Source organism: Odocoileus virginianus, chromosome 12, assembly GCF_023699985.2.
Source record: "Odocoileus virginianus isolate 20LAN1187 ecotype Illinois chromosome 12, Ovbor_1.2, whole genome shotgun sequence".
In the NCBI taxonomy this organism is placed as follows: Eukaryota; Metazoa; Chordata; class Mammalia; order Artiodactyla; family Cervidae; genus Odocoileus; species Odocoileus virginianus.
In genome coordinates, this window is record NC_069685.1 from 43042287 (window position 1) to 43186465 (window position 144179).

A 144179-nucleotide genomic window follows, 5' to 3' on the forward strand; every position below is an offset into this window, starting at 1 on the left:
TGAGGGAGCCATCGGGGAGTGGATCTTTCAGCCCCAGTCAGGCCTGTGTCTTACCTGCAATTTCTTGAGCCCTAGATCAGCACCCCCCAGTGAAACCACTCCTGAATTCCTGGAAACTGTGTGAGATAGTACTGTGCATTCTTGCTTCAAGTTATTAACTTCTAGGGTAATTTGCTCTCCCGTGGTAGATAACTAATACAAAATGTGAGAACTGTTCACATATAAATCCAGATAGCTGGTTTCTTTTGAACATCAAGATAGGAAAGCACTGGGCCTGATTTCTTGTATGGCCACACCAATTGGAGGTAAATACCACTGCTCTCCATGGATGAAGCGGATGCTGACCTTTGTCTCGGATCCTGCCATTCCCCATCATGTCTCAGACTTGAGGCCTGGGGTCACTTGTCTTCTGACACCAAGCCTGCACTATTCACTGAATGATCTGCTTGTACCTTGACATGTTTGCGTTCACAACCTCTCATTTATCACTTTTTTTTTTTTTTGGGCCACACTGAGGCATGCAGAATCTTAGTTCCCTGACCAGGGATGGAACCTGGGACCCCTGCAGTGGAAGTCCAGAGTCTTAACCACTGAGTACCAGGGGAGTTCCCACAACCACTCATTCAGTGAGTCTAAGACAGTGATAAGCAAATACCCAGATTCATTCATTCATTCAGCTGATGTTTATTTAGCACCACGAGGGACCAGGCACTCCCTGAGAACTGAAGCAGTGAACAATACAGATCCAAAGGATCCGGGGTTCATGGAGTTTTCATCCTAGAAGGTAAAAACAGGACATGTAAGAAACTATATGTCAAGTAGTGAGACATGTGACATGTGATCATTGCTAGAGTGAGATATAATATCTATCCATTAATGTCTATCTCTCCATCCATCCATCCCTTCATCTATTTCTCTCTGTATTAGTATATTATATATATATATATATATATGTATTTTAAGGAAACAAAAAATTTTGCTTATTTATTTATCTTCGGCTGTGCTGAGTCTTTGTTGCTGTGCCGGTTTCTCTCTAGTTGTAGCGGCTGTGGCTACTCTTCGTTGCAGTGCACGGGCTTCTCCTTGCAGTGGCTTCTCTCCTTGCAGAGCATGGGCTCTATAGCATGAGGCCTTCGGCAGTTGTGGCGCACAGGCTCAGTTGCTCCTTGGCACATGGGATCTTCTTGGATCAGAGACAGAACCCGTGTTTCCTACATTGACAGGCAGATTCTTTACCACTGAGCCACCAGGATTGCCCAATAGATAGATAGACAGACAGAGAGATAGATACTTAGATCTCTCGGTATGTATATTTAGATCTCTAGGTATTTATATTTACCTCTAGATATAGGTAAGCAGGTAAAGAAGATACAGATGCCAGGGCAAGGGGGCAGCAGTGAGGCAGGGTGACTGACAGGCCTCCCCTAAGACGGTGACATTTGAGAGGAACCGGAAGAAGGTAAGGGAAGGAACCACAGAGATGTTTGTGGGGAGAGAATTCCTGGGGAGGGCGTTGAGGGCGGAGGCGCTGAGGTGGAGGCCCGCCTGGTGCTGTCAGGGCAGCTAGGACACAAAGGGCTGGAGGAGACCACCTCAGAGAGAACGGGAGGGGCTCACCCTTGACGGTATTTCTGTGTAAATTCAGGGTCTCCGCAGGAGCGCAAAGGGGCCGCTTGTGCTAGGAATAACGGTGGTTTCTTTCTAGCAAGGAGAATTTTAAAAGCTGCCTTTTGGTAGTCCACAGTAGGACGGAGCCCTGTCTGTGAAAGAAGCATTTATTTTGTGTCCCATGTCACTTTAGGAGGGTGTAGTCTTGAGGAAGGAGGGTAGAAAATGCTGTAAGAAAACAGAAGTACACAGAAGGACATAACAGAGCTTCTCAGAAGCTGAGACAGGCCTGGGACATTTTAGGCCTATCTATCTATGTATCCATTTTATCTATCTGATCTATCTGTCCATCTGTTTTATCTATCTATCCATCCATCCATATCCACCTATTTCTCTCTCTCTAGATCTCTAAGTATTTATATATAGCTCTAGATATAGGTAGATATCTAGTATCTATTATATACAGTTGGCCATTGAACAACACGGGTTTGAACTGCATGGATACGTTTATACACAATATTTTTTCAGTAGTAAAAGCTGCAACCATGTGTTATCACTTATATGTGGAATCTAAAATATGACCCACATGAATTTATCTATGAAACAGACTCACAGACATAGAGAACAGACTTGGGGTTGCCAAGGGGGAGAGGGTGGGGGGAATAGCTTGGGAGTTTGGGAATTAGCAGATGCAAACTATTACATATAAAATAGATAAACAACAAGGTCCTACTGTATAGCCCTGGGAACTATAGTCAATATCTTGTGATAAACCAGAATGGAAGAGAATATGAGAAGGTGTATGTGTATATCAGAGAAGGCAATGGCACTGCACTCCAGTACTCTTGCCTGGAAAATCCCATGGACGGAGGAGCCTGGTAGGCTGCAGTCCATGGGGTCGCGAAGAGTCAGACATGACTGAGCAACTTCACTTTCATTTTTCACTTTCATGCGTTGGAGAAGGAAATAGCAACCCACTCCAGCGTTCTTGCCAGGGATGGGGTCGCACAGAGTCGGACATGACTGAAGTGACTTAGCAGTAGCAGTATGTGTATATGTATAGCTGGATCACTTTGTTGTACAGTAGACATTAACATAACATTATAAATCAACTGTGCAGCAATAAAATTTAAAAAAACTTCAGTGCTACATGAATCCACAGATATGGAGGAACCATGGAAATGGAGGATTATGTAAGTTACACTTAGGATTTTCTACTTCGTAGAGGGTGGGTGACCCTAATCTCCACTTTGTTCAAGGATCAATTTTATACATACACACACACATATAGTATTGTATCTATACAGTATCTATATTTATGCATGCGGGCATGCTAAGCTGCTTTAGTTGTGTTGACTCTTTGTGATCCTACGGACCATAGCCTGCTAGGCTCCTGTGTCCATGGGATTCCCCAAGCAGGAATACTGGAGTGAGGTATCATGCCCTCCTGCAGGGTATCTTCCTGACCCAGGGATCAAACCTGCATTTCTTATATCTCCTGCATTGGCAGGCAGGTTCTTTACCACTAGTGCCACCTGGGAAGCCCCATCTATATCTATACATTTACACATGTGCTTATATATGTATATAATTTTTAAAATGCATATGAAAAATTCCAGCATATATGTTTTCCAGCATATATTTAATAGTGTATATATTCAAAATTTCAGTACTTTTTTTGGTGTTAAAAACTGTAGTCCTTTTAAAAAGCTGTATTTAGTTAGTCATTTTTGGCTGCTCTGAGTCTTGCTTGCTGCGTGCATGCTTTCTCTAGTTGCACAGAGCCGGGGCTGCTCTTCACTGAGGTCGGTTCTCACTGCGACGGCTCCTCTTGTTTGGAGCGTGGGCTCAGTAGTTGTTGCGCATGGGCTTCCTTGCCCCACAACATGTGGGATCTTCCTGGGTCAGCAATTGAACCTGTGTCCCCTGCACTTTGGCAAGTGGATTCTTAACCACTGGACCACCAGGGAAGCCTGTGGTACATTTTGAATACTTACTTTGAACAGACTAAGTCTTATAAGACAGAGTAATCACTAATGCAGCTTTCCTGTGCTATTTATAATTACAGAGTGTATTGATTTCTTAGGGCTGCTATAACAAAATATCAACTGGATGCCTTAAATGAACAGAAATGTAGTCTCTCACGGTTCTGGAAGCCTGAAGTCAAGGTGCTGACACGACTGTGCTCTCTGGAGCTTCCAGGGAGACTCCATTCCAGGCTCTTCTCTTGGCCACTGGTATTGCTGGCATCTTTGGGGTCCCTCCATTTGCAGATGCCACCCTGGCACCATATGGCATCATCCCTGGGTCCCTGCCTCCGTGTGTGTCTGTGTCCTCATCTCTTCCTCTGATAAGGACCCACCCTAGACCTCCTCTTGATACATCTCCGAAATGTCTTGAATACATCTGCAAAAACCCTGTTTCCAAATAAGGTCACATTCACAGGTACAGGGGTTAGACATATCCTTGGAGTGGGGCACAATTCAATCCTTAACATGGGGTTTATAAAACATTGTGAATGTGTAGTGTGCTTTGGGGAATGGATCAGCGCAGGGGTTAATAGTCAACCATCTGTAAGTTTAGATTTATTTTCTTTTTTAATAGACTGTAATTTTATTTCTCATATATTTTTTATTATTAAAAACATAAGCCATATTTTCCTTAAGCAAACATGAACTGTCTTATGTATTAGCATTTTAGAGATTGGTGAACATAAATATCAGTTTTAATTTTTTTTTAAACATCTTTTTTTATAGGGAACATCTCAGGATGGCACCAAACATCTTTATTAATAGTCCAAATCTCTTTAGTTTCTCTGTAAGAGGAAGTTAGTATTCAGTAATTAATGTTTCAAAATCTTATTTTATTTGGAAATGACCTAGCTATTTAATAAACTTTTTCATTATTTAGTTTAGTACAACCCTAGAAATTTAAGTTACCCCAATTCTCAGAGATTATTTTAGATAGACATTTCTAAAATATAACTATTTTTAATAGAGTTTATCTAAAACTTTTCATCTCATTTATATATATATAAAGAGTTGCTTTCTTTGTTGACAAGTTCAGTTTACCTTAAACTTAGGCACAATAAAAGTATTACACAATGTTGATGACTTAAGACATGTCTCAAGTAGATTAGCAAACAAACATTAATGTTAGATATTTAATATTGAATATTTTTCAGTTCACATGAACCTGAATTTAAATAGAGTTCATTGATAAATTAACCTCATATTATCCAAAAACAAAGACACACACTGAGACACAGATACATTTAGACAGAGAGAGATCTCATAGTTTTCCACTTGAAATTTAAAATGTCACTTTGCCCCTTCTTTTTTTTTTTCTTGGTTTGAATTCTACCAATTTGTTCATGGCTGGAGTCCCAGATAGAGTGGGCTGTGTGTCCCAAGGACATGATAAGAGTTAACTTCAGGTTTTTTCCCAGGCCTGTTTTTGTTTCTCAGGCAGAATTGGAGCTCCAAAGTATTTTTTTTTTAATTTTTATTTTTTATTAGTTGGAGGCTAATTACATTACAATATTGTAGTGGCTTCTGTCATACATTGACATGAATCAACCATGGATATACATGTATTCCCCATCCCGATCCCCCCTCCCACCTCCCTCTCCACCCGATCCCTCTGGGTCTTCCCAGTGCACCAGGTCCGAGCACTTGTCTCATGCATCCAACCTGGGCTATCCAACCTGGGTGATCTATTTCACTATAGATAATGTACATGTTTCGATGCTGTTCTCTTGAAACATCCCACCCTCGCCTTCTCCCACAGAGTCCAAAAGTCTGTTCTATACATCTGTGTCTCTTTTTCTGTTTTGCATATAGGGTTATCTAAAAAAGTATTTTAACAAGCCAATTTTTTCCTAATTGCACGTGCAAGAAGAACAGGTTTTGTAATTTCAAAAAATTTTATTTTAACCAGTTTTCTCCGGAGTCTAAAGAATATGGGCATTCAGTGTCAAAATGTCATCTCTCTTTTTTGTAGTCATAGTTTCATAGTTAAAAATTAAACTAGAGAATGTTCAAATTGGCTCTGATGACAAGGATAGCCTGGCTGATAAGCTGTTGTCCCAGCAGGGATTGTCTCTCTGGAGAGGTGAGGTCTTCTTTTAAAGTAAAGAAAGCCTGTCCTTTAACCTCTATTTTCTCCCAGGCTCTTGTGTAGCATCACCTCACCTGTTCTATAGCCTGATCTTCCATAAGTACTTGATCTTGAGTTCTCCCCCAATCTCCACTGCCTATCAGTTGATCTAAAGAAATGGAGCCACCATAATCAAATGGGAACCCTCAGCTAGTCCCTGCTCTATTCCCAAGGTAAAAGGAGAATTTACTCCACAATTCGAACAGCTTGCTTAAGTTCCTTTAGTATTTTTAAGGGGATTTGTTTGCGTATAGCCTCATGTACCCCATTAGGATTATTAGGATCTGTCCCAGGAGCTATCCATTCATGTATTGTCACTGGAAATGCCACAGTCATAGCCTCCAAGTCACCCTCCTGTCGAGTCTGACAAATACCTTTCTGGAGGGGTGACAGAACTGCTGTCTGTCTTAAGGAAGGAAAGGCCTGAGCTGCTCCAGCGGTTAGAACAGGAGGGGAAGGAAAAGGAGGCAGAGGAAGTCGTCTTCCCTAAACAAAGGAACAGAAGGAACTGCAGCTTTAAGAGCCTCCGGTGTTTTTTCTACCCCCTCCACCTCTGCATATTCAGGTCCTCCCTTTGATGAGGTTTCACGTTCATCCTCATTCCCTTTTGAGCTTTCTGGGGTCTGAAGAGGTTCTAAAATGGATTTTATCAGTGCCCAAGTTGACCAGATAGATACAGGCAAGGGAACTCCCTTGCAAAGAAGTTTCTCTAATTCACTATCTACCTTCTCCCATGTTCCTAAATCTAAAGTACCAAGAGAAGGGAACCGTGAGCAATGTTTCTCAATGGTTTGTAAAAGCTTCAATAGCTGGTCCTCATTTATTTTTGTTCCCCTCACCTTTAGAACCTGCCTTAAGAGGCTTATATATGGCCAATATTGTTCCGAGCTCTCTGAATTTCCCATGCTTAACCTCAGTTTCAGTGCCTGAGAGAGTATTACTTACCGCCAAGGGGGATTTTTAGAGGCCTTATCTCACTCTTCTTCAGGACTGTGCGCCGATATTTCAGCTTCAGTTTCTCTTGATATTTTAGCTTCAGTTTTGCTTAAGATTTCAACTTCAGTTTCGCTCTTGGCGATCCTTCACTTTCGAGCTCCACGTTGGGCGCCACTTGCTGTGACCAGCACAGCAGGTGGGGATCGAAAGTGGTCGATGCTCACAGTTTGGGGAAAAGAAACTTAGATACAGAGTTAAAGTTTTAAAGATGAGACCGGGGGACTCAACACTTCTTGGATCAAGAGCCCTGTTCCTCGGAGCCACATCACTTTTATTTAGTGTCTTGGCAAGCAGAAAGTATCTGTTGTGCTATGATGAAGTCAGCCTTCTGTGTCCCCAGTCACATCTCCCATTTTACTGATTACTTTAAACTATTTTTGTTATTTTCTTGTACAAGGGGTATCACCTAGCTGAAGGTCATAGACCTGCATATGCCTTGGAAAAGCATCCTGGTGTGTGCACAAGCAGCGTTCTGAACTTGAGCTGACCTGGCATTCCAAAGTCCACATTATGTTTTTCCTTAGTTTAGCAGGGCATGAAGACCCCGACTGATCAACCTGATATACTTTTATTTGGGTCATGCTGTATTGCTATATTTTGCTTTTATTCTTTTCCCATGGTGATTTTCTCGTGGCTTAGCCAGAGCACCAGGTGGTTATTAACCCCCACAGGCTCAGGGGTATGTGATGAGTGTTTTCTTCTACTGATGCTGACAGCATATGTCAAGACTGCCTGGATGTATCCTCCTCACCCGGTTGGAAGCTGGGGAAGGAGCAGGACTCTGTGTCTTCCTACATCACTCTCTGTCTTACACAATAGTCATGACACTGGTAAATCTCAGATTGTTCAAGTCTTCCACTCTTAATAGTCATTTGTTTTAAAGCTTTTTCCCCACTGAAACAATGCGGTGGTTAATATTCTTAAACATATCTCTTTACATCCTGGGGCTCTTGTTGTTATGGAACTTTTTATTTTATTAAAGATTGATTCTTTTTGGTTGTGCTGGGTCTTCATTTCTACATGGGCTTTTCTCTAGTTCCAGTGAGTAGGGGCACCTCTCTAGTTCTCATTGCAGTGGTTTCTTTGCTTGTGGAGTGCAGGCTCTAGGGGTGCAGTTCCAGTAGCTGTGGTCCCCAGGCTCTAGAGTGTGGGCTCAGTAATCCTGGCATGTGGGCTTAGCTGTCCCATGGCGTGTGGGATCTAGGGGTGGAACCCTCATCCCCTGCATTGACAGGCAGATCCTTTACCACTGAGCTACCAGGGAAGCCCTATTTTACTTTATGTATTTTGGTTGTGTTTGCAGCTTGCAGGATCTTAGTTCCCCAACCAGGAATTGAAATCAGGCACTTGGGAGTGAAAGTATGGAGTCCTAACCGTTGGACCACCTGTTATGGAACTTTAGATTCCTCAAGAGGAATTGCTAGGTCAAAGGAACGTGTATTTTCTATTTTCCCTAGAAGTTGGCAAAATAGTGTTGAACTGTAGTTTTCATTTGTTTTTTCTGATTATTAGTGATATGTGTTTCTTTTTCATCCTCATATGCCATTTTAGCCTCATAGTTCAAAATGTGTCTCCTCAGGAGTAATCTGATGATGGCGTTACAAGTATTTCTTTTTCCCTTGGATAATATCAATATGAAATGTCCTGAGTCATGATCTGTGATGTATTTCATCCTATTTCCTTTGCATTCACATAAGCGAATACATTAAATAATTCTTTGAAATATAAGCCAAGAGTATGTGTAGTAGGCAGAATAATGGCCCCAGAGATGTCCATGTGCTAGTCCCAGGAAACTACCATGATTATGTTATCTCCCACCACAGACGAAACTTTGCAGATATGATTGATGATAGGGACCTTGAGATGGAGAGACCATCCAGGTGAGCCTCCTCTGATCACAGGAGTCCAACAAAGTGAAGAACTGGCTGAGGTCAGAGTGAAATCTGGGATAGTAGAAGACAGGTCAGAGCGATGTGACATTGCTGGTTTTGAAGCTAGAGGAAGGGGCTGTAAACCAAGGAGTGTGGGCACCTCTAAGAACTGGAAAAAGGAGTCAAACAGGTTGTTTCCCAGAACCTCCAGAAAATGCTGATTTTAGCCCAGTGAGACATGTAGCCCCTGTGACCATAGCACATCTGTGTTATTTTAAGCCACTAACATTGTGGTAATTTGTTAGGGCAGCAGTAGGATTCTAAAACAACATGGGACATCATAAGCCTGTTTCCAGATAATGTATTCAGCTCCATTTTTAAATGGGCAGCCTGTTTCTAAACCTTACATAATGATAAATTAAACAAGGCTGTTGTATTTCCAAATACCTTAAAAGACTCATCCTCATTTAAATGTACATTCTAAGGACCTCCCTGCTGGTCCAGTGGCTAAGACTCCACCCTCCCAATGCAGGGGGCACGGGTTTGATCCCTGGTCAGGGAACTAGATCTGGCATGCTGCAACTAAGAATTGGTGCAACCAAATAAATAAAAAGACATATATAAAAACTATACATTCTACATCTGGGTTAGGAGAAGACTAAATGAATTCTAGCCCAGTCTTTAACTCATAAGCAGATGGTCAAGTGACAATCATTTTTGAGAGACCTGGATATAAATGGATTTTTTAAATGTCCCCTACTATTTCCTTGTTCTTGTTATTCAGTTGCTAAGTCATGTCTGACTCTTTGCAACCCCATGGATTTCAGCACACCAGGCTTCCCTGTCTCCCAGAGTTTGCTCAAACTCATGTCCATTGAGTCAGTGATGCCATCCAACCATCTCATCCTCTGTCGCTCCCTTCTCCTTCTGCCCTCAGTCTTTCCCAGCATCAGGATCTTTTCCAATTTCCTTAAGTCAAATAAAAATAAATTAACTTAGAATCACAGAATTTTTAAATAGGCAGGTGTCTCGCTAGGGTAAAATTCAAACTCCGTTGCTGACCAGAAATTCACTAACCCATAATTTGCCGTAAGTTGCCCACTGGAATAATAAAGTTGACTTTTGAATGAATACATGTATTAAGCCAATTTTGCAGTGTAAGTTTTTCGACCAATATTTATTATATACCGCCTATGTTCTGGGCCCCATTCCAGGTGCTGGAGAGAATTACTGAGCAAAGTAGGCAAAAATCCCTGCCCTCAGTGGAGCAGACATTTTGGAGGAGAAAGACAAAAATAGAACACAAAGTAAGTACATAGTTGGTCAGAGGGTTGCAGGTGTTAAGAAAGAAAAAAAACAAAGTAAGAAGGTTCATAGTGAGAGGAAGAGGGTGGTAGTTTTTAACAGGTTGTGTCAGGAGAGAAACCCCTGAAAAGTATCACTGGACCAAAGTCTTTTTTTTTATTATTATTATTTTATTTATTTTTGGTTGTGGTTGGTCTTTGTTGCTGTATAGGCTTTTCTCTAGTTGTAATGAGCTGCGGCTACTCTCTAGTTGCTGGGCATGGGCTTCTCATTGCGGTGGCTTCTTCTGTCACAGAGCACTGGCCATGGGGCCCCCGGGCCTCAGTATTTGAGGCGTGTGGGCTCAGCAGTTGCGGTTTCCAGGTTCTAGAGCGCAGCCTCAATAGTTGTGGAGCAGGAGCTTAGTTGTCCCGCAGCCCCTGGGCTCTTCCCAGATCAGGGATCGAGCCCATGCTTCCTGTACTGGCAGGTAGGTTCTTTACCACTAGGGAAGCCCCTGGACCAAAGTCTTAAAAGAAGTAAGGGACAAAGCTATACGATATCTGTGGGAAGAGCATTTGGACAAGAACAGTCAGTGCAAAGGCCCTGAGGTGGAACGTGCTGGCCCAGGATTCAGTGGAAGGAAGAGTGGACGGAAACAGGCTCTGGAGGTATTAGAGAATGATCAGTTGGGGCAGGCCCTTGCAGGCCATTCTTAAGAACTTTGGCTTATATTCCCAGTGAGTGAATAATTATATATATATATATATATGTTATAAATTATCCCACAAAACTGCACATCATGTTACCAATGTGTTATAACCTCTGGAGTGTGGGCTTAAACTTTAGTGTATTAAAAAATCAAGGCTACTGCAAGCAATCATTTCTTTTCTTCCTTTTTTAAAAAAAATTTATTTATATTTATTTATTTACTTTTGGCCGCACTGGGTCTTCACTGTGGCGCATGGGCTTAGTTACTCCATGGCGTATGGGATCTTACTTCCCCAGCCAGGAATCAAACCTATGTCTCCTGCATTGGAAGGTGGATTCTTAGCCACTGAACTGCCAGGGAAGTCTGAAGCAACCATTTCTGACTAATGTATCAGGTGTGAAAAATAAAACCAATGGTTTAGATGAAAATCTAGGTTGCATAGGCTTCTATTGTTGACATAACAGAAAAAGATTGGAGGCAGTGTGTTGGAGCCTTAACTGGGAGTCTCTGGCCTAAGAAATGTTACATGTTTCCTATGGTGACTTCAGGAGGCATTCAGTTCTGTATTAGCTCTGTATAGGCTCTTTTTAGACATTCTGGAGTGCGAAGTTAAGTGAGCCTTATAGGAAGCATTTCTACCAATATAGCCAGTGGAGGTGATGGAATTCAGCTGAGCTATTTAAAATCCTAAAAGATGACGCTGTTAATGTGCTGCACTTAGTATGTCAACAAATTTGGAAAACCCAGCAGTGGCCACAGGACTGGAAAAGTCAGTCTTCATCCCAGTTTCAAAGAAGGGCAGTGCTAAAGATGTTCAAACTACTGGACAATTGTGCTCATTTCCCATGCTAGTGCAGTTATATTCTAAATCCTTCAAGCTAGGCTTCAGCAGTATTGAATCGAGAACTTCCAGATGTACAAGCTGGATTTAGAAAAGGCAGAGGAACCAGAGGTCAAATCGACAACATTTGTTAGATCATAGAGAAAGCAAGGGAATTCTAGAAAACCATCTACTTCTGTTTCCTTGACTACACTAAAGCCTTTGATTGTGTGGATCACAACAAACTGTGGAAAATTCTTAAAGAGATAGGAATACCAGACCATCTTACCCATCTCTCAAGAAATCTGTATGTGGGTCAAGAAGCAACAGTTAGACCTTACATGGAACAACTGACTAGTTGAAAATTGGGAAAGGAGTATGACAAGGCTGTGTATTGTCACTCTGTTTATTTAACTTAAATGCAGAGTACACCTTGCAAAATGCCAGGCTGGATGAAGTATAAGCTGGGATCAAGATTGCCCAGAGAAACATTAATAACCTTAGATATTCAGATGATACCACTCTAATGGCAGAAAGTGAAGAGGGACTAAAGAACCTCCCGATGAAGGTTAAAGAGGAGAGTGAAAAAGCCAGCTTAAAAATCAGTATTCAAAAAAGTAAGATCATGGTATCTGGTCCCATCACTTCATGGCAAATAGAAGGGGAAAAAGTGGAAGCATGACAGCTTTTCTCTTCTTGCACTCTAAAACCACTGCAGATGGTGACTGCAGCCATGAAATTAGAAGATACTTGATTACTGGAAGGAAGGCTATGACAAATATAGACAGCATATTAAAAAGCAAAGACATCACCTTGCTGACAAAGGTCCATATAGTCAAGGCAATGGTCTTTCCAGTAGTCATGTATGGATGGAGAGTTGGACGATAAGGAAGGCAGAGCACCAAAGTATTGATGCCTATGGTGCTGGAGAAGACTCTTGAGAGTCCCCTGGACAACAAGGAAACCAAACCAGTCAGTCCTAAAGGAAATCAATCCTGTATACTCATTGGAAGGACTGATGCTGAAGCTAAAACTCCAATCATTTGGCCACTTGATGCAAAGAATCGACTTATTGGGAAAGACCCTGATACTGAGAAAGACTGAAGGCAAAAGGAGAAGAGGGTGACAGAGGATGAGATGATTGGATGGCATCACCGATTCAATGGACATGAACTTGGGCAAACTCTGGGAGATAATGAGGGACAGGGAAGCCTGGCATGCTACAGTCCATGAGGTTGCAAAAAGTCGGACAAGACTTAGTGACTGAACAACAACCACAACAGGCTCTTCTACTCTGTGGTGACTAAATGTATGATTTATTTGTTCAGTATACGTCAACCCAAAACATAGATATGTGAGTAGGGAGGACAAATACAAAGATCAATGTGTTATCATCCTTGCCTACTTATTCTTTCATTCATTTACTTGTAACAGTCCTTGAAAAGGGATATATGAGAAATATGCCCTGTCCTCCAGAAGCTAAATTTTTAATTTAATTTAATTTTAAATTAAAGAAAATTTTAAAAATATTTATTTATTTGTCTGTCCCAGTCCTAGTTCCTTCATCCATCCTGGGTGGTTAATACTAAGTAATTAGATTCTCTTTCCTGGGAATATAGGTCTCTTTCAATCTTGAGTAGTAGGTATTTTGAACCCACTACTGTGGCCTAACTGATATTTCAACTCCAGAAACATTCAACTGCATTTGTATGTACGTAATAGGGACAAAAGTGATGAATTATGTATTAGTAGTCACACTTTCATTCATTCCCTGGCAGGATAAGAAAGTTCTGGTTGACAATTCAACATCATCCAGCTACTCTCTCCATATTATATGCTTTGGAAAAATCTGTTGTGGGAGGGGGAGGAAACGGTAAGGTCAATACTTGTATGCATGCTAAGTTGCTTCAGTTGTGTTCGACTCTTTGCAGCCCTATGGACCGTAGCCCACCAGGCTCCCCTGTCCCTGGGATTCTCCAGTCAAGAATACTAAAGTGGGTTGCCAGGCCCTCCTCCGGTGAATCTTCCTGACCTAGGCCAATACTTATTGGAGAGAAATTAACAACGATGGTAGATGGAAAGAAAGTGCCCTGGTGGGGAAGTTTAGGGTGTGATGAGCAAGAAAGATGCTATTCTGGGAACTTTAAGGTATAAAGGGCTCCCCAAGTGGCTCAGTGGTAAAGAATACCCCTGCCAAAGCAGGAGACATCAGTTCAACCCCTGGGTTGGAAAGATCCACTGGAGAAGGAAATGGCAACCCTACTCCAGTATTCTTGCTTGGAAAATCTCGTGGACGGAGGAGCCTGGCAGGCTACAGTCCAGTGGGGCGCAGAGAGTTGGATGCAACTGAGCACACAAGCAGATGCAGGTAGAGTATAAAATACACAGAACACTAGGAAACTATAGAAAGGGTTTAAAGAGAGATCTTGGGAGTTACAAATGAGACCTCATCTAATATTCTTAGAAATAATAAAGACTGGAATGTGTTTTAATTGCTTTGACTGTGGGACTCCATTTTTCCAAGTGAAATGCCACAGAGACTGGATGTTTAGATGCCACATTCAGAATCCAGGGGACATTTATGGATAAACACGTTTAATCAAAGTTGTTCTGACATCAGTTAAGTATTCATTTTAACAAAGCGTTTTCCAGAGGGGACTGTGTTAGCGTGATTCAATGCCTTAATTAGTGTTCTACACAGTGCAATTGAACGATCCCAATGTCTTCCTTTTTCACTTCTTGCTAATGAGTTTGTCTTCACTGGAGTCGAGTGGAATGGAGTGGATTATTCAGCCACTCAGAAACCTTCGTCCTTCTATAGGCTTGTTCATCAGACCTCCCTCTGCCAATGATTTTGTGCCAGGTATTTCTGGTCTCGGGCAGGTCACATGACCAGGTTTGACCTATCACAGCCGCAAAGTCACCTGACTTGTGATGGGTTGGGAGGTAGGCAAATAAACCCAGCTGAGTGAGAGTTGGACTCTACTGAGCACCGAAGAATGGATGCTTTTGAACTGTGGTGTTGGAGAAAACTCTTGAGGGTCCCTTGGACTGCAAGGAGATCAAACCAGTCAATCCTAAAGGAAATCAGTCCTAAATATTCATTACAAGCACTGATGCTGAAGCTGAAACTCCAACACTGGCCACCTGGTTTGAAGAACTGACTCACTGGAAAAGACCCTGATGCTAGGGAAGATTGAAGGCAGGAGGAGAAGGGGACGACAGAGGATGAGATGGTTGGATGGCATCACTGACTGAATGGACATGAGTTTGTGTAGCATCCGGGAGTTGGTGATGGACAGGGAAACCTGGCGTGATGCAGTCCATGGGATCACAGAGTTGGACACGACTGAGCTACTGAATTGCACTGAACTGATCCAATCAGAGTAAAGTTCAGGAATGAAGCTGCAACCCAAAAAAGGGGCTATTTCTTTTCCAGGGACTGAGTCTGGCTCCTGGCCCAGTCAGACACCAATGCAGAGAAATCACCTGAGAGATGAAAAGTGAGCTCTGATGGCTGAGTACCTATGTCAGACCTGCCTGTCTGAGTCAATACTCCAACCTGACTGAGAAAGATCAGTTCTTTCCTTTGTACTTTCCACTGCCAAGATTTTATTCATTAATCAACTCTTTAGTGTAAAACATTTCTTTATTACAGCTTTTTGGAAAGTATGGGTGTGTGTGCAGATCAGTTCAGTCAGTTCAGTTGCTTGAGTCGTGCCTGACTCTTTACGACTCCATTGACTGCAGCACATCAGGCTTACCTGTCCATCACCAACTCCTAGAGCTTGCTCCAACTCATGCCCATTGAGTTGGTGATGTCATCCAACCAGCTCATCCTCTGTCGTCCCCTTCTCCTCCTGCCTTCAATCTTTCCCAGCATCAGGGCCTTTTCTAAGGACTCAGTTTTTCACATCAGGTGGTCAAGTACTGGAGCTTCAGCTTCAGCATCTGTCCTTCCAATGAATATTCAGGACTGATTTCCTTTAGGGTTGACTGGTTGGATCTCCTTGCAGTCCAAAAGACTCTCAAGAGTCTTCTCCAACACCACAGTGCAAAAGCATCAATTATTCAGTGCTCAGCCTTCTATATGGTCCAACTCTCACATCCATACATGACTACTGGAAAAACCATAGCTTTGACTATATGGACTTTTGTCAGCAAAGTAATGTCTCTGTTTTTAATACGCTATCTAGGTTTGCATAGCTTTTCTTCCAAGGAGCAAGAATGTTTTAATTTCATGGCTGCAGTCACCATCTGCAGTGATTTTGGAGGCCAAGAAAATAAAGTCTCTCACTGTTTTCATTGTTTCCCCATCTATTTGCCATGAAGTGATGGGACTGGATGCCAGTCTTAGGTTTTTGAATGTTGAGTTTTAAGCCAGCTTTTTCACTCTCCTCTTTTACTTTATTCAAGAGGTTTTTCAGTTCCTCTTTGCTTTCTGCCATAAGGGTGGTGTCGTCTGCATATCTTGGCTTCCCTGATAGCTCAGTTGGTAAAGAATCTGCCTGCAATGCAGGAGACCTGGGTTCTGTCCCAGGGTTGAGAAGATCCTCTGGAGAAGGGAAAGGCTACCCACTCCAGTATTCTGGCCTGGAGAATTTCATGGACTGTATAGTCCACGGGGTTGCAAAGAGTTGGACACGACTAAGTGAAAGGACACTTTCACTTTCATCTGTGTATCTGAGGTAACTGCTATTTCTCCTGGCAATCTTGATTCCAGCTTGTGCTTCATCTTGCCCAGCATTTTGCATGATGTACTCTGCATAGAAGTTAAATAAGCAGGGTGACAATATATAGCCTTATTGTACTCCTTTTCCAATTTGGAACCAATCCATTGTTCTGTGTCCAGTTCTAAGTGTTGCTTCTTGACCTGCATACATATTTCTCAGGAGGCAGGTAGGGTGGTCTGGTATGTCCATCTCTTTAAGAATTTTCCACAGTTTGTAGTGATCCACATAGTCAAAGGTTTTGGCTTAGTCAATAAAGCAGAGGTAGATGTTTTTCTGGAATTCTCTTGCTTTTTCTATGATCCAATGGATGTTGGCAATTTGATCTCTGGTTCCTCTGCCTTTTTGAAAGTATGTGTAAATAATTTTTACTCAATGCAGTTTCTCCAGGCTGATTTTGCACATCTAAAGTCTGTTAAGATTTGATGCTTTCATCAGTTTTTGAAATAAGAGCAAATTTTGTAGTATTCACTTTTTTTTTTGCTGTTACTAACCAGGTATAACTTTTCAGTTTTTAAATTTGTAACAAATCTTACCACGTGTAGTTTGGATTTTTTATTATATGTTATTAATTTCTAAGAGTAATAAGCCTAAGTTGATCAAACACACGTCATTCATACTTATTGTTTGCAATTAAGAGGGCCAATGAATAGCGCAAATCAGTTTCTCGAGGCATAGTGGGGTCAAGATGAGAAAGTCACACACAGCCTTTCAACTTGAAAGCAGCCTTATCACCACTTCAGAGGCAGGAAAACTGAGTCTTCGAGAGGTTAGTCTTTTTGTTTTCTAACCTAATACAATAAGACCATCAGTTATTTTACCAGCAAAATGGGTTTATTTCCAAGTAGCAAAGAATTTCTACTTGCAACATGCAAGTATGGCAAACTACAAACAAGTCTGGTAAAACAAAAGAAAGAAAACTCTTACAGAGGAAAAGAGGCACTTGGGAGCGGTTATTGTGATCAAAAAGTCCATGGGAAGAAACTAAATTTGAAATACAGTGGCTTTCACTGAACTGAATTGTGCTGGTCTGTCAACAGCTGACTGAGCTGTTGCCAGGCCAAGAGAAAAAACTTTCTCTTGCTGGCGGTAGTAATGTCACTTCCCATGGGAAATGCAAGGTACCATCTCTTCCTGCTGGGATCTGTATTGACATTGAGTGAGAGCTCACCCTCTGGCCTCTTGACTCCATTTTAGTGAGGTCTCCCTTTATATATCTTCACAGTCCAAAGTCACACATAGTAAATAGCAGAACTGGGATTCAAAGCCAGGTCTCAACATCTATTATTACTATTATTTTACTGAAGTATAGTTTATTTACAATGTTGTGTTAATTTCTAACACATAGAAAAGTGGTTCAGTTACATACACATGCACACACACATTCTTTTTCATATTCTTTTGCATTGTCATGGGATACTGAATATAGTTCCCTGTGCCATACAGTAGATCCCTGTTGTTTATCCATTCTATATAATGGTTTGCATCTGCTAATTCCAAATTCCCAAGCCATCCCTCCCTCAACCCCTCCCCCTTGGCAGCCACAAGTTGTGAGTCTATTTCTGATTGGTAGGTAAGTTCACTTGTGTCATTTTAGATTCTACATATAAGCTATGTCATTTGGCATTTGTCTTTCTTTTTCTGACTTACTTCACTTAGTATGATAGTCTCCAGGTCCATCCATGTTGCTGCAAATGGCATTATTTCATTCTTTTTTATGACTGAGTAGTATTCCATTGCATACATGTGTCACATCTTCTTTATCCATTCATCTGTTGTTGGACATTTAGGCTGTTTCCATGTCTTCACTATTGTAAATAGTGCTGCTATGAACATTGAGGTACATGTGTCTTTTTGAATTATATTTTTTGGACATCTATTATTTTATTTTACAAACGTTGGGCTGGAGGAAGCACAAGCTGGAAACAAGATTTCTGGGAGAAATATCAATAACCTCAGATATGCAGATGACACCACCCTTATGGCAGAAAGTGAGAAAGAACTAAATAGCCTCTTGATTAAAGTGAAAGAGGAGAGTGAAAAAGTTGGCTTAAAGCTCAACATTCAGAAAACTAAGATCATGGCATCCGGTCCCATCACTTCATGGCAGATAGATGGGGAAACAGTGGAAACAGTGGCAGACTTTATTTTTCTGGGCCTCAAAGTCACTGCAGATGGTGACTGCAGCAATGAAATTAAAAGACGCTTACTCCTTAGAAGGAAAGTTATGACCAACCTAGACAGCACATTAAAAAGCAGAGACATTACTTTGTCAACAAAGGTCCGTCTAGTCAAGGCTATGGTTTTTCCAGTGGTCATGTATGGATGTGAGAGTTGGACTATAAAGAAAGCTGAGTGCCGAAGAATTGATACTTTTGAACTGTGGTGTTGGAGAAGACTCTTTGAGAGTCCCTTGGACTGCAAGGAGATCCAACCAGTCCATCCTGAAGGAGATCAGTCCTGGATGTTCATTGGAAGGACTGATATTGAAGCTGAAACTCCAATACTTTGGCCACCTGATGCGAAGAGCTGACTCATTGGAAAAGACCCTGATGCTGGGAAAGATTGAGGGCAGGAGGAGAAGGGGACGACAGAAGATGAGATGGTTGGGTGGCATCATTGACTCGATGGACATGGGTTTGGGTGGACTCCAGCAGTTGGTGATGGACAGGGAGTTCTGGCGTGCTGCGGTTCATGGGGTCACAAAGAGTTGGACACAACTGAGCAACTGAACTGAACAAATTATCTATTGAGTGCCTCCAACTTGCCAGAAATTTTGTAGGGATTGGAGCCACAAGACAGTGGTGAACAAGACAGACTGAAGTCCCTATTCCCTAAGAATTTGTATTTTAAAAGTAACCTAAAAAAAAAAAAAAAAAAAAGTAACCTAGGTCCTAGCCTGTAATCTATTTTAATTCTCCTAGCAATATATTAGGGCTTTTTTATTCTAAGTGAAGAAACTGAAAAAGATTTCATTGACTCATGAAAGTCCCGGAGTGTGCTTGTTTCTGGTACTGCTTGACAGAGGAGCTCAAATGCTGTGTACAGGACCAAGTGGTTTTTGTCTAGCCTCTCTAAATTTTACTTTCTTTATATTAACCTTATTATTAGAAAATCTCTGCACAATTGCCCACTCTTCCCCTGCCAACACCTTGTTTTAATTGCTTAGTCAAAATGGAAAATTTTTGTTCAATCCATATCCATCAATTTACTGATTTTGATTTAAATTATGAAAAACATATCAAAGTCATAAATTAAGACAAGACAAGTTTGCTTCTAGTCCACCCAAGTTTGAAATGTGAAGTAGCTCAGTCATGTCCAACTCTGTGTGATCCCCTAGACTGTAGCCCTCCAGGTGCCTCTGTCCATGGAATTTTTCAGGCAAGACTACTGGAGTGAGTTGCCATTTTCTACTCCTGGGATCACCCCACTTCATAGGTACCAGCTAATCTGGAGTCTTAGATTAACCAGGAGGGCAATTAATCAATCAAGCTTGTGCAATGGAGCCCCAATAAAAACTCAGAATTTGGTGGCCTGGGTGAACTTTCTTTGTTGGCAACTTCATGTATTCTGATACCCATCAATGCTGTGTAAGTAATGTGTCTAGACTGCCGGAGGAGAAGACAACAGAAGCTTCATATTTGGTACAACCAGGATGTCCTCCCTGCCCCTCCCCTCCTGTCTCCCCTCCCCCCTTCGCTGATGTTAATCTGTATTCATCCCCTATGTTAAACCCCAACTGTGAGCATTGCAGTTTTCAGTGAATTCTGTGAGTCCCTCCAGTGAGTTACTGAGCTTGTAGTTGGTGTCAGAAGTCAGAGGGTCTTGGAGACTGTTCCCTCTGACTTTGTTGGCCTAAACTCTGGTGTCTCCCATGACCACTGTCTGATGGAGCCACCTCTCAGCCCTCCTCCAAGTCCATGCCCCATTTTCTTATTTATTTGTCCGCTTCTGTCTTATCTGTTTCTCACACTAGAACTGCATCCCAAGGCCTGCGTCTCTGCATATTACCACTTCATGCCATTTTAAATTACATTCTTTAGGTTATGTTAATTAGTCATTACGGGTCTTCAGTTCAGTTCAGTTCAGTCGTGTCCAACTCTTTGCGACCCCATGGACTGCAGCACACCAGGCTTGCCTGTCCATCACCAACTCCCAGAGCTTGCTCAAACTCTTGTCCATCGAGTCAGTGATGTCATCTAACCATCTCATCCTTTGTCTTCCCCTTCTCCTCCTGCCTTCAATCTTGCCCAGCATCAGAATCTTTTCCAATGAGTCAGTTCTTCACATCAGGTGGCCAAAGTATTGGAGCTTCAACTTCAGCATTAGTCCTTGGAATGAATATTCAGGACTGATTTCCTTTGGGATTGACTAGGCCTTAGTCACATAAAAAAGAATAAGAATCCATAAAAGTGTGTTAGTCACTCACTCCTGTCTGACTCTTTGCAACCTCATGGACTGTAGCCCGCCAGGCTCCTCTGCCCATGGAGTTCTCCAGGCAAGAATACTGGAGTGTGTCGCCATTCCCTCCTCCAGGGGATCTTCCGACCCAGGGATTGAATGCTTTCCAGCAGGGCAGGCAGGAGCCACCGGGGAAGCCCCAAGAATCCTTGAAGAGATGGTCTTTGTTCGGAATATGCATATACAAAGCTGCACCTAACCCATCTCCATACACTTGCTAAATTCGTCACCAAATTTTCCACGAATTTTTAAAGTAAATCAAATGAATGTGAAAGCACAAAACCAAAAGCAGATCAAAAAGAGCAAAAGTCATATCTAATCGACCAGGATAAGCGGCCGCTAGAACACAACTCAGTCGAGCCCCGCCCTTTCCCGGCCAGCCCCGCCTCTCCTCAGCAGGCCCCGCCCCTCCCCTTTCAGTCAGGCTCCGCTCCTTCCCCCACCAGATCGCGTCTGTTCCTCTGCCGCGCCTTTTGGGCGGGCCCCTTCCCTCCCCGATAGTCCCCGCCTACCCAACTCAGGCCCCGCCCCCCAGGCGGACCCCGCCCCTTGGGTCGCGGCATTCCCTCAGGAAGGCTCCCGCTGTCTGCGTGGGTCTGGGCGCGGCGCGGGCCGGGCATGCGCAGAGCGCGAGGGCGCGGTTGCCGTGGCAGCGCCGGCCGAGGGGAGGGCGACCGGCGGGCTGAGGCGGCGGCGGGTACACCGAGAGCCCGCGGCCGGCCGGAGACGGCGCCGGGCAGGCCTGAGCGGCGGGGCGCGGCGCCCGGCCCGTGGGGATGCGGGACCGGCTGCCGGACCTGACGGCGGTGAGCCGCGGGCGGGCGAGCTGGAGTGTAGCGGTTCGGGCCGGGAGCCCTGGGGGCGCGGGGATGGGCGAGGGCGGGGAGGTGCGGGGATGGGCTGGGGGTTCAGGGTGCGGGGTCACAGGGTGGGCGGAGAAGGGGAGTTCGGGTTCCGGGGTTCAGGCGGGGCGGGGCGGCCCCTGTGCGGGGTCGGAGGGGGTGCACGGCTTCCCCAGCCCGCAGCACCACCGTCCCACCATCTCCCCGACTCCCCGAAGGCATTCTTCTGCCTTCGCTTCTGCACTGGGCAGTGGGGCAGGGAATGGCTTTGGAGCCGGCGTCTCAGGGTCCGGCCGGGCCTCGACCCTCCTTTTCTGAGCTGGGCTCTGCTGCTGCTTCAGGTGACTTCCTTTCCTAGAGGCGGTCCATTCCTTCGCCTGGTTTAAGTCCTTGCAGAGCACTTATCATGACCAGAAGTTACTTGTTGAATTATGGTCGGTTCCATCCTAGTATGCGTCAGCTCCCTGCGAGCAGGGACAAGTCCCCTTGCTCCCTGTCTGTTATCTGTTTCGGGTGGGACCCCGCGCGCAGTAGGAGCTCAGTGGATAGGTGGGAACGGATGCACGTGATGCCACATGCCAGCGGGCGCCTTGCAGGGCTGGATGCTGGAAGGGAGCGGGGAGACAGGTACAGAGGGGCGCCTTTTGTTTCCCCTGCAAATAGTTTGCCTTGTGTTTGTTTACTCCCAGTAAACCCCGCTGGTGGAGTACATAGGTGCTCAGCAAATTACCAATGACTTTAGTAAGGGAACAGTGTTTTGTTCCCTTAAGAATTGGAGTCGTGTTTGATGCATTCCACAGACAGTACTGTGAATGAGATGATGACGTTGAAACGGTAGTGGATGTTTATAGAATGTAGAAGAGTTGAAACATTTTAGGTGAACAGAATTAATTCTGACTTTTTTCATGAAAAATACAAGTACTAAAGTAGTGTTGAATGTCTATATTTCGTTCCCCAGTACTCTGAACAGCCTCAGAATGGAGCAAGGCCCACTGCACTAAAGCATCCATTGAATGTAAAGAATTAACTCTCTCTTTGGCTTCTAGAATGGATCCAGCCCTGTCCAAGGCTTAGGAAGTAGAATAGTCCCTCTGATTATTATCTATGTTCTGTTGGCCAGATGAGGAATCTTAGTTCAGAGAAGCAATGAATTATTCATTCTTCAGATTATGAAAACTATGCTTTTACACTCTTTCCCAGAAAGTTTCTTCATAGTGATTTTTCTTTCCTTCCCTTTTTATTAATGGTCAGATATTTTGACGTTTGTGTTCATAGATTAGCAACATGTTAAACGGCAAATTGCTCTTCTGTTATCGCACTCAATGGTGTATCTTTCTTTGTTAGAAGCTCAGATAAGTGAAGAAATGAAGACTGTATCATGAAAGAATAGACAAATTTATAAATGTTGGAGAACAGTAGAAAATATGTGTTAGTGGAATATGAGAAACTTTTCTTGGCTTGTTTAGCAAAAAAAAAAGCAAAAAACGAAGAAGGCAGTTCTTTATCACTCTTAAGTGTATGTGTATTTCAGCTCTTACGGCAACAGTGTTGGTAAGAACATGTTTTAATCTAGAATTCTAGAGGAAGAAGTGATCTTTTCTGATCCAGTACCATGTTGCTGTAGATGAAGATTTGAGCAGCTGTAGAGCAAATTAGTGGACATTTTTATGTCTGCAGTTGTTGAATCTTGGGCAGAAAATTTCTGAACCTCTCAAAACCTCAGTTTTCCTGTATATAAAATGACGATAATAAGATTTTTTGGTGTACTCTTATGGAAGAAGCGCTGAATCATAAAATTATCTCCTGTGTGTGACACTTGGGAGAGGGTGGGAGAGAGAATAATGCTTTGTAATTACAAGTGTTATTAATATGTATTAATTTTTAAAATGTATTCAAGCAGTTATGAAAAGCAACCTTCTCCCTGGCATATTAACTTAAAATTGAATCTGAAATACTTAAAGTTTAACTTTTAATATTTAAAAACTCATCTGAAAATTATCAGCTATCAAATCTAATTTTTTTTTTTTTTCCAGGAAATGTGTTTTTTCCAGGTAGCTCTTGGAGTAGTAAAATGACCTTTCACAACCATGTTTCTAAGTGGCTGGTGTTTTTTCCTAGGTAAACGTGAATATTCAATTTTACTAGTTAAAATGCCTGTGTTGTCCACATTGACAAAATGTTCTTGATGCCTTCTAGAAGTTTCCCTTATTAGCTGTTAGTGATTCCTCCTGAGAAAAAGATTCCCACTGGTAACTTGTCGGAAAGGACTTAAAAGTTAGTTTGTCCAATGCAGTTTGTCAAATACAGATTTAGCTGCTTCTAAGCAAGAATTCTCTTTTTGAGCAGCCAGTTAGTACATTCGGGTGCAGAAAGTTAGAGTGACTTGCCCAAGATTTCCTAAAGTCTAAATCCAGAAGGATGTTTCTGGTTTTTAAAAAAATACAATGACCACCCATTCAGTAGATTCTGAGCACTGGATCTCTGTGAGGCTACGTGCTAAGTGCAGAGGGCACAGAAATGAACCAGGCGTGTGCTGTGGATGTGCACAACCAGGTAAGGAAGAGTGAAGAAGCAGAAGGAAATACGTTTAGGAAGTAAGTCAAAGTGGAATTGCTGTCCTTCGAGATAATGACCCCAAATATATTTTGATTAACTTTTAAAGTTTGTGAATGCAAATGACTGTATTTACGGTAGTTAAAAACAGAAAAATTGTAAATTTCAGCTGTGGGAATTTGCAGAGTAATAGCCATAAACACACATACTTAGATGGTATTCACTAGTAGACATATGAGAAAATTAAATTGTTAAAAGAAAATTGTATTGAAATGTAGTTGATTTACAATGTTCTATTTCTGCTGGATAACAGAGTGATTCAGTTATATATTTTTTTAATCTTTTCTATTAGGGTTTTCACAGGATATTGAATATAGTTTCCTGTCTATACAGTAGGACTTTGTTTATTGAGAAAATTACTATTTTTAATACTTGGGTTCATGGTGATAAATTGCACGTAAAATTTTTTAAAGGGCAAGAAAAGCTGCCCACATATTTTTAAGGTTCTGTTTTGGCAGCTCAGATGGGACACAGAGTGCAGATTGTTACGTAGTAAAGGTTCAGGTTCCAACTTAGAAAGTAAAAACATTTTTTTTAAGTATGACACTGAAGTTTAAAATACTGAGAATTTCATAATACATGTATACTTTAATATATGAATTGTACATAATATTTGAATATGTTTATAGTTGAGGATTTCATAATTTACTGAATCCTGTGTCATTCTACAGACAGTTGGAATCCCACAGTTGGGATCTTTGCAACCCAGATCGGTAGTTTCTCTGTGTGTAGGCAAGATGGGTTTCCCTTCCTCCTCCAGGGACTCTTCACGACCCCAGGGATTGAACCCATGTCTCTTGCATCTCCTGCATTGGCAGGCAGATTCTTGACCACTGCGCCTCCTGGGAAGCCCTTATTATTTCTCTGGGAACTACAATAAATACTGTTTGTATGCAAAATATAAAAGCAAAGTCTCTACATTTCCACAGGTTAATTACTTCTTGTTTTTAATTTCAAATCTGTTCATTATGAATAGAAGGAATGGAGAACCCAAGGGAGAACCAGCGCCTCACTGTGGCAGGTCCCCTGGTCCAGTCTGCTGTTCCCACGTGCCCTCCTCTCTGGGTCCTCGTGAGCTACTCACTTTATATGTCTCTTGCCCCCTCCCCTTTTTGGCCCCAGGTTTTCTTTTGGCCTCAATGCAAGCGTCACTACCAGGAAGTCGTCCCTTTTGTGTCCCCAGAGATCTCCCGTCTCTGCCCATCTGAACACACACGTGGTCCTGTTTTCTGCGCCTTCCCACAAACTCTGCACCTTTTCCAGGGCAGATGTGTGCTGTCAGGTTTGCTCTGAGGCCTCAGGACTCTGCCTGGAGCACCTGCTAGGTGTGGTTTGAGTGCGTTTGCTTCTGAACACACCCACAGTTAGTTAGGAAAATGCAGATGACAATGGACCCTGTTGTCTTCAGGCTCTTTGGGTTGCCAGGGACAGAAACCCCTTCGCTAAAACAGAAAAGGGAGATTGATGCAATGGTAGAATGGGGCTTCAGATTCAACAGTGGGATGTGCTGTCAGACCTCACGAGGGGATGGAACCAGGGGCTAGCGAGCAACCAAGACTGCCTCTGTCCTCCAGTCCTGCCCATTGTGCCGTGTGTGTCTTTGTTTCTTGGCTTCCCTGTCCTTCTGTATGTGCTTTCTGTCCGCTCCATCCCCATCCCCATCTCGTCTCTCTGCCCTTCATTCATTCCTTTAGCTGGTCTCAGCTGAGTGACTGCCACGTGCCAGGCACTGTTTCAGGTGTAAGTTGCAACAAGACCCTTGAAGTCCTTGCTCCCCTGAAACGTGTCCTGGGGGGAGGGGACAAGGAACAGTTAAGTCAGTGAGCAGTAACTGCTGGGGAAGATATCAAACGGTGAGTGGGTACGGGTTGGCTGCTTTGTGCTGGGTGATCAGGGGTCTTGATCAGGGAGATCTCTGAGCTGAGATGTGATGGGAAGAAGGAGCCAGCTGGGTACAGGCTGGGCAGGGGGCACGGCCAGCTACGGCTCTGCTGTGAAGGACAGGATGATGAGTTTGATAGTCAGTGGTGAGCGAAAATGAGAGATGAGGAAAAACCTTTAAACATGTCTTTGAGAGGAAAAAACCAGAAGCATTTATGCAATACAATGTTTATGTGAAGTGTAAGGACCTGTAGTATTTATAATAATAATGGAATATGAAGTGAAAATGTAAAACATGAAACAGTAATATTCTACCTAGGGCATAAAACTATAACTGATTATATAAAAATATGGGAAAGAAATACTTATATCTGGCAACATGATTACCAACTGGCCAGCAGTCAGCTTTTGCCTATTTTTAATTACAAGTATTCTTTTTTTTTAACTGAAGTAATTTTGAAAAATTACCGTATTCTACCAGTAAAGGTATTGCCATCATTGGGCATATTTCAAGATAATTGTTTCCCCACAATTAACATTTGCATGGAAGCCCTAGTGTACATGTATGTGGAGAATAACATGGAGAAAAATTCAGTATCTTATCCAACTTTGAATTCTTTCAGTTTGCAGTAATTCAGCTTCTGAATTATCTCAACAGAGAGCATTCCAGTGACAGATAATTCATCTTTGTTAAATAGAGTCTAAACAGGGAAGCTCCTTACTGTCTCTTCCTCACAATACTTTTCACAGAGAGAATTGTATTTTAATGTAATGCTGCTTTTAAGGAGAATTCTTTTAAAATTTAACAGAAATGGAATGTTGATATTTGGGTGCTTATCTTGTACTTTGACACTTTGGAGATCAAGTTGGAGGCTATTCCCACTGCTGCTAGTGAATGCCACGAATCATTTTGTTATTTACGATAAGTACACTGTTGTAAACAACGGCTGTTGTATAGGGGTTACACCATCTCAGCTGGAAAGATGGAACATGAGCTCCATGGACTTGGGGGGGCAATTGTGTAGCTTGAATAGCATAGTTAGGTAGTCATTTTTTTTTCTTTTTTTTAATGAATGGAAAAGCTGAGATAGTATTACTGGGTCTATTTTCTCATGTCTAATAGTTTTGAGCGTTCTAGATAGAACTAAAAAATATAAGTAGGAAATAGGCTTTACTCCAATATAAAATAAAAAGTTAAAAAAGAAAAAAATGTCTTCACAACTGATTTTACATGTTTTATCCATTTATGACATAAGAATACCATGCTGTAACAAATAGAAATAAATTTAATAATCTCTCTCATCTGCAAAAATTGTGTTAAAATTGCACACAGTGTCATTGTTTTGCTGATTTTTCTCTAAGGCACTAAAACATAATAGTAAAACCATTAGCAAAAAAAAAAGGAAGGGAAAAAGACAGTAGAGGAAACAGATTCCAGTCATTGGCTCCCTCTTGGTCTGCAGGTAGAGAAATGCACGATTTACCAGCAAGCAAATGACTGTGAATAGAGATCACGCGTGGTGACACGTGGGTCTCAGCGTCCAGGAAGAGTTGAGTTTTTTGGTGGTCAGTTGTTTATTCACTGCCTCCTGTACAGAGAGAGGTCCATGTATAATGTAATGGTAAAATGACTGACTTCCCTCAGGGAGAGTGTTATGTTGGACACTGTCTCCCCTGAGCCAGAAGTAACTAAGTCTCTGCCCTGGAGCAGGTGGAGTAGGGAGTGCAGGTTCTTGGCTGTGTCACACATGGCAGACATCCTGTGTGTGGGCTTTACCACGAGATGGTGTAGTGCTGCTGGGCCCCGGGGCGGCGGGGGGAGCCTGCAGGTGAAGCAAGACAGGCTGTGGATTGACCATTGTGGAACCCATGCAGTGGATGCATCGAGGGCTCCCTACATTATTCCTTCTACTTCTGTTCATGTTTTGTCATTTTCACAACAAAACGTAAGACAGACAAAACACAGGCCTCTGAGAACCATGAATAGCTGTCAGAGGGGTGAGATGGGTGCCCTCTGCCCCAGGAAAGCCACAGTGGGGGCAGATGTGTTGTCACCACTAGTCCTCTGGGCCACAGGGGAATCTCAGCCCTGCTCAGCCACGTTCAGGGTCATTCTCTACCCATCCCCCATTCTTATTTGATGAATTCACGGGGACTTAATTTAGTTCACGCCAGTGTTCCTGGCCTCCAGAACATCCCCTTCCCGCATCTGTGAAGAGACGTCAGCCATAGGGGGACAGTGACATGCAGGGTCTTTCAAAGAGGACATGATTGTGAAGGCCAGGGAAGCTGCCCTGGAAGCTCAGAAGGGAGCCTGGGAGCCAGGCTGTGCCTGGAGGACCCACATGAAATCCCCTCCTCTGGGGGAGGTCCATGGTGTGTGGTCAAGAGTGAGGGCTTCTGGAGTCAGATGGATAAGGTAGTCTCAGCTCTGAGTGTCCAGGGCAGCCCCTCACCTCCTGCCTTAGCTGCTTCTCGCAGAGTTGGGGGAACAGGTGTGGAAGGCATTTTAAGTGTCCCGGTGCTCCTGCCATTGGTGAGTCAGCACAGTCGTGGGTTTGTGAGGTCGAACCCTCCTGGTCCCCAGAGAGGCCTGAGGCTGTGAGCACGGTGCTCAGCTGTCCCGGGTGTTCTCTGTGTGTGAAACGGGGGTGCTCGCAGGCCTCAGGTGGTGCTGGAGGACCAGCACAACAGCAAGTTGTCCTGCTGCCCCAGTGCCCTGGCCCATGATGTGACGCCTGTTAGCAGCCCTCTTTGGAGAAGAGCTCTATGCTGTTGGGTTTGCCTGAACGTCACTTTTGTTGCTGTTAGCTGATTGCTGATCTGCCTTTAAGTGCTCTTTTTCTGGGAATTAAGAGCATGGACCTGAAATGATTTTAAAAGCCTTTATTGGTGTATGCACACCCTGTGAAAATCACATGCCTTATGAAGCCCTGAGTGGGCAGTTTTCCTGCAGCCCCACCTTTGGAGGAGGAAACGGGTGTCATCTTCACTTTATAGACCAGGAGACAGAGTAGGAGAAGTTGGTGGGGCCCAGCTGGTAAGCAGGTTAGAAGCCAGACCTGCGACTCCCAAGATGGTATTCTTCTCGCTAGACAAGCCTGTCTACTTGGGTCCAGATCGGTGTCTTGGTTAGTTAGCATGGTTGGTTAAAGAAAGGGTCGGGTTGGCACGCTTCAGTCCTTGGTGTGTGTGTGTGTGTGTGTCCTTGGGCTCTCGTGACACAAGACCACAGATGGGGTCACAGAGGTGCTGTCATGTCTGGCCCCGGAGGCCAGAAGCCTGAAGTCAGGATGTCGCAGTGCCATGCTCCCCTGAACCTGGGGGGAGTCCTGCCTTGCTGCTCATGTCTTCTGGGGGTGGTGGCAGTCCTAGGCGCTCCTTGGCTCATAGACCCTTCACTACCCTCTGCCTTGCTCGCCACATGACTGCCTCCCCTGTGTCTCTGTCTCTTATAAGGACAGAGTCATGTGGGGTTAAGGGCCCATCCTGCTCCAGCATGACCTCATCTTAACTAATTATGTCTTCCCAGACCCTTTCTCTAAGCACGGATCCTGGGGGTTTACAACATTTATTTTTAGGGGGACAGTTCAACCCATAATACCTGCCCTGTTAGCAGAGTACAAATGAAACATTCTCAGTAGCAGCGCTGCCTAATTGCAGGCATCTTCCTCCACGACTGGAGTCACGTGAGAGCAGGGCGGTGGCTCAAAGTAAGGAAGGGCCCTGCTGGGGAAACCACTCCAGGCACATGCCCTGGGGAGTCTAAACAAGCAACGTGTGGAGAGAGCTCAGCCCACAGTCCTGAGAGGCGCCCTCTGACCCCCGCCTGCAGCTCCGTGAGCTGCTCCCAGAATCCTGTGGAGGGGGGTCTGCATTTCCCTCGAGACCGCCCCTCGGCTCTCCAGTGTGTGTGTCACCTGGAGATAAAATTCTCTTTATGGCTCTCATAGAAACCCCTTGTCTGAGGGAGCTCGTGCCTCTCTATCTTGGAGAAGCACATTTCTTCTCCCTTTGCCCTCTGTAGATTATCTTATCTACACCCAGAAGTGGCCCCAGGGCAAGGGAGGTGCAGAAGCCTTCTTGTTGAAGTTTAGGCCAGATCGGTTTGCCTCAGCGTGGGCCCTGGAAGGTGCAGAGGGAGGCTGCACTGTGTTTTCTTACCACATTGATTATAGTTGGCAGATTTTTCTTAACTAAATTCAGTGGAATTTTGTTTCCACATTATTCCAAGTTGCAGATCAGTAAAGCTACACTTAAGACTTTTAGTGCTTCAAGATTCTGATTTTCCTGAGGATACAGAATCCCTGAAATCTGGGGCCGCCTCAGCTTTCGCAGAGTTAGAGCTGAACGGACCGCCCAGCGTGCCCTCAGGGAGATGGTTTCAAACAGTTCCCTCCTCTACATGCTGTCAGGTGTCTTTCCTTTCTCCTCTCGAATCCACATCTCTCATTGGTAGATGCTCTGTCACATGTCCTTGATAAATTTTGTGTGACTTGGATGCCAGGTTCTGGGGTCTGACATTGTCTCCTCTCCCCTGTAGCTGTAGACAGAGGTTGCTTTCTTCCCAATATAATAAGTCCCCTTACATACAAACGAGTTCCGTTCTGAGAGCATGATCATAAGTCCGGTTTGTTTCTAAGTCCAACAAAGTCAGCTTAGGTACCCAACTAACACAATCAGCTATATAGTACTGTAACGTGAAGTGAAGTGAAGTGAAGTGAAAGCCGATCAGTCATGTCCGAGTCTTGGCGACCCCATGGACTATACAGTCCATGGAATTTTCCAGGCCAGAATACCAGAGTGGGTAGCCATCCCCTTCTCCAGGGGATCTTCCCAATCCAGGGATCGAACCCCGGTCTCCCACATTGCAGGTGGATTCTTTACCAGCTGAGTCACAAGGGAAGCCCATACTATAGTGTAATAGGTTTATAATACTTCTCACACAAATGGGTTGGTTGAAAGTCACTCAGTCATATCCGACTCTTCGCGAGGCAGTGGACTATACAGTCCATGGAATTCTCCAGGCCAGAATATTGGAGTGGGTAGCCTTTCCCTTTCCCAGGGGATTTTCCCAACCCAGGGATCGAACTCCGGTCTCCTGCATTGCAGGCAGATTCTTTACAAACTGAGCCACAAGAGAAGCCCTTCACACAAATAATACATAAAAAACAAACATAGAAAACTAAACATTTAAAATCTTACGGTACCTTGAGAAGTATAGTAGTATGGTACAACAGCTGGCGAACAGGGCTGGCATCGAGTGAACAGGCAAGGAGAGTTACTGACTGGAGCGGGGAGTGGAGGTGGGAGGTGGTAGAGCTGAAGGATCGTCAGCAATAGGAGATGGAGGGCAAGCTGCAGTTTCACTCTTGCCTGACATTGATGACACAGGTTCTGGTTTCTTGCTGGCTTTTTTTTTCTATCTACCCTCTCGAAAGAACAGTCCAGTGATGTCTGGGTAGTAGTTCTTTTTTTTTCGTCGTCCCAGTTACCAGCTACATCATTGCTGCTTTTGCACGTGCTTCCAGACATCCTGGGCTTGAAATAAAACTGCACTACTATACAGTAAAGTATGCAAAAGCACATGTGTAGAGGGTGTACACATGTGACAGTGTACACCAGGCATGTGAACTTACGTGATTGGACATGGGAATGCACGTTCATGTCTTTGAAAGCTTGCAACTTGAAGGTTCATGTGTAGGGGACTTATTGCAAAGGCTTTTCACTGTTTCGTTCTCTTGCGTCCCTTGAGGGGTGGGTTAAGGTTACAATGTGGTGAGGTTCTGGATGTTCTAGGGTAGTCTGGAGTCATGGAATGCTCCACTCAGCCAGAGACCCAGCCCTCCAGGCGGTCCTGATGTCCGTCAGGTGTGAGAACGCCTGGCTTAGAACATCTCTTCAATGTTATTTTAAACTGATGGACCTGATTTGTAAAGTAGTGGCATCCTGGCCTTTCCCAGTGGTGGGTTGCTTTCTTCCTCAACGTTCCCTTGTTCATTCGTGAAGTTCTGTCCAACTCTGTAATCCCCTGGACTGCAGCACGTGCTTCACCATCTCCCAGAGTTTGCTCAGACTCGTGTCCATTGGGTCGGTGATGCCATCCAGCCGTCTCATCCTCTGTTGTCGCCTTCTCCTCCTGCCCTCAATCTTTCCCAGCATCAGGGTCTTTTCCAGTGAGTTGGCTCTTCATATCAGGTGGCCAAAGTATTGAAACTTCAGCTTCAGTATCAGTCCTTCCAAAGAATATTCAGGGTTGTTTTCCTTTAGGATTGACTGGTTTGATCTCCTTGCTGTCCAAGGGACTCTCAAGAGTCTTCTCCAGCACCACAGTTCACTCAGGTCTTCTTCACTGAGTCTTTCTTTAGTAAAATGTTTATTGATTATACAAGTGTGGTCATAATTGGAAATTACTTAGGGAAAAACGATCAACACTAGCTAACATATGTGAAAGTTCTTTGAAAATTATTACCTAATCTAGAAAAGTTGGGCACAAAAGTCTGGAAAAGAGGGTTACAGAGGATGAGATGGCTGGAAGACGTCACCGATTCTGTGGACATGAACTTGGGCAAATTCTGGGAGATGGTAGGGACAGAGAAGTCTGGCATGTTGCAGTCTGTGCGGTCGCAAAGGGTCGGGCATGACTGAGCAACTGAACAACTAGAAAAGTTGACTAGTGGTGTCAGTATTTCTAATCTGTATAGACAGTGTGCAATGTAAGCAGATTCACTTGTGAAAAATAAACCTGCTCTGTGTCACATGGACGCACTCAGTGAGAATGAATGATCGATCCTCTGGTGCTCAGTTCTCGAAGATCCAGTCATTGTTTCCCCCTGATGTGGCTGCTTCTCCAGGCCGATTGGCTGTGTGCGCCTGCCCTGACTGTGGCCTGGTGAATGTCACAGCCTTGGTGGGTGGTGGGCTTCTTACGCTTTGGTGCTCTTAGTGAGCTGAGATCGTGTAGGTACCCAGCTGCTCTTGTCTTTCAATTCACCATTGGTGCCTCTGTGAAAACTTTTAAAACCAGAATTTTACATTTCATATTTTTCCATTTCAGTGTAGGAAAAATGATGATGGGGACACAACTGTTGTTGTTGAAAAGGACCATTTTATGGATGATTTCTTCCATCAGGTAAGAGTCATTTTGTGAAACCCAGTCTGTCATTCTTCTTTAAACAGTTAAATTAATGTAAGTGTGCATTTGTCATATTTGAAATTATGCCAAAACTAAATATTTTAAAAAGTTGACGTTTGAAAAGTGCTGTAGAATTTTTAGTGCTATTAGCACATTTATTACTGTTGGGCCCTTCTTCCTGGTGACTGACTTGGTGGGGAGGGTGGGTGAGAATGGTGACTGTGGGTGCTGGGGGCCTCTGAGGAGACTGAAGCCCGTGGGCTGGGGGTGGTCAGCAGGGTGGACCTGCTGCTCACAGGCTCGTGCTGAGAGAAGGTACCTCCTCCAAGCACAGGGTCCCCCGGGGAGGTCCTGCCGCACCCATGGCCAGCGGGGTCCTCCAGACGAAGGGAGACTGGGTCCTGGGCGTGGAAGGCCTGGTGGGGTGATTTCCCTCAGCTGGCCGTCAGGCGTGCACGGTTCACACAGTGAGGCTTTTCTCTCTCTTCTCCTGTGGAATGGCCCTGAGTCCTGTATGTCAAAGGGCTCGCTCGTATTGTGTATTTTCTAAAATCTTGGATTGAATTGTAAATTCTTCTGCTGAGTTTCCCATATACTAAACCATGAGTCTCTAGGTCATGTGGGACTTCACTCATTCCTGAGAGATCTTATCCTTGAGCAAAGACGCAGTTGTGGCAACTCCGCGCTGCCTTGGTCAGCCTGGCCTATCTCTGGACTGCCGGTGCAGGGGCGCAGCCTCTGGGCCGTGCCCTTGGGGCTTCCCTCGAACCTGTCTGTCTCCCAGACTTCCCCCGAAGGCCTTCCCCTCTCCCTGTCAACTCCCCAGGGCTGTTTCTAGAATTTAAACATGACAGCGTGTTTAAAGTCTTAACCCTAAGTCATAGTTGATCAAATTTTGCATAATTTCAAATTTTTGAAATAGAGTCTGAGAACAGATATTTTGACTTTGTTAAGCATTAAGAAAAGAAACATGGCCAGTATAATTTTTTCACAATGGAAACTTCATTTGCAGGACTTGTATTGATTATGCTGAATCTAGTCTTAGGAGTTTCAGTGTACTCTTAAATCTGTTGGCAGTCTAAACTGGTCTGTCACTACATGGATTTGAAAATATGTAGTATGTTAATTAAAAACGTATTACAAGTTACCAACTTTTCAGCCAGAACTTATTGAATACATAGTTCATTGGGTTTCAGATATATTTATGTTAGTTCCTAGTCTTTTCTAATTGGAAAAACATGAAATTAAATAATTATCTATAGGAGCTTACTTTAAGGTACAGAGGAGTTAAGTTATTGGATTTCTGGATTTCACTTTGCAAACAAGACACTTTCATCCCGGTTAGTTTACCTGCCCACTTTGTAAAATCATTATTTCTCTGATTTTACCCCCTTTACCTAGATGCTTAATTCTTTCATGTCAGTTCTCCAGAGAAACCCATATTTTTTATTTTAAGAATCTTCTAGCAGTAAATGTTGTATTTTATAGAAGAATTTTAATCACTGTGTCATTAAGCTGTAGTAACTTAGCACTAATCCATTTTCGCTGCAGGTGTTAGAGATGCATACAAAAATGGGTGAGTGGTGTGAGGGAGGTCTGAGAGCCATTGATTCTAACCTAAGTTCCAGTTTCATTTGTTAAATAGTTGACTTATTTTGCAGTTAACTTCTGTGAAATGACTTCTTTTTTTTTTGCCTGTGCCATACTGCATGTGGGATCTTAGTTCCCCAACCAGGGACTGAACCTGTGTCCACTGCGGTAGAAGCTTGAGGTCTTAACCACTGCCAGGGACATCCTGAAATGACTTCTGAAACAAATAGAGAAGCCCGTGATGTTTGTTAATACAAGCTCTTTCTTTAGAAAATGACATTTAGATCTTAAGTATCACATAGAATATTGCAAAAGATAGGAATTTTGCATATGACCAGTGTTGGTTAAAGCTAAAATAATGCTGTAATAGGCGGGCAGGAGAGCCCCTTTTTATGAAAGTAGCTTGTGGTTGTCTGAGAGAGCCTGTGTGGTGCAACTCACAGACGTGAATGGGCCTGGCGCTACAGTGAGGATGGCACTTCCCTCCTGGCACTGAGCTGATGGCCCAGCAGTTTCCTTCTCTGTTTGGGCCGCGCTGGTGCTTCTGCTGCACAGATAATGTTGGTGTGTGTACTGTAGAACTTTCCAAGAGGCAAAGGAATATCTTTTCTACTTTGTGACAGATGGGTCTCACTGACTTCACTTCAGAGATGGCGCTTTAAAGATGACTAACTGAAATGTAAATCTGTGCACTAAAACCACAAAATCATTTGTGCTTAAGCCTGTGTGGTAAAGTAGCAAAAATTTTAAAAGATTCTGTTGTAATCATTTGTGTGGTTTTTACCTGATTAATAAGATTAAATTATAAGTATGTGAAGTTCAGTAGAAATCGTGTATAGATGGAAATAACACCTAGGCCTAATGAAATAACCAGTCACTGCTCCATGAAAGCAGAATTCTGTGTCAGACTGTCCTCTAATGTCTCTTTTCAAAATGTGCTGTGGGACTTGCCCCCAGTGTCCCTGCAGTTCCTGAGACCCTTCCAAGGAGTTCGTGTGGCTGAAACAATTTTCATAAGAATACGAAGATGTTCACCTCTTTCCTCTCCCTCTGTCATGAATGACCGTGGGGGTGGGGGTAGTTTTCAGAGGCCACATCACAACAGATTGAACACAGAAACCGCATCAGAATCAAGGTGCCTTCCATTAAGCTAGAAGCTAGATTTGCAGAGAAATGTAAATCACTGCTCTTACTGTCACTGATTTTGGGGGAAAATACTGCTTTTTTCCATAAAAATATGTTATTTATGTTAACATGTATTTTTAGTTTCCTGCTGCTGCAGTAACAAATTACCACAAATATAGTAGTTTTAACAGAGCATGCATTTATCGTCTCACAGTTCCAGAGGTCAGAAGTCTGGAATGAGCTGTTTGGGGCACACATCAGGGTGTTGGCAGGGCCGTGTGTTCCTGTAGGCTCTAGGGAATATTTGCATCCTTGCCGTTCCAGCTTCTGGAGTCGCCTCCATTCTTGGCTCGTGGCCCCTTCCTCTGTCTAAAGCACATCTCTGCTTGTTTCTAAATTTGATCCCGTTGCTTCACTCTTGTGGTTACATTGGATATTCGGATAATCCAGGATAATCTCCCATCTCAACCCTTAACTAACCACACCTGCCAAGCGCCTTTTGCCTCATAAGGTCACTTGCAGAGGATTAAGATGTGGACGTCCACCACAGGATGTCATGGGTTTGTGATGACTGTAGTAAGCGAATTCATACATGTTAAAGGTGTGTGTCTCTCCTGTGGTACTTAGATTGGAAGGAGCTGCAGCCTACATGAGCCAAAGCAGGCATCTTATCTCTCCACGGAGAGGTGCATCCCTGTTGCTCAGGATGATGAGAGAGGACGCACTCCTACAAGAGGCCTCACCCCACCCGTCTTCATCTCCTTGTCTTCTTACCTCTCACCTCCAGAGGGGTCCTTTTTTAAGTTTCTTTTTGGGACATCCCAGCATTTCTTCTTTTAAGTGTTACCATCTGCCCATTAATCTGTTTGTTTTGGCTTCTTTCATCATTGTTAACACATAAATACATTATTCTGCAACTAGTAGGTAATTTTCCCCCTGTGATTTTAACTTGGTAATATATGTAATATATACTGGGGATTTTTTTATGCCTTTTGTTATAGTTCTATAATGTACCCTAACAAGCCTCCTTTTGCTGGGCTTTAGGATTTTCCTAATCTTTTTTTTTAAAGATATATATGTATTTTTTTATATGACCATTTTTAAAGTCTTTATTGAATTTGTTACAATATCATTTGTGTTTTATGTTTTGGTTTTTTGGCCGTGAGGCATGTGGGGTCTTAGCTCCCTGACCAGGGATCGAAACACTTCCTATATTGGAAGGTGGAGTCTTGACCACTGGACTGCCAGGGAAGTCTCCCTAAGTTTTTAAGTATAGAAATTGTGCTTAGTTTCCTAGGGCTACACAAATTTCATGGCTTGAAACAGTGCAGATTTATCCTCTTCATTTCCAAAGGCCAGAAGTTCACCCTGGTTCCACTGGGATGAACCGTGGTGTCAGCAGGATTGCACGCACTCCTGGGAGGCTCCCTGGAGAACCTGCTTCTCCATACCTGCCTCTCCAGCTCCCGAGCTGCGTCCCCGTCTCCTCCGTCTCTACCCCCTCCTTCTTCCAGGCCAGCAGCAAGGCATCTTGCTTCACTGGGTCGAGTGGCCTTCTTCTGTAGCCACATCTTCCTCTGTTCCCCCTTACTAGTACACTTGAGATGATGTTGGGGGTCCATCTGGAGGATCCAGGATCATCCGTTTCCCCATCTCAGGATCCTTTGTTTAGGTCACACCTGCAGTTTCTTTTGCCATATAAGGTAACCATCAGAGGTCACAGAGGTTAGGACCTGGACATTTTGGGGGGACAGTATTCATGCTGCCACCATTGTTAAGAATCCATCTGGACAAATCTTTCTAATGAGTACATTACATTTTGAAGCAAGTGTTGAATAACTTAATCAGAGGCAAAAAAATAATGACTAAGAAGGCTTGGTCTTACCAGCTGTCCATACCTCCCCACATGAGAATATTATTGCTGGCCTGTCCTACAAAATGAGTTCCCTTCTTAACTGCACAGAGAACTGGTGTTCATAGTAGATGCTTCTATAATAGTTGCCACTGTCTGTGGTAATTCTGGGTCATGATTGTAAAACTTCTTATAGCCAACTAGGTTTTCCTGGAGATTGATACTGTCTTATTTCCCTTTATTTAAAAAATTTTTAATTTTATATATTTTACTTTTTAAAATATTTTATCATATATATATATAGGAATGTAGATAATTAACAATGTTGTGATTGTTTTAGGTGGACAACAAAGGGACTCAGCCATATATACACATATATCCACTTCCCTTTATTTTTTTAAGTCGAGTGGGGAAAGGTTATTATTTCTTTATGTGGTACTTATTCACTTATTTCACTCTTTTTTTTTTTTTTGAAACAAATAGGTTTTCACTTTATTTATAACAAATATTCCATATCCGGGATCCTCTTCAGTTAGAAGTTCTTTGAGACGATGCTGTCTGCCTTGGCTAGACGGAGAATGGAGTCATCTGACTCACTCATCCTACGAACGGCCCCGCAGATAGCGTAGGTTTTAAACTGGCCTTTGAACCTGCCTGTCACCTTGTCAACCTCAGCCACGTTCATCTGGATGGACGTGTGGTCCTTGGTTTGGATGGACGTGTGGTCCTTGGTGCCGATGATACGGTTGCTGGCGGAGCATTTCCGCGGCACATAACAGGTCCACGAACTCACTGGCGTCATTCTGCATGTTGAGTGAGCGTCTGATGGCACCAGGATGAGCGCGAGTGCAGAAAACATTATTTACCTCTTTTATCCTTCACCTTTTAGGTGATGAAAAGCAAATCTGAATTTGCCACAGTGGTGATGACTTTTTCTCTCTCTCCTAGGTCGAGGAGATCAGAAACAGTATAGCGAAAATAGCTCAGTATGTCGAAGAAGTGAAGAAAAACCACAGCATCATTCTTTCTGCACCAAACCCAGAAGGAAGTAAGTTGTTGGTTTTAAAAAGAAGCATGTCTGTCTGTCTGTCTGTCTGCCTGTCTTGCTATCCATAACACAAGCCTCAGCCCGGGAACACGTGAGCTTGAGCTGGGAGCCTGTAAGAAGTGCTGGAGGCTGGCGGCCCACCCTCCCCATTCTCTTGTCTGGTCTGGATGAGCCAGCGCTTCAGTGTGGTTTTTGTTACAGCTTCCATGGCATCTGGTGTTCACCCAGGTGAGGACAACTGATGTATGACAGCCATGAGAATACATGGAAGTGACTTTGCAGAACTTTGGGGCCACATCAGTGACTGATGGGGTCTTAGAGCCATGCTATGTTCACAGTTAAGCAGTAGTGATAGAATTTTGTGTTTAGATGAAAGTTAACAAGAGGTTGGTCTGGAAAACAGTAGAGCAGGATGGAGCAGTTTTAAAGATGAAGAACAGACCAGGAGGTGGTTTCACGTCTTCAGCAAAGGCTCTTGGTGTGGAGTGTGCTGTTCTCAGTGTCCGTGGAGGGCAGCATGTGAACAGGTGATTTAAAATGAACTGAACATCAGAGTGTTGGCAGTTTTAAGGGAGTATTTCCTTGAGCTGCAGTGATAAATTTTGAAGACTTTAAAGGTAAGATGGAGCTGGATAAGCCAGAAAACTGCTAGTTGGAATCCATATGTCATTTGGGAGAGTAATTGATACCTTTACCATATTGAGTCTTTTAATCCTTGGAAATGGTTCATCCCTCTGCTTACATCTTCTCTGCTTGCTCCCAGTGATCTATGTAGGGCTCTGTGTAGAGGTCTCTACACACCTTTCATGGCAGTCGATGCTTTTGATGTTAATGTGAATAGTATCTGCTGTAAATTTTGTTTTCTACTTGTTTTCATATATAGAAATACAGTAGGTTTTGTATGTTGAGCTTTTATCTCACTCTCTGGCCCAATTAATTATTTTTAATAATTTCTCTGTGGATTCCTTTGGATTGTCTCTGTAGCCAGTCATGTTATCTGTGAATAATGACAGTTGTCCCTCAGTTCTTAGGCTTTTTATTTTCAGTTGACTTCTTTTACTGACCTTCTATATAGCATTGAATGGAAGTGGTGATGCGAACATGTTATTCTCAGTCTCAGAGGAAAGTTGAAAGCAACTTTATTAGGTTATTTGATGTTGCCTCACTTTCAAAAAATAACTTGATTTTAAATTGAAAAAGAACTCCTTTACTCATTTTGAAGATTTTGTGTGTCTTGTAAAATAATGCTTTGTATGTCTGTAGATGCCCTGTCTTATGGTTTAGAAAAATGTTTCCTAGAAGCGTGACTCTCACTAGCTACTGTATTAAACGGGAGTTCTGTGGCCAGATACATTTGGGACCACCTTCACACCACATCCTCACTTGGGTGATTTCAGCGTACTTAGAGCAATAAAGGCCCTGAGAAGTCCTGTGATGAAGAAACCTGCTTAACTTTGCTCAGTGAAGTGTTTCACAAACGCATTTGCCCACAGGACTTTTTATGTAACACCTATTAACATCTTGCTTAATTCTTGGTGAAGTTGAATTTGAATATGTGCTTGTGTATTTTTTCTTTTGAGAAATTTATCTCCAAAAAGCTTTGCTTCCCAGTAATAGCAGGTACAACAATGGAGTAAATTTAGAGCTCTAGTGCTTCACAGTCGTCCCTTGGGGCTCCGAAGAAAACTATTGCTTTTAGTTTCACAACAAAGTATGAACCAGAGTGTAGGAAGTAGTGTCTCACTGCTTACTTAGCTGGTCTGTGTAAGAAAGATGCAATGACTCCTGCCGCATGCTGCTGGGCACTAGGGAGTGCTGCGGAGGGCAGCGGGCTGCTGCGCCCCTGCTTTTTGTCCATGCCGGGGGCAGGGGAGGGTGCAGATGGAGCTCCGGCTCCTCAGTGCCTTCTCTGCCCAGGCTCCTGGGCGGACAAGCAGAAGGGTTCCAGAGCACGTGGCCCCCAGGTGGTGCTGCCCTGCCCTGGCCCATGAGCTCCGGCTTCGGCTGCGGGGTTGGCTGGGTGGCCAGGCCATTTCATTAACCTCAGTGACAAGATCCCAGAGGAGGGTTTGCTACAGAGCTGACAGAGGGCGCCTTTACTTGCCCTTGTCTTTACTGACCTTACACTTATGTGTTTTTTTTTGAAAGAAGGCCATTGAAAATGAGTAAGTTTCAGGCTCTCCAATATATGGATCCAGCTGGCAGAACTCTGAAATAAACGTATGTGATTCACCTTTTTGGTTCCTACTGGTGATAGGGTTATGACTGACATCACCATCAGAGAGGGGTGGGGATTTTACTCATCAGTGACAGGGCTTGTGGTTGCTTTAATCAGGGGTCATAGTCCCTCTCCCCAGCCCATGTTTTAGGTGTGGACCTCCTAAACAGTCGCCCCTTTTGCTCCTTATCTTTCCTTCTTTTCCATCCCACTGTCATTCTCCTGGGTTGGCCTCTCTCTGAGCAGTTGTGTCCTAATTGCATCCCATCTCTCATTCCTTCTCCTCCTCCCCTCTTCTGCTGGAGTCGTGCGCTTAGTATGCATTTCAGGCTCTTTAGAACTACGTGGCCATCACTGATTACCTGCCTCAGTGTAGAAAGCCTCTGCTCAGGTGAGCTGTGGGTTCAAGCCCCAGTTCCACCATGAATTCACTGTTGACCTTGGACAAATCACTGGTCATCCTGTAGAAATACTGACTGCTGCTGTCCTCATTATGTTTCATTGTCATCTCCTTGTTTCCATCCCATCCTTCCTTCTGTTTCAGAGTGAGAGGTATGTGTCTCCCTTTTAAGGGTAAACTGTGGTATGTGACCTTGAACCCTCCTCTGAGTGTTTTTTTCTGCTTCTCCTCAGCCAGAAGGCTGTCCATCCCACCCCCACCCCCACCCCCCTTACAACCACGCCTTCCCCACAGCCCTGCCTGACCCTGTAGCGGCTCTGTCTTCCTTGAAAGAGTGGTCTGTCCCCCTCGTGCCCCATCCTGCTGCAGGCCCCACCCTGGCCCTCGCGCTTCCTCCTCAGCGTCTGCCGCTGTTGACCAGCTCCCCTCCCCCACCCCAGCCTCTTCATCTTTGAAAGTTAACCTGCTTTGTGTTACCAAAGCCAGTACATGCTTGTTGTGCTCATTTTGGAAGAAAGCAGAAAGGAAGAGAAAAAAAACACTCATAATTTTGTCCGTTGGTATATATATGTTAATGTTTTGGTATATATTTTTCTAGCAAAAACACGTATTAAAAACAAATAATGTTTAAAAAATATAGAATTTGGATCACACAGTGCATGTTGTCTTACAGCATGCTCTTTTTGCTGATGAATGTACAGTTACATCAATAACCTCAGATATGCAGATGACACCACCCTTATGGCAGAAAGTGAAGAGGAACTAAAGAGCCTCTTGATGAAAGTGAAAGAGGAGAGTGAAAAAGTTGGCTTAAAGATCAACATTCAGAAAACTAAGATCATGGCATCTGGTCCCATCACTTCATGGCAAATAGATGGGGAAACAGTGGAAACAGTGTCAGACTTTATTTTTGGGGCTCCAAAATCACTGTAGATGGTGATTGCAGCCATGAAATGAAAATATGCTTACTCCTTAGAAGGAAAGTTATGACCAACCTAGATAGCATATTAAAAAGCAGAGACATTACTTTGCCAACAAAGGTCCGTCTAGTCAAGGCTATGGTTTTTCCAGTGGTCATGTATGGATGTGAGAGGTGGACTGTGAAGAAAGCTGAGCACCGAAGAATTGATGCTTTTGAACTGTGGTGTTGGAGAAGACTCTTGAGAGTCCCTTGGACTGCAAGGAGATCCAACCAGTCCATCCTAAAGGAGATCAGTCCTGGATGTTCCTTGGAAGGACAAATGCTGAAGCTGAAACTCCAATACTTTGGCCACCTGATGCAAAGAGTTGACTCATTGGAAAAGACCCTGATGCTGGGAGGGATTGGGGGCAGGAGGAGAAGGGGATGACAGAGGATGAGATGGCTGGATGGCATCACCGACTCGATGGACATGAGTTTAAGTGAACTCCGGGAGTTGGTGATGGACAGGGAGGCCTGGCGTGCTGCGGTTCATGGGGTCGCAAAGAGTCGGACATGACTGAGTGACTAAACTGAACTGTACAGTTACAGGCCCACCCTCCTTTTTTCTTTTTTGGCCATACCACATGGAGGATTCCGGCTCCTTAACCGGGATTTGAACCTGCACCCCCTACATTGGGAGTGTGCAGTGTTAATCACTGGACCACCAGGCAAGTCCTTACAGGACCCTTTTCTTAATGGCTGCCCTAGCAGTAGCATTTTCAGTTTTTGTGTTTGTGTGGGAGCAGTGTTTTGGGACCAAACACCTTGGGTGAGGCGGCAGCCCTTTACTGTTAACAGGTGCCTCCCTCGCAGTGTGTGATGGTCAGTGCAGGGATCTCGCGTGGCTATGCTATCACAGTGGTCTGTGACCTTAGATCTGCTGCTGTATTGAGCAGCAGGGACTGCTGATCACTGGACAGGCGGAGGCTCGTTTATGCTTTGAGATGACTTTGTGTGGGTGCTCTCCTTGGGTGTGTCTGAGAGCTGAGGATGTTGCTGATTGAGAGGTTGGGCAGTTAGTGCGGTCTTGAGCACCCTGACCTGTGAGCCGGCTCTCCTGTCCCTGCTGCTGTTCCGAAATGGGGCCACAGGCTCACCAAGCATCCATTAGGGTTTCATGGTTACACCCAACTCGGCCTGGACATCCTGACCCACCTGTGTGTCCCTGAGTACTCGGTAGCTTGTCTTCCGGGCCAGCAGTCCTGGAAACATTGTGTTGTGTCAAGGGACTCATCCCATGAAACGTTCTTTTCATTAGTCCAACTCTTGAGACCCATATAGTCCATAGAATTCTCTAAGCAAGAATACTGGAGTGGGTAACCTTTCCCTTCTCCAGGGGGTCTTCCCAACCTAGGGATCAAACCCAGGTCTCCTGCATTGCAGGCAGATTCTTTATCAGCTGAGCCACAAGGGAAGCCCATTTTTAGTTTGAAACTTTTCAAATCTGTGGGCAAGTTGCAGTTTTGGTGCAGTGAAAACTCATATTTCCTTCACCTAGCTTCACCAGTTGTTACCATTTCACCACATTTGCTTTATCTCTGTGTGTGTATTTGTGTACATGTGAGTGCATATACATACTCACATTGCACATGTGTATACACATACGTGTTATTTTTGCTGACTCATTTTAGAGTGAGTTGCACACCTTGTGACCATCTACCCCTAATTACTCCAGCATTTATCTCCTGAGAAGAATATTTTCTTATAAACAGACTGTATAGTGACCTAATTCAGAATGTTTAATGTGGATAAAATGCTATCTAAGCCACAGTCCACATTCTCAGTCAAGAATTGTTGAGTTGATATCCTTTAGCTATTTTGCCCTCTTTCCAGGGTCCATTCTAGACACCAAGGCAGGTAAAGCCCCTGGACACAAATGCCTTTAGAATTGTCCTGTCTCGGTGGTGCATTGAACCTTTTCCCACGTGAAAGGTCCCTCTCTTCTCCACTGATGCTCTGTGCCTTCCTGACCACTTGCCAGATATCAGCCAACAAAGCTTGACCAGTTTCTCTGACTAGTGTATGCATGATGTATATTTGCCCATCGTTTTCTTTTTGTCTTTCTGTATCCTTTTATTTTAGATGTTTCTCTCATCTTTTATTTATCAAATGTAGTTTGGTTTTGTCTTCTTGGCCCCTTTGATAGTTTTTTTTTTGTCTGTCATTAACTCTTGTAGTGTTTGTTTACTGGAATTATTGATATATTGGGGCTAACATTCGTGATCTTGTTTGCTTTATATTTTTCTTGCTTGTTCTGTTACTTTTTCTCTCTCTTCATGCTGTCTTTTGGATTGGTTTTTAAGAATTTTACCCTGCTTCGTTGGCTCATTTCTATATTCTGCTTGCTGTTGTTTTATTAGTTGTCCTATAGATTGTGGTATACATTCTTGACTTGTTGAAATCTAATATAAATTTATGTTTTTACTACTTCCAAGTAATAGGAAGACCTTAGGGACCTTTAACACTATCTCTTCTTATTGCTATTATCATCATCATATATATGTATTGTACTAGATAAAAATAATACATATTTTTTATTTTATACAATTAATACAGATTTGGAGCTACCCACATATTTACCTGTACCAATGCTACTAATTATTCTGTATCTTTAAACTTTCATCTGAGATTTTTTCTTCTTTCTAAAAACTACTATTCTTTCTTCTACTGGGGTTATGCCATTGTCTGAAATTGTCCTTACTTGATTTCGTTCTTCAAGGGTATTTTCAGTGAGCATAGGCGTCCAGTTTGCAAGTTGCTTTCTTTCACCACTTTGAAGATTTTGAAAATAAATTTTCAGTGTCTTTTTTTTTTTAAGTCAGCTATCTAATTAGAGCTTATAAGAGATATTTAATTTTTAGCCTTTGGATTTATCAATGCTGTGTTCATGTTTCCAGATATGGTTTTCTTTTTATTTATACTGTATTTATAAGGCTTCTTGGATCTGTGGGTTGACATTTTCTGGCAGTTTTGGAAAAATATTGGCTATTTTCTCTTCATAAGTCATCTTTCCTCCCTTTTCTGTCATTTCTTATTTTGAGACTTCAATTATATGAGTTTTAGACCTTTTCACTGTATCTTTTATGCCGCTTGCCCTCTGTTCTCATCATTTTGTCTTGTGTTTTATTTTGAAATCTTTCTGATTTGTTTCCTGACCTCTCTTTAGTGATTACATTTCAGGTCAGGGAATCTCTCTTAACCCATGGAGTTATTTTTGGTTAAAATATTTTTCAGTCCTAGAATTTCGCTGGGCTCCTTTTTCTCCTGTCTTGTTTCCTGACAAAATCCTCAATCTTTTTTTTTTACCTCTTTGAACATGCTTATTTTAAGGTCTGTGTCTAATAACTCTGTTAAGACAGCTCTGTTGTTTTCCTGGGGTTTATTTTCTCCGTCTTGCTGGTTTTTTTTTTTCAGTTGAGCACTGGGTTTTGTATGTGAAGGCTCGGAGCCACAGTGTGAGTCCTAGGATAGTTTTTTCTTTTTTAAGAGATGATTTTTGAACATTTCTGATGGACAGCTGGGGGCGCTAGCATTCTCGACCTGGCTCCCCTTTCTCCCGGGGTGTGACCTTGTGTCAGCTCTGGGTTTTCGCAGCTGCTCAAAGCATTGGCTGTCTCAGTGTCAAGCCACTCCATTCTCTGGGCTCACATCTCTGGGTTTCCTTCTCTTGAATCTTCTTTTTCTGCTTTTGTAGGTTTATGATGCCTTTAAGCAGATTTTTTAAAAATGTTTTGTCCAAGCCTTCTGATTTTCTCAGCAGGAGAATGATCGGAATGACCTAGTTCACTGGATAAGGACGTTTCTCATCTTTACCTTCTTTTCTGTGAATTGAAATCCTGCCTTTATCAAGTATAACCTCATGGCCTGCTTCTGTAGCTTGAAGGGCTAAGTACAGGAATGCCTCTTTTATTTCTCTAATTAATGCTTAAGCCCCTGCATGCCTGTGTTAGCAGGAAGGTCCAGTGATTCTGTCCTGAATGGCCCCCCAACCCAGGGGCTTTCTTTTCTAGAGAGGTGAGCCATGCTTTGGAATGCTTGCTCCCCTGACTCCGTGTCCTCAGCAGGGCAGACCCTGCATAGACCCTCCTGCTCCTGTGCTCTTCCTCTTGGACACCTTCCTCGACTTTCCTTCCCCACATGCAGTGGTGGGGCCTCTGGGATTGTTCTCCCAGTGCAGGAATCCACACTCCAGCCTGGAGCCAGCTTTGATTAGGATAGCAGGAAAGAAAGCAAACATGTGGCAGGCTCCCTGCTCCCTACAAGAATATGGTTAAATTTCTGCTTTCTTTTTTCAGGTCTAGATGTTAGCAATGGATTCAGGGCACTGTTTCCTCAACTGATTGGTATAAACCAGCTGTCCTCAAACTTAGGTGTGCACCAGCATCAGCTGCGGGGCTTAAATCACATTCCTGTGCCCATCCAGTGACGGTTCCTATGGGTAGGTCAGGGGTGGGGCCCAGGAACTTGCATTTCTACTAAACACCCACCTGATACCGAAGCTGCTGGTCCAGGACTCACCCTCTGAGAACCACTGGTGTGATCAGTAGTTTCTCTAAAGAAAAACCCAACAAACTTGAATATTTACCAAAAATATTGTTCCATTTACATTTGTTGAACATTATTGATGTTGGATATTGTAACTCACATGTCTTTTTTATTTCTGATTAATAGAAATAAAGGAAGAGCTTGAAGATCTGAACAAAGAAATCAAGAAAACTGCTAATAAAATTCGGACTAAGTTGAAGTGTGAGTTAAAGCTTTAATTTTGTATAATCGTTGATGGTGGGAATGTGGGTATTATTATTTTCTTCTTTATAACTTTTTATTCTTTTACATTTTAAAAAGTTAAGATTGTGACCACTGTAAAATAAATCATTTGTATGAGCTTGGAATAGTGAGCCTTGCTTAAGTTCCTCATTATTGTAGAATTCTTAAGCTACCAGCTCTAAGGATCACACATGAGGAGCTAGAGCTAAGGCCTACTAATACTTAATTTTGGAGTGAGGCACTCATTCATGTTCCGCAGGAGTGAGCACTTGCTTATAAACTGTTTATCTCTTATATTGTTACGACATTTGGGGCTAAATTATAGATACTTGAGAAGGTAGGTAGCCTTCAACATGAATTGCCAGGTTCTTCTTGAATGGTCTTGTAGCTGGTGAGGTCCTGTGAGCCTTTCCTCCAGTTCAGCTCAGCTGATAGTGCCCACGGCCTCCCTGCGGGACTTAAACAGAGGTGGTGGTTCTTGATGTGGCAGAAAGACACAGTGTGTTTAATTTTTACAAAATAACATTCAAATCAAGAACATATCTGATGATCACAGGGAACCTTTATTATGGAAAGTTTCAGACATACATGGGGGGAAGGGGTTGCCACCACAGACCCGGGGTCCACACTTAACCAGCTCTGCAGGTCTCAGTGGCCCCCACCCCAACCCGCTGGTTTCACAACCGCTGGCAGATGTCTCGGATTTCATCAGCATATAGTTTTCAGTGTGTGTTTCTAAAACAAGGATCCCCTCCGCCAAATACAGCTACAATGCTCTTGTATGTATCTAAGTCACCTTGGTTGTTATTATAAACTGTCTAGTCAGAACTCACACTTTCCCAGTGATCTTTTAGTTTTTCTTCAACAGTTTATTTAAATTGGCTTTCTTGTTTGGACCATACACTATGGTTGGTTGCTATGTCACTTAAGGCTTTTTTTTCAGGTCAGGTTCTTCTTCCATCTTTCCCCACTCCCAGCACGTTTCCCTCTTGGTTGGAGAAACCAGGACATTAGTTCATCAGAAGTTGCCCTGTTGCAGAGTTTCACTGATTTCATCCCTTTAATGTCACTCAACAGCTTTCACTATACTCTATTCCCTGTTAATGGACAGTTAAGTTCTCCAAACTAGATCAAATTCAGGTTATCCACTTTGAAATGTGAAGCTGTAACATCTGGTTTTATTTTGTGACATTATCAACAACTGATGCTCACCAGAACTCACACATTTATTAGGAGCTGGAAAGATAAAATATGTTTGCGTTTAGGCTTGAAAACCTTTCATTTTTGTTAAGATTAAAAAGTAACTCCTTCCTCTTTGCTTCTAGCTATTGAACAGAGTTTTGATCAGGATGAGGGTGGAAACCGAACTTCTGTGGAGCTTCGTATCCGAAGAACCCAGGTTTGATGATCAGCCTTTTCTAGTGTGGAGCAGTGTTGAAGACTAAGAAGTCTTTTTACTTCCTTCTTTAAAATTCAGAATAATTACATCCTTACTGTCATGTTAATGATCACAGCATTTCTGCATAAAGACAGTATTTATAGATTCCCTTTCTAGATGATGAAGGAAAAAAGTCTCTTCAGCCCATCAGCAGAAATCTATTCTGAAGAGCAGAGAATTATCTGAGTCATTTTAGTGTTCATGATGAAGTCCTCACCGTTTAGAGTCTGATGGTACAGCAAAGTGGAATTTAGCCCACTTAACTCTACTTGACAAATGACGATTATGGGTTCAGACTCTGGGGACGCCTTGCTTGAGTGCCAGCCTGACCCCAGTCAGCCTGTGACCACTCGCCAATTGACTTCTCGTAATGATGGTTTTCACCCCTTCTGTAGAATGAGGGACACTAATAGTACAGGAGGGTTACTGAAAATCAAAGAAGACAACGCAAAGTTCTATGCGTGTAAAGTTCTTAGCATAGATTCTGTTCTACAGTATACGGTAAGCTGTATTCTTATTTCCCATTTGAAGGAGTCAGCACATTAGTTTGAATTTATAGAATGTAATGTTTTTATATGTAAGTGAAAAGCTTTCTCTTTTAGTAGAAGAAATGACCATTATACATTGGTCTGTTTTTTTTCTATGTTAAAGCATTCAGTGCTATCTCGAAAGTTTGTGGAAGTCATGACAGAATATAACGAAGCACAGACTCTATTTCGGGAGCGAAGCAAAGGCCGTATACAGCGTCAGCTAGAAATAAGTGAGTCAGTGACTGTATTATTTTTGTTAAAAACGTGGTTTTTTTTCCCTTAAGGTCTGACATGAAAGTATGTACCATCAAAAAAGTAATTTCATCCCTGTTTTTATCAGTACTGTAAAACGTAAAGTCCTTTCATAGCTTCCCATTCATTGAATCAGCCAACCTGTTACTTATGTCCTTCAGCAGATTCTAAGTGAGTGGACTTTAAATTACTTTCTGATGACTGTTACCTGTAAAGTGTTGATCAGATCTGGAAAGCTTCCAGCTGTCACTTCCTCATGTAATTTTTGTGTCCGCACCCCTTCTTGCCCCATCTCAGGGGACAGTCTGCATGGTTCTCATGATTCTGCATGTCTGGTGAGCAGACACTTCCTGCCCTTTTGCTCCAGACTTTCTTCCTAGGATGTTTGTCTTTGCAGCCTTGGAGGATGGAACTCAGGTTTTTCTCTGGGCAGAAGGCTGTTTGCTTGCTGAACAAAGGTCAGGCAGGCTTGCTTACTCCCCGCTGTGAAAGATCAGGGTCCCTCAGCTGCAACACAAGCCTCGGGTGGGTGCAGTGTCGACCAGGACTGCTCTGCGTCTCCTGTGGGCCTGGACAGAAGGGAGCAGCCATGAACTGGAACCTCATTCAGTGACACTTTGACTTTGTTGACATGTAATTGACATACCGTGTGAACGGTACTCAAAGTGTACAGTCTAGTGGTCTTTAGTATGTAAATTAGCACAGTCACTTTCAGACCATTTTAATCCCTCCAAAAGGAAACTCGGCACCCAATGTCAGGCACATCCCATTTCTCTCCCCAGAGCCCCAGGCACCCACCAGTTTACTCTTCTGTCTATGAATTTGCCCATTTGGGCATCCATATGAATGGAGTCATACAATATATGGTTTCTTGTGACTGGCCTCTTTCACTTGGCACAGGGTTTTCAAGGTTCAGCCATGCTGCAGCAAACATCAGTATTTCATCTCTTTTTGTTGTTGGATCACATTCCATTGTGTGGATGGACCATATTAACATGTTTATACATCCATCAAGTGATGAACCTTTGGGTGGTTTCTACTTTTTGATAATTATGAATAATACTGTTGTGAATGTTCACATTAAATTATATTTTAATTATTATGATGTTTATTCATTTAATTTTGTCTCTTGTGGCACAGTGTGAAAATAGGAATTATCCATTGGGTTTTCCCAAAATCCTGTGAACTTGTTCATAGGAAGCATTAATACATTTAACTCAAGAAAAAATATTAATAACCAAAATACAGAAAATATTAGAGCTTCTGATTCTAGTTATACAATCTTTATTATTTCCAGTTAACATATGCTAAGTCTAGCTTACCCTCCTTTCCTATAAGCCAGTTAAACTTTTAGGAAAACTGATATGCCAAAAATTTGTATCTTACCAATTTCCTTTTTATAGTTGTTTCTCATTCATACTAAACTTGGATTTTTATTAGTCATTCCAGTTACAAGGTTTTTCATGAATGTTTTCCTGTTCTTCCTGCTTCTTAAGGGCTTATGTTAATTTCTGTCATCATTAATACTTGCCAAAAAATATATTAGAAAAGATAGAAAAACACTGGTTAAAACATTAGCAACTCAGATTTTACCTGCTAACTTATGGATGCAAAGGTAATTTAAAATTACTGCTGCATACTGAGTGGAGTTTTTCCTTGTTGATATTTTAGCTGGAAAAACTACCACCGATGATGAGCTGGAAGAGATGCTGGAAAGTGGGAATCCCTCCATCTTCACATCAGATGTGAGTGCCGGGCGGCTGTGTGGCCTGCATGTTTGTATTTATACAGATTTTTTTTTCTTTAACCTCTAGAATGATCTTAAGTTCATCAGTATTTCTCCTCTGTTTTTGTTTTTCAAAGATTATATCAGATTCACAAATTACTAGACAGGCTCTCAATGAAATCGAGTCCCGTCATAAAGACATCATGAAGCTGGAGACGAGCATCCGTGAGCTACATGAGATGTTCATGGACATGGCCATGTTCGTCGAGACTCAGGTAATCACATGCATCTTTGCTTCTCTGAAACAGAGAGCTATGGTTTGTAAAATCTGATATTTCACTCCAGTCTATCGGGAAAGCCATTATTCTGGATCCAGTCTTGTAATTCAAAAACTGATTATACCGTTACTGCCATGTAAGGCTCAAATGCTCGAAGCACCTTAAATCTTCAACAGTAGGGGACTGATTTAAGATATGGTGTGTCCATAGCATAGGGTGTTAAGCAACCATAAGTAGACAACATAAACTTTGTTCATGGAAGATTTTGAATGAAATATTCAAATGTATGTGCTGGAATTTAAGTTGACATAAGAGGGCAATATTAAACCTTATATGTATGTGTGTATGTGTGTATATATATATGGGGCTTCCCTGCTGGCTCAGATGGTAAACAGTCTGCCTGCAGTGCAGGAGACTCAGATTTGCTCCCTGGGTCAGGAAGATCTCCTGGAGAAGGGAATGGCTGTTCACTCCAGTGTTCTTGCCTGGAGAATTCCATGAACAGAGGAGCCTGGTGGGCTGCAGTCCATGGGGTTTCAAAGAGTCACACACAACTGAGCAACTTAACACTTTTACTTCACTTCATATGTGTATATACACCTCTATGTATAAATGTAAATATATATGCAGCATACACCCTTATACTCCTATATATATGTGTGTGTGTGGCATAAAGTCAGCTACCTGAAACAGTCCTCACAGAAGGAAAGAAATATGCCAAGCAGTATAGAAACAGTGGGACTATGGGAATGTTAGTTTTCTCCTCTAAAATATATTTTCAAGTTTTCTACAAGGAGCAGATATTAGAGTAATCATTTGGAGAAATATATAAAAGAATAGCACCAGAGGGGATAGACTGTGACATAAATAAAAGCTTTTACTTACTACAGTGTTCAGTACCACAAGCAGAAGGTGGCAGGTATGAGGAGACCCCTATGAGGGACTGCGGAAGTTAATGCAGTTTTTTAAGAAGATGAAATTTACTCGAGAGGGAGGGGATACACACACACAAACACACATATAGAATTATGACTGATTATCGCATTGTTGTGCGGCAGAAACCAAAGCAACTTTGTTAAGCAGTTTTCCTCCAATTAAAAGCAGAAAAAAAAGAACACACGCATACACACAGAAAGAATATAAAATTCAGTGTAAAATACAGCTGGTGGTTCCAGTTAGGTGTGTGGGGGTGCTTGCCCCTCCGCTTGTGATGGTGAATAATGTCCTCAGACTTTTCAAGTGTGTGAGGCTCACACTTGGTCACTCATGGGTCGATGGGCCATTGAGTCCAGCTGACTGCCCTGTGAAGGCAAAGCCTTCGTACCTGAGCATCTTAGGATTCACATCACAGTCATGTCCTCCCTCCCACGGAGGCTGGATGCAGGATCTGTTGTGGCAGGAACTGTCCTCTGATGGGCCTGTTTGCCGGTTTCCTGGGGAGCACTGGGAAGTCCATCTGGATACCAGATTCATCCTCCATATCGCCACCTACCTTTTGAAGATTTAGCTTCAGGAACTTTGCCATAAAAATGTGTGTGGAGCTGAGGTGCTATGAATTTGCAGATGGGGTGGGGATGGGGCAGGTTCACTCCTTTGATTTGGGGGCGCCCGTTGCCATTCACAATGCCAAAAGGGAAAACTGGGAGTCTGGCTGCTGCCAGCTTTTGTTTTCAGAAAGGAAACCAGTGAGACAATTAGACCAATCTGAGTACTTTTGTCATTACTAAAGATTTTAGAGTATCTTGGACTTTTACTTAGGATTGTTGTATGCCAGATGTGTTAATCTCTACTAGAAAAATTGATATATCATTGTATTCTTAGCTTCGTTGCATTGTTTCCTTTCAGAAGTCTGTTAGTATTGCATTGTGTTGACTCATCTAATTCAAAATATGTTTAGTCAAAACTGACTAGTATGTTGAAATGCGTGAATGAGTAAGTTAACTCTGCGTCACTCTCCAATGCTTTGCTATTCACTGCTGCAGATTATGTCTGCTGGTGGACAGAAAACCAGGTAATGTGCTCTTCTCCCCTGACGCCTCACTGCGTTCACCTCACTTTACATTTTTTTGCTCATTAATCTAGTCAATTTAATGGGAGACATAAACTATTCCTAGTTTACTGGTATTTTAAAGAAATGACAAATATTGTCTACCCATTAGAAAAGAAGTCATTCTTTGTACGTCATATGTGCATAATAGTAAATGTTAGCTTAGCCTAAAGCCAGCTGCCTCTCATTCACTGTGCCCATTTTAAAAGTGTTCCTATATTAAAGCATATCTCAAAGCCTACTTGATATGCCTTTAATTGTCAGCATTGTTGCCCATCCCTTTTAGTTCTTTTTACAAAGTAAGTTGGATTTTGATTACTTTCCATGTTGGCACATTTGTAATGGTCTCATCTTTTTGTAAATGTGAAAAATATTTCAGTGTCCATTCCATGCACATTACGTTCCTGTGGAAACTTTACTCCTGCTCTCTGACTGTTTTAAGAGGCACAATTAAGTCATTTGAAAGTGTCCTCTAAGTTTGAAACTTTTCATTTTAAGGGTGAAATGATCAACAACATAGAAAAAAATGTTATGAATGCCGCAGACTATGTAGAACATGCTAAAGAAGAAACGAAGAAAGCTATTAAATATCAAAGCAAAGCAAGAAGGGTGAGTTTGGTCTTTCAGAATTAAAATTCATTTTCCTCTGGATTTGGTTTTACATGGTCATACACTGATGCAAGCCTTCTTAAATGTATTTCAGGAAATAAACACTTCTTACATTAATTTTGCATTTGAAAACTGAAGTAATTCTTTTTGCTGAAATGTTTGAAGTTATGTTGACGGTGAACCCTGTCAGTTCTAAGTAATGATAACCCTTACTAGGGTTGCCAAAGTTGGCCCCACCTCCCTTTCCTCGGTTGAATGTTTTTCAATTCCAGAGTTCTCTGTTTCTTGGGTCATTATTTGGAGGGACATATAAAACTCACGGGACTGGAAATTCTCCTAAAAATCATTGGTTACACACTTTATGCAGTGAACACTTTATTCATTAGGTTATTTGCTAATCCTTTGGATTGGAGGAAAGAGAATTGCTTGAGACCATGGACCTCAGATGTTATGTAGCACTCACAATGAAGCTTTGTAAAGGAGTTTTAATATCTTCATAGTGAAAGCTTTCTAAGGAAACAGCAAAACTACAGAACTCAGTTCTGATTCAGGGACTGGAAAACTGTGTATCTCCTGTGTGACCTCGCCCATCACGTCTTGGTTTCTTTCTCCCCAGTGTAGAGAAGAGCGACCCAAGGCACCAAACCCCTGCTTTCAGTGCCTGTCACCCTCCCTCCTGCTGTTAGATGCCTTTCTCAGTGCCTGTCAGGGGAGATTTCCATGCGATGTCACAAAGGCCTTGTAAAGAGGGAGTGTCAGAATGTTCAGGAAAAATGAAGAGTCAGATTCACCCGTGACGATGGTCCATAGATGTTCTCAAATATGAGGCACATCAGGGCTTTCATGTCAGCCTGCAAGCATCTCACCCTGCTTTCTCCTGGGAATATCTGTGTATTAATTATCTTTGAGATGTAAGACATGGTTTCTTACATTATTCTGTGTTACCAGATTTTGAAATATTGAGCCTTAAACTAAAGTGAGGTGGTGAGGTCCAGGTGTGAAGTACTCTGGTTTAGGCACAAAATGGACTTAATACTTTAAAGCAGTCACTAAAAAAGGACAGGTCCCATCCTTTCTCCGTGACCTGAACAGCAGGTCAGACCAGTGAACATTTCTGTGAGACGTTCTCATCTCATCCTGATCTGGCAGAGATGGCCTCGCTCTAGCAGGTGGCTGGGTCAGTGCCTTACCTGGAGTGGCCACTGGTCAGAACCTGAGGCTCATTTCGAAATTCATCACAACTTCTCCAACTCGAAGCCTGACATCTGAAACCAGCCACAGCTTGTTCATCTCTCACCCTGCTGTCGGGTGTGTGGTCCTCAAGATGTTGGCCGTCTTCTCTTGTGGCGTCCTGGTTCTATTCCCAGGGCAGCCGGGTTAGCCCCTGAGAGACTGGATGATGCTAGTGGAATGATCTGTTTTGTTTGGTGTGGCAGTTAAGTGAAGGACTTACCTGCCAACAACAAACAAACAAGAAGAAAAGTGTAGGGCTTATTAAACGAATCACTGATTTCCTAATTCACTGACCTAGCCACACAGCTCTCTATACATGAAAAAAAAAAATCAGCTGTATGTCTCAGTTCATCAGAAATTTATCAGAAGAATGTGGTCATGCAGCTTTCTCATTGATAAAAGGTAATATTTCAAGTTCTATGATAGTACATCTCCAAATAGTCTGACCTCATTAAATTAAAAATCCCTCTTTTGGACAACTGAAAATTGTCGAACAATTAATCATTGTCCCATAATTTAGATTTTAAAACACATTCCGATGGATTATTTGATTTTTAAATGAATGGTATCTTCTAATATGGCAATATGGAATTAACCATGTTATAATCAGCTTGCTTTTCTTTGACAGAAAAAGTGGATAATTGTGGCTGTGTCACTGGTTCTGTTGGCTGTGATTGCTCTAATTATTGGTTTATCAGTTGGCAAGTGATGATGTGGATAACGGCAGCATGCATGTCTCTGCCAACACGGCAGTAAGTAACTAATCAACTAATCTGCTTACTTACTCGCCCAATTAGCTAATAGTGGTGCTCACCCAATTCAGAAATACTGGAAAGTAACAAAATCCTGCCAGGGAAGTGTTTACCTGACTTCTGAATTCAGGTCTCTAGTCATCGTGTGCTGAGAATAAGCATTGACTGGGTTGCCATCCATTTCTAAAGCAGGGTTGTCTTCCTGCTGTTTTCTGAAACCTCTGGATTTGTTTAGATGTGATAGTTAGGGGTGGCAGCAGCTCCTGACTCTTCGGGCTTTTGTTTTTGATCCAGAAAGACGTTTCCTCCTTATTGGAGACCCTCATTAGTGGAATAACTTTAGTAATGAGGATTAATTCTCAATGAAAAAACTAACATTTAATATTTAATTTGTCTCTTAAGTTTTAATTCTTAGAATAAGTGCAACAACCAAACGTGCTTTGTGAGCTATTTATTTGCTCACCATTTTACTATGGAATTAGAGGGAATGGGACAAAAGCTGTGAAGAATACTCAGTGGAACCAAGAGACTTCGTCTCATTTGTTTCCATTGGCATCATCGAGTTTGTCTTAAATGTGTCCACATTAAAATGAAAACTTGTACTGAGTAGCGTGCCTGTTAATTCTTAATTTAAAGGGTTTGGAATACAAAAGATACTCAAAAGATATTATTTATTTAGAGCACCTTTATTTTTATTCATTGTATGAGGGTCACCTTTCACCAAACTTTGGTAGATTTTGTGCTTTTCGTCTCTTTTTATGCATTTGGAATCATCCTTCTTTCACCTCTCAAGCTAGCATGCTTCCTGGTGTCTCAAATTTGGACATACTAGTTGTTTATTTTAAAATGTTTGTTTGGCATAATCATTGGAATTCAAATTGTATCTAGATTGGGACAAGTAGTCCTTGATGAATTAGTTATTATATTGTGAAAGCAGCTGCTGGCTTGATAGACACTTGGCGCTTTATTAAGGAAGAGGTGTTTCTTAGTGTGAGCATCTGTGTGCTGAGCACACAGTTAGCAGGTGAGGATCCTGACATTCACGGAGGCATGGGCTTGCACTCACTCGGAAGCTCCAGGATGTTGAGTTTGCTAGCGAGCCATTTTTTTCAGGAGGCAGAAGGAGCTCTGAGCACTCTCTTCATCAGGCAGTACGTTTATGTGTCTCTGTGCTTTCCTGTTGCCTCTGCTGAACTAATGATACATGTGATTTTCCTTCACTAATAATAATGTCTTTTTTAGAATTCTTTATGAACTGTGTATAAACTCTGCATTTTCTTAGCTTTTCCTAGTGGCCGTTATATGGTTAGTTGGATGTGTTTCTGCTAAAGATAAACATAATTTGAGATCAAATGCTGTGACGATGCTGTTGAATGAGGGCAGGCTTCTCCCAGCATGGTTGTGGGGGAGCCCCAGGCTTGCTCTATACACCTAGTCCTGGGGGGCTGCTGTATATTCATGCCTTTAAGCACATGTGAACACAAAACACATCAGAGTGCATACCAATTTTTTTTTTTAATACAAATGCAGTGGTTGTTGTCTTTAGTTATACTTTTGAAAAACTAATTTATTCTTTCAGCAAGTGGTTCAGCACAGCCTTCTCTGGGCCTGCGGGCACTGTGTGGCGGGAATCCTGGTCCCTGTAACTGTGCAGCAAGGGCCCGATGCCCGGTTTTCTATCTGAGGACATGGCTGAGAGGGCACTTGGCTGTGATCTAGGTGTAGTAGGTGGCAGCTTGACTCGGGGTGTGCATGGGCCACCAAGGAGAAGTCCAGGCATTTGACTGGAGTTGTGAGCAGGATGTTGGACGAGAATGGTCGTTCCATCTGTGGTATTGAGGGTGCAGGAACCCAGCCATGGTGTGGGATTCAGGAGGCATTTCCAAAAGCCAGATGTGCAAGCACACACCCATGCATGGTACCCAGAGACCTGGCAGATGCCTGGATGGCAGCGAGATGCAGAGCTGCCTGGTGGCTGAGGTTAACAGGGGCATATGGAGCAGATTCTGGAGCTGAAGGGTGGTGCTGCTGGGAAGGAAGGAGTGATGGACCAGAGGAAAAAGGTGTGTCTAAAAAGATGCTGAGAGAGGCTCGCAGTGAGACACACGAAGAGATGTCAGGATGGTTAGGACCAAGGCCTCGGCTTTCCAGGAAATGTGCATATATTAATAAGTGAAATGAAATGTGAGGGTGTGATGTCCTGCAGGCTGTGGTCCCTAGGTTCTGAGTAATTGACAGGAGAGTTTCCTGAGGGGCCTGGCCATGCTTGTCTTCATAACTCATGCAGTGATTGTTGGCGTTCTCAGCACTGACCAGTTTCAGCAGCTGTGATTTCTCAGGTGAAAGTGTGCCGTGTGTTTGGTAACCGTAATTTAAAATGATGCATCTCTGCTGTTTACCAAGAGAACTCGAGGTCAGACAGTGTGATATGCCTTTCATCTTTGTGAATTCCTCACCTTCTCCCATAGATGGTATTCCTAGAGAGACTAGATTTCTAAAGCCAGAGATTGTTTAGCTTTTCAGCTGTGCAAGGCTGCTTGTTAATTGGAAGCAAAAAGTTAAATGTTGTATTGCCTTCCTCTGGGCTGAGGATGCAATAGAAGACTGAGTTAATGGTGTATTGATTTTTTACATGCATCTTACCTCAATGTAAAAAAAAAAGCATAAATAAGATTTTTTTTCAGCAAATGAGAAATAAATCCATTTAAAGTTATAAGAAGATGTATAATGCATCCAAGAAACAATAGTTGGGATTTTACTGTGATCGATAGAGTGTTTGTCAAGAACCCACATAGTGCCAAGTAGACATTGTGTTTTACCTGCAGGAGTCACTGGTTATTCTTTTAATAGTATGTATTTTAAATTACTAAATTCATTTAATTTAATGTATATGTGTCTATAACTTCATGCTTTGCCTCTGGAACGTCCCTTCCCCACTCCTCCCTTTCCTATGACCTGTAGGGGCTCTTTCTTGATGATGGATTTTAAACCATCTCAAATTCCAAGAGAATTTTGTTAGAAATGACATTAGTGATTTCTTTCCTTTGCTATCTTGCAAATTAATAAATGTTTTTCTTTATCTTGCAGAAAATGATGTTCATTATTATCTGTGTAGTTATTTTGCTTGTGATCCTTGGAATTATCCTAGCAGCAACATTGTCATAGCAACTGTATCCCAAGAGCCATTTGTCCTTGGAGTCAGACCACATCTGCAGCAAATCAGCATCCTCCCATTTCATGAATGAGTCCTAGACATTGTGACATGTGGCATTGAGTGCTGTTATTTTATTAGTGAATTCAAGGAGAGAACACAACAGAATGTATTGTTCGGTGGAAAAAACAGAATGGATGTGATGCATTAACCCAGACATCCTTGGACTAAATAACACAGCACAAACATTTAACAATGTGAGACTTGTTTCAATGGCCTTAAAATAAGGAATTATTGAAATTTTCAATTTTTTTATATTTCAGTGTTAAAAATATGTATGTGAAGTACAATTAGGAATATCTTATGTTATGAAGCTGTTAGATTTCAGGTCTAAGACTTTCTCCCTCTCCCAGCTAACATGCTCATTATGAGACGTTTTTGTACTATGTTTCACTCATGTTTGTTTATGTTTGCAAAAATTATTTTTATTATCACAGAGCTGTTTTGTAAGATATCTATAAGTTTAAATGTTTATAAATTAATTGTTTAATATATTAACATCTTCATTTACTCTAATTTTATATCTTAACTATTGCCTTTTAAAAGAAATAGGAAAAAAACTTCGTGATATTAGAGCCATCTTTGCACAGTTGTTTACAAAGTTTGCCATCGGCATAGAAAACATTGGTTGCAAAGTACCCCAAAAAGTCTTTCTAGTTCCTTCTGTTGAAATTGATTCATAAGGTTCAAATCTGCCCAGTACCCTCCAGGAAAAGCTTGATATCGTACTCAGCTTCCTTTCTACCTGTTCGATTACCCGAGATAATAAATTAGTTACTGCACTGTAAAGACAATGGTCTCTGCTTTCATTCATTACAAAATAAGGTTTGTGTTTCCCTGTTCACACTAATAAAGTCTGAATTTAAGATGGTGATAAAATCAAATTTTAAACTAAAGGGGATTATTCCCAGACATTAAGTCACTCTTTTAAACTGTTGTGCAGATCACCTGAATGTTCTTGTTACGTGCCTACTATTCTGCTGAACTTTAAAAGTTAATTCTCAAAGTTTACAGGAATCTGTAATTAACATTTGTATTACTTCTTAATTTTTTTAAATTATAATATGCTTTATATTTAGACTGTAAAATGTACAAAATCTTATTAGCTAATGGGCATCTATATGATAGCAAGTAGTCAAAACTTTAAATGAATATGTGAAGGATATTCAAAATATAGTTATCTCTTGTTACTTCTGTATGTGATTGTGTAAGCTCATGACTGTAACTTGACATTGTCTGGCTTGAAAACTAATACATAGACATGCCTGATTGCAAGCTGTAAGTGTGAATTACAGAACCATTTAGAAGCCGCGCTCCCTCTTGAATACATTTATGAATTCCGTGCGTTCATACTTTATACATCTGACTGCTTAGCTCAGAGTCAAGTCCGTATGTGTGCATTTTATTTTCTTGCTGGTCATCACTGTGTAGTCAGGATTCCTATAGGAATCTTCTGGCTCCAACATATATGTTTCTTAAACATATATGGGACGGACTCCCTGGTTGGTGCTTATGTTGATGGTATGACTTGTCCTGAGGGATTGAATCATCCAGAGATCATGCTTGTGTCAGTGTAACATTTTTACATCTGTCAACCATATGATTATGTGCACATGTGGAGACACTTCATGCTCCCCACGTGTCCCATTGTCGCTTCAAGTGAAGTCTTTCTAGCCCCCACTCCTCATAGCAATTCTTACTGTATCTTTTCAAGACATTCTTCCTGGATTTGAAACACTTACTGAATCTGTGTTTTATAGTTGAAGTTAAAGAACTGCTTTTTGATTTCTCCTTAAGATGTGTAAGTCACTTAACCAGGTAACCCCTTTTGTATATCTAAGCCTCATGTACTTATTTGACATTGGATTTTAAAAAATACATATACAGGTTCACTTGTTACTTTTTAAATCATTTCTTGAAATTTCATGTTTACATTAAAACAAAAAACTCAAAGGAACCCAAAAAAGAAATATTTTGCTTTCTGCCTTGTTCATTTCTAGAAAGATTTGGGGGGAGATATTTTATTGCATATCCATAAATAAATTGTTACAAGAATATTACCTGGGGCTGTTATTATGTGTAATGATACAATGTAAGTTAATAATTTTAGGTGTTTTTGGTAAGTTTTTGATTATTTGTTGTTACCAACTTCTGTGGTTTGGCTGTCAGGTATTAAGAAACCCACCTGAGTTCTTGCTGTTGACAACAAATGCTAATTTAGGGAATTTGGCTTTGCATGCTTCCGCCAATTTGACATGTTCGCATTGACAGTTATTAACAGGGCACCCCCCTCCACTTTCTTATTAACTGGAATTTCCCTAATCCGTAATCCTTGCTGAATTCTAATCATGTTGAAAAGTGGTGTTCAAAATCTGGCATGTAAAAGAAAGAAAAATAAGCTAGTTCTGGAGAACATCAGTTCATGAAGGCTGGACACCCCCCACCCCCACTCGTGTGTTACCTCTAGCCTCCTTTTCCTCTGTTCTTCCCCAGTGACTTTCCTTTCAAGCTGCAGTCTTGACATGCACACTCAGTAATTTAGTGCCTTGGTTTATATTTTTTAAAGACTATGAAGTTTATCACCTGAGTTTTTTAGGTTCACACCCTGGGGAGTTTCCCAGCTGGAAAGGTTCCCAAGAGCTAGGGAGGCCGAGGAGGAGGCAGCCCCCCAACTTCCCTCGGAGGTTTGTCTGGGGTGCTGCGGGGCACAATCACCACCCACCTGCCCGCTGCACCTTCGAGTTGAGAGAGAGGTCTTCCTGAGGTTCAGACACCCACGCCACTCCAAGGTCTCCACACCTGCTCTGTCGAGGGGCGTCCTTGAAACGGTTCCCACAGTGCACACTGGGGTGCTGGGGGGTGGGCAGAGCAGACATTGAAGAACAGGGCTCGGTTGCCGGGCCTCCGATGCCCAGGGGCCACCTCGTGGGTCAGTGAGCAGTTACATCTTTTCCAGGACCTCTTCCAATGGTTTTTGTTAATTTCTTCAATAAATCTAAGCTCACATCCTTTCATGAGTTTAAATGGTGGGGCCCCCAGCTCAGGGGGCTTGGGTTGGAAGAGCCTGGGTCACAGGAGAGACCCTGGGGGGCTCAGGGGTCAGGGTTGCTCAGGGATTTGGTGGTCCTGGTTGTGGGTTGGGGCCTGGTTCAGGGGCTCCAAGGAGGTCAGGGGGGCCTGGGTAAGGGTAGTGGGGAAGGCCAGGAGTCAGTCCATATCTTCTCATGGCTATGACTCGTGTGCTTGGCAAGGACCCCCTGTGACAGCTGAGGGCTCCCCAGCCATGTGCCCTCGCCCCCCCTTCCTAGGTTACTGTTTCAGTGAACACAATAGCACACCCCGCCACCCACCTCCCCCTCTTCCCCCTCCCCTACACAAAGGAGAGCATCAGTGAGAAGAATCGACTCCAGAGGGAAACAAGTCCAGAACCAGCCTCTGGAGGGCAGCTGAGCAAAGCCTGGGGCTTTGCTTGATTTTAAAGTGTGAAACTGACATGATACGCACAGTACACAGGACACAGTCTTGACCTCATCCAACCCTGGTTCCCACCTTTGTTTAAGACAGGATCCAGTGTTCGGTGTGGATGAGACAGCACATTTTGGGGTTTCAGTGCAGCAGGAGCTCTGTAGAGGCGTCCCATGTCCTAGCCACAGCCGGGGTGAAGATGTGCCCGTGTTTCCAGAGAGAGTACCGTGTGGACAGTGAGCCATTTTGTTTTCTTTTGTGGCAACATCCAGTTGTCATCTTCTGACTCGCATCCCCTGAATGAGCAGATTCCTAAACCAGGAAGATGGTTACAGGTCCGGTTGTGAGAAAGGGGTAAGTTCCAGAAGAGGTGGCATGGTCGAGGGCAGGGCCATGTGTTAGTAGGTTCAGCCTGCAAGCCTGGGACTTACGTTGACTGCAAAAAAAAAGAAAAAAAAGCATACAACCTGAAAGTTGAGAATGATGTTTTATTTGGTGGCTTCACCGAGGATGTAAGCTGGGTACAGCCTTTTAGATCGCTCTGAGGGACCGCTCCAAAGAGGTCGGGGAGCAGCCAGGATGTATATTGAGTTTTCACTAAAAAAACAAACGTAGTCCAACACCGAAAGGTTAATGCTAATTACGAAACCAGACATCTCAATGATTTTAGTGATTTTCTAGGGATGGGAAGATGAAAGAGTCAGGGTTCATTGAAATGATTCCTTTGATATGCATCTTAACTATCTAGGGCCAGTATCCTACTTTTCTCCATCCGATTCCCCTCAGGCTGAGTGGCTGATGACCTGATTGTGGGCAGCATTCGCTGTTTACTAGAGTAGCAGGCAATATATATTTTAATTGAAGCATAGTTGATTTATGATGTTCCAGTAGTTTCTGCTGTAAAGCAAAGTGACTTAGTCTATGCACATATATACATTTAAAAAAATATTCTTTAACATTATGGTTTATCACAGGATGTTGACTCTAGTTCCCTAGGCTGTCCAGCAGGATCTTGTTGTTTATCCATCTCATGTATACTAGTTTGCATCTGCTAACCCCACACTTGCAGTCCATCCTTCCCCAAACCCTCCACCTTGGCCACCACAAATCTGTTCTCTGTGTCTGTGAGTCTGTTTCTGTTTTGTGGATTGTTTGTTCATGTCATATTTTAGATTCCACATATAAGTGATGTCATATGGTATTTGACTGACTTTGTAAGATAATCTCTAGTTGCATCCATGTTGCTGCAAATAACAGTATTTCATTCTTTTTAAGGGCTGAGAAATCTTCCATTGTATACATGTACCACATCTTTATCCACTCTTCTGTCGATGAGTACTTAGGTTGTTTCTGCGTGTTGGCTATTGCTATGAACAGAGGGGTGCATGTATCTTTTTGAATTAAAGTTTTCTCTGGATATATGCCCAGGAGTGGGATTGCAGAATCATATGGTAATTCCATTTTTAGTTTTTTGAGGAAGCTGCATACTGTTCTCCATAGTGGCTGCACCAGCAGTGTAGGAGGGTTTCCTTTTTTCCACACCCCATCCAGCATTTTTCATGTGTAGACTTTTAAGGATGGCCATTTTGACTGGTGTGAGGTGATACTTCACTGTGGTTTTGATTTGCATTTCTCTAATAATTAGTGACTTTGAACATCTTTTCATGTGCCTATTGGCCATCTGTATGTCTTCCTTGGAGAAATGTCTGTGAGTAGGGATGTTTTATCAGAAAGCTGTGTCTGATATAAACTGGAGATCCCTGGATAAATAGAAGTGCTTGGCACAGGACGCAGGAAGCTAGGAGTGGGTCTGAGGCTTTGGTTGAAGGGCAACTGCTAAGAGGTTTCTCTCCTCAGTGGGGAGGCCAGTGTTCCATGGTGAACAGCTTCCTGTGGCCACAGCTGCTTTGTTCAAAACACGGTGACACGCTTCATGCACACCCACTTGATACCCATCAGAAGCTGTTATTCCGGCAGTCAGATTGCAAAGCAGAGTCGTGAGCAGAGTATTTTGGGCAACATCTCAGCAGAGGTAAGATCAGCCATGCAGACATCCTCTTTTTGGGGAGAGGTCTCCTGCAGATCTAACCTCACTGCGGAATTTCCCTGTCCAGTTCCTAGGACTGTGACCTGTGGAATTGGGATGATCCCTCCAGCCATGGGCATCTCCGGTGCTGTTCAGACTGGGCACTTTTCATGAACAGACACAATCCGCCAAAAATGAGTACTTGCAGCAGTCATCCCACCCACAGGGGAGGATTTTACTCTGCCTGCTTCCTCCACCTCTCTAAGAGGATGTGTCTTCCTATTGGTTTGTCATTTTTTCATGATGCAGAACAGAGTCAGGGCAATGGGTGGAGAGAAAGGAAGAGAAGGAAGAGAGGGGAGGGGCTTGTGTGCTGAGCTGATTCTAGCACATTCCATGGGAGGGAAAACTAGGGTGAAACTGGTGAAGAAACAGGATAGAAAACAGAAAAAGACCCAGAGGCTGCAGTAGTTGAACAGGAGAGTAAACGAAGAAAGAGGGACTGAAAATTTCTGGAAGCTGGGTGCTAGGAAGGCTGCGAAAATCTTGACTCCCTCACCGATGCCGAATAGAAATACGGAGACAGCGTTTGGAGGAAATAGAAGAGAGTGGCTTTATTCTTTTTGCCAGGCAAGGGAAGAACACAGCAGACTAGGTCCTCAAGAACTATGCCCCCCTTTATATCCTCATGAAGGTTTTGCTTTTTTTTTTCTTTTTCAAGATTTCAAAACCACCACAGCTGGCATCGGGCAACTCGGCAGCCGGGCCTGGTATCCCTGAAGTTATCAGCCTGTGACTTTCTGTCTGAAATGCAGAATGCTACAAGAGAGGGTTGGAGGGAGAATGATGTCAGGTGCAGTGTATAATGTAAATGGAGTCAGAGTAACTAGCTTTATGATGGACAAGTCCAGCTACAAGCGTGTGTTAGTAGTAGTAACAGCTAAGGAATAACCGAGACTGTGTAACTCTTCCAGGGCTGTTTGGCTGGTATGTGCCAAAGGCTGTTCACTCAGTTCTGTTTTTGCTGTAACAGGATATTTTCCAGGGGAGGTGGGCTGGGGTGTGGCGTCAGTGAGAGGTTTCTAAGTGTGGAGAATTGGATTCAGAGGGAAAGAAGATGCTCACAGGATTAGCCTCAATGTCTCCAAATCTGAAATTCTTTCAGAATAAACAGTAGATTTAACAAGTAATTTAACAAGATTGTTATGGTTTATGAATGAGATGCCTGAAATCTTTTTCTAGAAGCACGACTAAAGATTGAAATTCCTTTTTATTCTGCCTGGTTCATGAGGAGCATCTTGCACGAGGGCCCTGGCACCCACGTAGGTTACCTAGGCTAAGTCACTTCAGTCATGTCCAACTCTTTGTGACCCTATGGACCAAAGCCTGCCAGGCTCCTCTGTCCATTGGGTTCTTCAGGCAATGATACTGGAGTGGGTTGCCGTGCCCTCCTCCAGGGGATCTTCCCAACCCAGGGATTGAACCTGCATCTCTGACGTCTCCTGCATTGGCAGGTGGGTTCTTCACCGCTAGCGCCACCTGGGAAGCCCTAGGTTACACTGCTGCTGCTAAGTCGCTTCAGTCGTGTTTGACTCTGTGATCCCATAGACGGCAGCCCACCAGGCTCCTCTGTCCCTGGGATTCTCCAGGCAAGAATACTGGAGTGGGTTGCCATTTCCTTCTCTGAGGTTACACTGGGTGCTCTTAATTCTCTGAATTTGCAGAACAGTTAATGCATTTCTTTTTCTTTCTATGACTTGCCACACTTGACTTTATATTTGCATTGTGGAAGAAAGAATGAACTGATTTAAGGATAAACCCCAAGGCCTAGGGACACATGCAGGGGGACTGGGGTGTGGGGCCGTGGAGTGTACATCCGTTTCCTCCCTGCAGCACAGCCTACTCATCTTTTTACCCCCGTGATACCTGGGGAAGGTGCCCCAAGGAGTCAGCAGAGCCATGATAATTATCTAGGCAGAGCCATGATAATTATCCATCTCCCAGCTACAGAGGGGATTGATAATCTATTGATAATCTATGACCATTGCTTGTAAGCAAGATTCACCAAAGTCTTTGTGACCTTCCAAGGGATGGTTTATTTATTTGCAAAGAAGAAAGGGGCAATGGGGGGCAGGCAGTGCCTTCTAATCCCATCCCCTCATCCTGCTAGGACCCTCATTTGTTTAAAATCCTGCTTGCTTGCTCTTTTGATACATTTCTCTCTCTCTCTCTCTTTTTTTGCTTCATTTATTTATTTGGCTGTACCAGGTCTTAGTTGTGGCGTTCGAACTCTTAGTTGTGTCATGTGGAATCTAGTTCCCTGATCAGGGATCAAACCCAGGCCTCCTGCATTGGGAGCTTGGAGTCCTAGACACTGGACCAACAGGAAGTCCCTCTTTTGATATATTTCTGATTAATTAAGGTTGATGCATCTATAGGAAAGGAAGAGTTCAGAGAAATAAACATCAGTGTAACATGTGGTCCTCATTTGAGTAAAATCAAAGGTAAATGTTTTTGAGCTAATCAGATAAATTTGACTATGGAGTGCCTGTGAGATGATGATTAAGTTTGTTGGATGTGACACGGACATGGTATTATGTTAATTACAAGCCTGTGTCAGTTTTAGAAAAGCAAATGAACCTGTTGACACAGCAGAAACAGATTCGTGGACCAGAGAACAGACTTGGGGTTGCCAAGGGGCTGGGAGGAGGGAAGGACTGGGTGTTTGGGGCTAGCAGGTGCAGACTGTTATATATAGGATGGATCAACAAGGTCCTACTGTATAGTACAGGGAACTATATTCAATGTCTGGGGATGAATCCTAATGGAAAAGAACATGGAAAAAGTATATATATATATGTATTACTGAATCAGTTTGCTTTAGAGTAGAAATTAACACAACATTGTAAATCAATTATACTTCAGTAAAAAAGCGAACAAAAAAAGAGCACAGGGGACATCCTCTTCTCCACCTCTTCAAAGGACTCACGGCCTGAGCATCAATGCCTGGGCAATATCTTGTCTTGCAAGACATCAAAGGGGAAGGGAAACCCTCAGGCTTGTGAAATGAAATTATCTCCTACCACATCAATAAACAAGAAATGTCACAACCATCAGCGATTTCTGGCCTCCAAATGTGAACGGGGGCTCCCCCAAACTGCGATCCAGGAGATGCTTCCACCCCTCACAGTGATTGCTGAGGAGCTGGTGAACAAGCAACCTTGCAAGAAGCAAGGTGAACAAGGAAACATGATTGGCCCCAGATAGCTGAGGTGCATAGGAAAGGAGTGAATTCAGTGAGCCCAGAGGCTTCGCATCTTCCCATACATAGAATGCTAAATTCCTTAACTTGATACCTGATCTTTGATGCTCAGACTGCCTGCTCCCCTTGTTGCAAACTTGAATATAGCCTCCTGCCTCCTTGAAGCAGTTTTCTCAGAGCTACTGAGATGCTGTCTCCTGGACTTGGAGTCCTAAACATTCCCACCAAATAAAATAACTCTCTACTTTCAGGTTGTGACTCTATTTTTTAGTCGACAGGCCTCTCTTAACCTCTTAGTGTCTTGTACTTTCTCTCCCGTTGAGTTCTAAAAAACAAGAAATTCCAAGTATGATTGTTCTCAGTTTGGGAGGAATTCTTGGTTTGGGCACATGTAGATATCACAATCATGCCTGTGAATAGATGGGCTTTCTGAGTAAATGCATTAATGTGGGCTCAGCTCAGGGAACTGGCCCAGGGCACCCTGAAACACGGCATCTGAGTCTCATCGCTGTCCTCCCCAGTTCCACGAAAGCCCACTCAGGAGGGGTCAGAATTAAGTGTTGGCTCCCCAGGGCTGCATGAGGGGGCACTGGACAATATTTCCTGTGAGAGAGAAAAGTACCCTTGCCTTTACAACGTGTTAGTCTCTGGCAAACCACAAAATAATTCAGGTATACATAGATGTGTATGTATATATTCTTTTTCATATTCTTTTCCATTAGAGTTTCCTATAACACACAGTTCCCTATACTATACAGTAAGATCCTTGTTTATCTATTTTATATATAGTAGTGTTTATCTGCTAATCCTGAACTCCTAATTTATCCCTCCTGCCAAGTCCCTTTTGGTAACCATAATTTTTTTCTTATGTCTGTGAATCTTTCTTTTTCATAAATAAATAAATGTGTGCCATTTATTTAGATTCTGAATATAAATGATATCATATGATATTTGTCTTGTCTGAAATACTTAGTATGATTGTTTGTAGGTCCATCCATGTTGCTGCATTATTTCATCCTTTTTATGGCTGAGTAATATTCCATCATATATATATATGTATATATGTACATATATATATATATGTGGCTATTGTGAACAGTGCTGCTATGAATATAAGGTTGCATGTATCTTTTCAAATTAAGAGTTCTCTCTGGATATACGCCCAGGAGTGGGATTACTGGTGAAAGCCCAACCTCTTTTCTTTACATATAGTGTTTACATATTGTATGTGTATGTATATGTATAGGTACACATTTATGTGTATGGTATATGTTTTTGTATGTATATGTATACATGTGTATGTATGTGTATGCATATATATGTTTATATGTATGTGTATGTATATATATATTTTCTTGTTACAGTAGGAACTGGTTTAAAATTTCTTGGTCTCTGAATCTTCCCACGTATTTGTAGCTACACATGACACTCAACATTTTCCCCTGTCCTGAGTCTTTCTGGGGGCAGCACCCGGGTCTGTCTCACCATGATTGGAGGTGTCTGGAAGTGACCTTACCTCCTCCCAGATCTTTCCCAGGCACCTTGAAACTCCCTCACAGTCTCTCTGGGAATCACCTTTCAGAGGCCACGTCTCCTGTCTTCACGCTGGGTTGGGGATACGCATGGGCCCTGAAGACTCCAGGAGAGAGCTGTACCCCACCGAGGGCAGCGGGGCCCAGTTGAGGCCAGTGGATGGGCGCAGACCCTACCTCGAGGAGCCCGCACACACTCACTCCTGCCTGCAGGGCCACCGTCCTGGCCTTCATGGTGCCAGTCCCTTTTGCTCCTCTCTGTGGCCATTGTCATGTCGCCAATTCCCATTACCCAGCACGCAGCACTGTGCCGGGAACAAAACATGTGCTGCCTGATGGCAAAGAGCCCATTGCCCGATGTGCAGCAGTCAACACATGAGCCCCGAGGTTTGCGGCAAAGGGGTTTGTTTGCAAGGCAGTGAAGTGAGGGAACAAGAGAATGAGTCTCAGATCCTCCTCCCCGAAGGTTAGGGACTGGAGCACTTAAGGAATGAAGAATAAAGCAGCTGGGTGGTACCAGGTGTGGGGAATGTGGGGAAATGTGATCTAAAAGATGGGCAGCAATGTGGTTCTGTGCAGGCAAAGATAAGCTACATTCAAAAACAGATGCGCCTAGCTCCATCAGGCTTCCCAGGTGCCTTAGTGGTAAAGCATCAGCTTGCCAAGCAGGAGACATGGGTTTGATCTCTAGGTTGGGAAGATCCTTTGGAGGAGGAAATGGCGACTCACCACAGTATTCTTGCCTAGAGAATCCCATGAACAGAAGACCCTGGCAGGCTACAGTCCATGGGGTCACAAAGAATGACACAGCTGAGCAACTGAACAACATAGCACAATCTGAGGGCAGAGTTTTCAGCCCTCAATGTCAAAAGGTCACCAAGCGACACTCACACATGCCCAGTTGGAGGGTGGTTGGTTCCAGCCAGTCTTAACCAGATTCAGCTCGAAATTGGACACAGCTGACTCCAAATTCCTGGAGCACCATTCAAGATAGCATCTTACTGTTCAGACTACGTGATGTTTGGAGGAGATGCATGACCTTGATCGGTGAAGGCAAGTGAAGTGGATTTGATGAATCATTACCCCTGGTTTGCAAGCCCAGAGAGAGGAAGGCTGTCGGCAGAGACAATGTGCATCCCTTCCGGGACTGAAATGACCGAGGGGGCCTCTCGCTGGTGGTGCTCAGCCAGCAGTACTTCCAACCCTGGCTCTGAACGCAGGGCTGTAGCCCTGGGCAAGATGGACAGAGCTCCTGCCCTTGATCTGGGGATCCAGAGAGGGAGGCTGACCATGGGCAAGTCTGCCAGGGCAACACCCTTTCAGAGCAGGACAGAGGCTGCGGGGAAATGGAAACCTGGTGCTGGGAGAGAGAGTGGCCAGGTGTGGTGAAGGCCAGAGCCATGGCCACAGACGCCAGGGCAGGGCTGTCTGCGGACATGGCTCACCCCTCTCGGTCATCACAGGGCCCTGAGCTAAGCTCCCTGTGTGATACAGAAGCTTCCCACTAGCTGTCTATTTTACACATGGTCGTGTGTATGTGCTCAGTCGCTTCAGTTGTGTCTGACTCTTTGCGATCCTATGGACTGTAGCTCACCAGGCTCCTCTGTCCATGGAATTTCTCATGAAAGAATACTGGAGTGGGTTGCTATTTGCTTCTGCAGGAGATTTTCCTGACTCAGGGATTGAACCCATGTCTCCTGCCTAGCAGGTGGATTCTTTACCACTGAGCCATCTGGAAAGCCCCATACATACATTAATATATGATATTTGTTTTTCTCTTTCTGTCTTACTTCATTCTGTATGACAGTCTCTAGGTCCATCCACATCTCTACAAATGACCCAGTTTTGTTCCTTTTTAATGACTGAGTAATATTCCATTGTATATATGTACCACATCTTCTTTATCCATTCATCTGTCTGCTGGTTTCTTACAGGGCATGCTGAGTGTTGGCCATGGTGGGGGGATGGCAGACAGCCCCAGGCTTGGGTGCAGGCCCCCTGTCCCTTAAGAAAGGAAGGGAAGCCCATCATTGTCTCTGGGAGAGCCTGGGAGCTGAGTGAGTTTGCTGAGGGTCCTGGTTGCTGGGTTGCTGTCAGCGCTACAGCTTGTCCCACATTTTAGTGACATCACATAGCCCAGGGGAGTGGTCCCCGCCTGGGGTCTTGGAGGGGGTCATGTGGAATTGTCAGGAATCCTTTTCAGAATACTAAAAAACCTATCAGAAATGATATATTTACCTAAGATAAACAGAAATGATTCACTTACTTATTCTTTTAACCAAAGGATTGATATTTATGGGGCTCAAAATTTATAGGTATGATTGTTCTCTTTCATCTCAATTTTCATTATTGCTCATTTCTAACAGGTTAGTATCTTCAATTTTGACTTTATAACACAGGTATTAAGAGAGTTTTTTTTTTTTTTTAATATACAAGGGGAGAGGTTTGCTTGTTTAAAGAAAACTGAGGTCTCACAAGGAATGTAAAAGGACTTTTAAATAAATGAAGATAGACATCATAATTCCGGGTGGAAAGACTCAATGTTTCAACAGTAAATTTTCCTTCAATTATTTTTTGAAAATGTTGCCCAGTGTATCTCAAATTCATCTAGGAAGATTAAAAAGGACATTTCTGCCCAAAAAGAAATATAAGGAAGGACTTCCCGTAAATAATGTTGAAGTGTGTTTTGACAAAGTAATAAAATAGATACTGTGATGGTGGCAGGATCGATGAGACCTATGGTGGAGAATAGGGAGCTGCTAAGAAATCAATCTGAATGGAACTTTGTGTTAGCAGAACTTGATAACCTGTTCCTCTCCAACTCCATGCCAGCCCCAGGATCCCCTAGAGTGGACCTTCCTTAGACTGACCTGTCCATGAATCAGAGCTAATGATATTAATAATAGTCCCTTCCTTGAGGAGTGGGGACTGATTTCGAAAATATGAATCCCTTTGAAGGGTGCAGATAGTAAGCATCCAACAAGTGTTCTCTTTTCCACTCTACTTTGAGTTCCTCTCCCTCTTGCACAAACTTTTTAAAAAATAATTTTAATTCTTAATTTATTTTTTAAAAATTATTTATTTTTGACTGCATGAGGGCTTTTTTTTCTCTAGTTGCGGCAAGCAGGGGCTACTCTCTAGTTGTGGTGCATGGGTTTCTCATTGCCGAGCCTTCTCTTGTTGCAGAGCATAGGCTTTAGGTAGGGCTCAAGGGCTCAGCAGCTGTGGTGTAAGGAGTTAGTTGCTCCGCAGCATAAGGGATCTTCCAGGCCCAGGGATCGAACCTGTGTCCCCTGCATCGGCAGGTGGATTCTTATCCACCTGGCCAAGGGAGGTCCCACATGTTGAGGGGCAGCTAAGCCTGTGTGCCACAACTACTGAAGCCTGTGCTCTAGAGCCCGTGCTCTGCAACAAGAGAAGTCACCCCAATGAGAAGCCCACACACCACAAGTAGAGAGTAAGCCCTGCCCACTGCAACTAGAGAAAGCCCATGTACAGTAACAAAAGATCCAGTACAGCCAAAAATAAATGAATGAATAGATAAAGTTTTTTAAAAAGAGAAACTCCCAGGAATGCATGCACTGTCTAGGTCGTGGGTCACTTTCCCATCTCTGTGCCTGCTAAGCTGGCTAGAGAGATGGGATGGTGATGCCACCTGGGCATCCTGGTGCCCGGAGCTGGGGAAACCCCCCCCCAAAATGCACACAGCATATTGGGGGTGCCTCCTCCCTCAAATCCGAGTGCCATTAGTAGAAAAGGAGAGTTGCACGCTCAGGAGGAAAAATCAGGAGGGCTTTACTAGTAGAACCTCAAAAGCCAGCAGCCTCCTGGGTGAGACCTGTGTGGTCACCGGAGGCCCCACACCCAGAAGGCCCTGAACTAGGGGTTCAACACGCCGCAGTCTCTTTGTCTGTCCTGGGGCAGCCGTGACAAAGCATTGCAGACTGGGCGGCTTAACTGAATGAGTGTCTCACAGTGCAGGTGCCGCATGACTGGCTCCTTCTGGGCCACGAGGGAGACTGTTCTCTGTTCGGCCTGCAGATGGCCCATTCCCTCCCCACCCCCGTGTTCCCCATGTCTTCATGCATCTCCTTCCTGCACCCTGTCTGTGTCTGAATTCCCCCCTTTTCATACGGACAGCAGTCATGTTGGGTTAGGAGCTCACCCTACTTCAGATTGACCTCATCTTAACTAATTCCATCCACAAGGACCCTATTTGCAAATAATATCTGATTTGGGGGCCCTGGGTTTTAGGGCTTTGACATATGAAATCTAGGGGGACATCCTAGCTCATAACACTAGCCGTCTTATAATTCATAATCATTTTGTCCTTGAGTGGGTGTCTTGTGGGGTCTGATGGGACAATGGAGTGAATGCTGCGGGCTTGCTGTGTCCTCATGTGGTCCTTCTGCCTCCCTGGATGGGTTCTCAGGTGGCCACGCCTCACCCTCAACACCCTGCACACCTGTGCATTAGTCGCTCAGTCGTGTCTGACTCTTTGCAACCCCATAGACTGTAGCCTGCCAGGCTTCTCTATCCATGGAATTCTCCAGGCAAGAATGCAGGAGTGGGTAGCCACTCCCTTCTCCAGGGGATCTTCCCAACCCTGGGATCGAACCCAGGTCTCCTGCACTGCAAGCGGATTCTTTAACGACTGAGCTACCGGGGAAGCCCCTGCACACCTGGCCCCTCCCTACCGACCTCCACTCTGTGATGCCCAGCCTGCTGCCCTGTGTCCCCCCGGGGGCTGGGCTGGGCATGGGGTGTCAGGGTTAGGTGCACACACACTGCAGGGCCTCAGGGGGGCCTGGCAGTGGCTGATGGGTGAGTGAGAGGGTGAAACCTCACCTGCTCCCTGTCCGGGTACCAAGTGCATCCCAACATTGGAGGATGCCAACATTTAAGGGGTCACCATCCAGAGTATGCTGGGTCACTGGGTCCATGGAAAGGGGGACTGAGTTTACCGTACATGGCCAGGTCTAGAGGCTGGTGGAAAGTGGGCTGCGTGCTGAGTCACAGGATAGGACCTCCCAAACCTGTGCAGGCCTGTTCTCACCGTGAGAGTATTTTCATGTCCCAGGAAGCATGACATTAAATAGCAAATAAAGATGCCTTGATCAACAACAAGGTCCTACTGTACAGCACAGAGAACTATATTCAATATCCTGTGATAAATCATAATGGAAAAGAATATAAAAAAGAATGTGTATATGTTGTATAACTGGCTCACTTTGCTGGACAGTGGTAATTAGTACACCATTGTATAGCAATGTATGTGCTCAGTTGCTCAGCCATGTCTGTCTGTCTGTGACCCCATGGACTGTAGCCCACTAGGCTCTTCTGTCCATGGAATTTCCCAGGCAAGAATACTGGAACAGGTTGCCATTCCCTCCTCCAGGGGATCTTCCCGACCAGGGATTGAACTCACATCTCCTACATCTGCATTGGCAGGTGGGTTCTTTACCACTAGTGCCACCTGGGAAGCCTTATATCCTTTATTCAGGTTCATTGACTATTTATATTTTGCCTCCATTTCTTTATCATGTTATCTATCTATCAGGGATCACCTGCAGCTCCAGTATTGTCAAGCCTTAATTAAAAAATAATAATCATGAATTAAAAGACTAAAAAATAAGACACCATGATGGGTTGAGAGGGATACCACACAAGTGGGGCAGTGTTATAATTTAGGGCCTCTAACAGCCCTTTTCCTGTTCCCCACTTCTGTTTCACACTTAGCCCTGCACTTCGTAGAGAAGCCAGAGGGAGGCGCTGAGGTGTCCACATGACGGGTTGGGGGGAGCCGCTGAACAGAGAAGCAACACGCAGAAGCTGACAAGGAGCCTGGGTCCTTCTGGGGGGACCACGTTGCCCTCTTCCAGACAATGCCGCTGACCTCAGTGATGGCTCTCCCCTTCGAGGTCTCTGTGTAGGATTTGTAAAAGCAGAGACTGGAGCCTCTCTGCGGCTGTGGAGGGTCTCGCCAAAGATGAAGGCATGGGCTTGGGAGGAAAGGACAGATACAGATGTGTTTACAGGGAGGCACTAGGCAGAACCAGGGGACCAGCTGGGTATCGGGGATGAAGGATCAGGTGTCTCCATTGAGGGAGATGCTGGGATGGGGTCCTGGCCACCGTGGAGCTGAAAACCCTCCTGGGGATGTATTTTCATTTGAACAGGGAGTTGCCTCGCTATCTCTCAAAGAAACAAGTCTTGAACAATACACTTCCAGATGACATCACCTGCTTCTTTCACTACCTTCTTGGTTGATGAATAAGCTTGATTGAGTTCAGTTGAATGATTAGTTTCCATAAATTCTGAGACGCGTTTCAGTCCATCATTGTCACTTCAATGATGGTATCTTTCCTTGACTCTGCTTTCTTCTCTGGGCCTTAGTCTCCCCATGGGTAAGAAGGATGTTGGGTTAGCCAGTGCCTGCAGAGTCGGGGAAAACTCTAGGGTGCTGACACTGTACCCATGGAGGACATGGAGCTGACCCTCTGTGGGGGCGGGGGGTCCATTCCAGGAGGACATGTCACACTCCACGTTTGTTGCTTATCTCAAAAGCTGAAGGTATTGAAGCTACATGACAACACCTGCAGATCAACTTTTTTGACCATCAGTTACCCTTGGGAAACCTGTTCAAACCATCAATGACCCAGGAGCAGGCCCATCACGCTGTCCTGGGAAATAACAAGAGGAACTTCTCTTCCAGGGATGTTGAATAGCCACAGCTCATGTGGTCTTAAAGATGCACTTAGGCAGAGAAAGACTAATATCATATGATGCTGCTTATATGTGGACTTTTTAAAAAATGGCACAAATGAACTAAATTTACCAGAGTCACAGATGTAGAAAACAAAACTTATGGTTACTGGATGGAAAGAAGGAGGGATAAATTGGAATACTGAAATCGACATATACGCACTACTATATATAAAGTGAGAAACTGCGGTATAGCACAAGCTTCTGGGTCTTCCTGGGTTTTCGCTGCGATTTGCTCTCATGGTCTGCAGAGCCTTGAATGAGCAGCAGAGGGCGCTCTGTCACAATCCCTGAGTCCAGGCTCTTGGCCCAGCTGTGGAATGTGGCTTCTTTTTCTCCTTGGCAACTGTCTTCTTAAAAACCCTGGGTCAATAGAATCTGTGTCAATCAAATCCCATTTCTCGCTGACCTGTGCGACCCTTTAAGAGCTGTTTATCATCGCTTGTGAAGGCGGGCCCCTTCCGACTTCAGGCCTCCAAAGCTCGCAGTACATGAATAATCCGCAGACAATGGTTACCTGTAGGACGGCACCGTAGAAAACATCCCCGCCGCGACCGCTTTTGTACACTGGAGCCTATTCAGGCCTGTGAAGGATCCCAAGACAGCAGGGGACTCTTTGGTCAATAGGTGGAATAAAACGCTGGGCCAGGGCTTTCATAATCGCGGCCTCCTGAGAAGGCAACGGGAGGGAGTTTCCCACAATGCTTAGTGGCTTCTCGTAATCCTATTGGAAATGGGGAGGGGGGCCACGGGGAAAGGGATACCTAGGTGACCAAAGCAGGAGCCAGTGATGTAGTGATGAGTTTGTCTGCAGGCCCTGAGGGGGTCTGAGCCCCTGCAGAACTCCCAACAGTCAAGCCACACAAACAAGCCTCCTGTGCCCTCTGGACTCACTCTGCCCTGGCCGCTGTCTTGTTAATAATTCTCCCTCGGGGAAGCCGAGGTCAGCCAGGTGACCTGGATTCTTCAGTGGTATCATGTCCTGAGAGACTGGACCCGGTGCTTACAGTGCTGGTGTGTGATGGGGTTATGTTATTCTTGTGGACTGAGGGGAAGTGGCAGCACAGACCACGCTGGCGCTGGGATGCCCCTCAATAACTCCAGCACGTGAGCTGCGGGAGGGGGTTGGAGTGGGGGAGAATTTGAGGCTCTTTTTAAAAATGTAACTACACTTGATGTACAACATCTTGTCAGTTTCCGGTGTACAGCCAAGTGATTCAGTTATACACACATACCCAGTGGCTCAGCTGGTAAAAAATGTGCCTGCAATGTGGGAGACTCTTGTTCAATCCCTGGGTTGGGAAGTTCCCCTTGGAGAAGGGAAAGGCTACCCACTTCAGTATTCTGGCCTGGAGAATTCCATGGACTGTATAGTCCATGGGGTCTCAAAGAGTCAGACATGACTGAGCGACTTTCACTTCACTTCACCTACATACATACATGTGTGTGTGCTTGCCAAATCACTTTAGTTGTGTCCGACTCTTTGCAATCCTGTAGACTGTAGACCGCCAGACTCCTCTGTCCATGGGATTTTCCAGGCAGGAATACTGGAAACTGGGTTGCCGTGGCCCTCTTCCAGGGGATCTTCCCAACCCAGGAATCGAAACTGCATCCCGTGCAGTTCCTGCATTGCAGGTGAATTCTTTACCACTTAGCCACTGCTGCTGCTCCTGCTGCTAAGTCACTTCTGTATGTCTTCTCTTTCAGGTTCTTCCCCATCATAGGTTATTACAAGATATTGCATATGCTTCCTTTGTTGTCTATCTCAGACTTCCCTAGTGGTTCAGACAGTAAAGAATCTTCTTGCAATGCAGGAGACCCGAGTTCAATCTCTGCATTGGGAAGATCCCCTATTTTATATATAGTAGTGTGTATCTGCTAATCCCAAACCCCTAATTTATTCTTCCTCCCCCTTTCCATTCAGTAACCACAAGTCTGTTCTCTGTGTCCATGAGACTGTTTCTTGTTTTATAAATAGGTTGATTTGTATAATTTTTTAGATTCCACATATAAATGATATATTTGTCTTTCTCTTTCTGATTGACTTCATTGAGTATGATCATCTCTATGCCCATCCATGTTCCTGAAAATGCCAGTATTTCATTTTTTTTATGACTGAGTAGTATTCCATTGTGTATGTATGTGTGTGTATATATATATATATATATACATAAAACTTGAGATTCTTGATGATAACTGTGCCTCTGGGTTTGAATGGTTGAACTTGAGTTACCACCCAGGTGTGTGGGGGAGGGCTGTGGATGGCTGTCAGAGTCAGGGTGGCCCTCACTGAAGGAGTGGGTGCTGGAGGTGTGAGGGGAGGTGCCAGGGGAGGAGGGGTGACTGAAGCCCCAGAGCCATTAGTCTTGCTTGAAGAAGCAAATGTGCAAAGGGGAAGAGTTGCAGGCAAGACCCCATAATGCCGAAACTTAGAACTTAGAAAAGAAAGACAGATCAAGATAAATAGACTCAGAAATCTCCTTGTTCAGAGAGTGAAAAAATGAAATAATGTCAAAAAAGCAGTTCTCCCCATCAACAATTTTTAATACATTTTTTCAAACATAAAAATGTGAAAAAGTTGTGCCATCAGCATAGGTCTGCCCACCATCCAGATTCTAAAATTAGCATTTTGCTGTATTTGCTTTAACATAATTTTATCCATTATACTATCCATCTATGAATTAATCTTATTGTTATTTTAAAATTAAAAGCAGCTTTTCAAACTCTAAAAGACCATACAATTGAAAGTTACCCATTCATGTTAGTCTCCTAAAGTCTTTTCTACTCTGTTGGATAAAGTGAAAGTGTTAGTAGTCAGTCGTGTCTGACTCTTTGGGACCCCATGGACTGTAGCCTGCAAGGCTCCTCTGTTCATGGAATTTCCCAGGCAAGAATATTGGAGTGGGGTGCCATTTCCTTTTCCAGGGGATCTTCCTGACGAGGAATCAAACCTGGATCCCTGCATTGCAGATGGATTCTTTGCCATCTGAGCTACCAGGGAAACACCCATTTGGGTAAAATGTGAAATGTAGATCAAATCTTCCTAATGGTAAATGTCATAGCGACCAAAGTTGCTCACAATTAAATAACATTGTTTCAAGAAAGCTGCTATGAGCTCAGAGTAATGAAACCCGGTCCAACTGAACAAACTGCTGAGAGGCGTACCCTTCCCCCATCGATATTTACACTGTCCTGTATATAAGCCGCTGTCCTCCAGGCTTTCCACATATGGGCTCAGTGCAAGCTCACACAAGCCAGGAGGTGTCCCAGTGTACAATCTGATTTTCACTGTACAATCAAGGAAATTGAGGCACAGAAAAATTAGGTGATTGGCCCAGGGTCAAACAGCTGGTTTGTGGCTGAGAAGCACTCACCCCCTCCCAACCCCGCACTCCCAACCCTAGCAAATTAAAGCAGAGTTACCATTGATTTACATACCAGGTTGGCTATGATTTTTAACAAATGATACTGCCAAACGTTGGTGAGGATGTAGGGAAAGAGGTGCTGCTCATGGGAATGCAAATTGGTACTTCCTAGAAGGCAGTTGGGCTTACCCTGATGTCTCAGACAGTAAATCCTCCTGCAATGCAAGAGACATAAAAGATATGGGTTCGATCCCTGGTTTTGGAAGATCCCCTGGAGAAGGGAATGGCAACCCACTCCAGTATTCTTGCTGCCTGGAGAATCCCATGGACAGAGGAGCCTGGCGGTCTACAGTCCACAGGGTCACAAAAGAGTAATACACGACTGGCAACTAAGCATAACATACACACACACACACACAGAAGGCAATTAGACAAAGGGGATCCAAAGCCATAAACAAGCCTACAGGTGGTGGATCTAGGTGTTTTGTTCCCAGGAATAAATTGCTGTGAAAGCATGAAAGATGAGCAAGCAGCTTTATATCCAAGAAAATCATGCAGAATTAAGTGAAATATCAAATAATGGGAAGCAGATATTACATCAGTTACAGACTGTTATAACGATGACAGTGTTCAGACACCATGAATTAAGGGAAAGTGTGAATTAAGTAAAACCATCCAGGTTACTTGATAGAATCTAGGAAAAACAGAATAAAGTAACAATAATCTTCCCCTAATGTAACATGTATAGAGAAGATACATATAGCAAATATAATATACATAAAATACACATAATAAAACAATATCATAAGATAAATTGGAAAGTTGGTACCAAAAATATGAAAGATGGTAATTTCAAAGTGGGGCTTTATGGGTGGGAGAGGCTTGTTTATAGTTGGGACTTGGCTTTGGGCTATTTTTGTATTTTCTACAAATGTCAAGCACGAATGTGTGAAAGTGAAAGTCGCCCAGTCGTGTCTGCCTCTTTGCAACCCCATGGACTGTAGTCCGCCAGATTCCTCTGTCCAAGGAATTCTCCAGACAAGAATACTGGAGTGGGTCCCATGCCCTTCGCCAGGGGATCTTCCCAACCCAGGGCTTGAACCCATGTCTCCCACATTGCAGGCAGATTCTTTACCGTCTGAGGCATCAGGGAAGCTCAAGCACAAATGTATCACCTTAGGAATCAGAACGTCATCCCTCCATTCCCACAATCAATATAAAAGAATGTCAACAGCTCAAAACCTTTTGTTTTTGAGTGCAAGGAAATTCTGGGATGAAGGGGGAAGAGAACCAGTAGGTGGCGCCAGAGGGTAGCTGGTATCTCAAGCTGCAGCAAGCGCTGGTAGGGCCAGCCTGACCCCAGGACGTCTTGGGTCCTTGGAGAGCTCAGGTGCCATCAAGTCTGTCTGCAGTTTTGGGGTCTGTAGGGCTCAGCTCCCTTTGGCTGAAATGAGGGGGGGGGGGGATTCCCAGCTAGACAAAGACAAACGACTATTGTCCAGTGCACCCAGGTGCACCTAAGTCTTGGGTAACCTCCTGCCCTTAAAAATCAGCTGGGATCGACTTGGACACATTGCTGTGTTCAAAATAGATAACCAACAAGGACCTACTATATAACACAGGGAAGTCTGTCAATATTCGGTAATAATCTAAGTCGGAAAAGAATTTGAGAAGAATAGATACACGTATATGTGTATAACTGAATCACTGTGTGTGTGCTCATGTGCATGCTCTGTCATGTCCAGCTCTTTGCAAATCCATGGACTGCAGCCTGCAAGGCTCCTCTGTCCATGGGCTTTCCCAGGCAAGAATACTGGAGTGGATTGCCATTTCCTCCTCCAGGACATTTTCCCACCCCAAGGACTGAACCTGCATCTCCTGTAGCTCCTACATTGGCAGGCGGATTCTTTACCACTGAGCCACCGGGGAATTACTATGTTGTATACCTGAAAGTAACACAACATTGACAATCATTTATGCTCCTATATAAAATAAAAATTAAAAAAGAAAAATTCAGCATTCAGCCTCTCAAAAGGCCTTTTCAAACTTAACAGCTCATGATGTTGGTATTATATGAAACTTGTTCATGAACAGGCATCACTAATGAGCCAATGCTGGACTTTAAAAAAGCAAACTTGCTCATCTCTCTGTTTCAAAATTAGAAAATAAAAATAAAGAGAAATTGAGAACCACAAGAAACTCACAATTTAAAAAAATGACTCATTTCAGGCATGTGATAACAGTGAGAAAGGAACCTGCAAGACCCAAAGAAGTTGTTGTTGGAAAGAACCACAGGGGAAAGGGTCGCTAAAAATTTTGTGCAGATTTATTTTTTGTGCCCAAAAAGTTCGTACGAGTTTTTCTATAATGTCCTATGGAAAAATTTGAATGAAATTTTTGGCCAACCCAATATTTACCAAAGGGAGAAAAGAAAAACCCGGGAAAATAAAATTGGATCTTATAGGTCTGGAGCCTGACCTGCAAGAGGAAATGTGAAGATTAGTAGTAGCTATAATAACAATGACAGGACAGGTATCATCTACACTGTATACAACATGGAATAGTCAGTTGAAGACACTAGGAACTGGGACACAGAGCCCAGAGATTGATGGGTTGGGCCCCTCAGAGAAAATAGAATAAACTTTTCCCCCATTAATGAGAGTAGAGAAATCTATTTCAGCTAAAGTCTTACTGTTCATTGAGTACCTTTGAAATGATAAAGATGATGATATAGTGATTCTACTTACCAACTGTATTCATGTGCCAAGAGCTTTCTGTACTTACTGTGTGTAACTCACTGACGTCCTCACGGGCGGAGTATCACAATGTGGAAACTGCAGCTTCAAGAGACAGACCACTTCCTACCCTGCTGGAGGGAATGCAAAATTGATGCAGCCACTATGGAGATCTGTATGGGCTTTCCAGGTGGCTTGGTGGTAAAGAATCCGCCTGCCAATGCAGGAAGTGTGAGTTTGATCCCTGGGTCAGGAAGATCCCCTGGAGAAGGAAATGGCAACCCACTCCAATATTCTTGCCTGGAAAATCCCATGGAGAGAGAAGCCTGATGGGCTACAGTCTATGGGGTTGCAAAGAGTCAGGCACAACTGAGCATGCAGCACTCACACCTGGGAGTTTCTTAAAAAACTAAAAATAGAGTTACCATATGATACAGCAATTTATTTCTGGGCATATATCCAGAGAAAACCATAATTCACAAAGATACATGTGCTAAGTGTTCACAGAAGCACTGTTTACAATAGCCAAGACATGAAAGCAACCTAAATGTCCACCAACAGATGAATGGCTAATGAAGTGGTACATATACACAATGGAATACTACTCAGCCATAAAAAAGAGTGAAATAAATGCCATTTGCAGCAACATGCACGGACCTGGAGGTTGTACTAAGTGAAGTAAATCAGGTAGAGAAAGAAAAGTGTTATATGATATCATTTATATATAGAACTTAAAAAAATGACGCATATAAACTTACTCATAAAACAGAAACAGATTCACAGACTTCAGAAACAAATTTACGATTGTTTGGTAAACTTACAATTACCAAAGGGGAAGGTGAAGGGGGAGGGATAAATTAGGAGTTTGGTATTAACATATACACAACTACTATGCGAAGAGTCGGACACAACTGAGCGACTGAACTGAATTGAACTGAACTGATACATAAAACAGATAATCCACATGAACCTGCTACATAGCACTGGAAACTCTGCTTAATATTCTGTAATAACCTATAGAGAACAAGAATCTGAAAGAGAATGGATATATGTTACGTATAATTGAGTCACTTTGCCATATACTTGAAACTAACACAACATTGTAACACAACTATACTCCAATATAAAACAAAAATTAAACTAAAAAAGGAGGTGAAACGACTTTTTCAAGATTATCCAAAACTAAACGTTATCACGCACTTCACACGAGCCATGTAGAATCAGTCAGGATGGTTTAGTTTATGCTGCTGTAACAAATGAATTGCAAAAATCTCAATGACTTAAAAATACAAGTTTGATCCTGAATCATGCTTTTGCCTATTACAAGTCACCAGAAGACTCTGCTCATTTCAGTTCTGAGGGACCTCAGTGAAGGGAGGTTCATGCCAACACATGCTTCCATAATTGTGGAGACAGGAACAGGGAAAATGGTAAATGATTGTGATGCTTAAAGTGTTTTACCTGGAGGTGACATATACATCAAACTGCTCCCAGTGCACTGGCCAAAGCAAGGCACGTGGCCTTGTTTGGGTCAGTAGAGGGGATATACATATATATTCCTTTCAAGGAAGGGAGCCAGTCATTGTGAAGAACATGCTTTATTTCATTTAATTCTTATAGCACTATGTGTTAGGTAGTATTGTTTCTGCTATTTTAAATTGAGGTATAGTTGTTTTACAATATTGTGTTAGTTTCTGTATAGTATACTGTATAGTAACAGTATAGTATTTCTGTGTCATGGAAAAAGATACACGGTTCATTATACTTTAGGACACGGAGCCTCTTTTTTTTTGCATTGGATGTGGATTCAATTCCTGGGTCAGGAAGATACCCTGGAAAAGGAAATTGTAACCCACTCTAGAATTGGAAAATTCCAGGGGCAGAAGAACTCGGCGGGCTACTGTTTATGGGGTTGCAAAGTGTTGGACACAACTGAGCGACTGAGTCTGCACTCAGGCATGGTTGCTTTGCACTGCTGCGTTGGTCTCCCCTGGATGGCAAAGTGAATCAGTCATATGCATACATATATCCCCTCTGTTTTGGATTTCCTCCCCATTTGGGTCACCTCAGAGCACTGGATAGAGTTCCCTGAGCTACGCAGTAGGTTCTCATTAGTTACCTATTTTATGCAGAGTAGCAGTAATGTGTAAATGTCAAACCCAACCTCCCACTTCCTCCCACTCTCTTCCCCCTCAGGGTCCATACATTTATTCTCTGCTTCGACACAGAGTTTATTGGTGGATTCAAACAACTGAGAGACTCCAGAACCCCAACTCTGAAAACTCCGTCATACCCCACCCAGTGTCTCACTCATGAATATGTTCCTGGAAGTACATTTGTTGGTTTTTAATATCAAACTTCTTTATATATACATATGCATATACTGGGCTTCCCTGGTGAGGCAGTGGTAAAGAATCCTGCCAATGTAGGAGACACAGGAGACTTGGCCTTGATCCCTAGGTCGGGAGGATTCCTTGGAGGAGGGCCTGGCAACTCACTCCATTCTTCTTGCTGGGAAATCCCATGGATAGAGGAGCCTGGTGGGCTACAGTCCGTGGGGTTGCAAAGAGTCAGACATGACCTAGTGACTAAAGAAGAGCAACAATGCTTATATTAATATATAATGTAACACACATACTTGATCTAAATAAATCACTTCTCAGATACATATTTAAAGAGAAATACACATTTTTGACCCCACAATTCAAGATGACATTTTAAACAAATTGCTAAATGGACGAAGTTTCAACTTTCTCTCAAAATACAAGTGGTAGAGCCTCAAAGTCAAGATATTTGGAAAGGCTTCCTTTTGCCCACCGAAGAGCCATGAATGTCAGATATCCTGGGGGTATGGCATCCAGAACAATTGTTTGTGACAATTGTATGAATTGTCTCATAGTCAGCATGTGATGCTGTAAGATTTTTACCTGGTCCCAGGACAGGTTGTTATGTATATACAGAGATTTTACTTTTTTTTTTAAAGCTACACTTACAAAATTGGTTGGAGCATTTGGGTGGATGGGTAACATGTAATAACTTCTCCAGTTTAAAATAGTAGAAAATAGGATTTGGAAAAGCAATTTCCCACTGAGCTTCTGATTTTTTTCAGTCTTGTTGAGACTTTAAGTGAAAACTGCTTGTACAATGGAATGGAGTATATGTTACAGTTGAAAAATAAAATAAATCCTTGAGTCCTTGACATCAAATAAAGGAAATAAAATATACACATTTGTGTGTTTTGAAGGTTGTCTGTCTGATTTTATAAAGCAAGGACTAACCAGGACTCTGTGTGGGACTTGAGGCCCCCCAGGCCCCCTGAGAAGCAACCAAGGCAAGTTGGGGCATTCACTGACTTGGTTGTGATAAACCAGCTCACAGCACATTATTATGCTAACATTTGTAGACAAATGTTGTTGATAAACTTGGATATTCAAGTCTATGAAAATATAATGGGATACCCTCTGATGTGAAGCAGAAAATTTCTTGAGTTACTGTATAATGATTTTCTTTCTTTCCAAAGGCAGATAGAATTAATAGGCTGCACAAATTGACTGTTGTTTTTGAGCACAGATCATAGACTTCTCTGTTCCCCTCCACTACATGGGTAGCCTATCTTCAGCCGGTAGGAGTTAGCAGTCAGCGACCGCTGCGTAACAAACACTCCCAGGTCTCCAAGTCATAGAAGATTGCATGTGGCTTCTCATACTGGGGCATGCAGGTCAAGTTAAGCCCAGTAGAGTGGACTGGGTATGTGTGGATGGTTCTGCTTCAAGCTCAGGGTTCAGGGGGTGTCCTGTAGGTGTCTCACTCTGGGATATGGGCTGAAGGAGAGGATACTGCCAAGGGCATGGTCGTCTTATAATGGAGCAGAGGCTGCCCAAGGTGAAGGTCAACTGTGTAAGCATCTTTCATGTATCTGATGCAGGTATACCTCCTGATCATCCCAGGATTGCTGTCAGTGATGTCTTTCCCCTGGTATCCCAAGATCTGATAAAGTGATGCCCATTCCTCTGGTGTCCCCAGGATTCCCCTAAGTGATGCCTGTTCCTTGGTGTCCTCAAGGTTTTGCTAAGTGATCCCCATCTCCTGGTGGCCCTGGATCTCTTTCAGTGAGACCTGTCCTCCTAATCCATCATCCACCATCAGACCTCTGTGGAGATGCCCATTCCCTGGTGCCACAGGAATCTCTGTACAAAGTGACCTGCTCTATCCAATACACTGGACTCTTTTTCTGCTTTTACTGGGAGCTACCCATTCTGTCCCCCATTCTTCCATGACCATCTCTGTGCAATCGATGATAAAAGCATTATAAAGCTTCAGAGGTCTCTTGTCCTCTGTAATCTATCTAGAGAAATGTCCAATTGTTTGGGTGTTTAGGAATTATGATGTCTTTTTTTCTGTTTTTTTTTTAAATTTTATTGAAATATAGTTGATTTACAATGTTGTGTTACTTTAAGGCATACAGAAAAGTGATTTGTGTGTGTGTGTGTGTGTGTGTGTGTGTGTACATACATATATCTGAATCAAGAACATATATTCTTTTTTAAATTGAAGTATAGTTTGGGGCCTCCCAGGTGGTGCTAGTGGTGAAGAATCCACCTGCAATGCAGGAGACATAAGAGACATGGCTTTGATCTCTGGATCGAGAAAATCCCCTGGAGGAGGAAATGGCAACCTACTCCAATCTTCTTGCCTGGAAAATCCCATGGACAGAAGAACCTGGTGGGCTATAGTCCATGGGGTCACAAAAGAGTTGTACAAAATGTAATGACTAAACAACAACAACAACAACAATAGCTGATTTACAATGTTGTGCTAATTTTTACTGTATGGCAAGGTGACTCAATTATACACATGTATACATTTTTATTGTATATTCTTTTCCTTTGTAGTTTATTCCAGGAGGCTGGATATAGTTCCCTGTGCTTTACAGTGGGACCTTGTTGTCTATCCATTCTAAATATAATACTAACAGTTTGCCTCTACTAACCCCAAACTCCCAGTTTATGCCTCTCCCTACTCCCCTCCCAGAGAAGGCAATGGCAACCCACTCCAGTGTTCTTGCCTGGAGAATCCCAGGGACGGGGGAGCCTGGTGGGCTGCCGTCTATGGGGTCACATAGAGTCGGACACGACTGAAGCGACTTAGCAGCAGCAGCTACTGCCCTCCTCCTTGGCAATCACAAGTCTATTCTCTATGTTGTGAATCTGTTCTGTCCTGTAGATAGGTTTGTTTGTATCATAATATCTTAACCCAGATGAATACTTTGCAGCTGTATTTGACCTGCAAGAAATTAGCTATTGACTGAGCAACATTCACACTGATGTTTCATCCTGGTGCTTCCACTGGTGCTCTGTGTCTCTTTGCTGTTTCTGCTCCCAAAAATCTGTTGGCTTCTCCTATCCCAGCCTATGGAGTCCGGTTGCTAGTGTTTCTGAACAGAGGCTGGACACTCTTCTGTGTCCTGAGTCAGGCTGGGGAAAATCTATTTCCAGAACTAGTCTTCCTTTTTGGATCTGTCTTGATAAATGAATCTTCACACATAGCCTCTTGGCTATTGTTCACATTTGCCATTCCCTGTGGAGTCCTGGGCTCATAACTCCTCTGAGCATGATCCTTATGATGATCCTATCAGCTGGCTGGACAAACAAGCGGAAGAGCTGCCGGCAAGGCGAGAAGCATGTGGGAGCAGCTGAGAGTCAGGGGAGGGCAGGCTGGGGCAACTCATCCTTTATTTATCAGTGTAATGGAAATCCTTGCTTGAGTTTTAAATATACTTTATGCTGGGGTCGCATCTTAAATATATCTGCAGCATATTAATAATTAAGCAGAAGTGAAAATGTTCAGTTTGGAGAAGGAAAGTAGGAATCATCAGCTTTATGCAGAGAACGCTCCCCGTGGGAGCTTTGTCTGAATCAGGACTGAAGAATTAAGCCCACAGTTTATTTTATTTTATTTTTTCCATTTATTTTTAGTAGTTGGAGGCTAATTACTTTACATCATTACAGTAGTTTTTGTTATACATTGAAATGAGTTAGCCATGGATTTACATGTATTCCCCATCCCAGTCCCCCCTCCCACCTCCCTCTCCACCAGATCCCTCTGGGTGTTCCCAGTGCACCAGGCCCGAGCACTTGTCTCATGTACCCAACCTGGGCTGGTTATCTGTTTCACCAGATAATATACATGTTTCAATGCTGTTCTCTTGAAACATCCCACCCTCGCCTTCTCCCAGAGTCCACAAGTCTGTTCTATACATCTGAGTCTCTTTGTCTGTTTTGCATATAGGGTTATCGTTACCATCTTTCTAAAGTCCATATATATGTGTTAGTATACTGTAATGGTCTTTATCTTTCTGGCTTACTTCGCTCTGTATAATGGGCTCCAGTTTCATCCATCTCATTAGAACTGATTCAAATGAATTCTTTTTAATGGCTGAGTAATATTCCATGGTGTATATGTACCACAGCTTCCTCATCCATTCGTCTGCTGATGGGCATCTGGGTTGCTTCCATGTCCTTAAGCCCACAGTTTAACTCAAAATTATTGTGGGAGGGAGAACAGGAAGGGACCTACAAGAGAATAGAATGCAGTGTATTTTATCATAGCTCTTCTCTGGAGCCTAAGATACAAAAAGGAAAATAAGATTTATTTTTATGACAATTACAAATTGGTTTGTAATAAAAGTGATAGAATACACAACTAACAATGTTTTAAATAAATAAGGCTTTATTTTTTTTTTCTCACATGAGAAGTAGACAGTTGTTGGCCATAATTTAATGACTCAAGGCTATCAGGATTGTCATTCTGAGTTTCCTGGGGGTTTCCTCATGATCATAAAATGGCTGCCACAGTTCCAGCCATCATCTGTATTCAGGACTAGAAATAGAATGAAGGATAACACTAATCTCATCTACTCCCCTTTAAGAGGAAAGCAAATTTTTTTCCCAAAACTCTTCCCTCCTGACCCCAATCAGCACCTGCTTGTTGGCCAGAGCAGTATAACATGGTTACCTCCAACAGAGTCTAGGTACATTGCCACCTAAATTAATCAGTATCCTGTTTATATAGAAAAAAAGGGGATGAATGGATCTTAGAAAGGATTAGCAGCATAAGCCACACTGGTCAAACCAAAATTTGCACAACATTCAGCATCTCTCTTCCTTTGTTTTAGAAGAACTGGCATACTGTGTCTCATCTGGGGAAAGGACAACACACTCTACAAGGTTGCTTTCCACTGACTCCAAAGGTCATGAATTCGATGGAGAAACTCAATCCCTGCAGCAGGTGCCCAGGGAGGCCATCCTAGGCAGGGACCCCAGAAATCAGTAACTGGGGGATGAGAAGGGGGTGCCTGAGGGAATAGCGTGGAGACCTCAGAGTAAATCCACTTTGTATTACTGGCCTGAAAATAAATGAACCCAGAGGGCCTTAGCTGCCAGGAATGAGTCAAAAATAAGAGCTCTGTCCTTGGGGGTGCTTTGGGGGATTTTTGTTCTGCATTTTAAAAAATTCTTATTTTGACATAATTAACATTTGCAGAAAAGCAGCAAGAATGGCATAAAGAATGCTTTTATATCCTTTACTCAGATTCATCAACTGTTTATATTTTGTCCCCATTTCTTTATCATTTTATCCATTTCTCCATCTGTCTATCCATCTATCATTATCTCTCTTTCTCTGTCATCTATTAATCATCTATTTATGCACACACACATATCAGGCTCCTCTGTCCATGGAATTCTCCCAGCAAGAATGCTGGAGTGGGGTGCCATTTCCTCCTCCAGGGGATCTTCCCGAACCAGGAATTGTACCTGCATCTCTTAATATCTCCTGCATCAGCAGGCAGATTCTTTACCACTAGTGCAATCTGGAAAGTCCCATATGCTTTACTCAGATTCATCAATTGTTTATATTTTGCCCCAATTTCTTTATCATTTTATCTACCTGTCTATCCATCTACCTGTCCATCTATCCTCCATCTATCATTATTTCTCTTTCTCTGTCATCTATCAATCATCTGTTTGCACACACACACACACGTGCGTGCATGCACAGTGGGACAGGGAGAGAGATTTCCCCCAGAACCATCTAACTGACAGTAAATTGCAGATATATTATCTACTTATCCTAAACTATTTCAGCATGTTTTTTCCTAAGAACAAGGACATCCTGTTCCATGACTACAGAGCAATGATCTGAAGATTTAACACTGATGAACCACTAGTATCTAATCCACAGCCCCTATGCAGATTCGATCAATTGCCCCTATAATACCCTAAACAGTCACTTTCTTTCCTGGCCCAGCATCCAGTCCAGGATCACATGTTGTAGGTTGCCACTGCATCTTTTGATCTTCCTTTAATGTGAAATAGTCCCCAGTCCCTCCCAGCCTTGCGTGACCTTGACCGACAGACCCTGAAGACTCTCCCTCGATTCAGGTTTGCTGATGTTTCCTTGAGATTCTATTCAGTTTTGTGTTCTTGGTGTGGTTGCTGCTCACGTAATGCTGATGTGGTTTCTTAGGGCATCATCTAGGACACGTGTGGTTTTGACTTGTCCTGCTTCTGGTGATGTTAATTTGGTTGCCTGGATAAGGCAATAACTGTTGGAGATTTTTCACACTAAGGTTACTATTAATATCCTTCCCTTTACGGTTAGTAAATAATTTGTGGAGAGATACTTTGAAGCTGGGCTTCCCAGGTGGCGCTGGTGGTAAAGAACCCACCTGCCAATGCAGGAGACAAGAGACATGGTTCTGTTCCTGAGTCAGGAAGATCCCCTGTAGGAGGACATGGCAACCCACTCCAGGATTCTTGAATGAAGAATCCCATGGACAGAGGAGACTGGCAGGCTATGGTCCATGGAGTTTCAAAGAGTCAGACATGGCTGAAACAACTTAGCATGCATGCACTTTGAAGCTATATACATATCCCATAACTCATCCATATAAGAGGACTACATGCTCCATAACTTAAAACAATTTTTAAAAAATAGTGGTAAAAGTCACATAAAGCATACTACATTAACCATATGTAACTGTACAGTTCAGTGGCACTGAGTCCATTCACATTGTTGTGCATTTCTCACCATCAACCCTCTCCCAAATTTTTCATTTTCCTAATCTGAAACTCTGTCCCAACTAAATGCTAACTCCCCACTCCCTCTACCCACTCCCCAGCCCCAGCATCTACCAATGTACTTTCTGACTCTATGAATTTGACTATTCTAGGTACCTCCTATAAGTAGAATCAAACAGTATGTGTCTGCACCTAATGTATATTGGAATGCAATTTTAAGGGTAACTTAACATATGTCTTACAAACAGACTGTACCTTCTTTCCTTCCCCCACCCACGTGACAGTTCCATAACTTTATTTTATCAGTAGGGGTATCTGATCAAAAAGTTTGGAAACCTTTCACCAGGGGATGCAGATTTTTTTTTTTCTATGAAGGGTCAGACAGTAATTCCTCACCTTTGCTATTATAGCATGGAAGTAGCCATAGATATATGTAAACAAATGAGAGTTCTAATAAAACTTTATTTACAGAAACAATAGGTAGGCCAGACTTATGGGCCTACAGTCTGATGGTCTGAACTTTATAACACTGTCAATTGATCGACCCCTAAAACCCAGAAATTCTCCCTTCTATGTGATAGTCTTACTCTACAGGATCTGACCTAGAAGCTTTAGAATCTGAATTCTTGGTGCATAGATTTTCTGAAGGATGAGTCAAATTATATAGCTGCTGGTCTATAAGCTGAAAGCTGCTGTGACATCAACTGAGGTTTAAAAGGCCAAGTCCCCTTTAGTTCTCTCAAGTTTTTCCCTAGAAACTATCAAGTAGGACTCCAATCAGGGACCATGCATTGTTTGCTTTGCCTATATAGTTTGAAGTTAAATGAAATTATTTTTGGTGGGCCCTGAACACTCTCAATTACCATTTCTCACTTGGATGGGTTCACTTGACCCTGAAATCATATTTCTTTTCCTCCCCTTTGTGAGGTGTTGACAATTGGGGAATTGCTTGCTAGAATTCCTAGCTCTTACAGACATAGAATGTGAAATCACAGAAAATTAATTAATTTGGAAAATTAACCAAATTGGGATGTTTATATTTAGCGCCCCCAATTAGCCACATTCCAAGGAAAGAACATCCGTCATTGTAAGGGATGATCAAGTTCCAGGGAACTTGATAGCTCTGGAAGGATGTAGTTATTCACTTCATTTGTTTAGCTCTGTTTGATTCTGCAGGTTGTGTGATCTGGCCTGAAATGGTCAGGTAAGTTCTGGATCACAGTGTTGTTCTGGTAGCTGATTCTGTGTTGTTCAAGAGTCCCAGGTTTCTAGTTACAGACTGCTTGGCGAGTGGATGAGTGTAAGCCATATCTTGGGAAAGGAGGCTTGAGTGCTAGCTGGGGACAGTCTGTAGGTTTATTTATCAAAAGGAGGGAAGATTGTGGAATTGATCTAATGTATATTAGATTATATACATTAGACTATATACTTGTGGGACTAGTCAGAGATCAGCACCCCCCAATGGTGATACCCTTCAGATCCATTCTACTAACAGTGACATATGGAACCTAAATGTCCATTGACAGATGAATGAATAAAGAGGATGTGATACATCAGTCAGTTCAGTTCAGTTGCTCAGTTGTGTCCAACTCTTTGCAATCCCATGGACTGCACCATGCCAGGCCTCCCTGTACATCACCAACTTCTGGAGCTTGCTCAAGCTCATATCCATCAAGTTGGTGATGCCATCCCAACAATCTCATTCTCTGTCATCCACTTCTCCTCCTGCCTTCAATCTTTCCCAGCATCAGGGTCTTCTCTAATGAGTCAGTTCTTCGCATCAGGTGACCAAAGTATTAGAGCTTTAACTGCAGCATCAGTCCTTCCAATAAATATTCAGGACTGACTTCCTTTAGGATTGATTGGTTTGATCTCCTTGCAGTCAAAGGGACTCAAGGTACATATATGCAATGGAATATTACTCAGCCATAAAAAGAATGGTGGCACATATATACAATGGAATATTGCTCAGCCATAAAAAAGAATGAAATAATGCAATTTGTAGCAACATGGATGGACCTACAGATCATCACAGTAAGTGAAGTAAGTCAGACAGAGAAGGAGAAATATCTTATGAGATCACTCATATGTGGAATCTACAATACCACATGAACATATTTACAAAACAGAGACAGACTCACAGACATAGACGACAGACTCACAGACATAGACAGACTTGTGGTTGCCAAGGAGAAGGGTAGGGAAGGACTGGGAGTGTGGGATTAGCAGATACAAACTAGTGTAAACAATAAGGTCCTACTGTACAGCACAGGGAACTACATTCAATATTCTATGATAAACAATAATGGAGAAGGATATGAAAAAGAATGTCAACATGTATATCTGAGTCTCTTTGCTATATAGCAGAAATGAACACAACAGTGTAAATCAACTATGTGAAGTGAAAGTCACTCAGTCTTGTCTGAGTCTTTGCAACCCCATGGACTATACAGTCCATGGAATTCTCCAGGCCAGAATACTGTAGTGGGTAGCCTTTCCCTTCTCCAGGGGATCTTCCCAACCCAAGGATCGAACCCAGGTCTCCCACATTGCAGATGGATTCTTTGCCAGCTGAGCCACAAGGGAAGCCCAAGAATACCGAAGTGGGTAGCCTATCCCTCCTCCAGCAGATCTTCCTCACCAAGGAATCAAACCGGAGTCTCCTGCATTGCAGGCGGATTTTTTACCAGCTGAGCTATCTGGGAAGCCCAAATCAACTATACCTCAATAAAATAAAAAAAAAGTCAGAAGAGAAGGATTCGCATTGAGAACATATGTTTCTCACCCTTAGTCAGTTTGCTCCCTGTAGGCATCTGACTTTGCAAACTCTGATTTCAACCTCAAGCTGTTACACTAAAGCAATATCTGAGCAAAATCAGCACATTTTATCTTAGCTTACAGGGCTTTCTGCTTTTCTGGGTAAACTGACACTGGTGTAACTGCTGGGACCCTCTTGGTGCTTGGAAAACACACACAGTTTTGAAATTCCTAATAGGCTTCTCCCAACCAGTGAAAGACTTAGGGCTTCCCTTGTAGCTCATCTGGTAAAGAATCTGCCTGCAATGCAGGAGACCTGGGTTCGATTCTTAGGTTGGGAAGATTCCCTGGAGAAAGAAATGGCAATCCACTCCAGTATTCTTGCCTGAAGAATCCCATGGGCAGAGGAGCCTGGCAGGCGATAGTCCATGGGATTGCAAGAGTCGGACACAACTTAGCGACTAAACCACCACCAACCAATGAAAACCACAGTCACAAACTCATTCTCTTCTCCTTGCCTCTGCTCTTGGGTGGGATATTATCAAATATCTTTCCATGTGAGCCTATAAGGAGGAGGTGAAAATGATTCACTGCTGCCTACGACAGCCTGAAACATCCCCAATCCAGTCCCCTTCAGGGTCATCAGGGCTTTGTGTGGTTTGTGCATCAAGCGACTTTCTCTATAAACTTTTGGAGCAATTCCAGATACTGGAAAAGACTCTCAACAGGGACTCAAGAAAAACACACGCTCTGAGTAGAAGGAAGATAAAACCAATGAAACTGCATCTCTGGGAACTTTGGGTCTGAGCAGAAGGTCTTAGCAGATGTGAAAACGGGCTGAGCCAGGAGACTAACAGGCCACTGCATTCTAGCTGTTTGCTCCATCCTCTGCTGGAGCTAGACAGTGATGCTGGGGAAATGCCAACTTCCTCATCCTTCCCCCTCCCTCCTACCTCGTCACTTCTGACACGGGAGCCCCAGCAACTGTGCCTGTTTCTTCCCCAAGTTCCTTCTCTCTACAACAGCTTCTTTCATGGCTGTTATTAAGCTCACAGTCAGCAGAGGAGAAGGGGATGTGTGACTTTCCAGCCCGTGGGCACAGCCCTCCTGCCTGAGACTACTGGGTGGACTGTCTGAAAGCAGGGGACATTAGTTCGCGTTCAGAACCTCCAGTGGCTGGCATCTCACTCAGAGAAAAAGAAGAATTCTTTTCTCTTTGAAGAAGAGAGATGAAGAAGTCTCTGCAGGACTTCCCTGGTGGTCCAGTGGTTAAGAGTCTGCCTCCCAAGCCAGGGGGTGCGAGTTCGATCCCCGGTGGGGGCGCTAAGATCCCACATGCCTAGTGGCCAGAAAAAAACAAACAAGGCCTATGAAAACAGAAGCAATAATGTAAAAAATTCAATAAAGAATTTTAAAATGGTCCACATCAAAAAAATCTTAAAAAAAAAAAAAAGAAGAGTTCTTGCCAGTTCTAATAAAAGTGTGCGCGGCTTGGCTCCTTGCCCCTCTCTGGCCTGGGTCCCGTGCCCTTCCAACAGCCCTGGGCTCTGTATGCCCCTCACCCCCCCATGCCAGGCCAGGGGTGTTCTCAGCTTCCCACCAGCTGTGCCCCACCCGGGGAGGCTCCTGGTCTAGGTTGTTCCCTCCCTGGCCTTAGGTCTCTGCTCCCCCGTCATCTTCTCAGAGAGGACTTCCTGACCCCGCCCACCTCTGTCTGCCCCCTTACCTGTCTCAGGTGTCTCCGTGGCCCCTTCACGACCACATTGCAGGTTTCTGGTCTCTGTATCTGTGTGTTGTCCGCCCCCCTGCCTTGAGAACATAGGTGCATGACAGCAGGGACCTGGGTTTCATCTGAGTTGTGTTCTGAGCAGCCAGAGCAGTGCAGGGTGCCCAGGAGAGCCACAAAGGATTTCTTCAATGGAGTAAATGCCTTGTTAAAGAGTTAGTCACTCAGTCGTATCTTACTCTTTGCAGACCTCATGGACTGTAGTCAACCAGGCTATTCTCTCCATGGAATTCTCCAGGCCAGAATACTGTAGTGGGTAGGCTTTCCCTTCTCCAGGGTGTCTTCCCACCCCAGGGATCAAACCCTGGTCCCCAGCATTGCAGGCAGATTCTTTACCCGCTGAACCACCAGGGAAGTGCATTTAAATAGAGACCAGGCTGATCCTTAGATACACACAGAGGGCAGGGAAATATAGTCTCTCCAGCTCGGAATCCACTCTGCAGCTTGGAATAGCTGGTGGTAGGAATAATGTTTATGGGCAGAGTTTGAGGGTGGCGCAATTCTCCCTGCATCCAGGAAGGGGTCCATCTCTCTCCCCATCCCCTGTCTGTTACTCAGAGCTCGTTACTCCAGCAGAAGGGGACTCAGGTGTCTGTTGTGTAATGCACAACACTGTTCCCTCAGCATCTCCACAAATGCACACAGAAGTTCCCTGATAGGCTGCCCTGTGGTCCACGGCCCAGGCACTGTGCTCTGAAGGACTCTGGTTTTTCTAACACAGGAAGAGCGGCTATGCCAGGAGCCTGCTGATGGGGAGCAGCTGCTGAGGCTGTCTGAGTCGGGAGCTGCTGTGACTGCAGAGATGACCAGCAGCCATGTCTGTGGGAAGCCCAAGCAAATGTGAGTGCAGCCTTCTCTACAGCACAGGCTGGGCTACCAGGAGGGGCGGGAAGGAAGGGGTCTGTTCAGGGTACCAGATCCCTGGGGTAAGTTTCAAATCTAACATGAATCTCAACCTTCCGTTATTCACATGTGAAGTATTGTTTTGGTGGATTATCAAGGTCATTTTTGTCTTAGCTGCATTTTTGTTTATTTTTCTATTGCAGTAGCTGAATGTGCTTGTAGACTTCAGGTTTAAATAGGCTTATGGGGTAAACCTGATGCAAATAGTAACGGTTCTGCTTTATTGATTATGCCAAAGCCTTTGACTGTGAATCACAGCAATCTGTGGAAAATTCTTAAAGAGATGGGAATACCAGACCACTTTATTGCCTCCTGAGAAAACTGTATGCAGGTTAAGAAGCAACACTTAGAACTGGACCAGGAACAACAGACTGGTTCCAAATTGGGAAAGGCATACATAGAGGCTGTATATTGTCACCCTGCTTATTTAATTTATATGCAGAGTACATCATGCGAAACAGTGGGCTGGATGAAACACAAGCTGCAATCAAGATTGCGGGGAGAAATATCAATAACCTCAGATATGCAGATGACACCACCCTTATGGCAGAAAGTGAAGAGGAACTAAAGAGCCTCCTGGTGAAAGTAAAAGAGGAGACATGAAAAAGTTGACTTAAAACTCAACATTAAAAAAATAAACATCATGGCATCCGGTCCCATCATTTCATGGCAAATAGATGGGGAAACAGTGGAAACTGTGGCTGACTTTATTTTCTTGGGCTCCAAAATCACTGCAGATGGTGACTGCAGTCATGAAATTAAGACGCTTACTCCTTGGAAGGAAAGTTATGACCAACCTAGACAGCATATTAAAAAGCAGAGACATTACTTTGCTGACAAATGTCCATCTATTCGAAGCTATAGTTTTTCCAGTAGTCATGTATGGATATGAGAGTTGGACTATAAAGAAAGCTGAGTGCCAAAGAATTGATGCTTTTGAACTGTGGTGTTGGAGAAGACTCTTGAGAGTCCCTTGGACTGCAAGGAGATCCAACCAGTCCATCCTAAAGGAAATCAGTCCTGAATATTCATTGGAAGGACTGACGCTGAAGCTGAAACTCCAATACTTTGACCACCAGATGTGAAGAACTGACTCATTTGAGAAGACCCTGATGCTGGGAAAATTGAAGGCGGGAGGAAAAGGGGATGACAGAGGATGAGATGGTTGGATGGCATCACCAACTCCATGGGCATGAGTTTGAGCAAGCTCTGGGAGTTGGACAGGGAAGCCTGGCATGCTGCAGTCCATGAGGTCGCAAAGAGTTGGACACAACTGAGTGACTGAAGAGAACACATATCAAATCTAGCTAAAAATATTTCACAGTTTTGTATCTCTCTGCTTTACCTCCATCCCTATTCAATCCAGTAGCTAAAAATGGTAAAGCAAATGTTAAACAATGGGCATTTTTTCCATTATGTCCTGTGTGTATATATGTGTGTGTAAGTCTTGTGTGTGCATATATATACATATAAAATATTATTTTACTCTATATCTATTATGTAATATACACTTAATAATCATGTTTTTAAAATCTACATTTTTAATTTTAAACACAGGGTAAATTTTAAATTTACTCTTTTTAGGTTTACGGTTCAATGAGTTTTAGTAAGGGATAGCACTTGGAGTAAAAAAAGCAAAACACTATCTGCAGTTGGTGAAAACTTCACACTGCACCAAAGTAAAAGAGAGCTCTCACTCTCAAACCCTTAGTCCCTAGGACAACCACTCTTATTGTTGTAAGCTTTCTAAAATAGTCTGTGTACATATAGACATTCCATTTTTGTATGTAGACTGGAGACTGCATACACACTATTTGCCTTCTTCTTTTTTCACTCAACATGTGTTGGAGATTGTATTGTGGCAACAACTCATCACTTTTATTTTTTTTTGGATTGGGGGAGCACTGTACTGTGTATATACACCCTTTGCTAAGCTTTCAATTGAATTGTTGGTCTTATTGATTTGTTAGAACTCTTTATATATTGAGGAATTTAGTCCTTAGCTTGTCAAGAGGCTGATTTACATGAAGTCAATGAAATCTGAGCTTCAGTCATCCTTAATTGCACAAACACTTACAAGACCCCAAAATGATCCTAGCAATGTGTTCATAAAATTTACTCAGCTAAGTTATTTTAATTGCAATCATTTAAAACAGTTATATCTTTTTATTGAGACTTTCTCTCATTATAGTTTTGTCAGACAGGCTGTCAGCATTTTTGACATCTGGTTAACAGAAAGTTAAGATAGCATTTAATTTGGATTTAGTGGGATATGTTATGTGGGTTTCTATTACTTCTGGGTACAAATTATCACTGGTCATCATGGTACATGATCTCTTCCTGGAATAATACATCTGTGGCCCACCATACTGTATTATCCTTCATCACCCTATGTAGCCAAAGATGATATCATAATGTCACCATATCTTAGGTATGTAGATCTGGAAGCATATGGGTAGTGGGTGAGAAAAGAGGTTTGAAATATATGGAGATGAAAGCTAATCTGTGCAAAATTCTTCCAGTCCTCAATGCACAACTGTAAGCAGAGAAGTTCTTTCTCACCAATGCATGACAAGCAGGAAGTTCTCCTGTCTGGAATATCCCCAATAATCCAGCAAATACCAATGTAATTCATCATGCATTTATTTGTCTTTTTTGATGGCAGTCAAATAAAATAGGATTGATCAGAATCCCTATGCTTTTCCAGAGGCAGGAGGCTTAAATCCAAAACTTGAGAACACCAGAGAACTCCTGATTCCAGGGAACATTAACAGACAAGAGCTCATCCAAAAGCCTCCATACCTACACTGAAACTGAGCTTCACCCAAGAGCCAACAAGGTCCAGAGCAAGACATGCCACTCTAATTCTCCAGCAATGTGGGGACACAGCCCTGGGCATTAAAAGACAGGCTGCTCAAAGCCATGCCAAACCCATCAACACCCTAAAATTCACTACTGGACACTTCATTGCACTCCAGAGAAAAGAAATCCAGCTCCACCCATCAGAACACAGACATAAGCTCCCCTTACCAGGAAACCTTGACAAGCCACTAATCCAACCCCACCCACAGAGAGCAAGCTCCACAATAAAGAAGAACCACATACTTCCAGCCTACAGAAAGACCACCCCAAACATAGCAATCTAAACAAAATGAAAAGGCAGAGAAATATTCAGCAGGTAAAGGAACATGATAAATGCCCACCAAACCAAACAAAAGAGGAGAAAATACAGAGTCTACATGAAAAAGAATTCAGAATAATGATAGTAAACATGATTCAAAATCTCAAAAACAAACTGCAGTTATAGATAAATAGACTAGAGACAAGGATTGAGAAGATGCAAGAAATGTTTAACAAGGACCTGGAAGAAATAAAAAGACTCAATAGTGAATAATGCAATAACTGAGATCAAAATCACTTTGGATCAACAGTATCAACAGTAGAATAACTGAGGCAGAAGATAGGATAAGTGAGGTGGAAGATAGAATAGTGGAAATAAATGAAGCAGAGAGGAAAAAAGAAAAAAGAATGAAAAGAAATGAGGACAACCTCAGAGACCTGTGGGACAATGTTAAATGCCCCAACATTTGAATCATAGGAGTCCCAGAAGAAGAAGACAAAAAGAAAGGGCATGAGAAAATACTTGAGGAGATAATAGTTGAAAACTTCCCTAAAATGGGGAAGGAAATAGCCACCCAAGTCCGAGAAACCCAGAGAGTCTCAAACAGGATAAACCCAAGGCAAAACACCCCAATACATGTATTAATCAAATTAATGAGGATCAAACACAAAAAGCAAATATTAAAAGCAGCAAGGGAAAAGCAACAAATAACACATGAGGCGACCCCCATACAGATAACAGCTGATCTTTCAATATAAACTCTTTAGGCCAGAAGGGAATAGCAGAACGTACTTAAAGTGATGAAAGAGAAAAGCCTACAACCCAGACTTCTATACCCAGCAAGGATCTCATTCAAATATGAAGGAGAAATCAAAAGCTTTCAGTTCAGTTCAGTTCAGTCGCTCAGTCGTGTCCAACTCTTTGCGACCCAATGGACTGCAGCACACCAGGCCTCCCTATCTATCACCAACTCCTGGAGTTTACCCAAACTCATGTCCATTGAGTTGGTGATGCCATCCAACCATCTCATCCTCTGTCATCCCCTTTTCCTCCTGCTTTCAATCTTTCCCAGAATCAGGGTCTTTTCAAATGAGTCAGCTCCTTGCATCAGGTGGCCAAAGTATTGGAGTTTCAGCTTCAACATCAGTCCTTCCAATGAACATTCAGGACTGATTTTCTTTAGGATGGACTGGTTGGATCTCCTTGCAGTCCAAGGGACTCTCAAGAGTCTTCTCCAACACCACAGTTCAAAAGCATCAATTCTTTGGCACTCAACTTTCTTTATAGTCCAACTCTCACATCCATAAATGACTACTGGAAAAACCCTAGCCTTGACTAGATGGACTTTTGTTGGCAAAGTAATGTCTCTGCTTTTTAATATGCTGTCTAGGTTGGTCATACCTTTCCTTTCAAGGAGTAAGCGTCTTTTAATTTCAAGACTGCAGTCACCATCTGCAGTGATTTTGGAGCCCAAGGAATAAAGTCAGCCACTGTTTCCTCTGTTTCCCCATCTATTTGCCATGAAATGATGGGACCGGATGCCATGATTGTTGTTTTCTGAATGTTGAGCTTTAAGCCAACTTTTTCACTCTCCTCTTTCACTTTCATCAAGAGGCTCTTTAGTTCTCACTTTCTGCCATAAGGGTGGTGTCATCTGCATATCTGAGATTATTGATATTTCTCCCCACAATCTTGATTCCAGCTTGTGCTTCATCCAGCCCAGCGTTTCACATGATGTAATCTGCATGTAAGTTAAATAAGCAACAGGAACAGTGACCCCCCAAGAGACTGACCCAGACTTGTCTTTGAGTGTCCAGTAGTCTCCAGAAGAGACACGGGTTGGTGGTGGCCTGCTGCAGGGTTGGGGGCACTGAGTGTAGCAGTATATGCAGGGATGTTTTGAAGGAGGTCACCATTATGTTCATTACCTCCATCATAGTTTGGCCCCAGGTAAATAGCAGGGAGGGAACACAGTTCCACCCATCAAAAGATATACAGACAAGCAAAAGCTGAGAGAAAATCAGTACCACCAAGCCAGCTCTTCAACAAATGCTTAAGAATCTTTTTAAGACAGGAAACGTAGAAAAGGTTTATAAACTCGAACCCCAAACAACAAAGTAAATGGCAATGGGATCATACTTATCAATAATTACCTTAAATGTAAATGGGTTGAATGTCCCAACCAAAAGACAAAGACTGGCTGAATGGAATCAAAAACAAGACCCCTACATACATTGTCTATAAGAGACCCACCTCAAACCAAGGGACACATACAGACTGAAAGTGAAGGGCTGGAAAAAGATATTTCATGCAACTGGAGACCAAAAGAAAGCAGGAGTAGCAATACTCGTATTAGATAAAATAGACTTTGAAATAAAAGCTGTGAAAAGAGACAAAGAAGACTTAATGATCAAAGGATCAATCCAAGAAGAAGATAAAACAATTATAAATATATATGCACTCAACATAGGAGCACCACAATATGTAAGGCAAATGCTAACAAGTATGAAAGGGGAAATTAACAGTAACACAATAATAGTAGGAGACTTTAATACCCCACTCACACCTATGGATAGATCAACCAAACAGAAAATTAGCAAGGAAACACAAACTTTAAATGATACAATGGACCAGTTAGACCTAATTGATATCTATAGGACATTTCACCCCAAAACAATGAATTTCACCTTTTTCTCAAGTGCACACGGAACATTCTGCAGGATAGATCACATCCTGGGCCATTAATCTAGCCTCGGTGAATTCAAAAAAACTGAAATCATTTCAAGCATCTTTTCTGATTACAGTGTGAGAAGATTAGATGTCAATTACAGGAAAAAAAACTTTTAATAATACAAACACATGGAGGCTAAACAACACACTTCTGAATAACCAACAAATCACAGAAGAAATCAAAAAGAAATCAAAATATGCATAGAAACAAATGAAAATGAAAACACGACAACCCAAAACCTATGGGATTCAGTAAAAGCAGTGCTAAGGAGAAGGTTCAGTGCAATACAAGCCTACCTCAAGAAACAAGAGAAAAATCATATAAATAACCTAACTTTGCACCTAAGGTGACTAGAAAAAGAAGAAATGAAGAACCTCAGGGTTAGTAGAAGGAAAGAAATCATAAAAATTAGGGCAGAAATGAATGAAAAAGAAACAAAGGAGACTATAGCAAAACCCAACAAAACTAAAAGCTGGTTCTTTGAGAAGTTAAATAAAATAGACAAACCATTAGCCAGACTCATCAAGAAGAAAATGGAGAAGAATCGAATCAACAAAATTAGAAATGAAAATGGAGAAATCACAACAGACAACACAGAAATACAAAGGATCATAAGAGACAGCTATCAGCAACTATATGCCAATAAAATGGACAACTTGGAAGAAATGGACAAATTCTTAGAAAAGTATAACCTTCCAAAACTGAACCAGGAAGAAATAGAAAATCTTAACAGACCCATCACAAGCACAGAAATCAAAACTGTAATCAAAAATCTTCCAACAAACAGAAGCCCAGGACCAGATGGCTTCACAGGTGAATTCTACCAAAAATTTAGAGAAGAGCTAACACCTATCCTACTCAAATTCTTCCAGAAAATTTCAGAGGAAGGTAAACTGCCAAACTCATTCTATGAGGCTACCATCACCCTAATACCAAAAGCAGACAAAGATGCCACACACACAAAAAAAGAAGACTACAGGCCAATATCACTGATGAACATAGATGCAAAAATCCTTAACAAAATTCTAGCAAACAGAATCCAACAACATATAGAAAGACCATACATCATGACCAAGTGGTCTTTATCCCAGGGATTCTTCAATATTTGCAAATCAATCAATGTGATACATGTTAACAAATGGAAAGATAAAAACCATGTGATTATCTAAAAAACAAACAAACAAAAAAAAATGTGATTATCTCAATAGTTGCAGAGAAAACCTTTGACAAAATTCAATATCCATTTATGATAAAAAAGACCCTCCAAAAAGCAGGCATAGAAGAAACACACCTCAACATAATAAAAGCCACATGTGATAAACCCACAGCAAACATTATCTTCAATGGTGAAAAACTGAAAGCATTTCCCCTAGAGGCAGGAACACGACAAGGGTGCCCACTCTCACCACTACTATTCAACATAGTTTTGGAAGTGTTAGCCACAGCAATCAGAGAAGAAAAAGAAATAAAAGGAATCCAGACTGGAAAAGAAGTAAAACTTACTGTTTGCAGATGATATGATCCTCTACATAGAAAACCCTAAAGACACCACCAGAAAATTACTAGAGCTAACCAATGATTATAGTAAAGTTGCAGGATATAAAATTAATACACAGAAATCTGTTGCATTCCTATACACTAACAATGAGAAAACAGAAAGAGAAAAAAAAAAGATGCTCAACATCACTCATTATCAGAGTAATGCAAATCAAAACCACAATGAGGTACCATCTCAAGCTAGTCAGAATGGCTGCTGTCAAAAAGTCTACAAACAATAAATGCTGGAGAGGGTGCAGAGAAAAGAGAACCCTTTTACACTTGGTGGGAATGCAAACTAGTACAGACACTATGGAGAACAGTGTGGAGATTCCTTAAAAAACTGGAAATAGAACTGCCATATGACCCAGCAATCCCACTCCTGGGCATACACACCAAGGAAACCAGATCTGAAAGAGACACATGCACCCCAATGTTCATCACAGCACTGTTTATAATAGCCAGGACATGGAAGCAACCTAGATGCCCATCAGCAGACGAATGGATAAGGAAGCTGTGGTACATATACACCATGGAATATTACTCAGCCATTAAAAAGAATTCATTTGAATCAGTTCTAATGAGATGGATGAAACTGGAGCCTATTATACAGAGTGAAGTAAATCAGAAAGAAAAATACCAATACAGTGTATTAATGCATATATATGGAATTTAGAAAGATGGTAACGATGACCCTATATATGAGATAGCAAGAGAGACACAGATATAAAGAACAGACTTTTGGACTCTGTGGGAGAAGGCGAGGGTGGGATGATTTGACAGAACAGCATCGAAACATGTATATTATCATATGTGAAATAGATCACCAGTCCAAGTTCGATGCATGAAACAGGGCACTCAAAGCCAGTGTACTGGGACAACCCAGAGGGATGGGGTAGGGAGGGAGGTGGGAGGGGGCTTCAGGATGGGGGACACATGTACACTCATGGTTGATTCATGTCAGTGTATGGCAAAAACCACTACAATATTGTAAAGTAATTAGCCTCCAATTAAAATAAATAATTAAAAAAAGAATTTCTATGCTCTTTAAATACACCTTGGAAAAGTAGTTCAGGAGCTACTGAAATAGTAGCTATACATGGAATAAATTGGTTAAAGAAAATTTTTTTAAACTTTAGGTATTTTATTTAATTTTTAAATTGAAGAATATTTGATTTGCAATGTTGTGTTAATTTCTGTTGTACAACAAAGTGACTCAGGTATACATATGCAGACGTTCTTTTCACTATTCTTTTCCATTGTGGTTTATCCCAAGATATTGGATATAGTTATGCTATACAGTAGGAGAAGGCAATGGCACCCCACTCCAGTACTCTTGCCTGGAAAATCCCATGGATGGAGGAGCCTGGTAGGCTGCGGTCCATGGGGTCGCTAAGAGTCGGACACGACTGAGTGACTTCACTTTCACTTTTCACTTTCATGCATTGGAGAAGGAAATGGCAACCCACTCGTGTTTTTGCCTGGAGAATCCCAGGGATGGGGGAGCCTGGTGGGCTGCCATCTATGGGGTTGCACAGAGTCGGACACGACTGAAGTGACTTAGCAGCAGCAGCAGCAGCATGCTATACAGTAGGACCCTGTTGTTTATATAAACAACTATATATAATAGTTTGCATCTGCTAACTCCAAACTTCTAGTCCATCCCTTCCCCACCCCTTCCCCTTGGCAACCATACTGTTATCTATGTCTGTGAGTCCTTTTTGTAAAATAAGCTCATTTGTGTCATATTTTAGATTCCACGTATGAGTGATATCATATGATATTTGTCTTTCTCTGTCTGACTTACTTCATTCGGTATGATAATATCTAGTTGCATCCATGTTGCTGCAAATGGCATTATTGCATTCTTTTTGATGACTTAGTAATATTCCACGATATATATATATACACACACACACACGCACACCCCACATTTTCCTTATCCATTTATCTGCTAATGGACATTTGGTTGCTTCCATCTACTGACTATTATAAATAGTGCTGCTATAAGGATAGCGGTGCATGTATCTTTTTGGATTATAGTTTTATCTGGATATATGTCCAGGAGTGGGACTATTGGATCATATGAAGAAAACTTTTAAACTGTCAAAAATAACTTTAACCACCACCACCACCCCCATTTGATTAAATATGCTAGGGAAAGAATTTATCCTTTATTCTCTCAAAATAGAATTATGCCACAAAATCATTGTCATTTGGAGAGGTCATCAAAGATCATGCAGCCCCAAAAAATCACAAAAGAATTGCAGAGGTGTGTCAGGCAATTAATTAAACAAATGTCAATGTTATTTTTCTAAATTTTGTGATATTTGTGGGGTTTGTTAGCTTTTTAAAGTCTGGAATTTGTTGATTTATTTTCTCATTCAGTAGACATAATAATATCTATACCATTTTGTATTGGTGGGTTTCTTTTCTGTTTTTATTCTTTTAAAATATGGTTCCCAAGTTGAACAAACCCCAGGTCTCATAAAACCTGGGCTCATACCTGGGTTTGAAACTTGTGTTGCCAGTATTTTATCCTGGTTTATAACTTATCTTTTGGTTTATTTATGGCATTTTTTTCCCACTGCGCAAAAGTTTTAAATTTTGTTGTCATGTTGTCATATTTAATCAGCTTTTCCTCTCATCATCTCTGATTTCCTGTCTTGTTTTGAAAGTCCTCTTTCATTTAAAAATAATGAAAAAAACTCCTGATTTCTTCAAAAATGTCTAATTTTTCTTCTATGTGTTTAAATGCTTGATTCACCTGGAATTAATTTTTGAGTAAGAATTTAAAAAATTATCCAGCTTTATGAATGTCACTTATTGAATAACCGATCTTCTTATTGATTAGAAGTGATACTTTATTATATAGTAAATGCTGACATGTGATAGGACTTATTTGCCCAAATCTATTCTATTGATCTACCTATTCTTGAACCAGTACAAACAATTTTTAAAATATATTGATATTTTAATGTCTGGTAATGGTAGTATCCTTTCATTACCCTTCTCTACCCTAAAAAACTTTTCCAAGTTATACTTTTGTGCTTATATTTTCATACAAAGTTTAGAACCAGCTTCCTTAGATCTGAGGGTGTCTGTCTGTATATCTTTTGTAATCATATTAAATTTTAAGATTGATTTAGGGAAAACATCATAGAATTTAAGCATCCCTTCCAAACATAGTATATGCTTTTCTCTTTATTCAATTTTCATGTTTTCTTCTTCAGTTTTCTTCACATATATCTTGTGTATTTCTGGTTCAAATCATTCATAGGGATGTTTTTTGTTTGGCATGCTACCATAAATAAGATTGTTTCCTTCCAATATATTTCCCAACTGGTTGTTCTTCCTATATAGAAAAGCTATTGATTTTTAGATATTAGTAAATGCAATAATATCATTTTTTTGGTTGGCAGCAAAAATAATACACAATTGTGTTCTATTAAGGGATATGTGCAAAATTCTTCTATTTGGTCCTATTCTACTCTATTCCATTCCTTTCTATTCTTATTTGTAACAGTTTCTTGGTTCACAGACCATCATAACATGTCCTAAAACGACTTGAAAAGGGCTTAGGCACCACACCTCACCACTGGCCTTGGGACACGCCTAGTAGAGAGCCTGCTGAGCTTTGCAGCAGCTCCGAGCCTGCTGAGACCTTGATGTTCAGGACCTATTCTTAGCTCCACGACCATTGTAGATTCTGCTGCTTTAATGCTGAACACTCAGAACCATGTTGCAATTGACACCTGGCATTTCCTCAGAGAGAGCTAGTCCAAATGGAAACAGCCCAGCTGTACTTTCTCCATATGTGTGACTGGAAGGCTCTGGATGGCAGTTATGCAACTTTGCATCTGGTGCTTCTCTGTCAGTCTTGCAAACACCCTTTGCATTCAGGATCAGATAAACCATTCTCTCTTGTGCTCAGTCGCTCAGCCATGTCCGACTCTTTGAGATCTCATGGATTGTAGCCCACCAGGCTCCTCTGTCCGTGGGATTTCCCAGGCAAGAATACTGGAGTGGGTTGCCATTTCCTTCTCCAGGGGATCTGCCTGACCCTGGGATGGAACTCATGTCTCTTGTGTCTCCTACATTGACAGGCAGATTCTTTACCACTAGCGCTACCTACACGGTGAGTGATCTATAGCAGCTCTTAATAGTCGAACCAGGATGCCTCTGTAGGGTCTTGTTTTCTGAGTGGCCTCCAACTAGTGTCAAAGCAGTGAGCTTCACTGATTTCTTCAAGGAAGCTGGGTTGGGTCCTGGCAGCCCATTTTCCAGTACTGAGTGGTCCCTTCCTGCTGTGTCTTCCCACCTCATTCTTCACAGAGGCAGCATGGCTTCCTCTGCATCATGAGTTACCCAAGATCTTGTCTGTGAAATTCTCTGCTCTGTTACATTTTCTGGTGGCTAAAGCATAGAATTCACCTGCTTTTTTTTATGAAGTTAGAACACAGTACCCACAGGTGGAATCACGGAATTCCTTTTTTTCCCCTTTTTTAAAAAATTTATTGAAAACTATTATATAGAGAGTGGATAAATAACAAGGTCCTACCATATAGCATAAGTAACTATATTCAATGTTCTGTGATAAACCATAATGGAAAAGAATATAAAAAAGAATGTATGTGTATATAGATAATGTATAACAGAATCACTTTGCTCTACAGCAGAAATTAACACAGCATTCTCTGTATAATAGTTTTCATCTACTAATCCCAAACTCCCACTCCATCCCTCCCCTCTCCTTTGGCAACCACAGGTCTGTTCGCTATGTCGATGAGTCTGTGTCTGTTTCTTGCATAAGTTCATTTGTGTCATTATTTAGATTCCACATATTAAGTAATCTCATATGGTATTTGTATTTTCTGACTTACTTCACTAAGTGTGATAATCTCTGGGTCCATCCGTGCTGTTGCAAATGGCATTACTTCATTCTTTTTTGTGGCCAAGTAGTAGTTCATTGTAAATGTACACCACATCCTTGTTATCCATTCCTCTGTTGAAAGACACTTAGGTTGCTTCCACATCTTGGCTATTGTGCACAGTGCTGCTATGAACTGGAGAAGGAAATGGCAACCCACCCCAGTATTCTTGCCTGGAGAATTCCATAGAAGGAGGAACCTGGTGGGCTTCAGCCCATGGGGTCACTAAGAGTCAGACACGACTGAGCAACTTCACTTTCACTTTTCACTTTCATGCATTGGAGAAGGAAATGGCAACCCACTCCAATATTCTTGCCTGGAGAATCCCAGGGACAGAGGAACCTGGTGGGCTCCAGTCCATGGGGTTGCAAAGAGTTGGACATGATTGAGCACACACACAAACAGAGGGGTGCATGTATCTTTTTGAATTATAATTTTGTCCAGATATATGCACTAGAGTGAGACTTCAGGATAATATGGCAAATCTATTTTTTGTTTTTCAGCATGCTTCATACTGTTCTCCATAGTGGCTGCACCAATTTCCACTCCCACCTGCCTTCCTTTTCTGATTGGATGGCAATAGCGTCCTCTCCCATTCTCAGCTTGCCAGGTCCTCTAAGTGGGCGAAATGGAGACCCTTGGGCAAGCAACTCCCATCGATATGAAACGTTGTGGCAATGATTCTGGAGTCTTAACACTGCCAGCTCAAGTGGCTGTGGCCCAGCCTGGGGAGGACTTTGTAGGTGATTGTTTCAGAACCTGTGCCTTTAGCCCTATCTAATCTATGGATTGCTTCAAAACAATCTGCTGAGAAAAAAGGGGGAGAAAGCCATATTCATACCATTGAACGACCTTCGCAAAGAATGAGTTCTTTCTCAGGGGGAGGAACTTTACCTTCTTCTGTCAGTCAACCCAGGAGGTGGATGCTCTCTTAGAAGCTGATACTTCTACTTTTGTAGCCAAGGGAACAGACCAACCTGCTCAAGGTCACACAGGGTCAGGATTAAGACCTTGGCCAGCCTGACTCCCAATTCATGTGCTTCTCCCATAGTCTTTTTTAAAAATTGATATGAGCTTCACATAACGTAAAAGTGAGTAATTCAGTGGCATTCAGTGCCTTTGCAATGTTGTACAACCACCACCTAATTCTAAAATATTTTCATCACCCCTAAAGGAGAACCTGTGCTTATTAACAGCTCCCCCCACCCCCATCCCCCTGGCCCCGGTCCTGGCCATCATCCTATTCATCTCTTTTCTGTCTCCATGGTTTTGCTTATTCTGGACATTTCATCTACATAAAATCATATGACATGTTTTCTTTTGTGTCTGGCTTCTTTCCTCTTCCAGTATGTTTTCAAGTCCACTCATGCTGTAGCCTGTGTCTGTGCTTCTGTCCTTTCTGTGGCTGCGTAGTATTCCACTGCCTGGATAGACCACCACCTCCTGTGGATCCACCTGCATCCAGTGAGCATTGGGTTGTCTCCACCCACTGGCTGTTGTGCCCAGAGCTGCCTAGTCGGCCTGTACACAGTGGTGTGCAGGTGTTTGCCTCTTCTCTTCCCTGGTCCTGGTTAGGGGGATCTGATAGCTCTGCCTGCAGAATGAAAAGGGAAATGGTGGGTGGTCTGCACTCCACTCCTGAGAGGGGCACAGAACTCTTGGTTCCATGGAAAGAGGCTGGGACTAGCAACCCCAGGGCTGGAGGAAGTCTTGTAGGCAAACTCAGACCCTCTCCATTTTTGGGAAGCAGAAGTGGGTCCTGATTAGGAAAATGTCTCCTCCGTCCTCATACTACCATGATGCAGAAGTTATCTGGAAAAGGAGTGTCCTTCTGGCCAGTTAACTTTGTATTTTTCATATCATGTTTATTTTTTTTTTAATTTAAAGAAATTTTTTTTAAAAATTGGCTGCATCCTGTGGCTTGTGGGACCTCAGTTCACTGACCAGGGATCAAACCCACGCCCTCAGCAGTGAAAGCTTGAAGTCCTAACCACTGGACCCCACCAAGGAGTTTCCCAGTTAGTTCTTTAGATCATGGTGGTTTGTGTAAGGCAAGTGACTCAACCACAGTGGTCAAGGGTGTATTAGATTTTCCTGACGAGCCCGTTTTATAAGCCTGTTAATTGGAAAAGCAACAGAAACCATCTCCAGAGACTCTTACCTTTTTGTAAAAAGGACCTGTCGCTGGTCCCTGCCTGGGCAGGTGGCACTGGGACCCCTCACAGCTGCAGTCGAGGTCTGTGGGACCTAATACGGGGCTTTCTTCCCAGGAGCTAAACTATTTAGCATCTTTAAATCACACACACGATGGGGTTTTCATCTCAGGGAACGAACTGTTTCCCCGCACGCGTGTGTGTGCATCTGTGTGTGTGTGTGTCAAGTTCACACACATTTTCCTAGTCTGTCACTCTGCCGCGTTGCTAGGTAGCTGGTAGTCTGTGGAAGAGTCTGAACTTCTTGGGAGACGAGGAGGACACATGTTATTTTCTTTGGATTCTAGAGGTTGGGGCGGGCGGGGGCGCCAGACCAGAGAGTAAAGACCCGAACAGCTTGGGTGGTTCACATAATCGTTTAATTCCCGGCTGCACTTGAGTTTCTTAGCTTGGTGGGGCGCGCGAGGGCAGGTTTTCCGCGGCCGGTAGGTTGCAGGAGACCCCGGCAGCCAACAGGGGAGAGCTGGCGTTGTTATTCCCCAGACGGAGCATCACCCACTGAACCCCAAGCCCTGCGTGGCTAAGAGAGCTGTGTGGCCTCCATTTCTGTCCCCGCTTTTGACCACAACTCGGTGGAAAAGACGCTGGCAGGGAGGGGAGAGCCATCTTGGTGTGTGTGTGTGTGTGTGTGTGTGTGTGTGTGTGTGTGTTTAAAACACTGACGTTTCCTGGGCTCTGGGTACCGCTGCATGGCGGTTGGTTCCCCGCCCCCCATCTTTTTCTCTTCGGGCCTGCTTGCCTGCCTGCAGAAAACTAATGAATCATTTCTAGCTAAATCCAAGCAGTGCAGACACACCAATGCCCTCTCTCTCTCTCCCCCTCCCTGCCTCCTCCTCTCTTCTCCTCCCCTCCCTCCCCCTTCCCTCCCTGCGCTCTCCCTCCGGCCCCCAGTTTGTGATCTGACACAGCAGACTGCAGTTGTCTCCTGGTGAACCTCCCAGGCTTGGCATTGCTGCTTCTAAGGTAGGCTGAGATTTATTTTTTTTTTCCCCCTCCTAAAAATAGCTTCTCGTTTGCCTTTTCACCCCTCCGCACGCACCCCGCGCTGCAGCGGCGGCGGTGATCGCTGGGTGATAGCCGGAAACTCTCTGCCCTGACAAAGTTTATTTTCCAGCGGTCTGAGGATGCCCTTCAGCACCGGGTCCTGGTACCGCGCGGCTGCCGAAGCTGCCATGGACGCCGGTGCCGGAGAGCCGCGGGGAGAGGCGGACCGTTTCCAGACGATTCCTCCCGCTGATGCGGGATATTGCTGCTTGGTCCCCGTGGTTCTGGTTTCCCAGGGCAGGGCAGACGGTTCTCTGTCACTGTGGGGTTCCCGACACCCGTTCCGCCCCCAGCTTTGCAGAAAAGCCCCTCTGGGCGAAGTTTGACACCACGGCAGGCAATGCCTTTGTAACCCCGAGGTGTGTGAGTTCGGATTGTTTCTCATCTAAGCCTGTTGGGGGCTCCGGATGTGGTCTTCTTGAAGGTTGGGCTGGAGTGAGGAAGGGGTTGTGGGCCAACGAATAAAAAAATAAAAGAGTTGGTTGTATCATCCCCAGCTTGGCTCAGATCTGAAATGTATGGAGCCAGGGACCTGCACGTTGAGAATTTGTCAATTCATGTCCCATAGACTGACTTGAATAATTTGTTTGTCAAAACAGATGTTCCCGGCAGAATGCGTGCGCGCGCGTATGTGTGTGTGTGGGAGTGTGTGTGTGCCCACAGGCTGTTTGCTGGGGCAGGCCCTCCCCCGGAAAGCCGTGTTTTCACCTGGAGACGCAGTGTTTACAGGACGATCTGCCCGGAGGGAAGTTGGGTTTGGGGGGCCCAGTGGGGGCGAGGGTGCTGTTTGTTCTCCTGACGCTGAGGCCTTTGTAGAGGCAGGTGTGCTGCTGTCCCCAGGGTGCTCCCACGGGCTGTCCCCAAAAGTCCAGCTGTGGGCTGGGTAGCCGCGGCTCAACACTCGGTCACTGGGTCCCTGGGGGCTTCTGCAGGAATTGGGGCCGGGGGCTCTCCAGACCCTTCCGCTGGGTTTGCAGTACCCCCAAGTTCTTAGGATGGCAGAGTAAGCGAGGAGGGGAGGGCCTTGGGGGAAGGGGTCCACTTTGGCCTCTGTCTCTGCATCATCACCTTTTACTAAAGTGAGACCCCCACCTCACTAAGGGACAGAAAATGTCCCAGGGAGAGCAGGCGGAGGAAGAAGGGAGTGAGCTGGCTCTGCACAAGGAAGATGGGATGGAGAGAGGAGGGGGGTGTGGACCACCTCTCCTCACGCCCAGTATCTGAACCAGGAATAAAGGGTGTGCCATGTGAGGGGAGCACTTTAAACTCAGCCCGATTGTGAGGTGAACAGTCCTGGGGGGGTCTCCTCCCCATCCAGACACCCCAGCCCCTCTGCTTCCCCCCAGCCCTGCTGTGGAATCCCCTGTTGTGGCTGGACCCCTAGTCCGTGGTGTTTGGGGTTTCGTTATCTTGGAGTGTGATTTGGGCTCCTGTGAAGTTGGAGCCTCCAGGCGAGAGGCTTGGGTACCACCCGGGCTTGTGTCTCTGGCGTGGGGCTGTGGTGTGGGAGGCAGGCACGCAGACAGCCCCATCTGCAGTGTGGGGTGACTAGGCTGTGCCCCAGGGCCTACGGCTGCTCGGCTGGCCATATGGCACTGTACCCGGGACACGGAGCAAAGCATTTTGAGGTTATTTCAGGGAAGTGGCTGGCAGCTGATATTTACCACCCTCCCCTTCTGAGAAGATGACAAAGTGGGTCAGGGAAAGGTTGGCGCTGTCAGCGTGCCAGGGGAGTGGGTGGGACTTCAGGGGCTGCCCCCACCCCCTTCCCTGTCCCAGGTCTGTACCCCGCGTCCCCCAGATCAAACCCAGCCACATCTGAATCCCTGGTGGGGGGAGTCTGAAAGCTTCTCCAGGTGAGGCCGTGTGCAGACTGGGCTGAGAACTAGCAATTAAAAAAAAAAAAGGCAGCAAACCGATTCCACTGATTCTCTCCGCTGTATTTTTCAGTCTCATTTCTCCCTACGTGGTTGGCGTTTGGGAGGAGAACAGCCTGCGCTTAAAGGGCAGGAGGAGGGGCACAGAGCAGCGAGGTTCTTGCCTGAGCTTGCACTTCCAAGCCTCCATCCTTTGTGTTTTTGGAGTGAAGCTTGAAGTTTTAATTAGCGCCAGGGCTCGCAAACGTCGGGGAGCACGCGAGTCGTGGAGGGAGGGAGCCGGGTGAGAGCGGTTTCTGAGCAGCCCTGGGGATGGGGTCCAGGGTTCTCGTCTCTCAGTTTCTGGTGCTGATGCTGTTGATCCAGGGACCTCACTTTGAGAACTGCTGGGTTAGGAGTCATACCCAGGGTGCTCAAACATCTGTGGGGGTCGTCTACCGTGCTCTTGACTTTGTGAGTACGAACAAAGTGTGATTCTAGGAAAGCCCTGTCCCCTCCGGTGGGTGTAGGCTCCTGTTGGAACTTTGCTTGTAGCAAGGAGACTCCTTTCCTGCACGGCTGGAGCAACTGCTCCCGCTGGTAGGGGAGGTTAGAGGATTTAACTGCTGAATTTCCCAGTTGTTTTGGGTAGCCGGAAGGTTGGAATCTGTGTAGTCCTGGGAAATTGTTTAAGGATGCACCTCCTGCTGTGCTGGTTTATTATGGATGCGCTGGAGTGGCTGACCCTGACTTCTTGTAAACTGTTCTTCATTTCTCTGGTTCCTTTTGAATTAGATTGTTAGACTCTATGAACAGTGTTTCCCCAGCTTCTCTCTGTTCTCTTTGCCTCTGCCTGTCCATTTGAAAAGCTGCCTGATCTTGTTATGGCATCCACTCAAAGCTCACAATTGCAGAGAAGCAATGGCCTGTTGATGTTGGTGCTACTGCCCTGGGTGCGAAGGGTTGGATGAACCTCATCCACCGTCCCTAGTGTGTTATTGTTACAGGTTCCGCTTCCCCTTTCCCTCTCTCTGTCTCCTTTCTATCTCTCCCTTGCCTCTCTTCCTGTCTCTTCCCTTTCACCCCAGTCCCCACCCCCTTTATCTTTCCCATCACAGCCAGTCCCTTCAATGCCTTTGATATATAACCCTGAATTTGCATCTATGAGAAACACTAGTGCTGCCATATTCCCAGGTGTCTGATGAGCAGAAATTCCGTGGGGCTCTGGATCTTGTTCTGTTTCCTGCTTCTCCCATGTGACATACTGTGTCTCAGTGTGTATTCCTGCTGAGTTACTTCTAACTGCCATGTAATATTCCGTAGAGCTCATGGACCACCTTTTTCTTGCCCATTCCCATCGAGGACACCAGGTCGGTGCCAGAGCCCAGTTGCACAGATGATGTTGCAGCAGCATCCTTGCACATGTGCCTTAGGGTCCTGAATGAGAATCGTTCTGAGTGCATCTCAGAAGTGGATCTCTGAGGGGTGGAGGGGGATGTGTCTACCGCATTTCAGCAAGTTCTTCCAGCTCACTCTGCAGGGTGCATTCTCTTTCCCCATGTTCTTGCCAGCGCGTAGCACTGTCCGACTTTCTAACATTTGCAATGAACTTTTCCAGCCCTTGTATATCCAATTCTGCCTAAAGCTGGTTGGGAGGGGGCTTTCACAGACACTTCAGTTCCAAGCTAGCATTTTCGGGCAGCAGCAGAGTTGGGTGGGTTTTTGGGGGACTGGGCTATGTCTCTTCAGAGTCACTTCTGAAGTGCAGCCTGCCCTGAGTCTCAGGCCTTATGGGTAATGGGTCTTCCTCTTTGAGAACTGATATGGTTCTTGGGGGAGTGTCTGGGAGGGTCCTTTGGCTCATCCTAACAGTGACAAAGAATCTCAAATTAACCCTTGACATTTGAAGCTATGTTTTCAGTCACCAAGATCCACTGAGAAGACTCAAAAAATAAATCATTCCTCATGTTACTGGTAACTGGACCTGTGTGGATCCATCTTCATAAGTCAATGATCTCGTACTAGGGTTTGCTGGGTTATGTGCATGCTTAGTCACTCAGTCCTGTCTGACTCTTTGCTACCCCATGGACTGTAGCCCACCAGGCTCCTCTGTCCATGGGCTTTTCCAGGCAAGAATACTGAAGTGAGTTGCCGTTTCCTCCTCCAGGGGATCTTCCCAATCCAGGAATTGAATCCGTGTCTTCTGTGCTTCCGGCATTGGCAGGTGGATTCTTTACCACTGAACTACCTGGGGAGCCGCTGTTGGGTTGTAGTTAATGTATTATTAATAACGTGTACACGACATGTATATATTAATACATGTATGAAGTGAAAGTCACTCATTTGTGTCTGACTCTTTGCAACCCCATGGACTATACAGTCCATGGAATTCTCCAGGCCAGAATACTGGAGTGGGTAGCCTTTCCCTTCTCCAGGAAATCTTACCAACCCAGGGATCGAACCCAGATCTCCCACATGGCAGGCGGATTCTTTACCAGCTGAACCACAAGGGAAGCCCAAAACATGTATTTAATGCATTAAATGGATACCTGAGAAATAAAAATTTAAACCTCCCTTGACATTTCTTAGTTTTTCACTGGACCAGGAGGCTCATAAAATGGGAGAGGCTGGGGCTTCTCTGGGATTCCGGATGACTTATGCTTTTTTAAAATGTATTATTATTTTTTAATTGAAGTAGAGTTGATTTACAATGTTGTGTTAATTTCTGCTGTGTTCTTTTTTTGTTATGGTTTTTCCCAGGACTTTGACTGTAGTTCCTGTGCCCTATAGTAGGACAGTCAGATAACCTGTTCTTAATGTTCACTCACATGGGAAAGAAGTCTCATGACTTCCAGGCCCTGAGGAGCTTTGTGGGGACACAGATGAGTGAGGTGGCAGAGTCTGTGGCAATTGGGTGTGGGGGAGGTTGTTGAGAAATGGAGGGATCAGGGTGACCTAAGGACATTCATCTGAAATTATCTTATTTACTGACATTTTTATTGTCTGTTTTTCCATGCAAGTGCTTTGCAAATAGTAGGGTGTCAATAAATATTTTTTGGAAAGAATGAAGAAAAGTGAAAGTAAAAGCTGCTCAGTCGTGTCTGACTCTTTGTGACTCCATGGACAACCCATGAAATTCTCCAGGCCAGAATACTGGAATGGGTAGCTGTTCCCTTCTCCAGGGGATCTTCCCAACCCAGAGATCAAACCCAGGTCTCCCACATTGCGGGCAGATTCTTTACCAGCTGAGCTATTAGGGAAGCCATGAATGAAGGAAGGAAATGACCTGTAAGAGGCCCCAGGGTGGGACAGGGCAGTAACCTTTGGTCTGGTTACTGGCCTGTGCATTGTTGTCACCACAAGCTCTACAATTACGTGTTGCAGGATGGTTCTGTTCTGAATGAAGTTCCTGGAAGGCAGCAGTTATGATGTTTATTTTTGTAATCTAGGGATGAAGACAGTGCATTCACTTTTTCATTCAACAAACATTTGAGCCCCTATTAAATATTAAGTAGCATTTTGAGCACAGAGCAGCCAGCAAGATAGCTAAAATCTCTGCTCTTATGGTTGTGTGTATGTGTGTGTGTTTGACAACAAGCAGATACCTAAAAAACAAATGGAGGCAACACCATACAGAAGATTATAACAGCCTGATGTGAGAGCCTGTGGTGGGGTGATCCGCGAAGTTCTCACGGAGGAAGTAACATTTAAGAATCCAGGGATACAGATACAGGTGCAAAGACCCTGAATATCTGAAGGAAGGAACATGGTTTCCTTTCTCTTAGATGGCTGTGCAGCAAGGGCTGGCAGGATGTTTTTGGAGCAGGTGGGATGACAAGGGTCTGGAGTCCCCAAGCTTTTACCTATGGACACTGAACATGAGCCGTGAACTCCCATGGGTGTCTGAAACCAGTGGGTAGGGGTAGTTTGCCAGTTCCATCCTCAGGGAATTGGCCACAGAGTTCCCTTTTTTGAGATGCAAAGTTTCCCCTCCCTACTTCCTCTTGTCCCCATCTTGCCCTGTCCCACCGCATGCTGCTACGAAGAAAACCTGATTGCCTTGCCTTTGGAGAAAAGGCATTTTGAGTGGGGCTTGTGGCTGTTGATTTGGTTGAGGGGGGTGCAATTTGGAAAGATTCTCTATGATGAAATTTTCTTGTTGCCAAAAACCAGCACAGATGCCGTGATGACAGAGTTTAGAATTGGTCACTGCAGTTGGCTCAGCAGAGTTGGTTTCCATTGGGATGTTATGGATGGTTATTGTTGACTGATTGTTTCCAAGAGAGAATTACTCCTTATGGTGTTGCTCCACTGTTACTCAGAGATGTAGAGAGGTAATAGGGCCATGGGGTTGTTTGTTTCTGTTTCCCTCCTAACAGCACTCCCCTACCCCATCCCAGAAGGAGCTCTGGGTTATTAGGAAATCATGTTTGGTTGTTAGCTCCACGTCTTTAAAGAGCTCAGATTTAGGGGCCAAAAATCTGATCCGTGTATCTACCTAGTTACCCGGGACTTGCTCTAGGGGGTTGGGATGCTGGTGAGCTGGGGACCAAGTTTGGGGCAAGTGACAGGGGTGCCTTTGCTGATGTCAAAACCACAATGACCATCCCTACATAGCTCACTACATGGGTTCTGCATCTTGAATTTATTTTTTCAATGACATCTTAAAAAAATTTTTTTTTAATTTATTTGTCTGTACTGGGTCTTGGTTGGGGCATGCAGAATCTTTAGTTTATGGCACGTGAACTCTTAGTTGCATCATGTGGAATCTAGTTCTTGACCAAGGATTGAACCCAGGCCCCCTGCATTGGGAACGAAGAGTCTTAGCCACTGGACCACCAGGGAAGTCCTTAATTTTTTTAAAATTAATTTTTATTGGCGTATAGCTTGCTTTACAATGTTGTATTATAATAATTTCTACTGTCCAGCAAAGTGAATCAGCTGTATGTATTACATATAGCCCTTCTTTTTTGAATTTCCTTCCCATTTAGGTCACCACAAAGTAATGAGTAGAGTTCCCTGTGCTATACAGTAGGTTCTCATTAGTTATCTATTTTTTTGTTGTTGCTGTTCGGTCAGAAAGTTGTGTCCGACTTTTTGCGACCCCATGGACTGCAACACACCAGGCTCCCTGTCCCCTACTACCTCCTGAAGTTCGCTCAAATTCCTGTCCATTGAGTTGGTGATGCTATCTAACCATCTTATCCTCTGCCACCCTCTTCTCCTTTTGCAGAAGTCCCTAATTTTTATTATAAAAGTAATGACTTTTCATTGTGGGAAAGTTAGAAAGTATTAAAAAAAAAAACAGGAAGAACAAAATATTGTTGATTCATAATCCTGTCACCCAGAACCAAGCATTGTTAATACTGGCATTTTTTCCAATTTCTTCTCTATGAGGGTTTTTATTTCATTAACTGTATTGAAGTATGTTTTTAAAACATTTTACATGATATAGTTGACATTTCTTCATGATACAGAAAGACACTACAAAAACATATCTTAGAGTAGCTGTGTAATACTTGAACATGGCTATCCCCAGCTTACTTATCATATAGAACCACTCAGGCTGTTTCAATTTTTCCTCATTATTACAAATAATGGGTGGCCACCCTGGTGGCTCAGATAGTAAAGAATTTGCCTGCAATGCGGGAGACCCAGGTTGGATCCCAGGATTGGGAAGAGCCCTTGGAGAAGGAAATGGCTACCCACTCTAGTATTCTTGCCTGGAGAATCCCATGGACAGAGGAGCCTGGTGGGCTACAGTCCGTGTGTGTGTGTGTGTGTGTGTGTGTTTGCGCGCGTGCGCGCATGCGCGCGCTCAGTCACTTCAGTTGTGTCCGACTCTTTGCGACCCCATGGACTGTAGCCCACCAGGCTTCTCTGTCCATGGGATTCTCCAGGAAAGGACACTGGAGTGGGTTGCCATGCCCTCTTCTGGGGATCTTCCTGACCCAGGGATCAAACCTGCATCTCCTGTGTTGCACGCAGATTCTTTTACTGCTGAGCTGCCTGGGAAGCCCGGCTACAGTCCATGGGGTCTCAAAAGAGTTGGACACGAGTGGGCAGCTAACACACACATGGTACCCAACTTGCTGTCCTGGGTGACACATGGGGCTGTCCATTTGGAGGGTACAGCTGAGGAGGGAGGAGGAGGTTGGCAGGAAAGACTGCATGGAATAACACACGTCTCCATTTCCAGCAGTAGTTCTCAGATCTTTTAAAAAATATGGCTGCCAAAGATGAACATTGGTGGATCCATACAATGGAATACTGTGTGTGCTGTGCTTACCTGCTCAGTCACGTCCAACTCTTTGTGACCCTGTGAACTTTAGCCTGCCAGGCTCCTCTGTCCATGGGGATTTTCCAGGCAAGAATACTGGAGTGGGTTGCCATGCCCTCCTCCAGGGGATCTTCCCAACCCAGGGATCGAACCCAGGTCTCCTGAATTGCAGATGGATTCTTTATCATCTGAGCCACCAGGAAATACTATTCAGCTATAAAAAAGGAGTGACATTCAGATGCATCTCACCCCATGGACGAACCTCGGGAATAAGATGCTAAGAGAATGGTGATGATTGCATGTATCTGAGAATATACTAAAATCCATTGATTGGTACACTTTAAATGGATGAATTGGATGCTGCGTGAGTTCCATCTCAATAAATCTGTTTTAAAAATACTGATGTCCCTGCCCCATCCCAGAGCACCTGCTCTAAGAGGCTCAAGTGGGCCCTGAAGGCTGGTCTCAAAGGCTCCAGAGACTGGTGGCTCCAGGCTCTGGGAGCTGATCTGTTCAGTTCTGGTTCTCTGCGCAGCTGTATCCCCCTGCAGAAAGCCTGTTTCCTCCTCTTGCCTTGAGGGAGGGGCGGGGCTCCCTTCATCCTCTGTCATTTCTTCTGGACTTCCTCCAGGTGGTCAGTATTTGGAGGGTGCATGAACCCTCCAGGCCTGGATGTCTCCTCCTGTCCCAGCCCAGCATCCTGGAGGCGGAGGCCTGAGTGTGAACAATGGGGTGTGCAGGGTCAGAGCTGTGAGCAAGGCGAGGCATTGATGTGGGTGGCATGTGATTCCCGGAGGTCCAAGTCACCCAAGGCTGCTTTCTTGTCTGTAACCAGCTTGTTTTAGCTCTGCTTTTTCTCAGGATCAGGAAAGTTGATCTTGTCACTGGAGGATAAATTTGATTACTTTGTGTTTTCTCTATCGCTTCAGAATTTCACAGTTAATTTCTCTTCCATGGAGAGGGATGGAGGGTACAGTTGGCTGAGGTCAGCTTGACCCTCAAAGTGGAGACTAAGCAGAACTGGTCCAGAGTATTCCTTCCCCCTCCCCTGGGCTGTGGGATGTGTGGGGAGAAGGCTTCCTTTACTCTGTCAGAATATGGTTCTGCTGCACTGGGGACCACTGGTATTTTCTGAATAATTCCTCTATTGATTAGTAATAATCCATTCAGTTCAGTTCAGTCGCTCAGTTGTGTCCAACTCTTTGCGACCCCATGAATTGCAGCACACCAGACCTCCCTGTCCATCACCAACTCCCGGAGTTCACCCAAACTCATGTCCATTGAGTCGGTGATGCCATCCAACCATCTCATTCTCTGTACTGATTCATAATTCCACTTGCGATTAGTCTGGAATTCAATCATAACAGCGGTACTAACAATAACTAACCTTATAAGGGGGAGCTGTCATTCTCTGTGCCTTGTAGATGGGGCTTGAGACCAGGGAGCTGAAGTCACTTGCCCAAGCTCATGAGGCTAGTGAGTGAAGCAGTCAAGGTGCACTGTGGCTCTTTGGGCAGCGCTCACACCCTAATCATGCCGCACTGCCACTGAGGAGGGTGCTGGCCCGCTCCTGACTCACTTCCCTCCCTTCGGCTCCTGCAAGGGGAGTTAACCCCACAAATGGGACTGTGAAATGACCTTCAGGAGGTGGCACTGGCCATGTTTAAGAGTCTTAAGCCAGATTGGCTAGTTCTTGCCTTCGCTCTGTGATCTTCGGGCTGTGTGATCATGGGTGTGTTTCTTTATATATATATATCTTTAACTTTTCATTTTATATTGGGGTACAGCCGATTAACAATGTTGTGATACCTTCAAATGAACAGAGAAGGGACTCAACCATACATGTACATGTATCCATTCTCCCTGCAACTCCCCTCCCATCCAGGCTGCCATGTAACCTTGAGCAGAGTTTCCTGTGCTATGTGGTAGGTCCTTGTTGGTTATCCCTTTTAAATATAGCAGTGTGTACCTGTTCATCCCAAATTTCCCAAGCATCCATTCCCCCATCCTTCCCATCCCCCACCTCGGGCAACCATAAGTTTGTTCTCTAGCACACATAGGTGTGTTTCTTAACCTCTCTGTGCCTTGTTTTCTTATCTATAGAACAATGTCATCTATCTCTTTCTCAAAGGATTGAGCTAATACACGTAAACTGCTCAGTACCTCGTAAGCACTCAATACTTATTTTAGCTCTTACCATTATTCTCATTCAGATGGGGAGACTGTAGATGGGGTGTTTTGGTGATTAAATGAGTTGAATGATGTGAAACATTCAGGACAGGGCCTGGCAGACAGTGAGGGTTCAACACATGCTCGTTAGTAATATCACTGCTTTGATTCTCGGATTCCAAACAGACCAGGCAGTAAAATGACAATGGAATGAATAGGATGAGATAAACAAGACAGGATCCTACCTGACACATGAATGGGGACCTTCTCCCCACACCCCGTGCCCGGGGTAGGAGGTTGTCCCTGTTACTTCCGCTCGGCTGACTGATGGCAGAGCTGACCCCCTGCACCAGCCCCTCCATCACTGGTGCCCTCATCCAGCACAGGATGAAAACATCACTTTCTCCCTGCTCTAAGTGACTTGAATGTTTGAGCAGCCACTTACATTTTTCTGACGGTAATCTGCAAAAACAGACATGCGCTGATGAGGCTTGGCTCTCACGAAGCTCCTTTATGAAATCCTCGCTGACATGTTGACCTAGGTGTGTGTTAGATGCTCAGTCGTGTCCTTTTTGAGACCACATGGACTGTAGCCCACCAGGCTCCTTTGTCCATGGGATTCTCCAGGCAGGAATACTGGAGGGGGTTGCCATTCCCATCTCCAGGGGATCTTCCCAACCCAGGGATCGAACCTGGGTCTCCCTCCTTGCAGGTAGATTCTTCACTGTCTGAGTTACCAGGGAAGCCCATCGATTTGGGTAAAGGCTCCTTTAAAGCCCAGACCTGCTGGCTTAGTTCAGGTCGAAATCAGACTTGATGTTGGGACTCCCCAGTTCTGATCTGTCTCAAGAGCCTCAAGCAAAGGTGCTTTCACTGGTCCTTTGAAGTTTGTTTTGACTCGCATCTCCTGGGCAGTGCAGCCTACATTTTTAAATAGATGCTTCTGCGGTTTATTTAGTTTTCTTTTCTTATGAGCAGAGCTGCCTAAACTGTGTGGGAGGGAGAGACTTGTGCAGGGAATGGCATCGTGCGGTCCTGCTCGGGGTGGAGGGGCTGTGATGGGCTCGAAGTCTCTTTGTTTGGCTCTTGCACACTGCCTCTGGGAAGATGCTTGGTTGGAGCTCGGCCCCACCGTCTGGGCAGACAGGACATTTCTGCAGCGCAGGGAGCCTGAGGCTCTTTCCTTCTGCCCTGCACAGGAACCTGGAGGCCTATAGAAGAAAGGGAGAGGAAGAAACAGCGGGGGCCTCGAACACAGTAGATAAAGCAGCAGACATATTCACTGATATTTCACCAGACAGGAGCACATCAGAAACAGGTGTGCTGGGACTTCCCTGGTGGTCCAGTGGTTAGGACTCTGCGCTTTCATTGCAGGGGATATGGGTTCGATCTCTGGTCAGGGAACTAAGATCCCACATGCCTGGCAATGCAACAAAAAATAATAATAAAAATACTTTAATAAAAAAAAGAAACAGGGGTACCCCTGGGGGGTTAATGGGTGCACCTAGCCCATGGGACAGCTGTGTCTCCTTCTGACCACCCTCACCCCCAGGATGGTTCTGTGACTCACAATCTCAGGGGAAACGAATGGGGGAAACATAACTCCTTTCTTCCCAGAAGTAAATACATACAGAAAGACTTGGATTAGGTGCCCCCGGAGCCCTGGGTTCTGGACCGTGTTTTGCAATGAACGGGTCGGTCACCTCACTGCCTAGGTTTGGTCTTCATGGTTCCAAAGTGCAGCTAGTAATCTCATGCTGTAACTGAAAGTGGGGTCTGGCTGGTTGCCACTCAAAAGCCAATAAAGGGGCCAGGTCGGTGGAGATGAAACTTTATTTTGCATGTTTGAAACCAGGGTGGGGTTGGGAGGGCAGACTCCTGTCCAAAGGCTGACTCTACCCACCCCTACTGACCACCAGTGGGGAAGGGCTTTTATAGACGGAGGGAGGGGGCTCCATGCAGAAATAGCACAATCAACTCTGACAGTCATCTTGAAATTGGTCATCGGTGGTCTGACCAGCATCATCTTGATTGTTTGCAGTACAGTTTGTCTTCAGTTCCAGGGTCAGCTTGTTTCAATTTCTTGGGGGCAAGTCTCAAAATTGTGGCCCCTTATGTCATGGCTACAGTCTAGTCATCGTGTAGTTAACTTCTTTCACCTGGGGTGGTTTCAGTATCGATAAGACAGCTCACAGGATATGGCTCAGACTATTATCTACAGCCCTTGAGAAGGAACAAAAGGTCCTTGACTATGTTTAATGACTAAACAATTATTATTTAGTCCTGTTGGGGTACTTTTCCTTTGTTTCTCCATTTTTCAGTTCTCTGATTAAACTTATTCTTTGGCCAAAGTTTTTCTACAGACAAAAGGCAGGCAGAGGACCTGGGGTCGGGGGGCAAGGACCATAGGGTCCTGCTCATTTCAACACTACTCTTTCCCAAATTCGGGTCACATAGGCATCACCTCCCAACCTGGTGCATGTATGTGCTGTGCAGTGGTGCTTTACTTGCTCCTTTTTATCTTCGGCGGGATGATATTCCCCCTCCATAATGCCAGCTTTGTGATTTCTTTTTGCCCCAGTTGTCCAAGCCTATGCCATTACTGACTTAATATCTGTTTTCAATGGACTCATTTTCCTTTTTAAAGACATCTATGGAGGCTAAAAATAAACAAATGCAATTTTATGTGATTATCGTAAATGAAATCTTTATATCATGTTAGATGAAGCAAGACTAAAAATGAAAAGAGTGAAGATGAGAGATGTCTCAGCGGTCCGAAACATCTTCTCCTGCCTGCCTGGGCTCGCTCCTGAGGTGCCCTCTCTTTGGAGGGGTGCTTTGTGAGTGGAGCTTTCGAAAGGTGTTGAAGACAGTCTGGGCCTGATTGAGAGTTCATTCTGCAGGAACTTGTGTAAGAGAACAGATAATGAATTAATGTCATTTAATGCTGCCCCTGAATAATAATAATAATAAACAACACACACTCTGACAGCTGATAGTGGCATTCAGCTCTCTTTGTGTGCCAAGTAATGTTGTAAACACTTCGCAGGTTCTAGCACATTAAATCTTCAAGGGAGGGACTTCCCTGGTGGGTCCAGTAGTGAAGCATTTGCCTCTCAATGCAGGGAACGTGCGTTCAATCCCTGATCCGGCAACTAACATCCCACATGTGTGTGTCAGACATGACTCTTTGTGACCCCATGGACTGTGGCCTGCCAGGCCCCTCTGTCCATGGGATTCTTCAGGCAAGGATACTGGAGTGAGTTGCCATCTCCTTCTCCAGGGGATCTTCCCAACCCAGGGACTGAAACTGGGTCTCCTGTGGCTCCTGAAATGCAGGCAGATTCTTTACCATCTGAGCCACCAAGGATGCTCATGGTGGGGCAAAATAAATAAAAAATTTAAAAAACTGTGGAAAGTGCCGTGTGACAGAGGATGACTTCTGAGTTTAAAAGTTGCTATTTGTGGGTGCCTTTGTTTGTTTTTCAAACTAGAGGCTGGAGCTCAGCCTGTCTGAAGGCCCATGTGGGGAGGGGTGTGGCCTTGACCAAGGACCTGCAGAGGCGATTTCCCCTCACCCCTGCTCCTGGGGGCTCAGCCCTCCTTGCAGCCCCTGTCAGGGCCCTCTCCTGGGTCTTGGTCAGCGCATTGGCCCCACACCCACTCTCCAGAGGTCCCTGGACCTCCAAGCACCACTTCATAGGAGAGAGCTCCAGCCGGGGCATTTGGACACAGAAAGGGGATATTTAAGGGAGACTTCATTGATGTTCCCCAGAATACAACGAAAGTGGAGCCGCCTGCCTCACCAGCCTGTGATGGACCCAATGTGTCCTAGAGGGACGCCTCCTTTGTGGCCGGGCCCCAGGCCTCTGCCCTCTGCTGAGTGTCTGGCGCTGAGATTCCTCCTGTTGCTTCCTCCCTTCTACCCTCGCCTGTCTCTTTATTTTCTACAGCATTTCTTCTCTGCTATTCTATTATGGGGTGCTATTTTATTTTTCTTTCTTCTCCCCTAGGGATCTCTGTTTAAACACACACAGACACACCAAAATACTCCACTGATTAGATTTGTTGAATCTTATTCAAAATATGGAAAGTCAGCGTGAGCCCAGAGCAGACTGCAGGCGGCAGCTTGTTGGTGAAAAGCTGATCGGGGTCAGGAGGGGGCAGCCTGGTCACGTGAGGGCTAATGCCTCTCAGATCCTGATTACCCATTACTGGGGAGCTGACCCAGCACCCTGCCCGGAGCCAGGTGGGCAGACCCCAGGCTGGGGCTGGGTCGGGAGGGGGACCATCATCCCCAAGCCGCCAGGGTTCAGGAGAGGATGCTGGATGGCAAAAGGCATGTCCATGCTTTTAAAAAATGATGATCACTTACCCTTTCTGCCTGAATATTCTAGGTAATTTTCAAACACTGATGGTAGCCCATCATTTTCTTATTAGCGAATTGAGGCTTCTCAGGCAGCCAGTGTAATAACTGAAGATGACCCTCACACATACTGGGCAGCGAGGGGCACCTGCTTGATGATAAGTGGTGACTGTAAAAGGCAGATGAAATAGGAAATAGATGGTGAGCATCCAATCCCGGGTTAACTGGCTGCCCCGGTGGTCCCGGGTCTGACATTCTGGCACCTGCAGCAATCATTTTAGGATTCGAGACCAACAATCCAGCCTGTGCCCACTGAGGTGACCCAGTGACCTGCATGCATTATGGAGAAGATCCTATTATCATGAACTTCTCAGGGCACCTAAAGTGTAACAGCATTTACTGAAATGAGCAAATTGCTGGAAATCATAGTCTCGTCGTCTTGGCCCAGGAATGCAGGAGAAGAAGTAAATGATGCTGATGCTGTTAACATACAGAGCATCTTCTGTGAAACTCTCTGAGTTTTAAATTTTTTATTGAATTTTCACAGCTCTATATTATGAATTCCACTTTTAAGGATGGGCTTTATTGGATGAGGCTCAAGAATTTAAGTAACTTGTTCAAAGTCACAGTTTGTAATGGGGTGGGTGGGGTTGGGCAATATTCTATTCTGTATAATCTGATTCTAGAGCCTTATCTCTTAACCAATGTGCAGTGGTTCTTATTAGAAGAGATTAATAGCTGAAAAGAAATTCTTTAAGTTCCTGTAGGGAAAGTGTAAAAGTGTTAGTAGCTCAGTCATGTCTGATTTTTTGTGACCCGGTGTACTGTAGCCCACCAGGCTTCTCTGTCCATGGAATTTCCCAGACAAGAATACTGGAGTGGGTTGCCATTCCCTTCTCCAGGGGATCTTCCCAACCCAGGGATTGAACCTGGGTCTCCTGCATTGCAGGCATATTCTTTCCCATCTGAGTCACCAGGGAAAGGAAGGGCAAATACACATGTTCCCTCCTTCCCTCCCTCCTTCTTTCTCTCTGTCTCTCTCTCTCTCTCACACACACCATTTCCACCTATTTTCTCTTCCAACTCTCTTTTTAAAAAAAAAAAAATTATTTTTTCACTGCATCAGGTCTTAGTTATGTGGGATCTTTCACTGCAGTGCACTGAGTCTCTAGCTGTGGCACAAAGGCTCCAGAGTGAATGGGCTCAGTAGCTGTCCTGCGAGGACTTAGTTACTTTATGGCATGTGGGATCTTAGTTCCCAGACCAGGGATTGAACCCACGTGCAAGGTAGATTCTCAACCACTGGACCACCAAGGAAGTCCTTCCTCCAGCTCCTGGATAACTAAGTGACTATATCATTATTGACTTTGGCAGAGACAAGTTTAGAATTTACCCAAAATCATTTCCAAGGATTCAGCTCTAAGGTTCCATTTTTCTCCCTACTCTTACGCAAATAGTCAATCCCATTCTTTTGTTAAAAAGAGTAGCTTGGTTAACTGGAAGAACTCTGGAAATTTCTTGCACTGGATTATTGACTGAAATCAGCTGGAGCCAGGAGCAGTGCTGTTGGGTAACCTCTTCTATGCTGTTATTTGGGGTGGGCGTGGGGGACCCTTTGTAGCAATGCTGTTTTCTATACCTCCTGACCCCCCACAAGTGCATGTATGAGGGTCGAATGGACACCCAGCAGGGTTGAGGGGTATGTGCCAGGCTTTCTGTCCCTTGTCCAGAACTGTGGTGGGGGAGGGGTAGGCTGCAACAGATTTGTCCCACTTCTTTGATTTTAAGGTCCTGTGCATGCCTGCATGTGTGCTAAATCACTTCAGTCATGTCTTACTCTTTGCGACCCTATGGACTGTAGCCTGCCAGGCTCCTCTGTCCATGGAATTCTCCAGGTGCAAATACTGGTGTGGGTTGCCGTGCCTTCCTCCAGGGGATCTTCCCGACCTAGGGGTTGAAACCACGTCTCTTATGCCACCTGCAGCTACCTGGGAAGCCCTTAAGGTTCTATAGTCAGTTGTAAACCTGTTTTCCTCTCTAAGTTCAAGGATCCATTTTAAAAGACATACTACTGTTTGGCTTAAATATCTTGGAGAAAAACATGAATTCTGCAGCTGTCCAACAGGGTGTGGTTGCAGGACCATGCTTCCTCTGAAGGTTGGATCCTTCCTTATCTGTCTCAGCCTCTGTTTTGTCTGCAGTTGTTTCTTACCTCGTGGAGCACCACTCTAATCTCTGCCATCATCTTCATGCCCTTCTGTGCTGTGCCTCTATCTGTCCTTTTCTGTCTTCTGTAAGCACAGACTCATTGAATTTGGGGCCACTCTAATCCAGTATGATCCCATGCAATTTTTACATTCATTCTGTACCTGAAGGTGTGTGTGGATCTGGCTCACCACTCAAAAGCTAATAAACAGGCTAGGTTGGTGGAAAGGAAAGTTTGCTTTATTTCAGATGCTGGCAACTGGTGGGGAGGGTGGACCTCTGTCCAAGGGCTGACTCCCCCAACTTCCCACTAGCAACCAGTGGGGCAAGAGCTTTTACAGACAGAAGGAGGGGGCTAGGTGTAGGGACAGCACTGTCAACTCTGACAGTAATCTTCAAATTGATTATCAGTGGTCTGACCAGCGTCATCTTGGTCGTTTTAGGAACAGTTAATCTTCAGTTCCAGGGTCCGTTTGTTCCCATTTCTCTGAGGCCAGTTCTCAGAGTTGTGGCAGCTTATGTCATAGGTAGAGTCTGCTCATCATGTCGTTAACTTCTCCACCTGGGGTTTTAGTATCTATAAGACACTCCCAGGACGTGGCTCAGAATACCATCTACGGCCCTTGAGGAAGAACTGAAGGCCCTTGACTTCGCTAAATGACGACATTATTATCATTTGGCCTTCTTTGTTTTCCTTTGTTTCTTCATGTCTCGTTTCTCTGATTAAACTTATTCTTTGACTAACATTTTCCACAGACAAAGGCAGGCCGAAGACACGCAGGGGTGGGGGGGAACTATAGGGTCCTGTTTTGTTTCGATTCCATCTGCAAAGTCTCTATTTCCGAACAAGGTCACATTCTGAGGTTCTGAGTGGACGTGAATTTGGAGGGATACCATTCAAACCAGCATCATGACTGTCCATCCAAGGGGTCCTTTGAGGGTGCAGGGTGGTGTTTCGGGATTCCCCTCAGCTCAGGTGACATCCGAAGGAACCGAAGGAGGGAGAAAAGAAGGTTGATGTTAAGGGACTGGGTCTTGTGAACCCCTGGGGATGCGGCCAACATGCTGTGAAACAGAGAAAACACCACACAAAGTACAAGATTGTCAGGATTGTTGTCTGGCCAGTGACAATTCAGGAAGTATTTTTCCTTAAACCAGGTGGGTGGCTGGGGACCCCTAATGGCTCTCAGAGATTGCAAATGGGCATTTACTTGCAGGCTGAGTGCAAGTAAATGCCCCACATGTTTTTGTTTGGCCCGCAGAGAGTTAATTAAAAATGATAAAAATTGGTTCCCATCATTCAAACCTTGGAATATCCCCGCCTAGGTATACAGTGTTATTTGTTTTTAATTGGAACATAATTGCTTTACAGTGTTGTATTGGTTTTCGCCTGTACAATAAGGTGAACCAGCCGTGCGTGCATGCTTGATCGACCAGTCGTATTCGACTCTGTGACCCCATGGACTGTAGCCTGCTGGGCTACTCTGTCCGTGGAATTTTTCAGGCAAGAATACTGGAGTGGGTTGCCATTTCTTACTTCAATGGATCTCCCCCACCCAGGAATCCAACCCGCATCTCTTGCATCTCCTGCATTGGCAGGCAGATTCTTTATCACTGTGCCACTTGGGAGGAATCAACCGTAAGTATGCATGTACCTCCTCCCTCCCATCGCTCTAGGTCATCACAGAGCACCAGGCTGAGCTCCCTGCGCTACACAGCAGCTTCCCACTAGCTGTCTATTTCACACGTGGTCGTGTGTGTATCTCAGGGACAGGGGAGCCTGGTGGGCTGCCGTCTATGGTGTCCGCAGAGTCGGACACGACTGAAGCAACTTAGCAGCAGCAGCAGCAGTGTATGTATGTTGGTCTTACTCTCTCAGTTTGTCCTACCCTCTCTTTCCCCCACTGCGTCCACAAGTTCATTCTCTACATCTGCAAATAGGTTCATCATTACCACTTTCCTAAATTCTGTATATATGCATTAATATACTATATTTGTTTTTCTCTTTCTTATTTCACTCTGTGTAACCAGCTCTAGGTTTGTCCACTTCAGTTCAACTGGAATTATTGAGATAAAAAATTTGTAAAAGAGCCAATGTTGGACTTTTGAGGCTTCTGAACAATATTCAGTGAGGTTGACTTCCTGAATCTCCCTTCTAGAGGGGACCAGGGTTCTCTGGTGAAGGGCCACGGAGCGGGCAGAAGGCCAGCACATTTGGGGTGATGAATGGGGTGGATGAAAGACTCACTGGCCACTTGGGCAAGTGAAAGAATGCATTGAACGAGTGTGGAGAGAGGTTCCGCTGCTTTCATGAGACCCAAAGACATGGATGAGAGGTACGTGCTCTTGGTTGAGTAATAGTCCAGGTCAGGGGCTCTACAGGGTTGAAAACCCAGGTTCCTGCTGTCTTATAGCTCTCCCTGGCCTCCATTGTCTGATCCAAATGTTTTATCACTGCAAACTCATCCTGGATGGCAGGAACAGAGTTGAGGTGAAGGAGAGGGTATACACTTTCCCGGGGGAACCACCCAGAGTCACCACATGGCCTCTTTTACATCTCATGGGTAAGACAGTGACTTGGCCATGCCCACGCCTGGCTTCCCAGACTGGGAAAGGTTAAGTCATTTCCTGGGCAGCCATCTGTCCCGCTGCAGCATCCTATTCATGTGTATGAAGTCACTTGGCTTTAGGTGCTAGATTTGAAGATGACGGAGCCTTGGGACTTCTTGATGGCCTTCTCTTTGAATGGCCAGCATGACGGTGGAATAAAATGGCACCAGCATCGCTAAACGCTGGATTGGTGCGCCTGTGCATCATTTTCCAGGTCCTGAAGATGGCATTGTGCTTCTACATTCTGACATGTTTGAAGCGAAACTCACATTAGTGAAGCCAAGGTGATAGAGCAGAAGGCTGCTTTTGAGCTCTGATTGGCTCTGCAAGTCTCCACACCCCCCTTGTTGGCCACACCTGGCCTTCTTTATGCATGTACACTCCCCCCGCCAACCCCGGATCCTCCAGCTAATTTAGCTTTAGAACCAGAGCTGTGGATGTTACCATCCACAGCTTCTGAGCAGCAACTCAGGAGGGAGCTGTCAGCTGCATGGGTGGCAGAGTTGAGGGATGGAAGGAGGGTTTCGTCATCACATGAGGTGTAGAGACGAACAGGGAAATGTTCTTCACACTTCACACTCAGAAACAGGAAATGTATTCTTTAAAACCAAAGGTGGTGCTAGTGGTAGAGAATCTGTCTGCCAGTGCAGGAGATGCAAGAGATGCTGGTTTGATCCCTGGGTCGGGAAGATCCCCTGGAGTAGGAAGTGGCAACCCACTCCAGTATTCTTGCCTGGAAAATTCTATGGACAGAGGAGCCTGGTGGGCTACAGTCCATGGGGTCAGTTGCACAGTCAGACACAACTGAGTGACTGAGTACAGCTACTGTTTAAAACCAAAAGCAAATGCCTCCCAAATGGAGTAGTGCAGGTCTCTGCTCTTTGGAGATGCTCAGGTGTGGAAGGGAGTTTGCTACCAACAGAAGAATGGGATGTGATATCTGAGGGTCAGTGCACAGAGATAGGGGAGCTCCGGGCAGAGAAAGCCTTGGAAAAGAACTGGTGTGTGAAAAGGGCTTTGGATTTTTTTTTTTTAATTGCAACTCTAGTTAGAAACCTATCTGTTGTTGTTCAGTTGATAAATTGTGTTCAGTGCTTATGCAACCCCATGAACTGCAGCACACTAGGCTTCCTGGTCCTTCACTAGCTAAACCCACACCCACTGAGTCAGTGATGCCATCCAACCATCTCATCTTGTTGTCCCCTTCTCCTCTGGCCCTCAATCTTTCCTAGCATCAGGGTCTTTTCCAATGAGTCGGCTTTTCCCATCAGATGGCCAAAGTACTGGAGCTTTGGCATCAGTCCTTCAAATGAATATTCAGGGTTGATTTCCTTTAGGATTGACTAGTTTGATCTCCTTGCTTCCCAAGGGACTCTCAAGAGTCTTCTCCAGAAACCTATAGAACCATCATAAGCTCCTTTGGTAACTTTTAGTTCAGAAAACTCTCCTGGGTGAAGACATTTTAAAAAGTGACAGAAGCACAAAGATGGGAATCTGGGAAGAGTCTTAGGGGCATCATTTCTTTACTCCTCTGTGCTGGGGCCCCGGATGTGGCCACTTGCCATGCAGTTGGCTGATGCTTTGTCAGATCCTTCTCCTGGGAAACCTAGGATGCACTTTCCCCTGGACCTTGGAGGTTCTTTGATGCTGTTTTCCTTATTGAGATATAGGCGGGGAGTCTTACCATAAGTACAGCCAGGTCTGCTACTGGGCCACGGAATCTGCACTTTTGATGTCATCTTCAGAAGAGGTGACATGACTTTCTTTAGCATCAGCTTCTTTACAGTCACATTTATAGCTTTACTGGCTTTTCTGCTTCCCCAGTTGTAACATAAGCTGCAGGAGGATGGGGCTGTCTTGCCTGCTCATCACATCCCAGCACAGGGAATGCTGGCGTGTGGTGGGCACTCAGAGATTGTTAGGTGAGTGACAGAATGAGTCCAGTTTTTCTAGCCAGAATGTGCCTTTTTACCAGGGGGCCACAAAAGAAGCACCAACTGCCCTTAGGATGTGAAACACCCTGTGAACCCAGACCGTCTCACTCATCTCTAAGTAGCTTGACCAGTGGACGTTTGCCCATTGCTTCCATGGTCTCACACCATAATCAAAGATGAAGAGGGCTTAAGGGAATGGTAACTGGAAAGTCAGAATTCAGGGTTTCTTTTCTGATTCATAGTGGGGAGGGAACAATCTTTCTTTTACTTTTAAAATTTATTTTATTGAAGTATAGTTGATTTACAATGTTGTGTTAGTTTCTGCTCTACGGCAAACTGATTCAGTCTTACATGTGTGTGCTAAATTGCTTTAGTCATGTCTGACTCTGTGTGACCCTATGGACTGTAGCCTGCCAGGCTCCTCTGTCCATGGGATTCTCCAGGCAAGAACACTGGAGTGGGTTGCCATTCCCTCCTCCAGGTGATCTTCCCAATCCAGGGATTGAACTTGTGTCTCCTGCATCTCCTGCACTGGCAGGCAGGTTTTTTTTTTTTTTTTCTTTTTTTTCCACTAGTGCCACCTGGGAAGCCCTCAGTTATATACATATATATATATATACATATTATTTTTTACATTCTTTTCTAGTTTATCACAGGATATTGAATACAGTGCCTGCGCTATACTGTAGAGCCTTGTTGTTTTTCCATTTTATGTGTACAATAGTTTGCGTCTGCTAATCCCAAACTCCCAATCCATCCGTCCCCCCATTCTCCTCCCCCGTGGCAACCACAAGCCTGTCCTCCATGTCTGTGAGTCTGTTTCTGCTTAGTGGATAAATTCATTTATGTCCTAGTTTAGATTCCACATATAAATGATATCATATGATGTTTGTCTTTCTCTATCTGACTTACTTCACTTAGTATGATAATCTCTGGTTACATTCATTTTGCTACAAATGCCGTTATTTCGTTGTTTATGGCTGAGTGATATTCCATTGTATATGTGTACCACATCTTCTCTATCCATTCATCTGTTGATGGACATTTGGGTTGCTTCCATCTCTTGGCTATCATGAATAATGCTGCTATGAATACAAGGGTACATGTATCTTTCTGAATTATAGTTTTGCCCAGATATATGCCCAGGAGTGGGATTGCTGGAACATATGGTAACTCTGTTTTCAGTTTTTTGAGGAACCTCCATACTGTTCTCCACAGCAGCTGCACACATTTACAGGGAATAGTCCTTCTTATCTCTGCTTTTCTACTTGAGGTTTCATGATGGCCCGCATCCCTGATACTACATCGTGACTTCTCAGCATATGTGCTTATGGTGTATGACAGATTCGATGTTATAGTTAAAGCTCATGAAACAGAAACTGAGTTGATTTCTTCCTGGTTCAGTCAGCTGTGGGTGGGAGTTTTCAAGTGGTTTGTTTTGAATGTGGTACATTTTACAAGGTTGCATGACAAGCACTGCCTTTCCATTTTCTGCATCACTCAGAGACAATGTATTACTCACTTGGAGATAAAGTGAAGGTCCTCCGAGCTCACATGGTGGGGATCCTGCAGAACAGGGACAGAGTCAGCAAAGAAATACTCTCAGAGGCAGGAAGTAGGGAGACCCACAGTCCTGGAGGGATCAGGGGAGGCTTAAGGAGGGGATAGGAAGTTAGATCTTGTAGACCTTGCATTATTTAAAAAGGATGCTTCGAACAATGAACTGAAGGCAGGGCTGCTCCCCATTTCTGTGCTGAAAGGGAGCCCCAGGCTTCATGGAAAAGAAGGGCTCTGTTGGGATCACGGCATTTGCATTGTGATGGGAGTACCTCTGGTTGGATTTGTTGTTCAACCTCATTCTGGCCTGGACAGAATTTCCCGACTCCATCACCAAGTTGTATTTGCTGATTCCTTTGGTCAGTGTTGGTCAAACATCTTCAATAATCTGGGAACAGCGCCAAGAACAAGAAATGACACTGTGCCTACATTCAACATGGTTTCTTCCTTTTCTTGTAACTTCTCTCCAGGGCTGTCCTAGGTCTCACCCCACCCTCTTTGTCATCCCTCATTATCTCCTATGGGACAACCAGTGACAGTGGGGGTTGAGGCTGTGGGAACTATCCAGAGAATCATCAAGGTCACAATGAGGCAGTGACGTTGGTGCAGAGATGTGAGGGGTGTGTAGGGTTCACTACCAGGGAGAAGAGGGGTAGCGGGTCCCAGGCAGAGGGACCAGTACAAGAGGAGGCTGGAAAACCCACATGATGAGGAAAACCCTGGAAATGAGGCAGGACTGGATTGCAAGCCACAGTCAGGACCGTGGACTTTATCCTTAAGGTAAGGGGCAGCTTCTGAAGTCTTTTAAGTAAAAGGATGACACAATCCGATGTCCATTTTCCAAAGATGGTTCTACCTCCTCAGTGGAATAAGAGTTAAAGGAAGCCTTGGCTAGAGGAAGCTTCCCTGGTGGCTCAGATAGTAAAGAATCCGCCTGCAATGTGGGAGACCTGTGTTCCATCCATGGGTTGGGAAGACCCCCTGGAGAAGGGAACAGCCACTCACTCCAGTATTCTTGCCTGGAGAGGAGCCTGGTGGGCTCCAGTCCATGGGGTTGCAAAGAGTTGGACACAACTGAGCGACTTTCACTTTCACTTTTTGGCTAGAAGAAAGACCAGTGAACAGGCAGTTTTTGTGATGCAGGAGAGAGACATTGGTGGCCCGGATGAGGGTCGTGGGATGGAGAGAAGTAAATGGATTGGAGAGTTAACAGGAGGCCGACTTGGTGCATGTGGTAACTGGCTGAACGATGGGAGAGAGCTGAGTCAGGAATTCTGGCTTCCTCATCTGGTCAGTGGGCAGGACTGTCCAGGTTGCTCTTCTGGAGGAGAATCTTGCTTGAGGATTATAGTCTGTGTGGCATGGAACGGCCCTCTGGTGCATGGGTGTCCTAGATCCATCATTCAGGATTATGCTCAGCTGCATGTTAAAGAAAATGCAGTGCCTCAAACAAGATAAGGCTTTGTATTCCTGTGGCCTAAAAATTTCAGTTGTGGGAAGTCCGGAGCTTCCGAGGGGGTTGGTTTTACAGAATCACTGGGGACCCAGGGTCCTAGGTTGCTGCGCTGTTGTCCTGATGACAGTGACCCTCATCTTGATGCTCTCACGATGGCAGCTGGAGCTCCAGCCAGTACATCTGCATTCCAGACAGGAAGAAGGGGAAATGGATGCAGGGTGAGAAAAAGTGAGTGATAGTGAAAGCATCCTCCTTTAATGCATGCTCTTGGGGGCACCATTCAGTGACTTCTGCTTATATTTCATTGGCCAGGGACCCACTCCAAACTGTACCAGAAGCTGGGAAATAATAGTATTTCCCTGGGGTGTGACCACCTCCAATAAAACTTGAGTTCTGTGAAAAAGAAAGTTCTGTAAGTGCATACTAGGTAGACCAGTGATCTTCAAAACACCTGCTCTCCTCACTCAGTGCACATCTATTATCTGGTCCCTGAGCCTCTCTCGTCGTTGACTTATGAGTGAGATTCTTCACATAGTCCTTGAGTTTCATTGGTGTTGAGGTTCACTATTTTTAAAGGAAAGCACATATGATAAATAGCTATCATTGTTTGTGGTTGACCTAATTTCACTGGGGTGATTCTTTCCTAGGTTGTCATTATGCTAGAATTGGATGTGTGTGTGTGTGTGTGTGTGTGTGTGTGTGTGTGTATCTGTGTGTGTACTCAGACTTTTCCTGATTGCCTAAATTATCTTTAAAAACAAAATTCTTTTTGGTTACCTGGGGGAACTATGAGGGGAAGGGAGTTTGGGATCGACATGTACACACTGCTATATTTAAAATGGATAACCAACAAGGACCTACTGTATAGCACAGGGAACTGCTCAATTTTATGTGGCAGCCCGGATGGGAGGAGAATTTAGAGAAGAATGAATACATGTGTATGCATGGCTGAGTCCCTTTGCTGTACCTAGCACAGCATTATTACTCAGCTATGTTCCAATATAAAATAAAGAGTTAAAAAAGAAAGTTCCAGGAAGGGCATTTTTAAAAGGTGTTATTCTTGGGTGATTTCATCTTTAAGCTGCCCTCTCAGGTGTGGATGAAAAGGTATAATTACCTGAGTCCCTTCAGGATGCAAGCTTCTGTCATTGCTGATTGTTTTAAGATCAGAGCTTCAAGATGAAGTGGAAAGACAAGTCTAGAGATAACCCTCTGCATGTTTCTTCACATTTCATTCATTCATTCATTCAGTCAGTCAACTTGCTACATGATGATTGCTGTATAGAGTCATATCACATGAGGCTCACAGGGAGAAGGGCAGTCAGAAGTGTTTCAGAGAAGTGTTATAATGAAAATATGGGGGCCAGCCTGAGGTAATGGAGGACAGTTTCCTGTGTAAGTCATGTCTTAGCTATGTGCTCATGGAGTGAGCCTCCCTCTCAGTTTCCTTGTCTATAAAATGGAGAAGATAACAGTTCCTCACTTGTCAGTATTTATCTTCAGTTTCACCCCATCCTATCCCATTCTATTTTAAAAAATAGTGTGAAGACCTACTTACTTAATTGACTCCACAATCTGATCGGTCATGGCTTGACGCTTGAGCAACCCCTTTCTAGAACCTCATGCTTGGCTGTCCTGGGGCAAGATGGGGAACGGGTGGGGCTGGGATCTCGAGAGGAGAGAGGGCCGCCCTTGGGAAGGGGGACTGCACCTGGAAGGAGACCTCCAGGGTCTTGGTGAGATTTATTTCTGTGCATCAGGATGGGGAGTCTTTAATGGTTTTTAATGACAATTTAATAAATTTTAAAAAAAGAACGAAGAACTCATCAAATCATTCTTCACTCTTCGCTGCTTAACACCAGGTAATGAAGAGGCTCCATTATAAACCAGCAGCAGGAGGCAAGGGAGCAGGCGGGAAATGGCTTAGAAAGGACACTCCAAGAAGATGTGGGTTTGTGTAGCAGGTGCGAGCTGGACCTGCGTGGGTCCAGCGGGACTTGGACTGCTCAGATCCAGGCAAGAGTGTTGTCCAAATTGCCCTTGGTCGGGCATTCTGTCTCTCTCCCTTTCCACCTTCCCACAGGGCCATGGATGTAAGGCTTCCAGCTACGAACTTGATTATTTCCTCCACTGTCCTGGGAACCCTGAGGGTTTCTTCCAGAGGCAGGAATAAAAACTACTCCTCTTGTTTCCCAGTCTGGAGGAGACTCCACAGAAGCTGCCTTTGCTGGCAAATCCAGCCATCCATCATCAGCCCAGCCAACAGCCCATCGAATCCCCCTCTAGCTGGTGGATAGTCTGCTAAGATGGCAGGCTTGCTTCTTTCGGGGCAGTCATAAACAGATAGAGCCTCCTTTGGCATCGTGGCAGTATCCAGTACCGACCTCCTGGACCCCTCGAGGCGCCCACAGACCACGTCTCTCAGATAATGACAAGCTCCCGCTCACCCAGGAAGCCTTTATCGGCGGCGTCCCAGACTCGCCTGCAGCCACCCGCGGGGTCACAGTGCACGAAGCACCGTTCACGCCATTCAGGAGCCTTTAACTTCCAGCTAATTGCTACTTAAAATCATTTTCTGCCACGTCTGTGCGGCACCGGCTGTGTTGTTTTGCTCTCCTGAGAGCTGGGGTGGGTCCCACAGAGCACAGCTTCATAAACAAAAGGAGCCTGGGGCAGCTGCCCGCTTCCTGGCCTTTTAGCGAAGGATGGATGGGAGGCAGGTCCGAGGGAAAGATGCAGGGGCTCCACTTGGGGGCGGCCGCTCTGCGCGTGGAAGCCGTGGAAGCCTGGAGCCCGCTTCCCTTCACGTCTCCAGCATCTCCGTGGGAAGCCTGCTCAGTCAGTTACCTCGTCTACAGACTGAGAATCACGGACCGCTGTGGAGTTAACTGAGAAAGCAAGGATGCCACGGCCGCGTGGGCCCTGCCTCCAGGGGGCGCTGTCGACCTCTCCTTTTATACTTAATCTGCCCTCCCGTGGAGAGGAGGCGGCGGAGAGTCTGAAGAGCTGACCTCCTGAGGGAAGAAAAGTCCATTTACACCTCCCCTCTCCTCTCCCCCCCGATAACAAACACACCCCTGCTAATTGTCTTCTCCTCCGCTGGGGGGTTGGGGGGGGGGTGGGGCGTGTGATTTCCAGAGCACCTCATTCGGGAGAGAGTCATCCCTGTGACGCGCTTCCCCGTGGGCCATGGCATTCTTCATGGCATCTCCTAAGGAGCTGTGAGTCTTAGCAGAGGTGGCCCCGCCCCTGCACTCCTGACCTGGGAGAGCACATCCTTCCGGAAGGAAAAACGCAGCCTTTTTTTTTTTGTCTTCCTCTGGAGTTTCCAGCCGAGGTCGTGGTTTCTCAGACACTCGGCCACTCTGCAGGAGGGAACATGCGTTGTCTTTCCCCTAAGGGTGCCCCAGGCTCCTCCTGGGACCAGACTCGGGATTGGTCCAGGTGGTGACAGGTGCTATGAAGACAGGGACTTGAGGGAGCGTGGCCTGCATGGGCCGGATGAGGCTTCTTAGATGGGAAGCTCTGAATAGGGAGTAGCGTCCTGGGAGAGAGTGTTCCCGAGTGTTCTAGAATGTTCCATGTGCTCCCAGCTAGCAGGACAAACTTGATGTGTTGGAAGAATGAGAAGGCCAGTGAGGCTGGGAGGTGGAGAGAAGGGTATGGGAGGAAGTGGTGTAGTTGGGCCTTTTAGATCACCCTGATTACCACCGCCGGTTCTGTTGTATGGGTGGACCCCCCCCCTCCCCCGTGAGTGCTATGACATGATTGATGAATTAAGGGGTTGCCTGGTTGTGCTGTGAACCCAACAGGCAAGGTGATTAGGGATCTGGTGTAAGTTCCAGACAGGATTGATGGCCTGTACCAGGCTAGGATCTAAGAGCCAAGTCTGGATTGGCAGCAAAGCCTGATGGGAATATAAGATGTCTAATAATCACTATGGCATGTCCCTCCTTCCCTCAGTATGTATTAGGCTGAAGAGTTGATCTAATCTGTGGGCTGAGATTGCATGGGTCTTTGGGTTCATTCCATTGGGTCTTGTGGTGCAGTTTTCTAAAATCACTCTTTAGTTTGAGTGCAATTTTAATTCATTCCTTGGCACAGGTTGGGGGCCTAATTGTTGATGTCTATCATGCTGTGGGGACTCTGTCTCTCTGAAGCGTGTGCCCAAAGCATGCTAGACGTTCAATAAATTTTCCTATCAATGAATTAAACTAGGCAGTCAATACACTTCTCAGTAGAGGTCCATATTTGTTTCCACATGAGAATATGGGCAGAAAATGTTGGACATCTCATACTCTGAATGACAGGAGTTTCTTAGTTTTTAACCCTTCTCCTTCTTACATTTCCATTTTGCTTAAATTGTGCCACATTTAGAAATTACTGCTATTATTTCCTATTCGCCTCTTTGGGCCAAAGTTCAGTCACCTGGGAGCTTTTAAAAAGAGACAAACATCTGGTAAAATAAAAGCCGGAAAACCACGTGGACTGCATACATGATAGTCACCTTTAAACCCCATATTCTTTCTTCCTTTACTTTTCCTTTAGTTCAGGAAAGAAACCACAAACTGAAATGCATAGAGTATGACACATACATGTGTGTTGGGATGATTTTTAGCATGAAAATGAAATTTTCATTTTTAAAAAGGTGAGAACATTAAGGACTTAGCAAAAAGGAAAACACACCTTTGTCCATGACAATTTCACCTGGAAGCAGTCTATCACTGTGTTTTCCAGGATACAGGCCTCATCTGGGATCAAAACTGGGGGTGTGTCAGATGGTTACCTATAAACCAGCAGCCTCATGGAAATTGTAGCCCGTCCCTCCTGCTCATCTCTGCCACTGCTGTACCTGCTTCCTCCTGGGCACCCCCTCTTCCCGCCACCACTTCCAGTTCACACCCTTGCTCCTCCAAGTCACTGGAGCCATCTGGTTCCCCAGCTCCTGCCTGCCGAGGCCCCTCCCGTGGCATCTGGCCAGCTGGCAGGGGCTGCTCAGGCTGCTGAGTGGTGTTGGAAGACGCTGCCCGGCTCCTGACAGCTCTGGACGCCCCCACTGATGTGCAGACCTGCGGGCTCCAGGCCAGGCCACGGGTGCCATGGGCCCGTGCCAGCGCGGCTGTGCCAGCGATGTGCTTCATCATCAGATCCTCATCTTAGCCTCAGACTCGGACCCCCTCCTGGCACAGCCATCGCGTTTAACCTCAGCAGTGATTTAAATGCAGAAATCAGCCTGTGGGTCCAGCGTAGCAACGTGACTGCACACCCAGGGCCCCTGTGTGCATTTGGATGTGGATGAAGGAGGCCACGGCCTCACGGATCTTGTTTGTGCAACCGTTTCCGTGTCCTGGGCTCTGAACCAGTCCATAGGAGGTGTCCTGTGTGCACCACTCACCTAGCAGATGAGGAGGATGAGAAGCAGAGCTAGTTCTTAAGCAACGCTCTTGATCCAAGTGACACAGGAGTTTTTGATGAGCATCTAATAAGAAAGACACCTGGATCTTGTAAGGAGAGGTGTTATTCGAGAGGATTCTGGGCAGGGGAACAGCAAGCGACCACTGCAGTCAGGGGCCTCTGAGAATCAGCCTGCAGGCATCTCTGAGGTCTAGCAGGAAGGGTTTTCGTCTTTCGGGAGGAGAAGATGCTGGACATGGGAAGTGGGATGAAGTGGGGCAAGATCAGGTCATAGATGAGAGAGTGTTTTATCTGAGGTCTGCCTGATCCCAGATTTGTCTGCTGAGAGGATCTGGGGGGAGAAGAGCCTGTGAACCAGCATTTTATTCCGATAGATCTGTGGGCACAGGTTTTCTGTGATCTGTAACTAATATCAATCCAACAGATACAACTCTCGGAGGGAAGTGTCTGCAGAGGATCGTGTAGGTGTCCAGAACTTGGTGAGTGAGGAGGGGAGAGGGGAGGAGGCCTGGGGAGGTGGCAGGGCCACGTAGAGGCCAGGCCATGGGGAGGAAGTTTCCTCCCTCTTCTGGGCAAGGCCATGGGCTCTATGGACAGCGTGTCACTGGAGGTAGGGGACACTGCAGCCTCTGGATCCAGGCACAGAAGTGAGGACGAGCAGACAGAGGGCTGGGAGCTCAGCCCAGCTGGTAGGCACTCTGCTGACGGGGACGAGGGAGCAGCCTGGGGTGTCGTCTGTCTACAGGAAACCAGGAAGAGCCGCTGATCCCTACCTGGGTCAGATCTACCTGTAAGTAGCACGGGGTATGAGGTTTGTGCTTCTTTATACAACTATTTGAGCATCACCTGGACAGGAAGACTTGGGTTCCACCCCTGACTCTGCCCCTTACAGTTTGTGTCTTTGGACCGGTGGTCTATTCTCCCAGAACTTTGCTTCTTTTCTATAAAATCTCTAAAATGGGTATATAATCTCAATCTATAAAAATGAGTGAATGAGAACATTATGTAAAAATTCTACTACACGCCCATCAGTATGTGAAGGGACAAACAAAATATTGTTCATCCACACAGTGGAGTATTACTCAACCATGAAAATGACTGAAATGCTGCCAGGTGCTGTAACATGGATGAACCCTGGAAATGTTACCTGAGTGAAAGAAACCAGACACAAAAGGCCATGTATCCTATGGTTCCATTTAAATGAAATATCTGTGTCTCTGAAGAAGACACACAGATGGCCAGTAGGCACATGAAAAGATGCTCGACAGCCTCAGTTACGAGAGAGATGCAAATTGAAAGTACAGTGAGGAACCACCACACCGGTCAGAATGGCCATCGTTAGAAAGTCTACAAATAACAAATGCCGGGAAGGGCGTGGGGAAAGGGAATCCTCCTACACTGTTGGTGGGAACATAAGTTGGTGTAGCCACTATGGAAAACAGTAGGGAGTTTCTTCTTCTTCTTCTTTTTTTTTTTTTTTTTTGCTTGTGAACAACAGAAATTTACTTCTCACAGTTCTGGAGGCTAGAGATACAATATCAGGGGAACAGTATGGCCAGATTAGGCCCTTTTCTGAGTTGCAGACTTCTCTCCTATAGGAAGACTCCTACGTATGAACAAGTTCCATTCAGAGAGTGTGCTTGTAAGCCCAATTTGTTCGGAAGCCCAACAAATTTAGCCTTGGTACCTAAATAACAGAATCAGCTAAATACTGCTGCTTTTTTTTTTCATTTATTTTTAATAGTTGGAGGCTAATTACTTTACAATATTGTAGTAGTTTTTGCCATACATTGACATGAATCAGCCATGGATTTACATGTGTTCCCCATCCTGAACCCCCCTCCCACATCCCTCCGCATCCCATCCCTCTGGGTCATCCAAGTGCACCAGCCCTGATCACTTGTCTCATGCATCCAACCTGGACTGGTGAT

General features: G+C 44.1%; 1 protein-coding gene, 2 long non-coding RNA genes and 1 pseudogene across 6 annotated transcripts; 2 read left to right on the forward strand and 2 right to left on the reverse strand.

Annotated features, from left to right (window-relative positions):
• Positions 1-660: 660 nt before the first annotated feature.
• On the reverse strand, positions 661-6851 carry LOC139037705 (uncharacterized). Its single transcript, XR_011490541.1, has 2 exons — positions 6712-6851; positions 661-777 (listed from the first exon to the last, which is right to left on the reverse strand). It is a non-coding gene; the product is annotated as an uncharacterized lncRNA (long non-coding RNA).
• Positions 6852-21258: 14407 nt separating this feature from the next.
• On the forward strand, positions 21259-97468 carry STX2 (syntaxin 2). Of its 4 annotated transcripts, XM_070475046.1 has the most exons (11): positions 21264-21446; positions 33034-33108; positions 38627-38726; positions 46977-47051; positions 48398-48471; positions 49162-49270; positions 50964-51037; positions 51156-51293; positions 53842-53952; positions 55814-55937; positions 59025-60423. In XM_070475046.1, the coding sequence occupies exons 1-10, from the start codon at positions 21417-21419 to the stop codon at positions 55892-55894; spliced, it is 867 nt and encodes a 288-aa protein (XP_070331147.1). In that variant the 5' UTR covers positions 21264-21416; the 3' UTR covers positions 55895-55937; positions 59025-60423. The 4 variants fall into 4 exon arrangements, with proteins under 4 accessions (XP_070331146.1, XP_070331147.1, XP_070331148.1 ...); XM_070475045.1 differs by lacking the exons at positions 55814-55937; positions 59025-60423 and adding an exon at positions 96643-97468 and having other exon boundaries at positions 21259-21446; XM_070475047.1 differs by lacking the exon at positions 55814-55937 and having other exon boundaries at positions 21266-21446.
• LOC110147480 (small ribosomal subunit protein eS21 pseudogene) lies at positions 38159-38487 on the reverse strand (annotated as a pseudogene).
• Positions 97469-111802: 14334 nt separating the features above from the next.
• LOC139037761 (uncharacterized) lies at positions 111803-112951 on the forward strand. The gene is made up of 3 exons (XR_011490650.1): positions 111803-111966; positions 112248-112319; positions 112471-112951. It is a non-coding gene; the product is annotated as an uncharacterized lncRNA (long non-coding RNA).
• Positions 112952-144179: the final 31228 nt, after the last annotated feature.

Coding starts and splice junctions, on each gene's coding strand:
- STX2 (XM_070475045.1), top strand. CDS start 21,417: ATGCGGGACCGGCTGCCGGACCTGACGGCG. Junction 47,052..48,397: donor AATTCGGACTAAGTTGAAGT/GTGAGTTAAAGC, acceptor CTTTGCTTCTAG/CTATTGAACAGAGTTTTGAT. Junction 53,953..96,642: donor ATCAAAGCAAAGCAAGAAGG/GTGAGTTTGGTC, acceptor TTTCTAACACAG/GAAGAGCGGCTATGCCAGGA.